Here is a 144,179-nt window from a genome sequence, read left to right on the forward strand (position 1 = left end):
TTTTCTGCCTTGCGCCCACTTTTAATTTTAGCATAGGCTTTATTAAGAATGAGATCATCATGGACTATCAAATTTATCTGACCATGTGCACATTTTAAATTTATTCTCTGATATTTTTTCTCCAGCAACTGAAAAATACTTCTTAAAATAATACTAAAAATAAAAATTCAAAGATTATTACCGTATATATGTAGTGTTGAATTTGTGAATTCCATAATTATTTGGGATACTTACATTTAAACAAACCCTTAAAAGCTGTTTTTGTAACAAAATGTCTGAGTGTCAGAAAATCCCTATGTTAAGTTTGCAACATTTGCTATTGTAAGATTTATAGGTGCATCTCAATAAATTAGAATATCATCAAAAAGTTAATTTATTTCAATAATTCAATTCAAAAAGTGAAACTCCTAATCCGCTACCGTGGCTCTCCGTTTGTCTGTCCAGGATTTTAAATCACCTGTAGCTCGCAAACCGTTTGACCTATTGACCAGAAATTTGGAACACATATTCTACATTACGTCTACTATCTGCTTTCGGGGTGATGATTGACCTCCAAGGTTATTCCTCTTTTTATTTTTATTTTATTTTATTGTAGAATCAACTCTCGGCAGCAGCCAATAGGGTAGCCGTGTGATGCATGTGTATGGGCGCCGTTCTCATCCCTACCAACTTTGCCCTCACTTCCCCTACCTCTTCATATCTTAAATCATTCTTGAGACAGATTGAAGACTTGAGTGCCAGCTTAAGTGAAACATTAAATAAAATGTACTAAGTACTTGCAACACAAACACTAACTTAATCAGTTTTAATGCAAAAAGATGCCGACGGAAGAAGAGAAGAAGCGGGCCGCTAGGATGGAGAAAAGAAGAGCTGCTCAGGAAGCAGCAAGAACATAAACCTCTGAGCAAACAAATGCTAAATGTACAGAGAAAGAAAGAGTATGAAAACTATGAATGCTCAAGTCAAGTGTATTTACTGCATGTTATCGTTATAGCAGTGCGCCGTTACTGGTATTATATAGATTCATTACACACAAAGTGATATATTTCAAGCATTTATTTCTTTTCATTTTGCTGATTATGACCCACAGGTAATGAAAACTCAAAATTCAGTATCTCAGAAAATTAAAATATTACATAAGACCAATAAAAAAAAAGATTTTTAATACAGAAATATTGGCCTACTGAAAAGTATGTCCATGTATGCACTCAGTACTTGGTCGGAGCTCCTTTTACATGAATTACTCCTTCAGTGTGGCATGGCATGGAGCCAATCAGCCTGTGGCACTGCTGAAGTGTTATGGAAGCCCAGAATGCTTTGATCGCGGCATTCAGCTCATCTACATTGTTGGGTCTGGTGTCTCTCACCTTTCTCTTGATAGATTCTCTATGGGGTTTAGGTCATGTGAGTTTGCTGACCAATCAAGCGCAGTGATACCATGGTCATTAAACCAGGTATTGATACTTTTGGCAGTGGACAGGCGCCAAGTGGTGCCAAATGAAATTAGCATCTCCATAAAGCTTGTCAGCAGAGGGAAACATGAAGTGCTCTAAAATTTCCTGGTAGATGGCTGTGCTGACTTTGGACTTGATAAAACACAGTGGACCAACACCAGCAGATGGCATGGCTCCCCAAATCATCACTGACTGTGGAAACTTCACATTGAGCCTCAAGCAACTTGAATTCTGTTCCTCTCCACTCTTCCTCCAGACTCTGGGACCTTGATTTCCAAATGAAATGCAAAATTGACTTTCATCTGAAAAGAGGACTTTGGACCACTGAGCAATAGTCCAGTCTGTTTTCACCTTAGCCCAGGTAAGATGCTTCTGATGTTGTCTCTGGTTCAGGAGTGGCTTGACACAAGGAATGCTGTGATAGTTGTAGCCCACATCCTGGATACATCTGTATGTGGTGGCTTTTGAAGCACCGACTCCAGCCGCAGTACACTCCTTGGGAATCTCCCCCAAATTCTTGAATGGGCTGTGCTTCACAGTCTTCTCAAGGCTGTGCACCTTTTTCCTTCCACTCAACTTTCCGTTAATATGCTTGGATACAGAACTCTGTGACAGCCAGCTTCTTTAGCAATGACCTTTTGTGGCTTCCCCTCCTTGTGGAGGGTCTCAATGACTGTCTTCTGGACAACTGTCAAGTCAGCAGTCTTCCCCATGATTGTGTGGCCTACTGAACCAGACTGAGAGACCATTTAAAGGCCCAGGTCACCTTTGCAGTTGTTTTGGGTTAATTAGCCGAGTGGAGTGGGACACCAGGGGCCTCATGTATAAACGGTGCATATACACAGAAATGTTGCGTAAGAACATTTCACGTTCAAATTGTGATGTATAAAACCTAAACTTGGCGTAAAGCCACACACATTTCCACGGTACCTCATACCCTGTCGTACGCAAGTTAAGGACACGGTGTTGCAGTGCTAGCAAGGATCTGGCTCTCCGCTCATGGATTTTTCCTGCCGCTCGCTGTATGCTTCACTGGGACTGGCGTGAAGGATAGAATAATTAAACAGTTAATGGCTGCACATGCTTTGCTTACTCATTCCCAGTCACACATGTACTGCCACCATCCTGTTAAATTCATTTTGAACCCAAACTACAAGCATGAAGAGCACTTGCACTTGTGGGGACATCAGGTGACCAGTGGAGGGTAATGGTCAGAATTCACATGCAATCAGAGGGCAGATTGTTACACTGGAGTCACAACCAAGCCAAAACCCCAGATAGAGCGGCTCAGTGAAGGAGGTGTTGAACCTTTGCAAGAGGGTCATTGTGTGTGAGATGCTATAAAATTCCAGACAGCCAGCAGGCCAGTCCAGATACACACCTATTCTGGGGCTGTAGGGGGCGCTGATTACAGTCTCTTTGTTATTGTGGTACACAGAGTACTGGGAATTCACCCAGGATAAACACCAGGACTTGTCATTGTTCCCAAGGCCACACTCATTCCCTACTCCTTTCCTGCTCAGTCCTTGATATGAGACCCCGACTGACACATAATCTCCAGTGCACTCCACCTCCCAGTAGCAGCGATTCCCAGTCAGAGCCTCTCTGCACAGAACTTGGCTGAGGTAGTCAAATCTGTCAGGGTGATCAGGATATTCAGTTTCTGTCGTCTCCCATGTCACCTTCTTGTTCTTTTCACATAGGCGCAGGTAACAATTGACTGTGTTGGGGTCCATTGTGAGGGGAATGAAGTCTGAAAGGCAACAAAAGAAAACAAGTGAGGAAATCTGTGAATGTGGAATCTGTGGGCATTGAAACTGTAGCTGTATCTAATGAAGATTCAAACAAGTTCCTGGTTGCAGCATTCATTTAACTTTACCATTAACATCACCCTGCGTCCTGGGAGGAGTTATACATGTATGGCTGCTGATAACATGGCACTCATCATGTCACGCATTACAATGGCATCATTATAAAACCGGGCAGGGTGTGAACATCAGCATCCAAGCTTTTAGAAAATACAAAAATCTTTAGTAAGAATCGCATTTAGTTAGGGAAAGGACATATGCTTATATTAGGACCTCCGCTCTATTTAGACATCTGACTCACAGCTTTGGTTTTGCTTTAATGCTGTGGTGTTACTGGCTCCCTGAATATGACAGGTCAACTCTCAGAGTGATTTTCATTGTGTTCCACCTCTAAACGACTGTTTATTTCCCAGTCCTTGCTATTCAAAAGTCTTCAAACCTGCCATTTCCACTGGCACAAATACACAACAGTTCTAAGAGCACAGCCAACAAGCCAGAATTGTCAGATCTTAATAAACCCCTGGTGGTACATTATAGGAAATGTCTTCACCAGTCAAAGGTTGGGTTCTCTTCCATTTCATGCAGGATAGAGAGACAGAGGTGCTGGCTGACATTCATATAATGGTCTTTAATCAGCCACATCTATGTTTTCTTTACCTCTGGTTCAGTGGAGCCTCCTGCTGGCCTTGGCATTAAACTTAGCCACTGGGGTCCTGCAAGATAAAATATCCAAGGCCTTCAGCACTCATCAGATGAAGACCAGAGGCTTCTAGCTTGATTTTTTTTTCTTTTTTGTCACAAGTTGTATATCTACAGTTTTTTTGAGATTCAATTACTGCTGGTTTTTCATTGTTATTGTTATCTCTTGATCTCTATAGTGTGGATTCAAAAACAAAAACAGGAAAAAGTAAAAGAAAAAACAAGGAAAGTGAGAACTGGTAGGATTCTTTTGACTTTTTGTGTTTGTCCTCTTAGTGATGTTTGTTCACTTGATACTTGTGACCCACTTGTGACTCCCCTGGGGGTATCCCTGTCCTGATCTCTCTCTCCCAGGAAGCACCAGCATCGCAATCAGTTCACACAACACAGTCAGTAACACAACACTCACATGGCACTTTCTGCTAGTTTTACTTTCAGCATAGTTTGCACCTTAAAAACTGGATAGGTTTGTGTTCTGAGGACACATTCAGCCAAAGCACAAACTCACATTGTAAAAATGCGGCTCTGCTCTGAGGTTCGGGAGGCTGTAGTGGGAAAACTGGAGCTCCATGATCTGAAAATTAGAAGAAAAGAGAAGAATGGAAACTGTGAAGATGGCATTGTGTAATGTTAAATTCTTAAACATGTATTACAAATATTGTATAATTACACTAAAATAACACACATATAAAGCACAAAACATGATGTTGTAACGCAATACCAACAGAAAACTCCATGGCATATTCTTTTTTTTTCTTTTTAACCCTAAATTCCAATGGCCCTGTCTGCCTCATTCTGAAATGGATCACAACACTGGAAAACGAATGAAGGTCCAACATCATTGGCGAGAACTCATCCACTCAAAGTTATACAAAGTGCCAATAACAATGAGAGGAAAAGGAAAGTGGGCAGGACTTAAAAAGTGAATAACATCTACAATGACCTCAAAAACCAAATAAAAGAACACACCATCAAGATGATCATTTAGGAGGTTGAGTGTCCCAAAGGCTCAGTCTCCCACACTCAGTTACTTTAACATAGACCTTCAAGGATGTCTGAAGATCACACTGTCCACTCTAGACCAGTGGACGGCACTAACAAAATCTTGTGAGTTAAGGGGGGCTACACCAGCTACTACTTTAGATGTGATGAGGAGGATTTTAAGAGCAGCTCTAAACTTTACTGGAAACCAGTGAAGTGATTCATCAACTGCAGTTACACTCCCTTATTGATTTTATCCATCCATCCATCCATTTTCCAACCCGCTGAATCCGAACACAGGGTCACGGTGGTCTGCTGGAGCCAATCCCAGCCAACACAGGGCTCAAGGCAGGAACCAATCCCGGGCAGGGCACCAACCCACTGCAGTTATTGATTTTACATATGATATAAAATGTTACAAAGAGATGCTTATTATATAAAATGTTGCACAGAGATTTTTATTAAATAAAATGTACATTTCTATACTGACTATATGTCTTAATTTTCGTTCTGGTCCTTTCTGCCATATCTTGCATTAGCCAGTCCATAAAGCTTTGTTAAAGTGAATTCTGTTTAAAATATGGCAGCTTTTTGAGATCCACCAAACTGAGACACTATCTTCATTTTGCAGAATTTCTAAGGAAGAGAATAAACATCTTAGAAAATAGAAAGACAACTGTGTGTCAAAGACATACCTGAGTTCCCAGTAAATTCAGCCAAATTAAATTTCAAGCCTGCTAATTTAAGAGGATTCAGCTTTGGTTTACTGGGTTACCACCAAATAACAGAGCTTTGTCTTCTTCTTTTTGTAATTTAGAAGCATATTTTGCGTTAACTCATTGTTTTATCTCAATAAAGCAATGCACATAACTGAAGAAGACTTTTTTTTTGCAAAGAAGCATGTAAATACAGGTGGGTGCCATCAATCTACAAACAGAAGCTGATGTTTTATTTCAAAATCACATCTCTAATGGTAAGACATAAAGAGAAAAAAGAACTGATGAGTGCAACACACTCTGAGGGACACCACTTCAAACTGAGGACAGGATAAGCAAGTGCAGCCTTCAGACGCTGACCGATCATTAAAACAATAGGATAAATAAGAAGTCAATCACACAAGGACAGCATCTGACAAGCCAAGCGTTGCATATACGACTAAAACCTTAATAAGGGTGCCATTGGAGGAAATCAGAACATTATTCGTTAAGTGACCTGAAGCCACCTCAGTTCTGTCACCGAGTAGAAAGCCTGAGTGACGTGTTTGGTAAACATTTTGTTTTCTCTAAAAACTTTATACATAAATAGTAAATCTGAACTTGTTCAATATTCCAAAGTACATTTTAATCTTAATCTGAATTCTTTTAAAAAGGTCCAACAATGGCTAGTTAGTAGGAATCAGGGACAATGAAATTAATAAAAATGTATTATTTCCAATATTGGCTGTGCAAAAACTGCAAGTGACTTTTTCAACAAACTACTTAAAATTGTGCCTGAATTTAATATAGTAGTCTTAGAATCTTAGAAATTAAATATAAAATCTCCTGTTTTAATTTATTTAGCTGACAAATGCAAGAGGTTAGCTAATTTGATGCAATGCAGTTAAAGCTCGAGGCTGACTGCTTTTGTTATCAAAATTATCATTATCTGTCATTGATGGTATTCCTTTACTAATTCTACGTAGAGTTATGCTGGTTATAATGTTTGTATTTTTAGGTTAGCTGTTGTTCTACGTAAAGCTCAGGGGTTTTCATATTCTCATCTATAGTAGTAATCAGACTCCTTCTTATCCAGAGCTTTCTTTTGCCGGTCGATACTTTCAGTCCATGCAATCCAGTGAACTTGCAACTTTATTAAAATTTATCTAATTTGCATCATTTCAATTAAGACAGCTTTTTCAATTTTTTTTATTTAAGAGAAAAATATCCCATACAATATCGAACAGTTCAACATAAATACACTAAGAGTAACCTATACAACCATACAGTGATTGTGTTCAAGAAGAAAAAAAATCCATTAAGATTAAAAAAAAAGTCAAGCAAACACATACATGGCCCCCTTACTTTACTCACTTTGGATAATTAAAATGTAAACTTTATTTTTTTCTTTTTTAACCTAGTCTGCAAGAGCTATGACAAACAGCACCCACTATTTTAAAAGGCCTGGGAAACAGGATTTATGGATTCAGGTATCCTGAGTTTATTTATTTTCTTTCATACCTAAGTAGTATTTACTTATAAAACTGTTCTGAACGAATGAATTGGTGTTCATTCTATTACAAATGTCCTAAACCTAAAAGGTTAATAAAGACCCCCATTGGTTAATTAACATCGTGGCTCACGTCTTCTTCCATTTTCAGATTGATGTTAATGACATTGATTCCTTTGTGATTAGTAAACTTGTGAAATGCGCAGATGACACTAAACTTGGAGGAATGAATGACAGACACTATGTAGGAGGTGAAAACAATTCAGACAAACCTAGAAAAACTTCAGAACTGGATGAACACTTGGAAAATAGAGTTTAATGTAGAAATGTGAATAATGCTCACGTGAACAAAAGGAATGTGAATTATAAATACACGATGGAAGACATTGAGCTACAGGAAGAGACCTCTGGAAAGAATTCAAAGGTTTATGCTGGCAGAATATTTTCATCATCTGAGACATGTGTAGAAGCAATTAAAAAGGCAAATAAAAGATGTCACACATGTGCAATTGGGAAACACTTTACGAGCCCAAATAATTGTGTGTTCCTGCCAGACCAGGGGTTGACGCTGCACTCTAACTCTTTTTCCTCTATTACCTGCAGAACAACTGAAAACCAGTCCAATAATCACTTCCGGCTAAAGAATACCCCATGATGTCACTTCCGGTTTCACCCCTCAAGGTCCCACCTCCCGATGATGTCACTCCGATCCCGGAAGGCCACTTTCTTGTTACATCACTTCCTGTTGTTTCATTATATACAGTATATGCCAGCCATTTCTGTAATAGTCATTTTTATTCTGGACTCAGGTCTGTAAAGACCTATTCAGTATGTCAGTCTACACAACTGAACGGGGACAGTCCCAAACCTTTGACTTTGTTTTTGTGTGTTTTGTTACAAAGGTTATGTTCTATCATAAAAACTGTTGAATATAAATCAAGGGATGTTATACTCAGACTATGTAATGCACTAGTGAGATCAACCAAGTGCATCCCAGGACTTGAGGGTGTGTCATAGAGTGACAGAATCTGAGAACTGAATCTGTTTGGTCTTGAGCAGAGGAGACTGTGTGGGGACCTAATCCAGGTCTTCAAAATTCCCAAAGGTAAAAAGGCAGATCCAGCAGAATTCTTTCAACCTAAGGGTGAATCTTGTACTTGAGGACATCAGTGGAAATTAAGGGTAAGTGCATTTAGAACTGAAGTCAGGATGCACAACTTTACGTAAAGAGTTGTGGTAATCTGGAAAAAAATACTACCGAGCTATGTAATTGGAAAAGAAACCCTGAGAACCTTTACAAAGGATTTGGATAAGATATTGGGACAACTTTGCTATTAGATACACAAACAAGCAACAAATGGATTGGATGGTCTCCTATTATTTGTCATCTCTCTTATGTTCCTATTAACCAGAACTGTGGTTCCTCACATATATTAAAACAATTGAAAATGTCAGTGAGAGTCCTGGCCAGCTCTTTTGCGATATCATTAATAAATCCATTTCAAATTATAAAACATTCTCAAAAAATTCTGCAGTAGGACATAATATCAATTCCTGTTATGGATGAATTTGAATTACTCCAAACAAGCAAGAGGAGTCTTTACACAAACAGTGTAGTATAGAATACCACCAATGACTTTTCCTCACATAACATCATCCCAAATACTGCTATCAAATTGTCGGGAGTGATTTTAGATTTAAAATGTAAATGTAAAATATATGCAGAAATTCCAAGCTAAAATAATCCAGCTTTCCCAGTAAATGTGACCTAATGAGGTAGATCCCTGTTGAGGACACACATCAGATACATTCTAGATTGACATGTGTATGTGTGCCCAATATACATTTTCTTACAATGTTTAACTAAATGATAACATCCCTGCACACATTCAAAACTTCACATACCCTTTGTGAAGTTTTCAACAAAAGATCCTTTTCTTTTCTTACCCCCTGACATCACAAAATTGTAAATTCCTTGAATTTTGTTAATAAAATCTAGAAATCCTATTTGAATATTAGCCTGCATCTCTTCAGTAACAGAAATTGATAGAAGATGAGGAAAATGTTTTCAAACTTATATATAGAAAGCATAAAATGGGACATTGTATGTATTAGAGAAGATCTATATTGAAGTTTCTGAAGGACTAATGGTCACCGTAAGCTGAATACTGAGCAGGTTACAGAAAGTTGGACTGGTTATTATATACAGCTGGAGCTGGTAAGACCATCCAAGTGAATTACTTTTCATTTTATTTGCCCTTGTTTTCAGAGATGGACCTAGCCTGCTTTGACTTGTGCTATGAAGCACAGTTGTGTTACTCTTAGACCACATTCTCTAAGATATGTTGTGATGGTGTTGTCTTTTTAGTGCTTTGTGTGTATGGGAGATACTTTAACCTTTAAACCAGACAGTCACAGAAGAGGACCTGGCATCCGACATCCAAGTGGATTTTCAGGCGATCACAAGAAGTGCAGGGTTACGTTACACCAATGCATGCTGAACTTGAGAGAAAGCACTGAATGTAGTTATTGTCATGGCTCTGGTTACATGGCTACATCTTGCCCTAAAGTGCCATCAAACTAAAAAGCCCACCCTATGTTAGGATTGGTGGGGTAGGCAATTGTGGTTAGACCCCTTGAGGAGATTGCTTAGTGACGTCTGTGAAGACTGTAAATTCATTAATTCTGTCTGCAGTGATTTTGTTATTTGTTGCTTTTTTGTTATAATATAGAACACCTTCTCTACATTTACAAATAGGGCATTTTAAAGAGTTCATCTTTTTTTTTATTTAGTGTTTTACTCCATTTGTAATTATTGGATTTTTCTGGGTTCAAAAAAACTAAACCACAGACTAATTGGTTTACTAAAGCAAGAGAATGAGGGGAAATGTTTACTTTAAGGACTATTTACGGCAGGTCAAAGTGCCTCACATTCAGCATTTGACTGTTGAGACATTGCCTCCTCCATATGAAGATTTTAGTGATGTGTTTAACAAGAAATGGTCTTTACATCTCCTACATCACAGGACTATGATTGTGCAGTTGACCTTCTTAATTGTTGCCCCTTTATCTAAAGGAAACATTTACACTTTACCAAGGCCAGAATCTCAAGCAATGGAAAATAGTATTGTAGAAAATCTTTAAAATTTGAGACATTCTGCCAATTGGTGTTAAAGAAAGATGGCTGTCTCTGCCCTTTTATGGTTTACTAGGAACTCAGTGAGATTACAATAAAGAATAATCTGTCCTCACACACACGCATGGGAGGCAGTTTTAGGGCTTAACTTAGGGTAAGATACAGAGTCAGAGCTTGCTGAAATGCACTAATGCCTTTTCTCCCTCTTCCATAGAGTCCCAGAAGGAAAGAACAACTAAAGCCCCACCTACTTTCAACATCAGACCACACCCTTCTGCCAACCTCACTTCCGCCCATGTCCCACCTCTTTTTGTTGAACTGCTATTAAGCTCAAGAACTCCACTCACCCAGGCACATTTGGGCTCAGTCTTGAATGGTTACTGTTTTTCAGTTATTTATGTTGCTGACAATATGCAGGGGGATTCCTCAAAACTTTATAATTATTTTTGGTCTCTTCACACTGTCCAAATAATTTCTTCTCTACTTAACTAAATAGCAGTTTCAGTTCTTTTTACAAAACTTGATTTAAGGAGTTCATATAATTTAATGTGCATTAGAAAGAGCAGCGAGTAAAAAAGTCCACCAAGGCACATTATGAGTTCTGAGGAATGCTTTTTAGGTTAATAGATGCCCCTTGTGTTGTTCTGTCATTCATTAACTTGTTAGTGCTGCTATAATATTTGTGGGTGATTTTGAATTAGAAATCTGCTTTACCATTGACTGTGTTCTCTTTTTTAAATTATGCAATTAAATTGTCACCTTTTAAGCCACCACTTGTTGAATTAGCAACTCTTCCAGTTCTAGTTCATTGAAATGTTTAACTAGGCTGTGGGATACCTGAAGACTAATTTGGGAGAACCTTTTGATGATGGGAACCTTTGCTAAATGGTTTGCTGATTATAACATCGTAAATGAGCTGTGCAATTGTAGGCCTGCTAGAAGGTGTGACTCTCCGCACCAGACATGAGGCTAAGACCTGCATCCCATTAAATGACTTTAAAATACATTAAATAGCTCATTGCATTATTTTCAAATGCATCCTGTTATTTACAAGATAACTCTCTCTTCTCATTTCAAGATTTTTCTACATTTAAACCAGTAGACGACAGTCCCTATATGAAGAGCTCCCCACCTCAACCAGCTTCATTAATGGTTTTGTGTCAAAGTTTTGGTAACTGTATGGCTTTGGTTATTAACTTCTGCCAATTATCATTTTGATGTCATTTAAAGTTTGGTGCTTTGGATTTAACCACAGAGTCTCTGGCTTTTAATATCAAACATTGTTTTACTTTCCTGATTAAATGTGCATTTAATCTAGTCTAGTTACTCTTGTAGTGTGACACATTTGACGCCCTGCAGATGATTATGGATGTAAGTTGCAGCAAAACTAAGTCTGGGACAATAAACAGTTTGAAAATTTTAGACTGAAGAGCTAGCGCCTAAACATTAGTCTAAATATTTGACTAGCCAGTTTGGATGACATGTTTTGGTGTAAAATAAAAGATCCTTTTGTTTAGATTGGAAACCATCTTAAATAAAATGAACCCTGGCTCCTCCAAGTAAATGTGCCAATGTACTCATGTGATTAGTGGGATGGGAGGGGACACTGAGGCCAAACCAAAAAGAGTCAAATGACATAAACAAGTGGAGTCAGACCAATATTTAGTGTGTCCTGAAGTTGTCAGAGTTCTAACATGAACCTCATATTTGTAAATCAATAATAACATGTTTTAGCATGGAAAACTCTTTGTAGCATATGAGGGGGGACCCAAAAATAACAAGAATTTTTTTCTGGAGTTGTGACGTTTGCCTTCCAGGTGCGTATATTGACTGCCCTGTGCATCATTTGGCCAAGCAGCATCCTTGGGGAAAGGTCTGTAAGGTAGGTGAAATTTCTTTTCTTGAGCCACTGTTGATGTCTACATCGATTTTGTGATGGCAGACTTGAAAAAAATAATGTGTTTGCATCAAGTTTTGTTTCCTTTTGGGGAAAACAGTAGCAGAAGCTGTCAGAATGCTTCAAGAGGCCTTCAAAGAAGAAGCTTTGAGCCAGGCAAGGGTTTTTACCTTAAAGTGCTCAAACGATGGTGTGATGCAGTGCGGAGAAAATGACCTGAATTGCTGTGATCAGGCGAGTGGCTTCTGTATCACAACAACAGCATTTTTCTGTTGGCAGCAGTTTCTCACGAAAAATGGGATTGCAACGGTTTCCATGCTAACCCAAAAAAATGGACCTTTACACCCTGTGATTTTTCTCTTATTTCCAAGAATGAAGAGGGACCTTAAAGGAAAGCGTTTTCAGGATGTAGAGGAGGAAAAGAAGCAAACAATGGAGGCACTGAAGGCTATCACTTTGCAGGAGTTTCAGAAATATTTTGAACAATGGAAAAAGCGGTGGGACAAGTGTATTGTGTCTCAGGGAGAGAATTTAGAGGGTGGTTACATTTTGGAAATGTGCAATCCATCCTAAACAATTTGATAGATACATGTAACAGACCGTGTCCATAGTAAAAGTCTTTGAGACAAATAAGCCTTGAAGGACACCATTCCTGTCGGAAATGCTAACATGCCACACAATGAGCTCAATCGAGCTGAGGTGTTGACCTTTCAACACTTAAACCTTATATTCAATGATTTTCCTGCTGGTTCAATCTGAAATGCCACCTACCAGCTAGTAACAGAGGCAGTAAAGACAGTTTATTCTGCAGGAACCAAATGAGATTTCAGCATCCCATAAAGAACTGGTTGGTTTCATGTACTTCTTCACTGGATTTAATCATGTTTTTATTGATCCTCATTCAAAGTAAATTAAATAAATAACAATTTTAAATGATAAAATAGTTTTTTATAAAATTATATAGAAATTCTATCAGAAGTATAACACTTTTGTTAAACTTTCAAAAGCACTGATTTACACTGCAAGTGAGGCTTTATTAGTCCCAGTGAAACACTCCACATACAGGAGAATACAGAAAAACTGACAAATAAATGTGAAAGAGCAGGCCATCTTCATGTGTATGTCCTCTTAATGCCCTCTTACTGTCCCTCTGGTCCCTCTAAAGGACTTTACCAATGAACACAACGTGAGCAGATGCCATACCTGTTGGAACTGATGTCATGATGTTGTGCTGGCTGATCTTCTCCACACTCTTTTGCAGAGATGACAGCTCCTTCCTTAGGTCCTCACAATAGAAATCGGCAGTGACAATGAAGCTGGGTGAGTCTCCATCATCAGGAAGGACACAAAGAGACATGAAATTCTGCATCAGGAGGGAAGAGGGGATGAGATTTCAAAGAGGAAAATTTAAAAAAAATACATTTGTTACAAAAAGAAATGTCTTTTTTATTTATGGGATCTGTGTTGTCCATGTTGAACAGGGTTTAGTTGGGAAGACCCCTCTTCTGAAAAGGTGTTTTTATATATATTAGAATGCATGATATTATCAATCACAGCTTTTTTTTTGACACAGATCTCTATGAGTGATGGGTTATAAGACTATAAACTACAAATAAAGAGAATGAGGGCTCAGTGTGCAGGTGGATGCAGAACTGAAATAAGAACAAAACACAAGTCACTGTGGTCAAAATTTGAGATTCTAGCAGGAAAAGCTGCTATTTTTTCATATTTCTTATGTTAATTTAATTAACAATGACGAACACAAAGGAAGAAAAACATTTAATTTAATTAAGCAATGGATGGTCTATAAAGTATATATATATACATATATATACACATATATATATATATATATATATATATATATATATATATATATATATATATATATATATATATAAAGTATATGAAGCTATAAAGTATAACTGAGGAGAAAGACTTGCTAGTTCTCGTGGACTCATCATCATTCTCAACCAGACAGACTTGGCTACTGGAAAGGTGAGCTATATAGGATGTAGGGTGTGTGGTCAGAATTGAAGAAATTATGTGATTATACATTAGGGATATTTTAGAGGTTTGATAGTATAAAAATGACAAAACAGCAGAGTTGATAAAAGAGACACTAATGTGGGCTTTGAGGTTTGAGTTGTGAGGAAATACTGAAGGCATCGAATGTTTTACTTTAAGCCAACAGAGATTAAGAGATGACAAAGAAGATGGGCTTGAAAGATAAGAAGGGAGTTACAAAGGCATGTGTCACCTTCTAAACTGAAGAGAGAACTGTAGATGTATGAGAAAAGTCACCTGTAGTGCAGGTGAAAGTGGCACTTTGTATTGGGTGAATACAGGAAGATGCTCTCTGTTGGGCTGAATGGCCTATTCCTGTAAGGTTGTAAAAACTTCTCATATTATTTGGATTTCCCTCTAAATGTTCTCACGTCCCATACACCCCAGTCTGATCAGACACCCTGTGAAGTGTCGCTGTCACCTGCAGGAGGTGGACATGGTTCTTGGTCTCTGAAATCTCCTTCAACTCAGTGTCTCTCCTCTTCAGCTCTTTGATCTCCTTCTCCAGCTGTTCCATGACTCCTTTGACCTTCTCCACTTCTCTCTTCTCTTGTTCTCTCATCCTTTCTGTCAATTTCCTGCGAGTTTCCTTAATACAGCGAATCAGGTCAGTGAAGCTCTTCTCATTTTCCTGTACTTCCTTTTTGACAGAGATCTGATCAGATGGAGAAAGACACTGAATTGAGGTGTTTAGTAAGAATTAACAGTCAGTTATTGGTATTTACTGTAGGGGCCAAAACCTGAAAGATAGAGATACTAAACACATATTTCTAGTGTTTGCTCTCCCGATTTTGATTTGAATTAATTTCATTGACTTCTTGTTTGTTTCACTTCTGCTCACCCAAATTTCTGTCCCTGCATTTTTAATCTCAGTATTACAAATCTTTATTTCTCTTATTTGTTTGTTAATATTATATCATAATATAATTTAGGGGCGGAGTGGTTGCTCTGAGGCTAAGGATCTGTGCTGGTATCCAGAAGGTTGCGGGTTCGAATCCCCAAGGGGTATGCAAAAACTAACAAATTCCTAATACAAAAAATTGTATAAGGCAAAATAAAGAACAAAAAAAATAAATAAATAACTAATACCTTTTCCATTTAAAGTGTCAAAGATATGAGGTTGGCAAGGTGAAAGTCCATTTTTGGTTCATAGTACTCATGTCTGGGTAACTACGAAGTCCACAGTGGACTTAAATGAAAAACAGGCTCTCAGAGTAAAGGGTGCGTGGCATTGACAGTCAGAGGGAATGTCACAATGGGCCTTACACAACCTGCAACAGAGCCCATGAACAAAGAGGCAGGACAGGGAATTCCCATCAGATATTGAACCATCTATCCATCTTCTAAACCCACTTATCCAGAGAAGAGTAATGGAGAAGCTGGAGCAAATATTAGCAAGCATTGAGTGCAAGGCAGGAACAACCCCTAAAATTAATCATCACCTAAATTTCTTTTGTAGTTTAACCCCTTGTTGCCTACATTTGTTTACAATTACATAAAAAAAGAAATTATTTGTGTTTTTGCTGTCTTTCAGATGCTAAATTAAGTGGAGATTTTTAATTTGAATATAGCACACAATTAAACAATAATCTGGTACGTATTTTTATCTTAGCACAACTTTCCTCAAATTTGGACAATTTCCTGAAACTAGCAGCCAAAATCCACATGCACGGCCACGCCAACACTTCGCTTCCATTAGGCGGATGTAGTTTCCATTATAACTGCTAGATGGAGTGACCAGTGCTTCCAATACAATCCTTGGTACGTATCGAATACGCATCGATCGGCATTGGCGGGATACATACACCACTTTGGCTGCATTCAGGCCAGAAGCGGTTTGAAGCGATTTTGCGACAGTCATCTACAAGGGGTTAAATTGATGTGGCTGTTCACAAAATCCTGAACTGGGACAGAAAAGCAAAATTGTTGATATCCATCCATCCATTTTCCAACCCGCTGAATCCGAACACAGGGTCACGGGGGTCTGCTGGAGCCAATCCCAGCCAACACAGGGCACAAGGCAGGAAACAATCCTGGGCAGGGTGCCAACCCACCGCAGGACACATACAAACACACCCACACACCAAGCACACACTAGGGCCAATTTAGAATTGCCAATCCACCTAACCTGCATGTCTTTGGACTGTGGGAGGAAACCGGAGCGCCCGGAGGAAACCCACGCAGACACGGGGAGAACATGCAAACTCCACGCAGGGAGGACCCGGGAATCGAACCCAGGTCCCCAGGTCACCCAACTGCGAGGCAGCAGCGCTACCCACTGCGCCACCGTGCCGCCCACTTGTTGATATCTCTGTATTATAATAAAAAAAACCCTGGGATGAGACCTGACTTTTTCAGAGAGATACTTTCATGTCCTGCGAGATGAGACTTTGTGCCAAGAGATTTAACCACACCCGGGGCCGGAAATAAAAAATAAAGAGTAGATGACAAAGCAGAATGTCATAAAGAATTCAAAAATGGTGTGATACACATGCAGAGCAGGTTAGAGATAATGAAAGTACTAAAATTCGAAAATTTCAAAAAATGATAGTAAAGATTGCATTAGCGCAAACAATGAAGAGGCGTAAGAATTAAAAGATTTGTTGTTTTGTAAAAGTGAAATCCACATACGTGAGCGGTACAGACTTGAAGTGGCTGGCATGTAGTGGTTCATCGATGGTGCTGCTCTGAAGAACCGCTTTGGCCCCTTAACTTTTAAGAGTGTACAGGAGCTATGCCGCTCATTGTTATTCTGTTAGCATGGTCACCCAAGATTGAAATTGTTCACAGTAAACGGCATTCTGGACATTTGTAGGACATCAATTTCTACTGATGACATCAAGTTAACTCTGGCACTTTCAGTACTCGACAATGAAACTCTGTTATCTTTTATAGAATATCGTAATTTTACAAATTTCCTAAATCTATTTTAGAGTCACAGAGGCTATAAGGGAAATGTGTCAGGAGCGAGGAAGGGACATTGCTGGGCCAACACACACACAAATAATCATAAAAGTGTACTGCTGCTACATAAATGTGTTTTTCTGCTCTGATTCATATCTGTACATTTGTAGAGATGTGCTTTAATACACTTACACTTTATAGGTGTCTTTTAATGTGTTGATGTGCAGTTTGAACATGTTTTGCACTAATTCTTCAGGCATCTGACTGTCATTTTGTGTTCTCCAGTGGAAAAAAATCATTGGTGTTGTTTGTTGTTATGAGAGAACATTTTGTTGTGTCGTGTGACATGTGTTATGTCTTGCCAGTTATAATTGCAATTCTAAACAGTCTGTGTCTGAGCGGACATTGTGTACATTTCTCCATGGCACTTGGAGCTTCCATGTGTTGAGCCTCCTCTGAAGAAAATCAAAAAGAGGGCTTGCTAGGACCCAGCAACTGACAGGCATTCTGTGTAGTATTTATTTCCTTGATGTACACAGTGGTGTATTTTTGTATAGAAAATATGCAACATGTCACATTTTTTTAACAAAGCACTGCATTAGTAATGTCAAACTGAGCCATTCAAGAGACGTGATCTTACTGGAGAGCTGTGAATTACCTGCATTATGAGCTTGATTCTGTTTCTATGCAATATGATAAACTGCAGAACTTATAGTGCTGAATATTTAACAGGCTTAAGCATCCTTACCCTATCTCAAGCTCCTCAAGGTACCTTGCTAACTCATTATATATGAGGACTTTTCTTTGTGTTAATAATGTAAGCATGGTAGTTTTAGTGGACTGGGCCAGTGAGGGGCTTTGTTTAGGATTTATTTACAGTTTAGGGCTGTAGGTCATTCATTAACATTGGGGAAAAGGCTCCTATGTTGGGCCCAAGTCCCTACTTTCATTTGTATTTTTTATAGGTGTTGATTTAGGGGCCTGCCTTCTTTTACTTATTTGTGATACATCTGTGACTTTTTTTTACCAAATTGTAACTTTTTCTTGCATTTACCAGTTTATTATGTCAGGTCAAGGTAGCAGCTAAAGGCTACTGTCAATTCTTTATCAAGTGTACTGCATTGTGGAGGGCCTCTCCCACCCTCTCACGGTCCCTTTGTTCCTCTTCCCTCTGGCAGAAGATACTGTAGAGTCTGAACCAGTTCTGGAAGGTTCTGCAACAGCTTCTACCCCTTGGTGGTCCAGACTCAGAACTCTGTTCTGCCCCCTTGCACTCAGATCTTCCCCTAGTTGTTTTATCTATATATGGTACAATCCATTTTAATGTATTACTATTTGTTTACCTATTATTTTTTATTTTATAGTTTAGTAGGGTATAGTTCTTTACTTGACTTATTCTTGTCCTGTGTTTATGCTGTACTGCGGTCCTGCAGATCATTATTTTGTGTCACTGTATGCTGCAATACGCTATATGGATAAAGCGACTTGACTCGACTGGACTTGAATTACTGTCATTGAATTCGAATGTCACTTCCTCTTTGCTACTAACTAGATGTTTATATATAGTGGGACAACTTTAGAGTCACAGCATATTAACCAAATCTATTTGTTCCTGTCTTGCGCCCCTGTGCTGGCTGGGATTGGCTCCAGCAGACCCCCGTGACCCTGTGTTAGGATATAGCGGGTTGGGTAATGGCTGACTGACTGAATAAATGTGGAATTGTGAGTACCTGAGGAGAACGGGTCCAGGGCCCCACTCAGTAAACCAGTGTAACAAATAACTTAAAGATGAACAAAATAAAACCATTAAGGAATGGTGTGCCAACCAAGGCAAGGCACAACATCAGTGCTGCCTTACAGTGGGATGGAAAGTCCAAAAGGACATTAGGCTTCTGCTGCCTCAAAGTCTAATGAATAAAACATGAAACAGTTCAGACAGTGAAATGCCTTAACAGACACTTGAAAGTACCTTTTCTCCATTCCTTTTCTCATGTCCCTACAAGTCATTGCCAGTGAAGCTCTGCTGGCTCTTCTACCTTAATTTTCTTTCTCTTTTTTTTTTAAATGAAGTGCTGTCTTAGGTCAACTCACCTTCATCTGCTCTACCACTCGCCTCAGCTCCTCCAACTCCTTCACTTTCTTCTCAAGTCTCTTGTAGATGTCACTCACTATTGTTCCTAGCTGTTTCTGTTTGGAAACACAAGAGGACACACATGGCATTATAAGAATTAATTTCTGTCTTTCTGATTTCTTGTTTTCTTTCTGAATGTCCTGATTGGGTGTACAATTTCTACAATGCATGTAAGTTTGGGTATGCAAAAAATGACAAATTCCTAATGAAAAAAATTGTATATGGCAAATAAAGTGAATTATCATCTATATATATAATTCACTAAGCCGACAGAACAAGCAAGACAACCATGGGATACGCACGGCATAGCCACGCCCACCAACTCACAGAGACCCGCAGACCAACTTTAATGAGACAGAAAAGCCGACAGAAAAAGGAAGACAACCATGGGATACACACGGCATAGCCACGCCCGCCAACTCACAGAGACCCGCCCACCAACTCTAATGAGACGAGATCGCCTGCACGCCCGCCCACCTGACTGTTACCAGCATTCACCGCAATGCATTCACAGGAATGTACTGGAGTGTAAAACCATTGCAGCTTTTAACTCACAAACTGCAACAACTTGCCAAACACCACCACCCTGTCTCTCTAGGCATTCACACTGCCGGAAGACAACCATGGGATACGCAAGAAATAGCCATGTCCGCCAACTCGCAAAGCCCCGTCCACCAACTCTAACACCATAGGATATGACGACAACTCACAGAGACACACGAACCAACTCTAAGAGCATGGGACGAGAATGCCTGCCCGCCTGACTGTTACCAGCGTTCACTGCAATGTACTGGAGTGTTAAACCATCAAACTGCTAACTCACAAACTGCAACAATTCACCAAACACCACACCACCTCAGTCGCTTTCTATATCTAAGAAGATATATAGATACTCATTATTCCCCGGCACGCGTCCACCCACTCTCTCAAGGCATTCACAGTGCCTGTTCATGTGCCCGGACGCAACAACTCACCAACTCGCTTTCATCTCTGCTACAGTACACATGCACCACTGAGCCACGTTGACTTTTCATTATTCTTTTTGGTTTCGGCTGCATTTCTATATATAATCCACCAAGTCGTCCAACCATGGGATACGAATGACAGAACCGATACAGAGACACGGCCACCAACTCTAAGAGCATGGGATGAGAACGCCTGCCTGCCTGACTGTTACCAGCGTTCACCGCAATGTACTGGAGTGTAAAACCATCACAACTGCTAACTCACAAACTGAAACAATTCACCAAACACCGCATCAGACGCTTTCTATATCTAAGAAGATATATAGATACTCATTATTCTTTGGCACGTGTCCACCCACGCTCTCAAGGCATTCACAATGCCTGCTCATGTGCCCGGACGCAACAACTCACCACACACAAATTTTGTTTAATTTGACTCAACACGGGAAACCTCACCCGGCCCGGACATGGAGAGGATTGACAGATTGATAGCTCTTTCTCGATTCTGTGGGTGGTGGTGCATGGCCGTTCTTAGTTGGTGGAGCAATTTGTCTGGTTAATTCCGAAAACGAATGAGAATCCCTACTGCTAAATAGTTACGCGACCCCCCGAGCGGTCGGCGTCCAACTTCTTAGAGGGACAAGTGGCTTTCAGCCACGTGAGATTGAGCATTAACAGGTCTGTGATGCCCTTGGATTTCCGGTACTGCACGCGCGCTACACTGAATGGATCAACGTGTGTCTACCCGGCGCCGACAGGCTTGGGTAAGCCATTGAACCCCATTCGTGATGGAGACCGGGGCTTGAAATTGTACCCCACGAACGAGGAATTCCCAGTAAGTGTGGGTCATACGCTCGCACTGATTATGTCCCTGCCCTTTGTACACACCCCCCATCGCTACTACCGTGGTCGGGTGACTTGGTGAATTATATATAGAAAAGCAGCTGGAACCGCAAAGAACAATGAATGGCGGGGGGGCCGGGACAGAGGGGGTGGAATGGGCGTCTTTCCCCTCTCCCACCGTTCCGCCCTCCGCGCCCAAGCGCCGTCCAACCCCGTCCCTCGCTCTGGGAGGTGGAGGCGCGACGGCGGTCCTCCATTTTTCAGTCACGGACAATTGTATGTTGGTTCGTAGCGTGCATTGTTGCAATGTTACTTTTCTTGGTGGTTTATTAAATTATGGATTTTTCAAAAGTTCATTTTTTTCCCTGTGCTTAAAAGTCATTAAAAGAGCGGCGTGATTATGCGGCGTATGCTACACCGCGGGTTGGCTAGTTATCACTATTACTATTATCCATGACCAAGTGGTATAAGTTATGATGGGAGATTGAAGAAGTTGAGCCTTTTCAGTTTAAGCAAAAGAAGATTAAGAGGAGATACAATTGAAGTGTTTAAAATTATGAAGGGAATTTGTCCAGTGAATTGAGACTGTTATTTCAAAATGAGTTCATCATGAACACGGGGAGACAGTTGGAAACTTGTGAAGGGGAAATTTCACACAAACATCAGGACATTTTTCTTTACACCGAGATCCATAGATATGTGGAATAGGCTACCAAGTAATGTGGTAGACAGTAGGACTTTAGGGACATTCAAACCTCAACTTGATGTTATTTTGGAGGAATTAAGTGAATAGTATTGGTGAACATGTTCAGTTAAATGGCTTGCTCTTGTCAAATATTATTCTAACATTTTCATTAAACATCCTCAACGTCTGCTTTCTTTTGAAATTTCTTGAAACTTTTAAGCACTGACTTCATATAATAACTTCTTATCTGTCATGGGTCAGAAATAACATGTTGGATTTCAATTGACAAAGATGTTGCATTGTATTCTAGGTCTACAAAGTTGAAAGCCATTCATTGTAAAGCAATTTATAAAACCTTTAGAAAAGGACAGGCCAAGAAGCTTAACGTGCATCATAGATAACTGAACAGAAGAGATTATTAAAGAGATCATGTACACATATTAGGTACAGGTGAATGAGTGATAAATCAACCTGAGGAAGGGATTTCCAGACGTTCTAGAGCAGGATAGCCTCCTGATGCAGCAAGCGGCCAATAGCAAGTGTTTAGTCAACAGCAGGAGCGGAAAATGTAGCCAATCTGAGTGAGCAGCCTGTGGAAACAAAAGCCAAGTTAAGCCAACCATTGTAATACAGCGACAAGAAATGTTTAGCTTTCAGTTTGGTTTCCCTGCAAACAACATGGAAAGTCTGACATGTGAAAAATGCGCAAATTATCTAGAGGAGCATTAAAGGACTGCATGAGGAACCTCACAGGCAAACCAAAAATCGGATGAACTCAATTTATGTAGCTAATTTAGATATTTCTACTTTAGCTCCAGTCACAGTGCATGACCAAAATCAGCAACACCAATCTGCCCAAAGGGTAGTTGGATTAAAGTGGGACAGGGCACTAAGCAGTCACAGTTTAGGCCCCTTATCGGTGTTGATTCCATAGAAGGTTACAATCCCAAACTACTTTATGTTTACCCAGGGTTGGGAGTTAATGTGGTATAACATATCATAGTTATCTATTCACATTTCTCAATAATGAAGTAGTGGAATGCGTCACTGTTTACATTCGTATAATCAGACTACGATTACCAACTTAACTAGAATTCCATTAATTGTTTGCCGCATGTTTCTAAACAGATACCACCAGTCACAAATGAAACATTATCATCATCTGAATAAGCAGAGCGCCAGTAAAAATCTTGGACGCCATTGCATTTCACACCAGGGTTGAGGATGCATGTCTACATAACCAATCATTTCTGGTGGCACCATATCCCGACACGCATTTTGATTTTTTTATCACATTCCTTTGTTGTTCCTGTGACAATGAAAATGCTTGTGTACATGTATGTTAACTCAAACTTAACCTTAATTGATACTGAAGGTAAGAGAGTAAATGACAAAATGTAATTGCTTTATTAGATCACCATTTATCTTTTTGATAACAAGAATTAATAATTTACTGACTCCATTTGTGAAAGTGTTTGAGTGGTTAAGTCTGTTTTGTTTTTAATTGCTATGATTTCTTTTATCTCTCTATTATAAAAAGAAATCCTGTCCCCTGTCCTGATAGTCTACAATACGTGATCTTCTCGAAAGATAATTTAAAGACCCGTGAGACGAAAGACACCTGCCACGGTGCGTCTCACGGGAACATAGAACGAGAGTCTTGCAAGACACACCCTACTTACAAGCAATATCAAAAAAAACAAATCAGTAGTGTAAAGGCAGTCATGCAGCACACACAGCTCCAGGGCTCTCAGTGCATATAAAGTGTATAAGGTCAATACGGTAGAAATGAAAAGGGTAGAAATGAAATGAATAGGGTAGAAATGAAATGTCGACGATTAAACGAAGAAAAAAGAAAAGTGCGGAGAAAAGAGACCCAAAAGCGATGGAGAGAAAAAATAGGGTGCACTAAACGTACCTCTGTTATATCTGCAGGCCATGAAAATATGCCTGATTTAACATCACTTCCTGTTCCAGTGCCAAGACTGATGTCACTTATGGTTCTGGCGCCCAGACTGATGTCACTTCTGGTTCATGGCTTATAAAACCACCATCTTTTCAAACCTCATCAGTTCAGTTCAGGACTCAAAACCGTGCACATGACTGCTCCTAAAAAACCCTTTTGCAGCCAGGAACAATATATGGGTGGCTGTCCCAAACCTTTTTATGAGCGTCAAGGCTGTTCATTTTACGTTGGCATAGTCATGCTCGGATTGGTGATGCGCCTGTTCTGTGTTATTGTATTAAACACTAAAGACAAGTGACTGAGGGCTGAAACCTGCACATCCTACGTGGTGTGTGTGTCTGGGTGCTCATTACAGTAAGTGTTACAAACAATACAAATGTATAAAGCTAAACAAAGCTCGCTCTTTTTAACTAAAAATGTGTGCTGCAAACATAAGAGGCAATTAACAGACATTGCACAAGTGATTGACACCTTAATGACATTCCAGAAATGAACACAATTCTAGGAAACAACATCATCAATATAAGCAGAATTCGATATGTGAAGATCTACAAAGTGAATGACAATGTCAATTACAGCCCCAAAGTGCACACTCGATTTGATTATTGTAAGTCTGCGGTGAGGTGAAAGCTGTGTGTAAATGAGTAAAGTAATCCTATTGCAGACTGAAAGAATTAATAAGCTTATTGCAGTGGAGTACTACCTTTGAGTAGCTACCCCAAGTAAAAAGGCTCCTGGGTGTCAATATCATTCTGCACTTCCTGCCGCTGACTTACTGCTGAATGTCAGTTTGCAGTGAGCTCAAATTCATTGTCATACCTACATAGTACATTGAAATGTTTAAATATGAGTTATGAAAGAGAAACTTGTGATCCACCTAAATGAAAGCTGATAGAAAATGTCACGACTTGCTATGTCTGACCCCTTACCAAATGACATTAAAGGGCTAATGTCAGTAGTGGGTTGTGCTCTCTTTAGTTTAATGAGAGCTTCCACATTCTTAAATTAGAAAGCAAAAAATTGGAGTGGAAAAGAAAGCAACTAGATCACAGGTCTTCAAAAACAGATGGACTGACCGCGTGGCGAGGCTCACACTGAAGACTCTTGCACAGTAGAAGCTAATCCATAACTGAGCCCTAGTCCATCACCAGGCCTTCTTATGCACACACATATGTACATGGCCAGTTTAGAATCACCAAATTCACTTAACATGCAAATCTTTGTGATGTAATGGGAAAGCCAGAGCTCCCAAACTAGGACTGTATCAGTGAGACAGCAATCATATAATCTGCTGATTATATTCTAAGTTTACTACACTAAATAGGACAACAAGAATAAGACACATGAAATAGAATGATCACCGTGCAATCAAATAACATGTGGGAGGCTGGCTGGCGAGACAAAGATGCAGAGCATCCCAAACTAATGTGTGTAGTTCCGTAGTTTTTAGTGAACTGTAACTTTTTACAAAATTGAACTTATTAAAATAAATGTTATGTGAGTGTACAATGCATCCAGAAAGTATTCAAAGCGCATCACTTTTTCCACATTTTGTTATGTTACAGCCTTATTCCAAAATGGATTAAATTCATTTTTTTCCTCAGAATTCTACACACAACACCCCATAATGACAATGTGAAAAAAGTTTACTTGAGGTTTTTGCAAATTTATTAAAAATAAAAAAACTGAGAAATCACATGTACATAAGTATTCACAGCCTTTGCTCAATACTTTGTTGATGCACCTTTGGCAGCAATTACAGCCTCAAGTCTTTTTGAATATGATGGCACAAGCTTGGCACACCTATCCTTGGCCACTTTCGCCCATTCCTCTTTACAGCACCTTTCAAGCTCCATCAGGTTGGATGGGAAGCGTCGGTGCACAGCCATTTTAAGATCTCTCCAGAGATGTTCAATCGGATTCAAGTCTGGGCTCTGGCTGGGCCACTCAAGGACATTCACAGAGTTGTCCTGAAGCCACTCCTTTGATATCTTGGCTGTGTGCTTAGAGTCATTGTCCTGCTGAAAGATGAACCATCGCCCCAGTCTGAGGTCAAGAGCTCTCTGGAGCAGATTTTCATCCAGGATGTCTCTGTACATTGCTGTAGTCATCTTTCCCTTTATCCTGATTAGTCTCCCAGTCCCTGCCGCTGAAAAACATCCCCACAGCATGATGCTGCCACCACCATGCTTCACTGTAGGGATGGTATTGGCTTGGTGATGAACGGTGCCTGGTTTCATTCAAACATGATGCCTGGCATTCACACCAAAGAGTTCAATCTTTGTCTCATCAGACCAGAGAATTTTCTTTCTCATGGTCTGAGAGTCCTTCAGGTGCCTTTTGGCAAACTCCAGGTGGGCTGCCATGTGCCTTTTACTAAGTAGAGGCTTTGGTCTGGCCACTCTACCATATAGGCCTGATTGGTGGATTGTTGCAAAGATGGTTGTCCTTCTGGAAGGTTCTCCTCTCTCCACAGAGGACCTCTGGAGCTCTGACAGAGTGACCATCGGGTTCTTGGTCACCTCCCTGACTAAGGCCCTTCTCCCCCGATCGCTCAGTTTAGATGGCCGGCCAGCTCTAGGAAGAGTCCTGGTGGTTTCGAACTTCTTCCACTTATGGATGATGGAGGCCACTGTGCTCATTGGAACCTTCAAAGCAGCAGAAATTTTTTTGTAACCTTCCCCAGATTTGTGCTTCGAGACCATCCTGTCTCGGAGGTCTACAGACAATTCCTTTGACTTCATGCTTGGTTTGTGCTCTGACATGAACTGTTAACTGTGGGAACTTATATAAGGTGTGTGCCTTTCCAAATCATGTCCAATCAACTGAATTTACCACAGGTGGACTCCAATTAAGCTGCAGAAACATCTGAAGGATGATCAAGGGAAACAGGATGCACCTGAGCTCAAGTTTGAGCTTCATGGCAAAGGCTGTGAATACTTATGTGCTTTCTCAAGTTTTTTTATTTTTAATAAATTTGCAAAAATCTCAAGTAAACTTTTTTCACGTTGTCATTATGGGTTGTTGTGTGTAGAATTCTGAGGAAAACAATGAATTTTAATCCATTTTGGAATAAGGCTGTAACATAACAAAATGTGGAAAAAGTGATGCGCTGTGAATACCTTCCGGATGCACTGTATATATGATAGTAAGCAATAAACATGTTTAGGTTTCTTTACATTTTCTAGCCTACGCAGTTTTGCAGATTTCACAAAATAATTTCCGTTTCGATAACAAACCTGCAAATAGGTGGATCCACAAATCATAAATCGTGAATTGACAGGGACAACTATAATTGTTAATTTTGAACATTAAGAAATACATACTGTATACACACAGTTCTTTTTTTATGCACTACCTTTGAAAACAGAAATGTTTTCATTTTAAAAGTTTAAAAATGCGCATATTGCAGATGGACTCAAATCCCTTAACTCTTCTCCATTGTTCTGCTCCCATTAAACGGTACATCCCACTCACCTGTTTTTCCTCCCTCTCTGTCTCCAGTTCAACTATTTTATGACCATTATGTTCAGTCACCACACACTTTGCACAGATGCACATGTCATCTGTTCTGCAATATATTTCCAGACTTTTCTGATGTTGTGCACAGAGTTTCTCCTTTATATTCCTATCTGGATCAGTCAGCCGGTGGTCCTTCCAGGCAGCTCCTTCACAGTGAGGCTGCAGATGAGTCTGACAGAAGGAGGCCATGCAGGTCAAACAAGACTTCACTGCTCTGAACTTCTTCCCAGTACAGACGTCACACTCAACGTCTTCGGGACCGGCATAATTCTGAGACAGAGGATCACTGTATCCACTCTTCTTCAATTTCTCGATAACTTCATAGAGCATAGTGTTTCTGCGCAGCTCAGGCCTTGTGGTGAAGTTCTCTCTGCACTGAGGACAGCTGCACAATTGGCTCTGATCCCAGTAGTTGGTTAAGCACTTTAGACAGAAACTGTGACCACAGGGGATCGAGACGGGGTCACTCAGGGTGTCCATACACACCGAGCAGGTAAACTCATCCTGTAATCCAAGCAGTTGGGCTTTTTCCATCATCCGTTTGAGGAGAGGCAGGCAGAGAGAATCAGTCTGACAAACAAGAAGGTGACTTGGGCAGAAATGAAAGTGAAACTTTGTGCTCAGTGAGAAGGAGGAGGAGATTTAAAGAGAAACCTCACGGCAAACAGAGATGATATCTGAGGAGACACTCCAGTTAATAGATAGATAGATAAGATAGATAAAAACTTTATTTATCCCGAGGGAAATTCTTTTGTCATATACATGCTCGGTGCAACAAGAGGAATAAAGATAATGTAGTAAAGAGTTAAAAAGATCAGTAGTAATAGTGCAAACTGAATAACAAAATAACTCTAAACAAAGTAACAAATAACTATAACTATAACTAATAGTTTGTATTATAACTATATAACTAATATGTGCAAAGCAACAAACAACTATAACTAAAACTATAACAGATATAATAAAACAACAGATTATTAGTGCAAGTGGTTATGAAAAGTGACTTAGTGTTTGTGCCATGAATAAATGAGATAGCAGCATGTGATGATGGGATGAAACAGACATTCAGTAACATACAGATGAGTAAATAAAAAACCAAATGAGACCTAATGACAAAAATTCTGAAAAAGATCACCTACAGAATGAGGAAGAGTTATACAGTATTTTTGCCACAGGTAGAAAGGATTTCCTATGGCGTTCGGTTCTGCATTTGGAGGCAATGAGTCTTTTGCTGTGTGTGCTCTGATGACCCATCAAGGAGGCGTGCATGGGGTGAGAGGGGTTGTCCATGATACCGAGAAGCTTTTTCAGCATTCTCCTCTCAGACACCTCCACCAGGTTCTCCAGTCTGACAACCCAGGAAAGAACCAGCCTTTTTAATCAGCTTGTTCAGCCTGTTGGCATCAGCTGTCTTCACCCCACTGCCCCAGCACACAGCTGCAAAAAACATCACGCTCTCTACCACAGAGTGATAGAACATAGTCAGCATTTTCCTACAGACATTGAAAGACCTGAGCCTCCTCAGTAGGTAAAGCCGGCTCTGCCCTTTCTTGAAAACCGTGTTGGTGTTCTTGGACCAGTCCAGTTTACTGTCAATGTGTAACCCCAGGTACTTGTAGTCCTCAACCACTCAACATTCGTTCCTCTGATGGTGACAGGGGTGGGAAAAGGAGCCTGCTTCCTAAAGTCCACAACCAGTTCCTTTGTCTTTGTGATGTTTATCTGTAAATGGTTTAGCTCACACCACTCCACAAAGCTGTCCACCACCCTCCTGTATTCATCCTCCTGTCCATCCCTGATACAGGCCACAATGGCAGAGTCATCAGAGAATTTCTGCAGGTGACATGACTGAGACCTGTACCTGAAGTCAGACGTGTGGAGGGTGAAGAGGAAGGGTGATAGGACAGTTCCCTGCGGCGCCCCAGTGCTGCTCAGGATGCTATCAGAGCAGCAGTTCTTCAGCCGGACATGCTGTGGTCGATTGGTTAGTCCGTAATCCAGGCTACCAATGAGGCGTCCACCTGCATTTCCGTGAGCTTATTCCCCAGCAGTGATGGTCTGATTGTGTTAAAAGCACTGGAGAAGTCAAAAAACATGACCCTCACAGTGTTCCCAACAATGTCCAAATGAGAATAAGCCTGGTTCAGCAGATAGATGATGGCATCCTCCATGCCGATACGGGGCCGATAAGAAAACTGTAGGGGGTCCAGCCAGGGCTCCACCAGCAGACGCATATGTTTCAGGAGAAGTCTCTCCAGCACTTTCATGATGTGTGAAGTCAGAGCCACTGGCCTGTAGTCGCTGGGGGTCAACGGGTGGGTCTTTTTGGGGACAGGAACCAGACAGGATGTCTTCCAGAGTGACGGGACCCTCTGCAGTTTCAGACTCATGTTGAAGATCAGATGTAGAACTCCACACAGCTGGGCAGCACAACACCTGAGCTGCCCTGGGACTGATGCCATCAGGACCTGCAGCTTTACTGGGATGAAGTCTACACAGTTCCCTTCTGATGTCATCAGCTGACAGGGACAGAGAGAGACAGGCTGTGGGGGCAGGAGAGGGGGGAGGAGAATGGAGAAGGTGAGAAGAGCTGAGTGTGGGGGGGGGGGGGGGAGACGTAGGGGACTCAAACCTATTAAAGTGCAGATTTAGGTTGTTTGCACATTCCACGTCTCCATCCATCCCAAAACCTCTCTTTTGTTTCAAGTCAGTAATGGCCCTCATTCCATTCCACACCTCCCTGGGGTTGTTTTCTTGGAGTTTGCTTTCCAGCTTCCTCCTGTAGCAGTCTTTCCCCTCTGCAATCTTAGATTTCAGCTCCCTCTGTACCAGTCTCAACTCCTCTTTGTCACCGTTTCTGAAAGCTCTCTTCTTTTTGTTGAGTGTGGCTTTGATGTCTTTAGTTACCCAGGGTTTATTGATGGGGAAGCAACGAACAGTTTTTTTGGGAACAACAGTGTCCACACAGAAGTTAATGTATTCTGTGATGCAGTCTGTCAGATTGTCTGTATTGTCCCCATGGGAACTGCAGAGAACATCCCAGTCCGTTGCCTCAAAGCATCCCTGCAGAGTCTCTTCTGTCTCCCTTGTCCACCTCATGACAGTTTTCTTGACTGCAGGTGGTCTCTGGACGGCAGGTTTGTAAAGGGGCCGGAGATGGACAAGGTTGTGGTCAGCCCTGCCCAAGGGAGGGAGAGAGATGTAGGTGTATGCCTCAGTAGCATTGGCATAGAACAGGTCCAGTGTTTTATTGTCTCTGGTTTTGCAATCGACATATTGCTTGAATGTGGGTAGAACAGTGGAGAGGTTTGTGTGATTAAAGTTTCCCGTTACGGCCATAAACGCGGCCGGACTACGAGTCAGGAGGTCAGCGGTTACCGAGCTGATGACGTCATACGCCTGTGCCGCGTTAGCGTCGGGGGCGATGTAAACAATGATAATAATAATGATGGAAAACTCTGGGCAGATAATATGGCCGGAGACCGACTGCTAACAGTTCAATGTGTTTAGTACACACAGCCATCCTCACCTTAACGTGACTGGGGGAACACCAGCGGTTGTTTACATAAAGAGCGAGTCCTCCTCCCCTCTTCTTCTCGCTCCTGCCGGTGTCCCTGTTCGCTCTCACACACTGAAACCCGTTTAAATCCACAACAGAGTCGGGATGTTTTCGTGCAGCCATGTCTCCGTGAAACACATAACACTGCACTCCCGGAAAACTTTCTCTGTCCTTGTTAGCGTTGCCAGCTCGTCCATCTTATTCGCCAGAGATCTAACATTACCAGTCACTACTGACGGGAGAGCAGGACGAAATCTTTTCTTCTCCAGCCGTCGTGCTTTCCCGGCTCTGCAGCCGTGGTAGTTCCTCTTGATCTCCGCGGGGATGTCGTGCCGAATACCGGCAGCTGCTCTCGGCTGTAAACAAAGGAGCCATGTGGCCTCGCGGTCATCTCAGAGGTGTGCAGGAGTAGTTGAAGCTGAAATTTTTAGCGAGTCTTAATAAATAAATAATTACTCTATTTATACAAGTACTATAAACTAAAAAAAAAAAATAAAATAACTATATTAACTAAAATAAATAAGAGAAAAACAGAAAGAAGAAAAGCAACGTAAATGCAGAGAGCACGCCAGACAGGCTGCCGTCCATGACGGCGCCGGAAATCACATAGACAAGAGCCCAGAAAGTGAAGATCACAGTTTGATGGTAAGATGCTGTTGTGGAAAATAATTAGTAAATTAAAAAAGTCTCAAGTCATCGCAGTACTTCACCTGTAATTGCTGAAAGTTGCTTCTGGGTACCATAAAGGAGGAGAAGGTGCTGGCTTTTATACTGATTCTCCCATTTAACTCTCATGAGGTATTAGGCCTGTTTTTTGGGGGTCCTCCTTATTAACAATAACGCCAGCAGTAAAACAGATGGTCATTTTAATCCAGTTTCTGCTTGTATCTTACAGTAGCTAATTTGCTTTTAATGGTCAAAGTGAATTCTGCAGGTGGTAAACACAATGCACAAGTCTTTCATTTACCACTATAGCTGTATCTGCTTTTGCTGTTGTTGTGGCCTCCATGCAATTTAAAGTCATAGCCATCACAACAAGTAAATAATCACAATATAAATTAAAGTCAGTTTGACTTTAGTCGGTCTCACAATATGCAAAGTATGGACACAATACCTGTGCTGCTATGAAAAAAACCTGGTAGCCCAAAATTCATTTTCTATAACACAAAGTCAACCATTCCCTCTTTTTTAACACCTCTGTCAATTTTGTTATATCTTATTAGAGGAACCAAAGGGTATCAGGCAGATGAAAACCCTGAAACCAGTCCCATTAACTCTTTGAGTGCTGAATATTTTTTCCAGTTTTCTGAAAAGCACACAAAACAATGGTTTCACACATAAATCAGCATAGAACGCCTTTTGCCGCACGCAATAGCTGCTCTCAGTGCCCGTTTGAGCTGTGTGAGGGCAGCTCTATGACCAGCAGGAACACACAAAGCAGTCAAAGTGTGACGCAATCTGGTTTGTACCTCTTTTCATCGTAAATGGTGGTCTTCCAAGGTGAAAGCTGGTGTAGGTGCATTAGCTACACGGACATGTTCAGTACCACAATCAGCGGACACTGGCCCCTCACTTTCGTTTTCGATCTCCAGATCATTTCCATCAAAATCCAACAACTCAAAGTCTCACTCAGCGATATGATACATAAAACATCGTCCACATAATATTTTGTGTTGAGCAGTTGCTTTGGTCAGATGTTGATGCCATTTGAGGGGTCATTTGCTCTTTGCTACTCAGGCACGCACAGGAAATCTCAGTCAAATCAATAAAGCTACCTTAAAGTGAGTCGAACTAAAACATAATGGCGAGTTTTGTCACAGTTTACAGCCATTTGCCGTCTTCTACCCGTGAATTTCAACAAAAGTCGACATCTGAAAACTGAAAACATTCACTGAAAGACTTAATGTAACAAGTGATAAGCCTGCAGATAAACATGAATATGTCAAAGGATGGGAAGCAAAAACGAAAGAAAAGAGAACGCAGACGTGTCTGGAGGTTAGTACTTAAAGAGTCGTGTTCTATGAAGGTCCCTGCAGAAATTAAGAATATTCCAATCCATTAATTCTAAAGCCCAAATGTGTTTGTTTTTATGTTCATTTGTACCCTTTGAAGATGATGAGTAGTCAGTGCATGCAGATCAGAGAGCTGGGAGTTAATGACTTTTTTATTTAATCCTTTAATCACAATATACAATTTCTTGTATTAGGAATTTGTCAGTTTTTGCATACCCCAACTTACTCTCCAGAGAGTTTTTTGGGATCACAGCAGAGGGTCAGTGTCCTTGGAGCGATTGCAGGTTAAGGGACTTGCTCAAGGACCCAACAGAGTAGCATTCCTTCTGTCACTGCCAAGATTCAAACTGGCAAACTTCGAGTTACCAGCCCAGATCCTTTAGCCACAGAGCCGCCACTCTGCCATGCAGCACTAGTGTCCTCCGGAGAACATCTCTCAGTCAGCACAGTAAGCAGATGATAAGGAAGTAATCCACAGTCTGGAATGATAGATTATATTTAGAAATGACATCAAAATGAGCTAAAACAGTGAGGCTCCACATTCCCTTGGTGTGTTTCTCTAATTACAGAATATTGTACAGGTATGTGCACCTTTTTCTTGTTATTTTAGTTCCAGATTTGAAATCATTTATAAAGTGATAGATATTCCACTATGTCACTATGTCCAAGGCTAACAGGTAATTCATATAAAATATATTTTATCTTTTGCTACAGAAACTCAATTAAATTATTTCAAAAGCTATTTAAAATCAGCAGAAGTGATCTATTGATCTATTGATATATCTTAACATGTTATCTGAAAGTTAAAGCGGTTTCTAAATATTCCAGTTAGGTTGCTTTAAGCTGTTATTTGTACTACTAATTAAATGAACACATTCATTCTACTTTAGGCTTTAGAATTTTAATAAAGTGTTTCATTGTGACATCAAACTATAGGGAATAAAACTGAACCTCCCATCAGCTATGTAGTCATACAAAAATTAACATTCTATTCAATTTCAAACTATTAATATACAAATTACTTCTAATACAAGGAGTAGATGGAAAAAGAAATCAAATTATCACCAGCATCAAATGCCTTATAATTTCAAATAAGTTTGTATATACGGTAAAATGCATTCAGGGTAGTCAGTGTGTCACACCACAGCATACTGAGAAAGGAGCTTCTGCCCCTTTGTTAGTTAAACATTACAGTACTTTAAACTAATTATATATGAAATGATTCTAATACATAAAATGTGTCTAGGCTTAAAATATTGATATTTTACCCATAACTTCCTGTTAAGATGAGATGTTCCTACACACTTTTCTTGTTGATATCTTTGAGGTTTTCCTTGTGTTTTTTAGAGTGTTTTAGAGTGGCTTTTGTTTTTTAGATGTTTTTCTCTTGCACTATTTCTACCCTGTCCTGGGTTTCACTTTAAACTGCCTCCGGCCCTGCAAGCGGTCCTCTAACTTGCAGGGAAAATTTTGGGGTTGGTGGCAGGATTGGCACTCCAGCCATCATAAAAACTTCACGCAGCTCTGAGACGGTAAACAGGACACCTTACTATTCCCCGCGGGAGTAGCTCTGCTGCAATCACCCATAGGAAGGCTGCTTGCATTATGAAGGGGATGCGAGAAAGCCCCCAGGAGCCTCAAACCCCAGGAAGAGTCAAAACAGAGCCAATGGGGTTGGGGTTGTTTAGGATTGGAAATGGTGCAGTACTGAGGCATCTAGTGCTGGAGGATAGCACTTGGATCCTAGATTTTCTATTTTTAACACAGATTATGCAATACAGTACAATACAAATTATTTTTGTACAGCCCTAAATCACACAGGGGTTCCACAGAGGGCATAACAGGCCATGTTTTTGACAGCCCCCCAGCCTTGAGTCTCTAAGAAGACAAGAAAAAACTCACAAAAAACCCTTGTAGGGAAAAATGGAAGAAATCTCGGGAAAGGCAATTCAGAGAGAGACCCCTTTCTAGGTAGGCATGCAGTGGATGTCATAAAAGGGGGTAAATACAATACAATACACAAAAAAGAACACAAGTAATCCTCAATACAATAGTGCAATAGAAATATTCCAAGTGCAGAGCCAAATGCAAGAGCAGATGATATCACATACTGGTCCTGGAGACCTCAGCCATCAAGCTGCCTCCCCCTATTGGCCATCCCACAGCTGAGTCAGTGCTGGGCTGGCCAATTTGATGAAAGGACCCCTCTACCCGATGATTCCAGTGTTCCTCTTTCAGAGATGACTTTTCCATAGGCAGGCACAACAACGTGGCAGTAGGGCAATGGCACCAAGCCAAATTTGAGTACTGAGAAGAGAAACAGAACAGATGAGGGTTAGTAACAAATTGTAACTGTCGTATTACTTATGTTTTAGTGCTAATGACCAACAGCCGAGATGCAGTCTGTACAGTTAATCAGCAGCTCTGGTCAGGATATGCTAAACTGAAGTCGTGAGTCTTCAGCCGGGATTTGAAAGCTGAGACTGACAGGGAATCTCTTATAGTAACAGGCAGACCATTCCACAGTTTAGGGGCCCTGTAATTAAAAGCATGAACTCCTACTAGTATTTTAAGAATTATTACTGTTGTTATCTTTTATTTTAGAATAGTAGTCTGAGCAAGCTTTAAAGAGAGCTTTTTTTATATTTTTAACACTCTGTGCAATTTGAAAGACCTACAGGTCTTTAAGGGCTCGAGGGTTTTCATTAAACCAGGGTGAGTTTCTATATGCTTTGATAACTTTTGCTTTAGGGGGAGCCACTGCATCCAGAGCATCTCCCAATGTCATATTATAAATTGATGGTAGCTGATCTAAATTGTTTTCCACATTTACATTTGATGTTAACTGATCTAAATGTTTTTCCACAATTACACTCGACTATTTTGAAGTAGAATTACAATCTAGATGTTGCACTGTCTTTGTTTTAATCTGTGAGTGTATTGGTAAGGGCAGAACCAAATCAAACGTAATTATGTTGTGATTAGAAATAACTTAATTTAATGGAGTAATATTTAAATTTTGAATTTCAATTTTGTAAGTTATAACTAAATCTAGGGGTGGCGTGGTGGCGCAGTGGGTAGTGCTACTGCCTCGAAGTTAGGAGACCTGGGTTCGCTTCCCGGGTCCTCCCTGCGTGGTGTTTGCATGTTCTCCCCGTGTCTGCATGGGTTTCTTCCAGGTATTCCGGTTTCCTCCCACAGTCCAAAGACATGCAGGTGCATTGGCAATTCTAAATTGTCCCTAGTGTGTGCATGCGTGCCCTGCAGTGAGCTGGCGCCCTGCCCGGGGTTTGTTTCTTGCCTTGTGTTTGCTGGGATTGGCTCCAGCAGACCCCCCGTGACCCTGTAGTTAGGATATAGTGGGTTGGATAATGAATGGATGGATAATTAAATCTAATGTGTGGTTATGATTATGAGTTGGACTTTTAACAATCTTATAAAATCGTACTGCATTTAATAAATAAGTAAAACATTTGCTAAAAGTGTCAGTTTCCATCTTGATGTGTACATTAAAGTCCCCCATTAACACTACATGATTATAATTTATAGCCAAATCAGATAAATGATTAACAAATTCAGTCATGAACAATGAATAAGGCCCTGGTGGTCTGTAGACTAGCACTATATTTGTATTGGAATCTGTTTTAATATTTAAAATGAGTGCCTCAAAGGATGTGAAGTTGCCTAAATATTTAGAAGTGATTTGCATTTTGTCACAATGAATTATTCCAAGGCCTCCTCCTCTACCTCTCAGAATCCCTAGTCTTATGAAGGAATGAGTATCCGTCTGGTGATGCCAGAACTAGGGGAACAGTCTCAGATTTACTAATCCAGGTTTCAGTGAGAATACACAGATCAGATTTTGTACTTAATACAATTTTGGTCTGGCGCTCTCTACTCCTCCTCCACATTTCTCCCACCACACATTTACATAAGGTTGGCTCCTCCCTGTACAGTTTGTTTTGTCCACTGAGCCATGTGCTCCTCTCCCTGTGTACGATTGGCTGGCCTTACACATTCAGCCATTCCACCTTTAACAAGAATGGGGAAAGGTGCAAACTGCCAGCGGCACCCACATATATCCAAGACAGTCACACAGTCAGTCATTTTCCAACCCGCTATACCCTAACTACAGGGTCACGGGGGTCTGCTGGAGCCAATCCCAGCCAGCATAGGATGCAAGGCAGGAACAAATCCCTGGGCAGGGCGCCAGTCAACCGCAGATATCCAAGACAATCGTTACAAATTTACTAAAGCATCTTTACTACCAACAGAGCAAATGTTTAATAAGCAGATTTAAAAACTATATACTTCTTTCTGAACTGGTGATGTATTTTTTGTTTTAATTTGAACGAAGTTTCTATTACAGGTGCCCCTGGTGGAGGGTCTGGTTTTATCCCTTGGTCTAATTATACACCTTACTTTTTGGTTAGCAAGTAATTTAAGGTTTGCATCGTGACTAAATTTATTGGATGCCTGACAACAGGGATTTTGGGTAACAGCTTCTGGATAGTAACAGGTGTGATAAACAACAGCCTGTGATTTAAGACATACACAAAACATAAAAAAACATGAGATATGACAAAGTATATTTACAAATCAAAAGTTATCAAATTAATAGATTTAACAAATATCAATTGTACAATTTTTTTAAAACTTTTTAAGTTAATTAAGGAATTATAATAAAATTGGGACAAAAATTAAAGCCCTTTTAGACCATTTGACTCTGAAAATAGTTAACCATTAATAACAAGACATTAATGAAAATAAATGTTCTTTTACCATATAGAATCTTATCTTATATAACCTAACGGAACTCACTGTATTTACAGGTTATGTCAATATTAAGAATATTTTTTTAGTTTTCACCAAATCTTTACTCATGGGGTTTTCCATGAGAATATTATGGAAAGTGGCCACTAGGGGGAGCAGCTTGGCTACAAAAGAATGTAACTGCTCGGAAAGTCATGTGACTGTGATTGTTTCACCCTTATAGGCTCTCGTTAAAGTAAAACATTAATTGATGATTGCTAGCAATAACATTTAAGTTCATCTGTACAAGTGCTTTATTTTTATGTTTTTAACTCTTTTAGGGAGGATGTCAACTTATGTCGACACAAGGGGCTGAGTGAGATAACCAGCAGTAAAAGTCAACAAAACTCGGCAGAATAGTAAACATTGGTTTGAAGTCCAATCCCTGCGTGTGCGTGAGTAGCATAGAGTAAACAACGTTTAGAATGATATGTTGACCTGGGGGGTATTTTTCGTATGTGGATTACTCTCTCGGCACGGTGGCGCAGTGGGTAGCGCTGCTGCCTCGCAGTTGAGAGATCTGGGGACCTGGGTTCACTTCCCGGGTCCTCCCTGTGTGGAGTTTGCATGTTCTCCCTGTGTCTGCGTGGGTTTCCTCCGGGCGCTCCGGTTTCCTCCCACGGTCCAAAGACATGCAGGTTAGGTGGATTGGCGATTCTAAATTGGCCCTAGTGTATGCTTGGTGTGTGGGTGTGTTTGTGTGTGTCCTGTGGTGGGTTGGCACCCTGCCCAGGATTGGTTCCTGCCTTGTGCCCAGTGTTGGCTGGGATTGGCTCCAGCAGACCCCCGTGACCCTGTGTTCGGATTCAGCGGGTTGGAAAATGGATGGATGGATGGATGGATTACTCTCTTAGCCGGATGTAATTGTTGACGATTTGGCCTGATCCTGGATCTGTCGGTTTTTCGAAACTCTTGCTGGAAGTGTTGTCATAGCAACACATCCTAATCTGCAAACCTGCTCGGAGCAGGTTTGTTCTACGCAAACAAGGATTAGTTTACACACGTAATCAGTGACGGTGTGTGGAAGTCATCCAGTCATGGCTTCGCCGTTCATGAATGAGCGACCAATTGATATTGGTGCGCAAATTATACGAAGAGAATTTCATATAGAGTGGGTTTTGCATGATCGGCAAGATCCTTTATTGCTCCCGGAGGAAATTCTGTACGAAAGATACTGCTTTAGCCGAGGGGGAATATTGTACCTCAAAGATTTATTAGCTCCGTATATTCGAAGTCGGGCTCTCACAACCACACAGACAGTATGCATTGCTTTGAGGTTTCTTGCAAGCGGCTCTTTTTTATATACTGTAGGCGATGCGGAACATCTATCGAAAAGTGCAGTTTGCCAGGCAATTCGTAAAGTCTGTTTGGCTCTGAAACATTTCCTTCGGGTTTTCATTGTGTTTCCTGGACACCTGCGTGTTCAGACAAAAGAGGCGTTTCATGCCATTGCAGGTATTCCATAAAGAATCTCACAATCAGCCTAACATTCTCATTACCCAGGGTTTCCAAATGTGATTGGGGCACAAAGGGACTGATCACAGTGGAGTTTGATCAAACATTATTTGGAAAATGTACCTCTCCTCCTGATGAATAATCAGACACAGTGTCTTCATCAAATATTTGTCCTTCGTCAATATCTCGTTGGTCAGACACAGGTTCTAGGTATAGGACATTCCCTGCAATTGACCCAACAAAAAAGAGGGCTATATGGAACATACCTATGGCACACATTGAGGACAAATATATGCAATGACCATCCTTTACCTGAAATGAAGTGACCACTGCATCCTGCCACTGGTTCTGAGGAGGAGCTTCCCTGTGGAATGCCCTCAGAAGCAGGGCGATGGGCATTTTGCTGGAGAGCCAACTCTTCTGTAGGGGTTAGGTCTGGACCGTGTGGACCTCCACCTGTTTTTTGCTTGTCTGCCTTCTTATTAGCTTTAAAATTAATGTTCTTTACATTATATATGATTCTTTATGTTATCAATTCTTTAAATAGTTATATACCAATATTTACCAGTTTGAAGTATATTCTTGTACTTCACTTTAACCTGTTCCCGTGTTCTCCTTGTGCTCACGTTTGATCTGGAATTATGACATATTAAATAATAATCTGACACATAGGAAATGAAACGCTGCTTTCAGTAAGTACAATGCACACGCATTTCATTTGTCTGCCACTTTTTGCCAGCCGTCTTTTCTGGTTTGGGCTGCTTTTGCAGTGTTATCCCTTGTGCATATTAAATCTTGAAATTCTTCATGTCCTTCGAATGAAAGGTCTTGCTCCGCTTGTGTGGAAAAAAAAATCGCCCGTTCTTTCGTCATTTTGTTGCAGCCTATCAAAGACTTGCTGATCATGTTTTCTAGACTCAATATATATGGGCTTTTCAATCAGCGCGAGTGCGCGCATTCATCTCGGATGATTAGATCCAGCTCGACTAATCTAATACACAGCTGCGTTTGAAAAACCGACTTATCTGGATGAGTTTCACTGGCATTAACTCATCCAACATGAGGCATCTGATCTCGGATGGTTTAAGCGACGTACGGAAAATACCCCCCTGGAAATTGAAAACAAAAGACAGGCACCTGCAACAGCTGATCAGTCTCCAGCTGATCGTAATGCTGGACACGCTGGTGTAGCTGATGCAGCTACGACAATGTTCGCCCTGGGAGGCCTACACAGACATAGATCTGCGGGAGGAAGGATGGCATCAAACAACCTGGCATGCTAGTGGACACAAAGGATTACCAATCACTCGACTACTTCAAGCAGTGTTTTTCCAGAAAGTGTTTTTCATCTTATGAATGATGCAACAAACAGGTATGTAATAAGTATGTCAATTTACATATTGTAGAGGTTCATGGAACATAAACAGTGACATTTCTCATAAATATGTATTTTATGTTGATCTATGTGTGAAATCATTGTTTTGTGTGTTTTATAAGAAACGTTTTTTTTTTTTTTTTGTGGGACAAAAGGAAAAAATAGCCCTAAAAGAGTTAATTTATTCTTTTTCTTTTATAATGCACATTTTTTCTCTACCTCTACTGCTGAGATTTACCACATGTGTAATATGGAAGATGTCCACTAGAGGGTACCACTGTACTTCAGCAGAACCCTCAAGCGCTTCCACACGTCTGACTGTCTGAATGTTTCTCCATTTCTGGTTTTATGTTTGTGTGTTCTCAAGATTTCACTGAATGCTTTCTGTTTTAAAGTTTTAGAGTTCTGCTTTGACACACCAACACTGAGGACTTTCAGCCAATAAGTTATTCAGCAGAAGTCTGATAAAAAATGTAACTGTGGTCCTTTATACCTACAGCAATACACCTGTATAGCGCCTCAGTGTGACTGGAATGGCCAAATCAGAAATTTTGTTTTCTTTTTAGTCTTTCTGCTGTATATTTGAAATGGGTTGTTGTTTGTTATAATATACATTTACTTTTAATTAATGAACTTCTGTAAAAGCATAATCTATCTATCTATCTATCTATCTATCTATCTATCTATCTATCTATCTATCTATCTATCTATCTATCTATCTATCTATCTATCTATCTATCTATCTATCTGTCTGTCTATCTGCTATATAGCACCATTCACATCCATCCATCAGTTATATAGTGTCTTTCACCCCTCTGTGATGTGTCTCTTTTATAGCGTCTGTTGTATTTGTCATTTTCTGTCTGTTATAGTGCCTTTCCTGTCATATATTGTTATAGTACATTTCTTATCTTTCTGTTATATAATGCCTTTCATATTTATGTATTATATACTGTCCTCCCAACTTTTCTCTCTCTTCACACTACTCTGTCCATCTATCACATCATTTCTTTTACATCTCTTCCAGTATACAGTGACTTTAATATCTATATATTATATAGTGCCTTTCACATTTATCTCTGTCCTGTTTGTGTCACTGACATGCCCCCAGTAGTCTTGGTTCCATTCCAATTTTTAAACAAGAATCCCAATTTTATGTCACATAAGTGTAAACAGTGATTGTCATGTGCCATTCTTTATTACACAGAGAAGACTCTTTGCTTATAATTTCAGACACACACAATAAAATAAATGACAATGGCGTAAACACAATTATTGGGACCCTCACCTAATGTTGTGCAACATACTGTTTCAGGTGGTATCTGCCATCAAGCTCTTTCTGTAGCTCTGATGAGACTTCTTCTTCTCTCACTGGCCACTTGGCCCACTCTTCTTGAGGTCTGATGACTTCCAGCTTTTTTCATGGATGTTGACTTGGATTTAGTTCAGGGCTCATAGCAGACAACTTCAGAACAGTACATTGCAATTTCCACAATATCCAGGTGGTCTTACTTGTATGTTCTGGAGGACCCATAACCTGCACCTGAGACAGAGATCTATGACGTTCACTCCATGATGTCTCGATGATCTTCTGATTTTATTGCGCCCTGCACAGATTCAGCACAGCAGCCCTGTAACATTAATGTTTCATGTTTTTTTCTTTGAAGACATCGATTTGTCTTCTGTGAATTACCATGAAGATCTCATTTAGTTTCATCAGTCCAGAGGACCTTCACCCAGGCTTGTCAATGTCAAACTCCACTTGTTTGTTTTTTTTTTTTTTTGTATCTTTCTTTCAGAAGTGGGGTTTTCTACCATCGAGCCCACTGTCCTTCACACAGCCACAGATGGGGTGACTTGACGCTGTTGTCCTTTTATTTGGAGGTTAGCCTGACTCTGTCTTGATGTTTTACTCGGTTCTTTCTCCACCATTTAAACTCACCTTCCGTTTAATCTGGGGTCAGCTTTACTCTTGTGGTCACATCCATGAAAGTTGCTTACAGTCCCATGGACCATAAACATTTTGAGACATGATGTTCTTTGGATATGTTCTTGTAGGCTTTACCTTGACCATGCATGGCTGTGACCTTCTTCCTTTCCTCCTCTTCTCTTGTCCCTGTTCAGTGTAAGGTACACAATGACACAACACAGCCGATTGACTGAAGACCTCAGTGACACCCATTAGAGGAATCGGTCAGCTTGAGATGTCACAACAGTCCAGTGAGGTCTTTTAACTACTAAGGACTCCCAGTAATTTTCTCCCTGCCATTTTCATTTGTTTTAATGTTTAAAATATGTGAAGTCGAGAACCCAAAGCAAAGCGTCTGCTACGTGGAATAAAGAATGGTGGATGCTGAATACTTTTTCTAAGTTTCACATAACTTATTTCACATAATATTGTGGTTCATTTTTAAACCAATACTTTTGTCTGTGTCTGTATATAAAGTTATGTGAAAAGGTAAGTGCACCCCTTGAAATGTCTTTTTCCCTTTTTTACATACAGGGCCTTCACAAAGTCTTCAGACTCCTTCATTTTTTCACATTTTTTATGCTGCAGCCTTATGGTAAAATCATTTAAATTTGTTTTTACCTTCATCAAACAACACTCAATGCTCAAGAATGACAAAAACGATTTTAGAAACTTTTGGAAATGTATTAAAAATATAAAAACTGAAATATCCCTTTGACACAAGGATTCAGACCCTGTGCTGTGGCACCTGAAATTTGGCTCGGATGCATCCCATTCTATCAGTCATCACTGAGATGTTTCTACACCATGTTTGGAGTCCACCTGTGGTCAATTCAATTGATTGGACTTGACTAGGAAAGGCATAAACCTGTCTAGAGAAGGCCCACAGTGGAGATAAAAACAGGCCATGAGGTGGATGGAATTCCCTGCAGAGCTTAAAAACAGGATTGTGTCAACACAGATCTGGGGAAAGATATGCAAAAATTCTGCACCACTGAAGGTTTCCAAGATGACAATGACATCCATAATTCATGAAGAGAATACTTTTAAAACACCCACAACTCTTCAAGGAGCTATCAATTGAGAAGGACCTTCATAAAAGAGGTGACTAAAAACTTGATTGTCACTGTGGCCGAGCTCCATAGAACTTGTGTGGAGATGGGAGACGCTTCTGGCAAGACAGCCAATACTACAACACTACGCTAATCTAGACTTTATGTCACTGTGGGCAGACAACACATGAAAGTCCACTCAAAGTTTTCTAAAAGTCACCTAAATGACTCTCAGAGTGTGAAAACAAGATTCTCTGGTCTGGTGAAGCCAACATTGAACTGTTTGGCCTCATTTCTATCCATCACATCTGGAGGAAACCAGGCACCACTCATCACCTGCACAATACCATTTCAACAGCAAAGCATGGTGGTGGCAGCATCATCCTTAGAGTTCTTTTACAGAGGCAGCAACTGCAAGCCTAGTCAACTTTGAGGGAAAGCTAAACATGGCAAAGAACAGAGACATTCTTAATGAAGATATGGGCCAAAGTTTTACATTCCAACCGGAGAATGAACTAAAACACAAAGCAAAGACAACCCAGAACTGGCTTATGGACAACTCTGTAAATGTTCTTGAATGGCCTAGAAGTCAGTAATATCAACTGGGATGTTTTTTCCACTCCACTATGCAGAATTCGTTCAGCTATATAATGGCTCAGGTATAGCTTGGGTGCACAGCACGTTTCAAGTCTCAATGAGATTCAATTCCAGGCTTTGACATGGCCGTTCTAGAACCCTCCATTTCTTTCTTATCAGTCATTTCTTGGTGGATGTCCTGGTATGTTTAGGGTCATTGTCATGTTGAATTTCATCTTCAAACACTCCTGCAATACAGGGGTGGGCAGAGTCGGTCCTGCAGGGCTGCAGTGGCTGCAGGTTTTTGTTCCAACCCAGTTTCTCAATGTGAAGTAAATAATTAATGATAATTAATAATGAAAGTAACATTTCAATGCTTTATTTTAGTGGTCTTGCTTGATAAGGTTCCCCACCCTTAATTGCTTATTTCAGTCTTAAACAGCTGCATTCACTGTGTTTAATGACTCCTTATTAACAATGAGAGGCAAGTAAAAAAGGAGCCTGCAGTTCTCCATCTAACTTGTTTCCATTTACACCTGTGTGGTGTAAAGGACAGCCGGGTCCCATGCCCGGCAGGGACGCCTCTGCTACATCTGTTCCGGGGGAGCAGCCATGGACTGTTCAATACCTCCCCCGGGACGCTTGATTCCCCAGCCCAGCGCATGGCTCCATGGGAGATGGAGTCCTTCACAGCCTGGTTGGGGGCTCGGATGGCCGCCAGGGGGAGCTGCGTGGAGTCAGCAGCCTGGCTGGTCATACCTTCAGCCCCACCCGGAAGGGCAATTAGGACCAGGTGTCCAAGCACCTGGACCGCTTCCGGGTGGGATATAAAAAGGGCCAGCCACCACCACTCAGAGAGCCAGAGTCAGGAGGAAGAGGACTAAGCCTGAGGAGGAGGAGTGGTGGTGCTGAGGTGGAGAGAAGTGTGGTTAATCGTGAGTTGTATTGGAAGTGCTTTTGGGACTGTGTTGGGCCTGTGGGACATGGGGAAGGCGTGCCCCACGGCTGAAGAAGAAATAAAAAAGCCTTTTATTAAAGTACGTGCCTCTGCGTGAGTCTGTGCCGGGTCGGGCGCTATATAGCGCCTTTTACAGTGGATTCATCAGGTTATCGGGTTTAATAAACACTTAAGAGAATAATGTGACATACTGAAAATTATCCGTTTTAGGCTTTAAATCATTTGGATGATATCAATGGAAAGGGCAAAATCTATAATATAAGAACCTAACATTGCAGACTAACTAGCCATATAATTAAATAAGGTCTGAGGCAAGGACTGGTTTCTAATTAAACAGCTGGGTTTGAACGAAAAACTGCAGCTACTAGGGCTCTCCAGGAACGACATTGCCGACCCCTGCTCCAGTATAATGAAGAATTCATAATGGATTGAACCTGGATGGATTCTAATGGATTCTGTGATGGTGAGCTGCCCAAGCCCTGATTCAGCAAAGCAGACCCCAATCAGAGCATATCCACCACCATCCTATACAGTTGGCATCAGGTTCTTTTGGTCAAATTTTGTATTTGGTTTTCAATAAACATGTCTTCTGGCAATGTGACCAAATATCTCCATATTTGCCTCATCTGTCCAGAGAACATTGTCCCAAAAGTTCAGGGGCCCCATGTATAATGCCTTGCATAGAATTCACACTGGACCATAGTGTATGGACAAAACTAGAATTGTGTGTATGCACAAAAAAACTCAGATACATAAAACTGGGTGTAAGCAAATTTCTATACACTTTCCCTTTTTAAATAGCAATCAACCTGAATTTCAACACAAATGCACGCGTCTAAGGCCCCACCCCAACTCCTCCCAGAATTTTACTTATTTGAATATGCAAATCAATATAAATTGCTCCTTCCATTCAGGGTTTTGTTAAAGGACAATGGCAAAAGCATGTGTAAAAAAGAAGAATTTCAGCAAATGAAAAATGGAGGTCCTGCTCAGTGAAGTGGAGGCAAGGAAAGACATACTATTTGGTGGCTTAAGCAGTGGTATAAGCAACAAAAGAAAATTGATAGAGTAACACAGTGTGGTGGAGGCACTCAAAAATTCAAGTTCAGAAAGTCACACAGTGCCGAAATAAAAAAGAAGTGGTCAGACATTAAAATCGATGTGAAAATGCAAGTTGCAGCCTAACGTCTGAGTGTTCTGGAGCTCACACTGTTTGAGCAGCAATCTGTTGCAGTTATTGGTGGGTGAGGAGGAATCCGACATCACCGCGGGTGAAGGTGAGTTTTCACTTTTTTTTTTTTTGCTTACCTTTACCCATACTCCTGTAAATAATTTGCATTAATAATAAAAATTTGCATTCTTCCGGTTGAATGACCTGAAAAGTGGAGTGACATCTTTTTTAATCATCTGTAGTGGTTAGGTAGCACATGATGATACCCCTGAAAGTAAACATTTACAGTACTCCAAAAGTGACAGGACCAGTGGTTGGACCATACATGGAGTGAATCTACATGAATCAGAGACCGTTGCATTGTGGTCAGTGAAGGACAGCTTCTGATCAATCACCACCTCAAGATGACATACTGACTTGATGGGTGTTAGTCATAATGGAAATGGGCTGTTGACTAGACGGAATGGATGATATAGCAAGTAGCTCTGTATTTTCCGGTTTGAGGTGGAGATAATGTTCCTTCAACCAGGTTGAGATATCAGTGAGACATGCTAAGATTCTAACTGATATTGTGTGGTCATCTGGAGGGAACAACAGGTACAGCTGTTTGTCATTGGTGTAACACTGATACAAGAATCCATGGGACTGAATAATAGGGCCGCCTGAGGTGGTGTATAGTGAGAACACAGAAGGACAACACACTACTCTTTGGGGTTTCCCTGTGCTTTCCTAGTGTACCAATGGTATGGTAGGATCTCTAGTTTAATGAGAATCTCAACCCTGGAGAAGGTGCAGAGGAACTTATTTTTTTTAGCCTATTTAATGTTGCTGAATTCTTCTCTAAAAAAATGTTACATGTTTATTATAAAATGATAACACATTATAAACTAATAAATAAAGATTAATAATAAACAAAATTTAAATGATGTCATGCATTATCACCATTTTTGTCAGTGACAGGATTTTTAGAGAATATCTGATGTTGCTGCAATCTTTGGAACACTGTTATTTAAATTAATCTTATATGTTCATTACACAATGTTGAAACATTAAAAGCTATACTCTCTTTTTAAAAAATGTCAAGAATTAATAACATGTCATATTTCAATTTTTATGCCATCCATCCCCATAGAGCTAAAAAAAGTCATGTTCCGTAATGTTAAAATCGTCAGTTATGAAAATCACCAATTCTAAGTCCGTATACCTCAAACACTAAAGTAACATAGAGACGTTCATAGTCTTGTAATGTCACACTTTAATAAGTCCATTAAAATCATGAACTGAATCAGTGACACGGCACCCACACCCACTGAGAATGAGTCGGACTTACTGCTGGCAATGTGAACCAAGCTCTCACCTTACTGGTACAGGCGCTGAATAGAGCACAACAGCAGGCACTGTACATCCGATTCCTGAAGTAGCCCCTAGATGACTGTCTTACAGGATGAGGTTGTCTGCCTTTTCCAAGTCCACAAATCACACATAGACTTGTTAGGCCTACTCCCATGAACCTCCAGAATCCTAGTGAGAGTAAAAAGCTGTCCCAGTGTTCTGTGACCAGGAGGAAATCTGCATTGCTCCTCTCAAGTCTGAAGCTCTACCAACAGCTGGACTCTTCTCTCCAGAACCTTTGCATGGACTGAGTCCTGTTTTTCACTTGTGTGAAAGGACATTTTCACTAACTCAAGGTGTTAATTTGTGCATATCATAATAATAAAAATGATAACTGTCAGTACAAAACAAACACATCCATAAGATGAGTGTCAAAAATAAATCAAAAAATGGTAGTGTAAGAGGATCTGAATACCAACAGAAATGAAACATTCAGGGTTTAAAGAGAAATGTGTAAAAGAGGTAAAGGGCACCAGGAAAGTATAGTAGGGTCAGCAAGGGGCTTTATAATAGCAGTCTTTAAGGAATATTGATTATGGTGTGGAAAGGAAAATTAAGATATAAATATACTAGGGGGCTTTGCCCCCCGCTCGCTTCGCTCGCCAAACCCTCCAGCCTGCCCTACGCACTAGCCTCTTTGCAGTTCTGCCACTTGCGTATGGGGATGTGGGTGTACAATTTAAACAGATTTTTATTTTCATGGGAATTGTTACATATGCATCAACACAATGTATAATTGCCCATGATTGAATTTTGTTTCTTTCTCTCTATTAAATAAAATTACTTTTTTGAATGTTTGGCTCTGAGATTTGTTAATTGTCTTTGGAAAAGCTATTCTAATCGGAAACTGTTAACATTTTAATATGAATGGCATTTCAAGATCTCCTTTGTTGTCTAATGTTATCCGCAGAAGATGTACACCATTACCTTTCTTGGATACATCTTTCTTTCTACATAAATCTGTGTATTGTAAGACCAGATGTTATTAACGGTTGTAGATATTCATTGGGATATTGTAAGTTGTTGTTGTCATCTTCCGCACGATCACCACCAACTTTTTCAGCATAGTCTATTGATACGCATTTAGCAAATTTGCCATGTAACCATTCAACAGTTTTGGACGTATTTAACCAATTTGATGTGTAACATCAAAGATTTTTGGCATAAATACGTTTGACTTCCTTGTATCTTGGTGCTAGGATTACGCGTGTACTCATTTTTATGTTGATAACCCTTCATGATGAAATTCTTCACTAAGATTTTGACATACTATGTCTTCTTTAATTGGGAACTTAAAGTGAAGAAAACATTAAAATGTGTAAGAGCTGAGAGCGTGGGAAGTGTGTCTAACAAATGCATTCACATGATTGAGAGTTGAAAGGACCGTGGTCTTGTTTGAAAATGTTTGGGAGGAGTGCGTGACTTGAAAAAAATCTATCTTCCAAAAAAGTCTTGTCTCCAAAATGTCTAATTGCATGGAAGGATTTTTTTTATATAATAGTATATAATATAACATATAAGTAATGGGACACCATAAAACCAATCTAAATGATGTCACATGTCTAGGACTAAATCTAAAATATCTGATTTTACTTTTGACATGTCAGAGAGAAAAAGGCAAACAGACACAAATATACAAAAAGATATCTGTGGATCCAGCTTTAAATAGTAAAAATTAACATAAAATATGATTACTGTTACATTGACACGTAAATATATTTTGGACCAGTGTATGAAAGGCGCTATGTAATTCAGAATGTATTCCTTCATTTTTCACTTTTCAGTTCTTCTTCACATTGACACTACAAGCTGGAGTCCAAATAAAGTCAAACGACAGTGCCGACGATTAGAAAGCTTCTGTTTGAGATAATGTGAGTCACACAAAGCTTCATCTTTTGCCACCATTTAATGAATAAGAAACCCCTAAATAACAAAATCAGCTCCTTCTCTGATTTTCTTCCCCCTCACCATAGAAGGTCAAATCCATCCCTTCTGATCATTCAGCAATAGGTCACTTGGGTTGGCCGTTGAGTTTTGTTTATTGCCTGCACGCTTTTTATGTTTCTGTCAATCACACAAAGCTTCATATTCTGTCACCATTTAATGAATAAGAAACCCCCAAATAACACAGTCATCCTCATCTGAACTCCTCACCTTAGAAGGACAAATTTGTCCATTCTGAACATGTAGGTTTTGTCTTTTGCCAGCATAGTTTTTATGTTTCATATCATTGACCTTCTCAAAGGTGTGAGTTTACAGTGCAGTGAAAAAGTATTTGTCCCCTTACTGATTTGCTCTATTTTTGCGACTTCATAAACTTCCTTGTTTTTGATTTCCAAACAAATACAGTAGACTACAAAGACAACACACCATTTTTAAATATTCGACTTATTGAATGGAAGAAGTTCAACAACACCTATATCGCCCATTTGAAAAACTAATTTCCTCCTAAATTTAATGCCTAGCAGTGCCACCCTCAGGAGCAACAAGCATAATCAAACAGGTCCAGCAGCAGGAGATCAGATATTGGCATCTTTGTGGCGAAATTGTGGTCCCCTCTTTTCTACAGAATTGTTTTAATTCTGATACACTGGAGGTTTCCAAGTATGAACTGTCCATTCAAGGTCAAACTACAACATCTTAACCATGTCCACAACCTTAATTTGTGTTTTTTAGCCATTCAGAAGTGGACATTTCACAGTTTATAATTCAAATCGTTGTTCTGCTGCATCACCCAGCTTCAGATCATAAGCTGATTAACAGCCATTCTCCTTCAGTATCTTCTGGCAGAGAGCTGAATTCAAATTGCCCTCAATTATGGCAATTCAACCAGGCCTTGAAATAGCAAAATGACCCCACACCATCACTCTACCACCACCATGATTGACTGTGAGTGTGATGTTCTTATTGTGGAAAGCTGTGATAGCTTTACTTCAAATGGAACAGGACCCATGTCTTTCATAAAGTTCCCTTTTGACTCATCAGTCAACAGAACATTATCCCAAGGTTTTAGGTGTAATCAAGGTGATTTTGGCAAATGTTAGATGAGCCTTCATGTTCCTCTTGTTCAGCAGTGTTTTTTGTCATGTAGCTGCTGTACTTCCATGACGCCAAATGATATCACTGCCAATGTCTGCTCTTTACCCGCACTGGCACTTTGAGCAGCTTTTCCATCACCATCATATATCAGGGGTTTCCAGTTCCTTTCTTGGAGGTCCATAGTGACTGCAGGTTTTTATTCTGTCTTTTAAATTTTTGCATCTTTTAGATTGACTCCTCAATTATTTCTTTTTTTCCAACCACACAATAATGAGATATAACAGATGGCCAGCAATCCTGTGCCCACCATACAATATCTGAACATAAAGACACGTGAAGGGTCAGTAATATTGTGCTGCTCAGATCCACAAAACATTTTGACAGTGGTACATAAAGACACGTGAAGGGTCAGTAATATTGTGCTGCTCAGGTCCACAAAACATTTTGACAGTGGTCTTAGAAAAAGGAAAATCAACAGTTTGGGAAACAAGACCACCAACAAGCCATGCAATCGGCTGCCAATTAGGAAACTGGTTAGAACTAGCTGTTCATCTGTTGGCTCACTAACTTCACATCTCATTTCTGTTCGGGTGCCATTTGTGGAAATATAAGCAATTCAGAGGACTGAGTCTTAAAAAACAAGGTGACTAAAATAAAGTGAAAAGAAGTCAATGAACAGCAGACTTTGGTGACTGATGAAGACAATGATTAGAATGAATGACTGCAGCCAGGGTAGTCCTGAAGGACCAGAGTTGGACACCCCTGATGTACACACATGTAAAGTGACTGACAGGCCACCTCACCAAACAGCTGATGGCATCTTATAAGGCAACCCCTGTGAAAAGACCCCCAGCATTGACCACTGTAACTCTGCTGCTCCTCTCTTCATGTAGAACTGAAAGATCTGGAGAGTAAACTCTGTGAAAGGATCTGCTTGGACACAAAGTGTTGTAGAACCCCATACTGACTAAAGCTTTTAAAGGTACTCAGCACAGTGTGTTCTGCTCATTCTTGTTGGGCTCTCCAGCTGAACAACTCATTCCTGGCTTCTCTGACTAAGAGGACCTGAAGACTGACTGTATTGAAGAGGAACAGCCAATAAATTAAGTGAGGGCTGCTAAGTCTTCAAAAAGTCTTTAAACACCAGTGAGCCCAGTGTACCAAAAAGATGTACCAGTGGGTATAGTGGGCATTGAGTGGCACTTTATTAGGGTTCAGTAGGTCACTTTGGATTTTAGCTGCTCATCTGTTATGTGTTGAATTTGAACCGTCCTGTTCTAGTAATTACTGCACAGTGAATGGAACTGATGTCACCAAATGCCATCTTCATAGTCCCCCTTCTGCTCTTTTCATGTGCAGGTCCTGAAGCTCCAATTGTCCTCCTGCAGTCATCTGAACCTCTGATTGGTGAGGAGTTTTTACAGGTGAGTTTGTGTTCTTATTGATTTGATGATCCTGACAAGTATCTGTGACACTGCATGTCCTCTCTTGGTGTGACCGCATGTGTGTCACTGTCTCACACAAGTGCTGGCCCACTTTCATTCATCCCACTTGTTATTTTCTCCTTTCTCTGTCCTCTTGATTTTTCCACTCTTTTCTTTCGCTATGTCTCTCAATCTCTTACATCTATTTCACATTCCTTTGTTCCCAAAGCACCACATTTTGCTGTTATTCAGAGAATGAAAGATGAGAATGTGAGTTCTAGAGTGACCAGTGGTGCTATGAGATATCGTGAAAAAAAATAAAGGAAGAAAATGACATAAAGAAAGAGAAATACTTAGGCAGGGAAGAAGTATAACATTAGCAACATTTTTGAACAAATTGTGAATATCCTGCACATTCAAACCAGTCCTGAGTAACGTGGCTGTGAAGGGAAACTGCTGGGCATTGACCCCAAAGGTTATTGATATAGATCAAAACCAGACTAGAAACAACCTCAAAATAACATTACAGAGACTTAAAATGAATAAAAGAAAAATGTAACTATAGCACTGTCATCGTGATAAGAAAAGAGGCTGAGAGAGTCAGACAGACATAGTGGTGGCATGTGAATTTGGAGATGTCACCAAATTCACTTGTCAGGTGGATCTCCAGGAAGATTAATAGAAAGAAGCAAATGAGGTGACCTGGAGGGGAGCCAATCAGAAAGAGGTATTCAAGTATTTGGCTCTGTTGTGCTCATTAAGTGGAACAGAAAAAGATCAGGCATGTCTTGGGTAATGGAGCTTTTGTTGAATTGCCTTCCATTGGTTGAGATTTTCAGTGAGGCAGTCAGAAAGAACTGAAACTGAAAAACACATCACAAGATGTCATTGAGGATAAGATGAATGCAGTTAATGAAAAGATCAGCAGAGGGAACCAGGAGACGAATCTGACTTGAAGTCTGTCATGTGACTGGCTGATAACTGCTGAGGTAATGGCAGCTCTAAGTCTTAAGTTGCTGCCTCTCACCTGATTTGAGCTGTGCAGTCTTTACAGACAGATTCAGACTGAGAGATACAACAACATATTGAAGAACTGATTAGCATGTGGCATGAAGATGATCAGCACTGATGTGGCCCGAGTGTATTTGACGATCATGGTAGCTTCTTGAGACATACAAGTGCCCAGCTGACATGGGCATAAACATAAAAAGATTCAGCTCCTTCTATTCCTATCTGTTACTTATCATGTCATTAAACGTAATGGGCTAAGAATGCTTCCTGGCTGAGGGCCATTTTATACTTCCTATGCTTTTCAATAATTCAACCCTATTCTGAATAGCGCTGAACTTCAGTTTAGAAGCTCAGAATAAAATGATCCAATATTGTGCAACTTTAATGATTAAAGTCTTTTTCTTTTTTTTTTTTCTTTTTTTTTTTTCTTTTTTTAATATTTTTATTTTATTAATTTTCATTGTAATCATTCCATACAAACAGATCAATTTATAACCCAACAAATTTGAAAACAAATCAAACCCCACCCCTGAGAAGGAGAGCTTAGCTAAAGGAAAATTTCTTTAAGCTTTTTAATAAGGCAACATTAGACAAAAGAAGGGGAGAAGTAAATATCTATATAAATAAGAGATGGAGAAGGGAGTTAAATGCAATAATAGTTAATTCTCTTATTCTAAAATAATATTGATTAAATCCTGCCAAGTTTTGAAAAAATTTTGTACAGATCCTCTAACTGAAAATTTGATTTTTTCCAATTTCAAATAATATAAAACATCAGTTTCCCACTGACTTATAAGAGGAGAATTAGGATTCTTCCAATTTAACAAAATAAGTCTGCGTGCCAAGAGTGTAGTGAATGCAATCACCGTTTGTTTGTCCTTCTCCAATTCAAGTCCATCTGGAAGGACACCAAACACAGCTGTTAGTGGGTTAGGAGGGATTGTGATACTAAGGCTGTCTGAGAGGCACTTAAAAATTTTTGTCCAAAATGATGTTAGTTTGGTGCAGGCCCAGAACATGTGACCCAGTGAGGCAGAAGCTTGGTTGCAGCGCTCGCAGGTTGGATCCTGGCCTGGAAACATTTTGGACAGTTTTAAGCGAGACAGATGAGCTCGATATATAATTTTTAGTTGAATAATTCTATGCTTTGCGCATATAGAACTCGAGTGAATTCTTTGCTTTGCTACCTTCCACTCCTTTTCTGATATATTGATTAAGAGATCTTCTTCCCAATGTCCTCTTGGATCTTTGAAAGGTAGGGACTCTAATAAGATTTTATATATTGCGGAAATAGTGTTTGTTTCCTCGGAATTGAGCAGTATTTTTTCCAGCATTGTGGAGGGTGCAAGGTGGGGGAAATCGGGCAATTTCTGTTTAACAAAATTTCTAATTTGAAGATAGTAAAAGAAATGTGTAGCTGGGAGGTTAAATTTTGAACGTAATTGTTCAAAAGATGTAAATATGTTGTCTATATAAAGATCTCTGAGCATTTTAATTCCAAAACTTTTCCAGGTATTAAAAACTGGATATACTTGCGAAGGTTGAAAGAGGTGGTTCCCTTGCAGAGGTGCCACTGATAAAAGATTTTCCATCTTAAAATGCTTCCTAATTTGGTTCCATATTCTGAGTGAGTAAAGCACAATTGGGTTATTAGTATATTTGCGATAACTTTCATTTATTGGAGAGCAGAGCAGGGAATATAAAGAAGTACTACAGGATTTTACTTCTATTGCAGACCAAGCCTGTGTATGTGCATTTATTTGTGTCCAGGTTTTTATGGCTTGTATGTTTGCTGCCCAGTAATAAAACTGAAAATTAGGTAAAGCCATGCCACCTTCTGCCTGAGGTCTTTGTAGGGTCGCTCTTCGGATACGTGGGTGTTTTGAGTTCCAAATGAATGAGGTTATTATTGAATCTAACTGTTTAAAAAACGATTTATTGATATACTAGGGGGCTTCGCCCCCTGCTCGCTTCGCTCGCCAACCCCTGGTGTTGGGAATGACAAAGAGCGTGATGTATGAATGAGATATAGAATAGTGTGACGGTGTAGATGATGCAAATAGAAAGCAAACAATAAAGTGTGTGGCACAGTGTAAAGGTTTATTTGAAAATTTCTTTGTACACGCCGTTTAAGTGTAAAAGGTAATTCCAGCTCAGAACTTGTAAGGTCATTTAAGATGGTTATTGTTGTGATCAGAGTCAAGTTTGTCAGAGCTTAGAAAGAGTTGTGTCTCTCCAGGAAGTAATGGAATGACTTGGGTATTAATGTTTTCCATATTAATATTTTTTGGACATAATATAGTGCGTTGTGTTAAAAGGGGCATTTGGTCTAATGAGATTGCTGTTACAAATGTCTCTGTAACTAAGTTGTCGCAGATAAAGGCTTGAGGAATTGTAATAATATGTGCCTGAAGTCCATCTGTATTGGTGAGTGTACCATCTCTCAGTTGTAATAAGCAATTGTTATGATCTGGTTCTGGACATCGTATCTTTTTTACTAACTGTATCTTTTGAAAGCAATGCCAATTGTCTGCGTATTTTAAGGTGCACTGAACAATAGCTGAGTGCATGGCATCTGGAAGAATAGCTAATCACTGTCTAAAATCTCCTCCTCATAAAAGTACCTTTCCTTCAAATCGAATATTATTATTCATAAACGTTTGTAGAAGTTTATGAATGGTGTTGAGTAAGTGACTTCATGCCATTGAACATTCATCAATAAACAACATTTTTTCAAGACGGATGTCACGTGCAGTGCCACCGTTAATGTTCATAGTGGATACCGATTTGTAGAATCTAATGTAGTTGATAAAGATTTCACTTTCAGGTACATCGTCAGTTATAAGCCTCTGTAGATATTCAGTATATGAATGTAAAGAAGGCAGTCTAATTTGACCCTTTTGACAACAACGTGTAAATGTATAACTTGTATTTCCAGTTGTTTCTTCAGGGAAGTGAACTGAATGACAATGATTGCAAATGACATTCATTAATCCGAATGAATTTTACTGGTGTATGTTTTTCTTGTGCCGTTTGAGAGGCGCGTTGTTGCATGTGTAGTATTTGGGACGTGTTGTTTTGGAGCTGTAATCGATTTGCCTGTGCTGTGTGAGAAGCCCGTTGTAGCCTTCGCTGCCATTAACGTATGTCTGAGACGGGAGGTGTTTCGTTTTGAATCCGTGCCTGTTGCGATGCAGCACTTTGATTGATAGTTTGCGTCATGTGGATCTAGGATGTAGATTTGTGCATATTTGCGTTGTTGATTTGTTTCAGGGTGCACTGTTCCAATGCGATGCAGTATTTGTGCACATATGCGAAAGTAGTATGGGCCATTGCCTTTTGGTGGCCTGATATTTACTCCGGTATATGCAAAAGCAAATGAACCATTGTAGGATCTAATGCAGTTCATAAAGTTTTTACTTTTAGGTACATCGTTAGTTAGAAGCTTTAGTTGAGCTTTGCGTTTTTGGAGTCGAGACATTTTTTCTTTTAGAAATATGGATAAGTAATAAGGAGTATTGCACTCACTGTTAATATGGAGCCTTTTCTGCGGTTGAACGGTTAATAGTGCCTTATTGTAATGAGATCCACCTATGCTGCATAGCCGTCTATTTTGTTGTTTCTTTCGTTTTCGTGTGTTTGTTCCTGTTATCCTTTCCTTTTCGTTTTGTACCCGTGACCGTGTATTCATGACTTGTTTCTTTCTCAGCATGCGAAATATGGATAAGTAATAAGAAGGATCGCAGTCACTGTTAATATGTTTCTTTTTCTGCAGTTGAACGGTTAATAGTGCTTTATTGTAAGGAGATCCACCAATGCTGACACCTATGCTGTCTAGTGTGAAGGTGTTGATGTTCACTTTAGAATATGTGGCTTTGGGTGTCACTTCTTATGGATGTGTGTGTGTGTGTGGGGGGGGTTGGGTGTTGAGGATTGTTGTCGCGCAAGCGTCTTCTTTCTTTTTGTGTTCCTGTGTCTTGTTGAATCCCCCTCTTTGTGTGTGTCCCGTCCCTTGCTTGAAGGGTCTGTGGGGTGGTTTTGTGTTCTTTTTTTTGTGTTCCATGGGCTTGTTGAATCCCCCTCTTGGTGTGTGTCCCGTCCGGTGCCTGTAGGGGGGGGGGGTGCCTTGCTGTTGTGCGCGAGCCTCTTTTTTTTTTTTTTTTTTTTTTTTTTTGGGTCTAGTTTCGTGTGCAATGTGTTTCGTGCTTTGCTTGCGTTTGAATACTTTTTTATGTGCCGTTTCCTTTTTTCGGTGCTCTTTGCGCCTCATTTCTCAATTTTTCCTGTGCTCACTCCTTTTTTCTGTGGTCTTGTCCGCCTCTCGCGGCCCCTCATCCGCCTCTCTCGCCCTCTTCTATCCGCCTTTCTCGGCTCCTCAGCCAACCCTCGCGGACTCTTTTTGCGCCTGCGCAGTACGTCTTTTTGCAGCTACGGCCCATTGCCGGATGTGCCTGCGTCCATCATCCGGTTTAGCATTCTCGGTTAGTAATATGGATATTGAAATGTTTTGAAATAAAAAGAGAAGTTTAGGAAGGATATTCATCTTAACAATGTTAATTCTTCCGGCTAGAGTGAGATGAAGGGTTGACCATCTATGCAAGTCTTGCTTAATTTTTTCCATACAGACGCCAAAATTTTGTTGATAAAGAGCTTTATGTTTACTTGTGATATTTACCCCTAGGTATTTAAACTGATCTGCTATGGTAAAAGGTAGGGTGTCTAATTTAATATTATATGCTTGTGAGTTCACTGGAAAGAGTATACTTTTATTCAGATTAATTCTAAGACCAGATATCTTTTGAAATTCTGTTAGTGCTGTTAAAACAGCAGGGACAGTGTTTTCTGGGTCCGATATATATAAGACCATATCATCTGCATATAGAGAAATTTTCTGTTCCAGTCCTTCTCTGACAATCCCCTTTATCTGATGAGAATTTCGGCAGTGAACCGCCAGTGGTTCAATAGCGATTGCAAACAACAGTGGCGACAAGGGACATCCTTGTCTGGTACCACGTTCTAGTTTAAAGTAGTCTGAGCAAATTTTATTAATACAAACTGAAGCTTCTGGACTGGTATACAGTAGTTTAATCCAAGCACAAATATTCGGGCCAAACCCAAATTTCTCCAATGCAGTGAAAAGGTAATTCCATTCGATCATGTCAAATGCCTTTTCTGCGTCTAATGATAGTAATATCTCTGGGGTGTTTGATTTTGTTGGTGAATATATAACATTAAACAAGCGTCGGAGATTTGAAGATAGATGTCGGCCTTTAATAAATCCAGTTTGATCTTGTGATATTACCGAGGGCAGCACTTTCTCCATCCTTCTAGCTAGGATTTTTGAGAGTATCTTAACATCATTATTCAGGAGTGAAATTGGTCTATATGATGCACATTGTAACAAGTCCTTATTTTGTTTAGGAAAGACGGTGATTAATGCTTGTCGAAATGTTTGAGGTAGTATTTGGTGGTCTTTAGCTTCTGTAAATGTTACCAATAAGAGTGGAGCTAGCTGAGTGGAGAATTTCTTATAAAACTCTACGGGGTAACCATCAGGGCCTGATGATTTCCCGCTTTGTAGTGACTTTATAGCGTCTAGTAATTCTGTTAGCGTTAGAGGTTTATCTAGTTCCTCAGCACTTAAAGCATCTATTTGTGGTATTTGTGAATTATCCAGAAATGCATTAGATTGCGTGTTGTCTTCTTTGGGCTCAGTGGAATATAAAGACTTATAGTAATCTCTAAATGTGTGCATTATTTTATTATGGTCGATGATTTCTTCTCCATTCTTGTTGGTGATTACTGGTATTGCATTGTGAACCTCTTGTTTATGAATTTGTTGAGCTAAAAGCTTATTAGCTTTTTCTCCGTGTTCATAGTAATGCTGTCTAGACTTATAAATAAGTTGTTCAGTTTCTTTAGTTGTTAAGATGTTAAGTTCTGTATGCAGGGCCTGCCTTTTCCTGTGAAGAGCTTCACTTGGACGCCTGGCTTGTTCTTCATCTATTCTAGTAATTTCATTTCTTAGCTCTGACACTTTCTTGGTTTCTAATTTATTTCTATGGGAAAGATATGAAATAATCTGGCCTCTTAAGAAGGCCTTTAGAGTTTCCCAGAGTGTTCCTGCAGAAACCTCTGTAGACGTGTTTGTCTCTAGGAAGAAGCTGATTTGTTTGGATATAAATTCTGTGCAGTTCTCGTCTGCCAATAAAAGAGGGTTAAGACGCCATCTGCGAGGTGAGTACGAGGGGCTTATTGATTTTAGCTCCAAGACTAGAGGGGCATGGTCAGAGATAACAATTGTGTCATATTTGCATGATTTAATTGTAGGCAGGAAATTATTATCTATAAAAAAATAATCAATTCTTGAGTAGCTATAATGCACTGGTGAGTAGAACGAATATGTTCTTGAGTTTGGGTTAAGAAACCTCCAGGGGTCTGATAAGTTGTGATCATTTAAAAACTGTGTAATTATCTTTGCAGTATTAGATGTCGTCCCCCCTGTCACAGGAGTCCTATCTAAGAGTGGATTTAAAACACAATTAAAGTCCCCAGCCATTATAATTTTATGAGTGTTCACATTGGGAATGGATGCAAATAGATTTTGCATGAATTCCTTATCATCAACATTGGGTGCATAAACATTTATCAAAATCATTTTACTGTTATATAAGTTGCCCATGACCATCACATATCTCCCTTCAGGGTCCGACACTACCTCTGATGCTACAAATGGAACTGTTCTATGTATGAGAATTCCCACCCCTCTAGTTTTCTTTATAAAGCTAGAATGGAACATTTGGCCAGTCCAGTCTTTTTGTAATCTGAACTGATCCTTGGTTAGTAAGTGGGTCTCCTGTAAAAATACTATTTTAGCGTTTAAGCCTGTTAGGTGAGAGCATACTTTCTTTCTCTTTAATTCGTGATTCAGGCCTTTAACATTCCAGCTCACAAAGTTAACTGTCCCATCATGGAGACATTGATTCTGAGTTTTTAATGTCATTTTATAGTTTTAATTGGTAATATGGCAGTTTTAATCTTAGTTTCAAGATTCCCCAGGAGTTGTTGCATGTTAGCCTGTTGCTGCATTGATATTTATAATTATAAGGATTATAAGAATAGATTAGATATAACCTGCTCTCCTTCTCTCCCCCCTTTATCCCCCCACCCCCCCCATTTTGCCTCCCCACATGAGGCTAGACCCCACTTCGCGATGTTCCAGTCCTCTGACATACGAAGAGACAGAGCACGTCCAAAACAAAACAAACCCCACCCTGCAGCGGCGTTACAGAATTAAAACAGAGATATCTTTTACAGTTAAATCCTTAATACTATCTGCCGAAAATGTTCTCATTAACAATATTTAAGCTTGAAATAATCTTCAGCGCTTTTAAGTTAAGATATTAAGATTAAAAAAAAAAAACAAAAAACAACCCTGGGAGTGATTTTAAAAACTAGTCTAGGATAAACCTGGTAATTCATACTGTAATAGTATAATGGTAATTGTATAAATAGTAGAACAAGCATTAAACCAAGGGTATGAAGTTAAACAGTCTACTTTAAGGTATAGTAAAATAAAAAAAAAAAAAAAAAAAAAAAAAAAAAAAAAAAAAAAAGAAAGAAATAAAAAAATAAATAAATAAAACGAATCCTACTTTAATCACTTCCACATTTTCACACTCACGTCTATAACTCTATAACTCTGATTAAAACATAAACATATAACATATAAAGTCCAGATTAAAAAAAAAAAAAAAAAAAAGAAAATAAGAGATGTATAATTATAATACCAGTCTCTTTAAACATGGATCCAGCGATCAGATCATAGGTCTTTCCCGTGCCTTGATAGAATACGGCTCTTTAATTTTAATTAACTTTCAAAAAAGTGTCGGAAACAGCTTCTTTAATTCTTTTTCAGCTTCTTCTTTGCTGAAGAAAATATAATGTCCATCTTGAACTTCCACTTTCAGTTTGGCAGGATACAAGAGGCTGTATTTGATATCGGCTTCCCGTAGCATCCTTTTAATGTCGTTGTAGGATCTGCGTTTTGCAGCTGTTGATGGTGAGAAGTCGGGAAAAATACGAATAAGATTATTTTCGAATATAATCTCTTGCTTGTGTCTGAGAAGTGCCATCACATCAAGCTTACATCTTAGTCGTTCGAAGCGGACAATAAAAGACCTAGATTTAAAGGCGCTTGGTATCTTTGTGCGATAAGCCGTGGCTATCTCATTGTCGAGTTTAAAGTCATCTCCAATTATTTTAGACAGTAATTCTACTGCAAATTTCACTGGGCTTGAGCTTTCTCGTTTCTCAGGTATACCCTCAATTCTTATATTATTTCTTCTGCACCCATCCTCCAGGGCTGCAAGTCTGTCTCCAAGTTTTTTGTATTCCGAGTTCGCAGTCTTTTTCTTTTTAATCATAGGCTTTTCAATTAAAAACATCACAACACTTAAAGGTTCTTTGTTCCCCTGTGCTGTCATAATGTCCTGTTATGTGAATTTCCCATTGGGATTAATAAAGTATCTATCTATCTATCTATCTATCTATCTATCTATCTATCTATCTATCTATCTATCTATCTATCTATCTATCTATCTATCTATCTATCTATCTGTTAGTACAGAGTCCCCAGTCTTTCTACCTTTTCCAAAACTACTTTGATAATTAGATCCAACAGGTGGTCTGCAGCTTGAAGGACCTGAAGGGTGTCATGAATTGCTGTTAACTCTTTAAACTCAGCCTCATTTATAGCTAGTTTCTGCTACTTTGATTTAATTGGCTGTAACTTCATCATACTTCACTCATTATTCATGTTCTACCCCACAAACTAAAGGGCAGACCTTTTTCTTTCAGTATTTTTACACCAGGAGACTGAATTATGTTGTACACATCTGTTAGAGCAGAATAAGTTGCAAACTTCAGTAACATTTTTATCAAAAAATGCATCTGGAATGTTATTCTTGTTTCCATAGCTTTTGGAATAAGCTAACAAACATTATAAAAGTGCCGGTAAATGTGCCAAGAACACCCAGAAAAAAAAACAAAAAAAATTGAATATTAGAAAATTACAATAATCTGGACAAGAACAGGCCATTCTGCCCAACAAAGGTCACCAGTCCTATCTACCAAACTAGGGGGCTCCGCCCCCTGCTCGCTTCGCTCGCCAACCCCTGGTGTTGGGAATCACAAAGAGCGTGATGTATGAATGAGATATAGAATAGTGTGACGGTGTAGATGATGCAAATAGAAAGCAAACAATAAAGTGTGTGGCACAGTGTAAAGGTTTATTTGAAAATTTCTTTGTACACGCCGTTTAAGTGTAAAAGGTAATTTCAGGTCAGAACTTGTAAGGTCAATGAAGATGGTTATTGTTGTGATCAGAGTCAAGTTTGTCAGAGCTTAGAAAGAGTTGTGTCTCTCCAGGAAGTAATGGAATGACTTGGGTATTAATGTTTTCCATATTAATATTTTTTGGACATAATATAGTGCGTTGTGTTAAAAGGGGCATTTGGTCTAATGAGATTGCTGTTCCAAATGTCTCTGTAACTAAGTCGTCGCAAATAAGGGCTTGAGGAATTGTAATAATATGTGGCTGAAGTCCAGCTGTATTGGTGAGTGTACCATCTCTCAGTTGTAATAAGCAATTGTTATGATCTGGTTCTGGACATCGTATCTTTTTTACTAACTGTATCTTTTGAAAGCAATGCCAATTGTCTGCATATTTTAAGGTGCACTGAACAATAGCTGAGTGCATGGCATCTGGAAGAATAGCTAATCACTGTCTAAAATCTCCTCCTCATAAAAGTACCTTTCCTTCAAATCGAATATTATTATTCATAAACGTTTGTAGAAGTTTATGAATGGTCTTGAGTAAGTGACTTCATGCCATTGAACATTCATCAATAAACAACATTTTTTCAAGACGGATGTCACGTGCAGTGCCACCGTTAATGTTCATAGTGGATACCGATTTGTAGAATCTAATGTAGTTGATAAAGATTTCACTTTCAGGTACATCGTCAGTTATAAGCCTCTGTAGATATTCAGTATATGAATGTAAAGAAGGCAGTGTAATTTGACCCTTTTGACAACAACGTGTAAATGTATTACTTGTATTGCCAGCTGTTTCTTCAGGGAAGTGAACTGAATGACAATGATTGCAAATGACATTCATTAATCCGAATGAATTTTCCTGGTGTATGTTTTGCTTGTGCTGTTTGAGATGCGCGTTGTTGCATGTGTAGTATTTGGGACGTGTTGTTTTGTAGCTGTATTCGATTTGCTTGTGCTGTGTGAGAAGCCCGTTGTAGCCTTCCTTGCCGTTAACGTATGTCTGAGACGGGAGGTGTTTCGTTTTGAATCCGTGCCTGTTGCGATGCAGCACTTTGATTGATAGTTTGCGTCATGTGGATCCAGGATGTAGATTTGTGCATATTTGCGTTGTTGATTTGTTTCAGGGTGCACTGTTCCAATGCGATGCAGTATTTGTGCACATATGCGAAAGCAGTATGGGCCATTGCCTTTTGGTGGCCTGATATTTACTCCGGTATATGCAAAAGCAAATGAACTATTGTAGGATCTAATGCAGTTCATAAAGTTTTTACTTTTAGGTACATCATTAGTTAGAAGCTTTAGTTGAGCTTTGCGTTTTTGGAGTCGAGACATTTTTTCTTTTAGAAATATGGATAAGTAATAAGGAGTATTGCACTCACTGTTAATATGGAGCCTTTTCTGCGGTTGAACGGTTAATAGTGCCTTATTGTAATGAGATCCACCTATGCTGCATAGCCGTCTATTTTGTTGTTTCTTTCATGTTCGTGTGTTTGTTCCTGTTATCATTTCCTTTTCGTTTTGTACCCGTGACCGTGTATTCATGACTTGTTTCTTTCTCAGCATGCGAAATATGGATAACTAATAAGGAGGATCGCAGTCACTGTTAATATGTTTCTTTTTCTGCAGTTGAACGGTTAATAGTGCTTTATTGTAAGGAGATCCACCAATGCTGACACCTATGCTGTCTAGTGTGAAGGTGTTGATGTTCACTTTAGAATATGTGGCTTTGGGTGTCACTTCTTATGGATGTGTGTGTGTGTGGGGGGGGGGGGGGGGTTGAGGATTGTTGTCGCGCGAGCGTCTTCTTTCTGTTTGTGTTCCTGTGTCTTGTTGAATCCCCCTCTTTGTGTGTGTCCCGTCCCTTGCTTGAAGGGTCTGTGGGGTGGTTTTGTGTTCTTTTTTTTGTGTTCCATGGGCTTGTTGAATCCCCCTCTTGGTGTGTGTCCCGTCCGGTGCCTGTAGGGGGGGGGGGGGGGTGCATTGCTGTTGTGCGCGAGCCTCTTTTTTTTTTTTTTTGGGTCTAGTTTCGTGTGCAATGTGTTTCGTGCTTTGCTTGCGTTTGAATACTTTTTTATGTGCCGTTTCCTTTTTTCGGTGCTCCTTGCGCCTCATTTCTCAATTTTTCCTGTGCTCACTCCTTTTTTCTGTGGTCTTGTCTGCCTCTCGCGGCCCCTCATCCGCCTCTCTCGCCCTCTTTTATCCGCCTTTCTCGGCTCCTCAGCCGACCCTCGCGGACTCTTTTTGCGCCTGCGCAGTACGTCTTTTTGCAGCTACGGCCCATTGCCGGATGTGCCTGCGTCCATCATCCGGTTTAGCATTCTCGGTTAGTAATATGGATTCTTACTCTTCTTTTTCTTCTGTTAGCTACTCCCATTAGGAGTTGCTTCAATGGATCATCTGTTGCCATATATTCTGCCCCCGACAGCACCCTCTAATGATACCCAGAGACCCCAACAGGGCTGCACTTCCAGGCTCCAACCCACAATCTACCTTGCAGGTGTCCTGACTGGGCTACCATATGAGGACCACTGCCCCCTACTGTATGGGGATGGAACTACTCCCAATCCTCGGTTTTTATTAGCTATAACATTACAGCCAGGTACAAATTTATTTCTCCATCCCACCAGCCAATTCTCTTGACGTTCCACACTGGCCCCCCCTTATAAATCATCCGCCATCCCAGCTACGATTCCCGTTCTCCTCCTACGTACTGTAGCCTCCTCAGTTAAGGCCTGTAGGGCATGGCATCTGGCCCCACGAGGGTTGATGTCATTCATAGTTCAATGCCTAAGCCGGTCTCCACAAGAAGAATAACAACAGTCAGTGGGAGCTTTCGGAAGCCTCTGTTAAAAAAAAAAGTGCCTTTCTGACTCAGTATTACGTCATGTGGGACAGTGTTTCCATTGGTGTCCCCACTGCAGCATGTGAAGCATCGTCCCCTCTGACTATTAATGCAGAGGGGAAACTGTATGTTCTCCACTCCTTCTTGCATGGGTTTTCTTTCATGCTACATCCTGCCTAGGCGTGTCTTCCACTGATGTAAATGTTGTAGGCAGGACCAAACAATCACACGAGTCAGGCTATCATACCTGAGTGGCTGCTTCCCCTTTGTTGGGTGAGTCTTCCATTTTTGACTGATTGCCCATTTTCTTTTGTGGCCTTCAGATGGATTGGGACCCTCTAGCGAATAAAGAGGGGCCCTTCACTGTCTATGTGGCCTTTACAGGATTGACTTGCCTATATTGTAAAATCGATACCGAATGGCAGTCCTGTTCCTGTTCTCTGTAAGTACTTCTCCACCACTTGAAGCGGAGCCCTTGCTGCCTCCATTGTCTCCTTCAAGGTATTTCCTAAATGATTTAATACAGATTTTAGTGTCCTTACCAGCTGAAGGAGTTCTTCTAAGTGCTGGAGATCAAAGTGACCTTTGTCTTGGCTTGGTAAACTTTAGGTGGGACTTCGGTCCTTCTTGGTTGATGGTAAACTTTAGGTGGGACTTTGGTCCTTCTTGGTTGACCTTCTTGTGCCTCTCAGCATGCATTGGTCTCGATAATAATCAGTTGAGTTTTCAGGATCATCTAGGGTTGTAGAGTTTGGAAGTCCCTTTACGGGGACAGTTTGTTCCGTCAGTCTGTTTGAACAATTTGTTGACGTTGCCCAGACATTGCTTCCAGAACCCTTTATTTAAAAGAGAAGGGAAGTCACTTACCCCGGCTTAGATTGTTGGGGTAAGATGTCCAGCCTTCAGGTTCACGCTCATACAGGCAATGTTGGCGTTGCTCCAGTCTCTTGCTGTCTCGCATATAATAATAGACAGCCTGCCACAGGTTCTCTGTCTTCACAGTGTAATTCTGTGAGGGTTTTGACTTTTTGTAGGGCCTTGTGCCCTTCAAGAGTACTTACCTCATTGTCTTTCCCATCAAAGAAGCCCTCTAGTGTCCCTCCAGCAAGGTCATCTTCCTGTCTGTATGTATCCCATACTTGGAGCCAGTATGTTGCCCATCTGTCTTCAGTAATATAAGCGCTCCCAGACAGTGAATAGTAGTCTATGCCAATTTATCCGTTTCCCATCAGTTGGGTTTCTTGCTCAATTTTCTTCCCATCACTTGTGCGAGATGTCGTGCCTGTTGTGTGGGATTACAGGTCTGGGTTTTGGCCTCAATAAATTTAAATTGCAGGTCTTCTGCCAAATAGACACCCAGAAATTCCTGCCAACTACACCTATTGTAACCACAAGGGGGTGCCATTGAGCCCCAAACCCAAAACCCAGTAGTACAACACACATTTTTGGAGTCAAATAAGGGATTATAATTATCCCAAAACACACCCTCAGAACCACTTCTTCAAAATCATCCACAATAAATCCAACAATTATACAGAAAACCAAAGTATTATTCCTCCTCCTCAACCTCCGCTGAATGTTGCCCACTGTCTCCTGACTCTTACTCTCCAATGTGAGGCAACAGGCTCCTTTTAAGATGGACCCATGAAAGCTTCTAGTGTCATGCTGTGTTTTCAAGGAATCACCTCCAGGGCATTAAGAAATTAAGGAGATCACTTCCGGACTCCAACTCCCAAGCACCCTTGCGGGTGTCCCGAATGGGCTACCATGCAAGGGTCACTGCCGTCTAAGTGTATGGTGGATGGAACAACTCCTGATCCTCAGTTTCTGTAAGTCCGTCCTCTATATCATACTGGCCGGTACATCTTTATTTCTGCATCCCACCAGCCAATTCACTTGACATTCCGCACTGCCCTCACATCATCTTCTTCTTTTGGCTGCTCCCGTTATTGGTTGCCACAGCGGATCATCTTATTCTATATGTTTCTGTCCTCTCCATTTTGCTCTGTCACACCCATCACCTGCATGTTTTCTCTCTCCACATCCATAAACCTCCTCTTAGGCCTCCCTCTTTTCCTCTTGCTTGGCAGCTCTATCCTTAACATCCTTCTCCCAATATACTCAGCATCTCTCCTCTGCACATGTCCAAACCATCGCAATCTTGCCTCTCTGACTTTGTCTCCCAACCATCCAACTTGAGCTGACCCTCTAATGTACTCATGTCTAATCCTATCCATCTTCGTCACACCCAGTGCAAATCTTAGCATCTTTAAATCTGCTACCTCCAGCTCTGTCTCCTGCTTTCTGGTCAGTGCCACCATCTCCAACCCATATAACATAGCTGGTCTCTCTACCGTCCTGCAGACCTTCCCTTTCACTTTTGCTGATACCCATCTGTCACAAATTACTTCTGACACTCTTCTCCACCCATTCCACCCTGCCTGCACACTCTTTCTCACCTCTCTTCCACAATCCCAATTACTCCGTACTGTTGATCCCAAGTATTTAAACTCCTTCACCTACGCCAACTCTACTCCCCTCATCCTCACGATTCCACTGACCTCCCTCTCATTCACACACATGTATTCTGTCTTGTTCCTACTGACCTTCGTTCCTCTCCTCTCCAAAGCATATCTCCACCTCTCCAGGGGTCTCCTCAACCTGCTCCCTACTCTCGCTACAGATCACAGTGTCATCAGCAAACATCATAGTCCACGGGACTCCTGTCTAATCTCGTCTGTCAACCTGTCCATCAACATTGCAAATAAGAAGGGGCTCAGAGCCAATCCCTAATGTAATCCCACCTTCACCTTGAATGCATCCGTCACTCCTACCGCAGACCTTACCACTGTCACACTTCCCTCGTACCTATCCTGTACAACTCTTGCGTACTTATGTGCCACTCCTGAATTCCTCATACAATACCACATCTCCTCTTCAGGCACCCTATCATATGCTTTTTCCAGGTCCACAAAGATGCAATGCAACTGCTTCTGGCCTTCTCTATACTTCTCCATCAACATCCTCAGAGCAAACAGCACATCTGTGGTGCTCTTTCTTGGCATGAAACCATACTGCTGCTCACTAATCATCACCTCCCTTCTTAACTGAGCTTCCACTGCTCTTTCCCATAACTTCATGCTGTGGCTCATCAGTTTTATCCCCCTGTGGTTACTACAGTCCTGCACATCCCCCTTATTATATCGGCACCAGTACACATCTTCTCCACTCCTCAGGCATCCTCTCACTTTCCAAGATTCCATTAAACAATCTGGTTATAAACTTCCCTGCCATCTCTTCTAAACCCCTCCAGGCTTCCACAGGTATGTCATCTGGACCAACGGCCCTTCCATTTTTCATTCTCTTCATAGCTGTTCTTACTTCCTCCTTGCTAATCCGTTGTACTTCACTATCTCCACATCATCCAACCTTCTCTCTCTCTCGTTCTCTTCATTCATCAGCCTATCAAAGTAAACCTTCCATTTGCTCAACACACCCTCCTCACTTGTGAGTATGTTTCCATCTTTATCCTTTATCATCCTAACCTGCTGCACGTCTTTTCCAGCTCGGTCCCTCTGTCTAGCCCACCGGTCCTTTTCCCCCTCCTTAGTGTCCAACCTCTCACACAACTCCTCATACGCTTTTTCTTTAGCCTTTGCCACCTCTTTCTTCACCTTGCCTTATCTCTTTGTACTCTTGTCTACCTTCTGCATCTCTCTAACAATCCCTCTTCCTCTATGTACTCTCCTGTACTTCCCCATTCCACCACCAGGTTTCCTTTTCCTCCTTCCTCTGTCCAGATGTCACACCAGGCACCCTTCTCACTGTCACTCTTACTACGTCTGCTGCAGTTGTCCAGCTGTCTGGTAAATCTTCACTGCCACCCAGTGCCTGTCTCACCTCCTCCCTAAACTCATCCTTGCAATCTTCCTTTTTCAACTTCCACCATTTGATACTTGGCTCTTCCCTCACTCTCTTCCTCTTCTTGATCTCCAATGTCATCCTACAGACCACCATTCTATGCTGCTTAACTACACTTTCCCCCTGCCACTACTTTACAGTCTTTAATCTCCTTTAGACTGACTCTTCTGCATAGGACATAATCTACCTGTGTGCATCTTTCTCCACTCTTGTATGTCACCCTATGTTCCTCCCTCTTCTTAAAATACGTATTCGCCACAGCCATATCCATCCTTTTGGCAAAATCCACTATCATCTGACCTTCTTCATTCCTCTCCTTGATACCATACCTACCCATCACCTCCTCGTCTCCGCTGTTCCCTTCACCAACATGTCCATTGAAATCCGCTACAATCACCACTTTCTGTCCCTTGGGTACACTGTTCATCACTTCATCCAACTCACTCCAAAAATCTTCTTTCTCATCCATCGCACACCCAACTTGAGGTGCATATGCACTAACGACATTCATCATCACACCTCATTTTTCCAGCTTCATAATAATTACTCTGGCACTCTTTTCACCTCCAAAACACTCTTGGCATACTGTTTCTTCAGAATAACCTCTACCCCATTTCTCCTCCTATCCACATCATGATAGAACAATTTGAATCCACCTCAGATCCACCTGGTCTTACTCCCCTTCCATTTAGTCTCTTGCACACACAATATATCAAACTTCCTTTTCTTCATTATATCGGCTAACTCCCCTTACCAGTCATACTGCCATCATTCAAAGTTCCTACCCTCAGTTCCAGTCTCTTTATGTTCCTCCTCTTCTCTTGCCTGCAGACACACACCCCCCACCCCTCCTCTTCTCCTTCTTCGAGCAACAGTAGCCCAATTTCCGCCAGCACCCTGTTGGCTAACAGTACTGGTGGCGGTCATTATTAACCCAGGGCTCGACCGATCTGGTATGGAAATTTGTATTGTTGTCCGCATATTGATTTGGCAAAATTTTACACCGGATGCCCTTCCTGACATAACCCTCCCCATTTATCGGGGCTTGGGACCGACACAAAGAAACAAACTGGTTTGTGCATCCCCTGTGGCTGGGTTACTGACCTCATGTCCATGTATTAAATTATCTTCTGTCCCGGCCAGGATGCTGATTCTCTTCCTACAGTGTCTGTAGTATACATATTCATTATTATGGACCCCCAGCCTATGTGAAATTTTGAAGTGCATGTATATTTAGTTAGTAAAGAAATTATACTCCGTATGAGCACCTGTAAAGTTTAAAAACATCTTTACAAAAAAAGCTTCCAACATATATAGAAAGTGGAATGTGTCATTTGAAAGATTTTTCATTTATTAGAAAATAGTCTGTCAAATTGTACACAAATGAATTACAACTTTCAAGAATATGTGGGGGGGGGGGGATTAAATCATGGGCTAATGTTATTGTGATAAATTAAATTTTGAATTATCCTTCAGTCCCACCGATGGGTCCAAAATGAGTTTAAAGGGTTAAAGAGCAACCAACAATTAAAACCCCAAGACCTTGTAGACTTTAATACCACTTTTTCTTCTTCTTCTTCTTCTTCATTTTTTTCTATGTGGGGTTGACATGCCTGATCAGCCTTCTCTACATACCTCGGTCTTGCACTTTCTCCCCAGTCAAACATTTTCCTTCAAATCTTCTTTTACTTTATCCATCCACCTCCACCTTGGCCTCCCTTGCTTCCTCATTCCCTGTTGTTTTGTCTTGGTAGAGAAATATATTACTCTACTTTCCCCTTTTGTATTATTAATATGTAGCCTTTGTCAGAATGCCTCAAATCTCACACACATTCCACTGTTTATAAGGTATTGTAGTTTATAACTTCTACCCACCTTCCCTTTTTCATTTATAACTTCAGGCAGTTAGGTGTAGTAAAAGACAAGCAGGAATTAAGTTACAATTTGAACAATGTATTATTGATAATATTCATAAATAATAACAATATGCAAAGTACATTTGAATATTGGCAACCATACAACCTGATAAATGGAGATGTGTAGTTTCAGGTGGCACACAGACTTGTTAATTACTTAAAATGTCTCTACTTAAGGCATCATTTGTGGTCAGCTTTCTTCAGAACAGGCCGCATGCCTGTCTCAATATGGCTGCTGAGCTGTGCTCTTCATTGTGTTGTCCCTTTCAGTTCATGGTGTGAGATAGTCTTTCATCAGTTTGGTATGAGAGAGAGAGCTCTGTATTCCTGTCCAACCCCTAGAGCCAATCGGGTGTCACGGTACTTAAAGGCTGTCTGATACAAGCCAGTTCCAAGCAGCCATACTTCAGACCAATTTTTTTGGGGGGGGGGGGGGGGTTGTGTGTGTGTGCAGAATACCTTAACACCTGCCCTCCAAACCATGTGTTAAGGTAAAGCTTGGCAGTTAGGCAGCCTGTCTTTCCTGTGGGGGATGACTGAGAAATTTCAGCAGAGAAATATTGGCCAGACTTGTTTTAGGCACTTCCCCCAACCCTGTTGTAAAATTACAAAGATTTTTCCTAAAAGTGGGGAAGGGGTTCTTAAGCATCAAACCATTGCTGTTATTATCAATAATGCAACACTAATATTATATTGCTTTGTCTAAGTTACAAATAAAGACATACAAAATATTTATCAACTTGTATGCAAAATTTCACATCTTTTGTACAATTTCTTTATAATTAAACAGTCATAATTGTTTAAAGAGTCTGTTGAATAACTTGTGCTTTGATTTGCAGTGATTGCTTTTCCAGTGTTAAAAGTTGTGCATGACCATTTGTCCATTACATATCTTCTTTATTTCAAAGACAATCTGAAGAGCGTGGATGTGTTCCTGATGACTTGTATCTTCTCTGGCCTGCTTCAACTGTTCCTTTAGCTTTCTGCAGTCTTCATATGTCATCAGATCTGGTGGGTCATAATGAGACAAGTCCACACCTTCCACTAAACTAACCTACTGCAATTTCAGTCTATTGTGTAAATTATTTTCTTAATCTGTGCTGATTTTGTGTCTGACTGCTAATTAGACCCCTGTCCCAAACTATCTGTTTAAGCATATGCAACTGTACAATTAACATCAAAATTTGAAAGGTAACATTTCTGGCATCACCACCATGAGACATCATAGCTATGCAACCTTCATCATTCCCCCTATAGGCCACCCCTATAGTTGTTTGCTCACCATATGCATACTTGATGTGCTAAACACCTCGGTTCAGAATTGGCCCACTGGTCCTGTGCCTGTACCACAGCTGACCATCTCAGCAGGGCTTCTGTATTTTCCCAATTAAACTATACCTAAACAACGGAGCCCATATGATAAATCTACAGGCTGCACCAGCTCTTTAGAAAAATTTCACCAATTTGCTCAGTATAACTTTCTTTAATAATAGTCTCTCTATTATAAAAGAAAATCCTGTGATGAGATGTGCTCTTGAAGAGAGACAGAGAGACACATCAGAGAGACAGAGACACTTTCACTTCCCGTGACATGGTCAAGTCACGGTCAAGCCACGTTATACTGACATCCATTGGAAGTATGTAAACAAGATCACGGTCATGTAACAGCTCAGTTGTTGCCCCGCCTTATTTACAACCACTTGCCCTACTTACAACCATTTTCAAACAAGATCACGGTCATGTACAAAGCAAAGAAGAAAGAGCAGCTCTAAAACAGTTAATAAGTTGAAGATGACACGACCACGACTAAGCGAAGAAGAAAGAGCAGTGCGTCAAAAAAAGACCCAAAAGTGCTGGAGAGAAAAGAATGCTGAACAAAATGGAAAAAAGAACAATAATAATCAGACAAAGTGAAGATGAAAGACAAGCTCAAACAAAATTAATAAGTTAAACATCACACGTCCACAACTAAGCAAAGAAGAAATAGTAGCGCGTCAAAAAGGAACCCAAAAGTGGTGGAGAGAAAAGAATGCACAAAAAAGGGATAATCAGCCCAGAGCAAGTGGAATTGAACACCTTGTGGATCCAAAGGGGGTCAGAAATAAAAGACTAAGAGTACAAGACGAAGTAGAACTTCATAAACGACAAAGCAAAGAAGAAAGAGCAAGAGCAGTGCATCGAAAACAGACCCAAAAGCGAAGAAAAGAATGCAAACAAGAACACTAATAATCTATGTTCAACATCACAAACTAAGGACAGTAACAATCAGCCTGGATCAAGTGGAATTCAAAACCTTGCAGGTCTAATCGGGGTCAGAAATAAAAGACAAAGAGTACAAGACACAGTACAACTTCATAAAGTTGTTCAAAAATGGTGGTGCCATACACACGCAGAGCAAGTTAAAAAATATGACAGTACTAAAATTAGAATGGGTCAAAAACAAGACAGTGCAAAGCGCATTTACGCTAACATACAGAAATCATTACTCAGTGAAATAACGGAACAGCAAACACTGATCAAATATATGGACATAGGTGACATGTCGGAAGTATGTAGATATTGTATGGCTTTAAGTCGGAGACTTGTAGATCGACAAACTTGTGTTGCCATCAGGGAAAAGTACTGCAGTTTCCCAATGAGGAGACTTTTCCGCGAGAATTAAAAGATTTGTTATTTGGTGAAAGGGAAATCCACAAACACTACGGGCAAAATATACGCGTCTACAATAATCTTTTCACGTTAGCATCATTTTATGCACAAAACGTTGATTTACACATTAATGGACCATACGCTATGAGAATCTGTGGTCCCGTACCAATTAAAGCTATGACAAGTTTAATTTAGAAAAAAAAACAATTTGGTCAGGTGTATGTTTATAATCACGGAGAAGCGCTGCAACATAGAATCGAAAGAGTTAAACGATCTGACGTACTAGAAATTATACAGCCAATAATGGATACAAATCCATACGTCCAAAAGTATTGAACTTAACACGACATTTATCTACTGTGAAAGGTGCTATATAGCGCCCGACCTGGCACAGACTGACGCAGAGGCATGTACTTAAATAAACAGACTTTTATTTTCTCTTCAGCCGTGGGGCACGCCTTCCCCGTGTCCCACAGGCCCAACACAGTCCCACAAAGCACTTAACACACCAAAACACTCTTCTCCTTGACCACCACTCCTCCTCTAGCTTAGTCCTCCTCCTCCCAACTCTCGCTCTCGAGTGGTGGTGGCTGGCCCTTTTTATAACCCACCCAGAAGCTTTCCAGGTGCTTGACCACCTGGTTCTAATTGCACTTCCGGGTGGGGCTGTAGAATCATCCAGCCGGGCTGTTGGAAGGAGACAGCTCCCCCTAGCGGCCACCCCGGACCCCAACCAAGCTGTGGAGGACTCCATCTCCCATGGAGCCCTGCGGGAGGTTGGGGAATCAGCGTCGTCCAGGGAGGCTGCCACCAAGCGCCCCGGGGGAGGTATTGAGCTGTCCATGGCTGCTCCTCTGGAACATACACAACAGGGGCATCCCGGCTAGGCATGGGACCCTGCCGTTCATCACACTACAGAAAACACGAACAAAGAAATTGTCTTGGATTTCTATCTGAATCCGAAAGATCACAGTCACATTTATAATAAACCAACATGTGATGAATTGTCAGCAATAGTAATTTTGAAACATGGAGATATCAAAGACAGAGTACAGTAGATATTCGTGTATATCCAAAGGCAAAGCATGATTCATCATTTCTGTCAAATACATCGCCACATTCAGATCCTTTACTCTTTCCTTTGCTTTTCCCAGATGGCGAAACAGGATGGTTGTACAATATGAAACAAATGCATTCAGAAAAACATATAACACCCACTCAATATTTCGGGTCCAAATTAGCGATACGTTACAATGTATTTAACCCACTTCTCTCATCTCAACGTCTATCGCAACATTAGATTATTAATGCGTATCTAAAAGTCGAAGCTAATCGTCTCTTCTTTATTAAATCGAATCAGGCTAAACTTAGAACGGAACATATGCAAGGGCTCATTGATCACGTTCAAAATTCAAATATCAATAACGCAATGGTAATATCCCGAACTATCGGTCAGCCTGATTTATTTATTACAATGACGTGCAATCCTCAATGGCCAGAAATCCGCAGATTCTTGAGAACAATGCCACCGGCTACATTGGCTCTGGATATTCCCAATTTCGTAAGTACAGTAGATTGTTTTATCAGAAAGTCTTATTTTTATTGAATGAACTCAAAACAGTGTTCAGGCAAATCAGAGCATACATTTACATGATCGAATTTCATAAACGGGCTTTGCCTAACATGCATTTATTGGTTACTTTACAAAATAAATTACAGTAATCCCTCCTCCATCGCGGGGGTTGCGTTCCAGAGCCACCCGCGAAATAAGAAAATCCGCGAAGTAGAAACCATATGTTTATATGGTTATTTTTATATTGTCATGCTTGGGTCACAGATTTGCGCAGAAACACAGGAGGTTGTAGAGAGACAGGAACGTTATTCAAACACTGCAAACAAACATTTGTCTCTTTTTCAAAAGTTTAAACTGTGCTCCATGACAAGACAGAGATGACAGTTCTGTCTCACAATTAAAAGAATGCAAACATATCTTCCTTTTCAAAGGAGTGCGCGTCAGGAGAGAGAGAGAGAGAACAAAGCAAGCAGTCAAAAATCAATAGGGCTGTTTGGCTTTTAAGTATGCGAAGCACCGCCGGTACAAAGCTGTTGAAGGCGGCAGCTCACACCCCCTCCGTCAGGAGCAAGGAGAGAGAGAGAGACAGAGAAAAACAAAGTCAAAAATCAATACGTGCCCTTTGAGCTTTTAAGTATGCGAAGCACCGTGCAGCATGTCGCTTCAGGAAGCAGCTGCACACAGAAGGTAGCAACGTGAAGATAATCTTTCAGCATTTTTAGACGAGCGTCCCTATCGTCTAGGTGTGCGAACAGCCCCCCTGCTCACACCCCCCTACGTCAGCTAAAGAGAGAGAGAGAGAAAGTAAGTTGTATAGCTTCTCAGCCATCTGCCAATAGCGTCCCTTGTATGAAATCAACTGGGCAAACCAACTGAGGAAGCATGTACCAGAAATTAAAAGACCCATTGTCCTCAGAAATCCGCGAACCAGCAAAAAATCTGCGATATATATTTAAATATGCTTACATATAAAATCCGCGATAGAGTGAAGCCGCGAAAGGTGAAGCGCGATATAGCGAGGGATCACTGTATTAACTGGTGGTAGGGCAAAAAAAAGATCTTGATATGCAATTCTTATTAAAACTCCCATCAGAATAGCTTTTGCAATGACAGTTAACAAATCACAAGGACAAACATTTGACAAAGTCGGTTTTTTATGAGGTTTTAAAATAAATAGTGAACATAATGGATTTGTAGCAATTCCCATGAAAAAAAAACCTCTTTTAATTGTATTTCCACAGGAACAAACCTGGGGGTTGGCAAGCGAAGCCAGTAAGGGGCAAAGCCCCCTAGTATTAATTATATTACTTATCCCCATTAATTAATACCCAGAATCTACACTTTGAGACCCAAATTAATATCCTTATTTTTGGCATTCTTAACTGGTTTGCACAGTTTCCACCCCTTGGAATACAAATTTGCTGCAGTAATGAAAAAACCTTTCTTTTTAAACTATAGCTATTGTGACTAGCCTTATTGTTATGTGACTTGTGGACTTGTTACTCACTTAAACCCCATTAAGTGTCTTTTTCTTGCTGTAACTTCAGTTCTCTTCATGACTTTGTCTTTGTCTTTAGTCTTTGCTTGTCGTCTTTTCCTAACTTCTTTATTTGTTCCGCTATGTAGACAGGTCTGCAAAATGGAAGGTGACAAAGCAGTTTCTGTCCATCTCATATTCTTGGTTGTCGACCTGGTGCCAACACTAAAACTTCGCTTCCAGGCATTCATTGGAACAGCTTGGCCACTAGTGCCACTCCACAACAGTACTCTAGTTGTAACCCAGTCTCCTGCATGGATTTTTACTCTGCTAATTGCCTTCACTATTTATTACCTGCACCAACCCAAAGTTCATAAAACCTTACAACAGAAGTTGCACTATTGCAAAAGATCAGGAAATTGAAACAGAAATAACTATTTTCCCTTTCCTGTTTTCCTGCGCTACCCTTCCATTGTTTTGTCATTGCCTGTGTGTCCTTTTTTTTTTTAATTGTATGGTAACTGCTACCTGAAAGTGTGAGCTAAATCCTCTCCAAAATCCAAGTGCCAAATCCAGCATCTCTCCTAAAACTGACCTTTGTTCTTTACTCAAGACCAGCTCACTTCTCTCCATTTTAATCCAAGGAGATTGATATGCCGTCTTTTTACACAACTGGTCAGTCAGGTTTCGAATTATGGAACTTAAATACGTGTGCTTTTTAATTACTGACTGGCCTAGCAGAGCTGTTAGGACATTTACAACCCTGTACATTCCTGACTTGCTGCCTGAGCTTGTAAACCTTCCTGCTGCATCATCCCCCATCCTTTGTTCTTTGGCTTGTCCTGTTTCATTCAAACCAACTCCTAAACTGGTGCACTTTCTTTCCAACTCAGTCATTCTTGAACTAGCACTTTTAGACCTTTCTTTACTCAGTTCCCATATTCCATTATCTAGTTCATGCCCTTCAGTCAACAATTGCCATTCAAACTGACCAGCTTCTCTGCCTTCTATCTGATTTCTTTTTCCTAAATCAAATTTCAATGCTGCACTGGTTACCTTTCCTAACAGTGGTGAAATATCTATCGGTGTAGCATGTTCTTTAAATACTGGAAAGACCTCAGAATTACCTGGAGATTGTGGTGCAGTGGAGAATAATGGAAGGAAACACCCTTGCTGTTTTCCCTTCCTTTCATCCCTCTCCTTTTGCTCACACTCACATTCTCACTCTTTTTCTGAACACTCATCTATCTCAGGTAAGTCACCCACCCATGTTTTAGGGTTCCAGTCAGACCCTGTTACTACTGTCCTAATTCACCATGGGCAGTTTACACTCTCTTCCCCTGCTTTCCCTGCTTTCTATGTTAGCAATGGGTGTTCTACATGCTAACATCACATTTTTCACACCAACTGTTACATCTTTCAAAACTTTCACACAACATTCCACAACTTTCATTTTCATCTACTTTATTTTCTTTTTCATACTGATCTTCCTTATTACCAACGATAGATAGATAGATAGATAGATAGATAGATAGATAGATAGATAGATAGATAGATAGATAGATAGATAGATAGATAGATAGATAGATAGATAGATAGATAGATAGATAGATAGATAGATAGATAGATAGATAGATAGATACTTTATTAATCCCCAAGGGAAAATACTCCAGCAGCAGCATACTGATAAAAAATAATATTAAATTAAAGAGTGATAAAATTACTGTGCAAGTTAAAAAATGCAAGGTGGAGAGTACGAGGCAGGTATAACAGTCAATAACATTGTATAATGTTAACATTTACCCCCCGTGGAATTGAAGAGTCACATAGTATGGGGGAGGAACGATCTCCTCAGTCTGTCAGTGGAGCAGGACAGTGACAGCAGTCTGTCGCTAAAGCTGCTCCTCTGTCTGGAGATGATACTTTGGTGGATGCAGTGGATTCTCCATGATTGACAGGAGTCTGTTCAGCGCCCGTTGCTCTGCCACAGATGTTAAACTGTCCAGCTCTGTGCCTACAATAGAGCCTGCCTTCCTCACCAGTTTGTCCAGGCGTGAGGAGTCCCTCATCTTTATGCTGCTTCCCCAGCACACCACCGCGTAGAAGAGGGCGCTCGCCACAACTGTCTGATAGAACATCTGCAGCATCTTATTGCAGATGTTGAAGGACGCCAGCCTTCTAAGGTAGTAAAGTCGGCTCTGTCCTCTCTTGCACAGAGCATCAGTATTGGCAGTCCAGTCCAGTTTATCATCCAGCTGCACTCCCAGGTACTTCTAGGTCTGTATCCTCTGTACACAGTCACCTCTGGTAATCACGGGGTCCGTGAGGGGCCTAGGCCTCCTAAAATCCACCACCAGCTCTTTGGTTTGCTGGTGTTCAGTTGTAGGTGGTTTGAGTCACACCATTTAACAAAGTCCTTGATTAGGTTCCTATACTCCTCCTCCTGCTCACTCCTGATGCAGCCCACAATAGCAGTGTTGTCAGCGAACTTTTGCACGTGGCTGAACAGGACTGGAGAAAGCACAGTCCCCTGCGGCGCTCCTGTGCTGCAGACCACAATGTCAGATCTGCAGTTCCCAAGATGCACATACTGAGGTCTGTCTGTAAGATAGTTCACGATCCTTGTCACCATGTATGCATCTACTCCCATCTCTGTCAGCTTGTCCCTAAGGAGCAGAGGTTGGATGGTGTTGAAGGTGCTAGAGAAATCCAGAAACATAATTCTTACTGTACCACTGCCTCTGTCTAAGTGGGAGAGGGATCAGTGTAGCGTATAGATGATGGTATTCTCCGCTCCCACCTTCTCCTGGTATGCGAACTGCAGATGGTCAAAGGCGTCGCGTGTCTTCATCACATGTGATGTCAGGGCGACAGGCCAGAAGTTATTCAGCTCACTAGGATGTGATACCTTTGGGACTGGGGTGATGCAAGATGTTTTCCAAAGCCTGGGGACTCTCCCTTGTTCCAAGCTTAGGTTGAAGATGCGCTGTAGAGGACTCCCCAGTTCCAATGCACAGGCCTTCAACAGTCGTGGTGATACTCCATCTGGACCCACTGCTTTGCTGGCACGAAGTCCCCTCAGCTCTCTGCCTACCAAGGCTGCTGTAATTGTGGGTGGGGGAAAACTCTCTCCTATGCTGGTATCAGCAGAAGGATGGGTGGAGGATGCAGTACTCTGAGGTGAGAGTGAGAGATACATATATCTATCTATTATAAAAAGAAATCCTGTCCTGGAAAGCAAAAAGCAAGTCTACGGTACGTGATGTTCTCGTAAGACATTTTAAAGACCCGCGAGACCAAAGACACGCCCTACTTACAATCTACCCGCGAGACCAAAGACACGCCCTACTTACAATCTATCAAATAGGACAATAGGCAGCAAACATTCAGTCTTGTGAAGGATTTCAGCACACACAGATCCAGCGCTCTCGGTGCATATAAAGCGTATAAGGTACGTTATAAATTAAATGTCGACATCTAAGCGAAGAAGAAAGCAACGTGGAGAAAAGAGACTCAAATGCGTTGGACAGAAAAAAAAGCAGAAAAGAATAATCAAGGTGCAAATTCAGAAAATAAGTAAAGTAATTATCAGCCCAGAACAAGTGGAATTGAAAAAAAAGCATGTCCAATCCAGCTCAGAATTAAAAGACAATGAGTAAAAGAAAGTAGAACTTCATAAAGACGTTTACAAACGTTGACGCTAAACCCATGCAGAGCAGGTTAGAGACTGTGAAACCAGGGAAATTAGAAAGGCTCAAAAAAAAAAAAATGGCGCTATACACATGTGCACAATAATTACTACACTATTGCACCTTAACACTTAATTCTACTTTATTCACATAATTGTTCTTATTTATTATGTTCTTCTATACTGTTACCATTCAATCTATGACTTTTTGTTAATCTAAATGATATTCTTCTAACTTTGCACAGTTTTTGATAAGCGGATCAGGATGCATTTCGCTGTGTGTTGTCCTGTATAACTATGCATGTGACAAATAAAGAATCTTGAGAATTTCAAAAACGGAGTTTACCGCACATGCATTTATTGGTTACTTTGTTCATGTATATATATTTATCTGTCTGCTTATTTAAAAAGCTACATTTACCCCAGGAGTCAAAAACGTTCTGTCTAGCCCTTGTACAAAAACCTAGACAAAGGCTGGGGTATCACCTTGGTAACCCCATGTACTTTTGGAACTGTGAGAGGAAAATAGCACGACTTTACAGACAGGAGTCCAATGCAGAACTCTACTTACTTTTTTACTTTGTAAAAAAAAATTAACTGCTGATGATGTAGATCGTTTTGTCTATGCTGAAATTCCAACAAACAGAGAAACCTATCCTGACCTCATTAAAAAGATTTAGCATATTGGGACTCGCAAGATTACAAATATTGTTTTTACAGAAGTTCTGAAATAAAAGTGAAACTAATGAAATAGCAACAATTCAGAGAAAAAAAAATCTTAAAAGTGTGTATCCGGAAAACCAAACACGGGGGTTGGCGAGCGAAGCGAGCAGGGGGCGAAGCTCCCTAGTACAGATATATTTACAAGATAGTAAACCTCTTATAACAGCAGCTGTCATCTTTATACCTGATCTCTGTTTTCCTGCTTTTAATCCTTCCAGCCCCCTTCCTTTTTGTGGCACACTCAGCTCAACTTCTTCTTTCTCTACCTGCACTACAGGTTTCCATTTCCTAGCTTTTGCCTGCTTGCCTCTGCCACTCCACTGGAAGATGGTTGGCTTTAATATGAGTTTAGGCATTTCTGAGTCTACAATGCTACTCTAATACAATCTGCCAAATTCGTTATGGGTTGGCCTACTTTTGCCTCTGTAAGCAAACATACATGTACATACACAAAGATCCTAAACGAATAAGTGCTGTATGAATGGTGCATGCATGTCCCACCACTCCTTAGCACTTTAATTAGGGACTCACTACCACCAGAACTAACAAACAAATGGGTGTCCTCATGACACACATGAAGTCTCTACACTTTGTTGGCTACCTTCCATTCAGCAACCAAACAATGTTTTACTTCCACCACATTTGTACACTGGATGCCCTAAAATTTACATACATACACACACATATACATCAAAACAGTATTTGCAAACAGGGTGCAAAGCATGGTTACCCCAAAATCCTGCCAAACTACACCAATTTTTTTGTCTTGGTAGAAAAATATATTACTCTACTTTCCCCTTTTGTATTATTAATATGTAGCATTTGTCAGAATGCCTCAAATCTCACACACATTCCACTATTTCCCATTGGGATTAATAAAGTATCTATCTATCTATCTATCTATCTATCTATCTATCTATCTATCTATCTATCTATCTATCTATCTATCTATCTATCTATCTATCTATCTATCTATCTATCTATCTATCTATCTATCTATCTATCTATCTATCTATAAGGTATTGTAGTTTATAACTTCTCTCCACATTCCCTTCTACATTTATAACCTCAGGCAATTAGGTGTAGTAAAAGACAAGCAGGAATTAAGTTACAATTTAAACAATGTATTATTGATAATATTCATAAATAATAACAGTATGCAAAGTACATTTGAATATTGGCAACCATACAACCTGGTGAATAGTGATGTGTAGTTTCAGGCGGCACACAGACTTGTTAATTACTTAAAATGTCTCTAGTTAAGGCATCATTTGTGGTCAGCTTTCTTCAGAACAGGCTGTATGCCTGTTAACAACTTATATGCAAAATTTCACATCACAACACCTGTATTCTTCCCCATTTCCATCACTCTTTTGCTCACATATTCCTTGTCTCTCCTCATCACATCTCCATACTACTTCAGCCTAGTTTCCTGAGACACTTCAGTCTCAAAGTACAGACACCCCTATATAAGATGTATGAACTGCCAAACTAAAAGTTAAATATAAGTACTGCATAATACAACCTCCATGCTAATAATAAAAAGTGAAATACTCTGACGTCTGTGGACATTGTTGGAAAAATTACGTTTCCCCTGCACTAAGCAGATGTCTTAAATGATGTGCCAAATTTATAGTTTGTTAGTATAAAATTTATGGATTGGTTTTAAAGTGAGTTTTAAAGAATTCACCCCAAGTGTAGGTAAACCTCTGACTTCAACTGTATTTATTTTTCTTATTGTTGTTGGAATAAACTCTTTTTCCAAGGCTGAATTACTTGGGTGAGCACAATGTTTTTTTTCTGGCAGGCCTGTGCACAGAGTTAGTCATACAGACAGATATACCTAAACCCATGTTTTTCTGCCATGTTCGAGTCACTGTAGGCCATCGCCAGTTAGTGAACACCCAAAACTTGTTCACGGTGTAATCCGCCCCCACTTTTTCCCCGAGACACCACCGAAGGCATTAACAAAGCCTTGCAAGACTTCCCAGAGCTTTCATATTGTGGACTTCCCTATTGTGTACATTAGCCACCCCTGAAAGGCTTTGTTGACACTATGGGGAGGGTGAATATTGTGACATTTCTGCAAGATCAGTTTAGACAAGGAGTGGAGTGAACAGGGAGAACCACTTAGGGGAACACAGAGAACTTTTGATGCACCTCATCTGGTGACAAAGCTGTAAACCAAGGATAAGCTGACATGTCTGAAAAAACTTCAGACAAAAAGGTGCCCAAAAGAGACATTCTTTATAGGCTTGTTCCTGGAGTCTGCCCTGTTCTGATAGGCAAAATAAATCACCAATATGAGGGCACTGATCTGTAACCAGACACTACATCATCCCAATCAGCAGTGGTGACACCTTCATTTAAATCTTTGTTCATGCATCACTTCCATCACTTTAGAAAAGGAAGCTGTACCAGTCTATATGGAGCGAAAAGCTCACAAACTTTCTCTCCATAGAGCCTTGAAGCTCAATGTACTGAATGAGTTCTGAGATCCGCCTCTCTAAAGCACATTCTGTGCTCATGAATGAGTCTAGCCATTACTTCGAGAACGAAACTTCAACAACTAAACTCTTGTGCCAGAAAGAGTCCTGGATTTCTCTGTGAATTTGCAGAGGATGTGACTAGAAGCCTAACGGTGAGCTAAAGAAGAAAACACACATACCCTCCACCACTAGCAGAACTCTCTGCTCTAACCCTGAAATGATAACACGCAACTCCACGCAACATCATCCTTAAATTAAAGCCTTGGTGTCATAAAATTGTTAATCTGTGACAACCTAAATCAGAACTCCACATAGCAAGGAAACAGCCAGCTAAAGACCACCTTTATCATGTTTATTTGTAAGAAGCTTAAGATGGGGTCAGGTGAACTCCAAACTTTCCCAAGTCTTCTGTCACCCAAGGCTGTGCATTTGAGCAGGCTGAGCTGACTGTGATGTCTGGCTAAAATTCAAAGTGAACTGCTGAAACGAAAAGCTTGTTGTAAAGCGAAGAAAATCTGAAAATCTGTGAAGGAGCTGAGAACATCCAGTACCTCTTCTGTGTTTGGTGTCTGTCTATCTGTCTGGTTTGTCTTGTGCCCATCGTTTATGTCAGTTTGCAAGCAGTTTCATATTGTGTTTGAATCAATGAATCATATTCTGTTTTTTAGAATGAGTAGGCTGCACTTACTTTGATGGAGTCTAACAGTTGCGGGCTTTACTGAATAACCTCATAAATTACTGGCATAAACAAAGAAAAAAAAACAAAATGTCATGATTTGTTGGATTAACATCAAATTAGTTGATTCTCTTCACACATAGCATTCACACAACTCTGATAAACAGGAGAGGAGGACTTATTATGGGATGGACAGTTTGACAAATAAAGAGGACCAGCCTGGCTACATACCAACCTGTTTACACTGAGTTGTCTGTTGTGTTTTATTTTCATTTTATTTCATTTGTAAATGTGCTCTGAGCCTTGAGTCTGTGAAATCTGGATTGCAGTATTTAATAAATAAATAAGAAATACTGACATGAATTAAACTTTAATAGACAACCCCCCGGACAGGTCATCTCTCCTGTTACTGTATGTCTTCACTCTCTGGGCTCCCATGTCTGTCTCACATTAACTGTTCATCCTCAGTGTTTCCTCAGATGTTCTCTCTGTGAACTCTCAGGTTTCTCTTTAAATATCCTCCTCCTTCTCACTGAGCACAGACAAACTTTCACTTTAATTTCTTCACAAGTCACTTCTTTGTTTGCCTGACTGATTGTCTTTGCCTGTTTCTCCTCAGACCGAACAATGGCTGAAGCCAAGGTGTGTGGATTATTACAGGATGAGCTCACCTGCTTGCTGTGTCTGGACACCCTGACTGACCCCGTCTCAATCCCCTGTGGTCACAGTTTCTGTCTGAAGTGCCTCATGGACTGCTGGGATGAGAGCCAAGAGAGCAGTTGTCTTCAGTGCAAAGAGAACTTCACAACGAGGCCTGCACTGCGAAAAAACACTGTGCTGAATGAAATCATCATGAAATTAAAGAAGATGGGACTAACTTCTCCATCTCAAAATTATGATGGCCCTGGAGATGTGGAGTGCGATTTCTGTAATGGGAAGAAGGTCAGAGTGGTGAAATCGTGTCTGACCTGCATGGCCTCCTTCTGTGAAACTCAAATGCAGCTTCATTATGAAGGAGCTGCCTGGAAAGGCCACAAGCTGATTGATCCTGATGGAAATCTACAGGAGAAACTCTGTGCAAAACATCAGAAAAGTCTGGAAATATTTTGCAAAACTGATGATTTGTGTATCTGCATGATATGTGTGGTGACTGGACATAATGGTCATGAAATGGTCGAGCTGGAGACGGAAAGAGAAGAAAAACAGGTGAGTGGAGTTTAGTATTTAATGGAAAAAAACTTAATAACAGGAGTTAAGGGCTTTGTAAATGTAGTGTAACCTGTGTGGCATGCGGCTGGGGGCTGTGCCAGGCCGGGACTCCTAGAAGGACCGGAAGAGGGACTATGCCTCCTCTGGACCACGAGAGGGCAGCCACCCTGGCTGGTATGGGGGCCACGGCAATTGAGCATGGAAGCTCAACCCTATAGGGGCCTCTGGCCACCGCCAGGGGGCGCCTGAACGATTGTGAAGCCCTGGATGTCAGCACTTTCACCACACCTGGAGGTGCTGGCGGAAGGAATACCGGGGACACCCAGAGAGGTTCTGGGTGCTCATGCGGCACTTCCACCACACCAGGAAGTGCCGCAGGAAGTTCATCAGAGGGCACCTGGAGCACGTCTCGGTGGACATAAAAGGGACCACCTCCCTCCAGTCATGAGCCGGAGTTGGGAGGAAGAAGGCTATGCTCGGGAGTAGAAGTGGAAAGGCTGCAGAAGCAGTCTGGAGATTTGAGGAGAAAGGGACTGACACAAGGGGGTTTGGTGCAAGGCACTGTGTTCTGTGCGGACTTTTATTATTAATAAATGTGTGTATTTCGGGACTTCCTGTGTCTGCCTGTTTGTGTCCGAGGCTACCTTACACACCTGATTTTTCAAGGAGAGTACTGAGTTGGAGCCTGTCCAGGTGAAACCTTGTGCAAGGCATGAAACAGACCAGGGTGGGATAACGGGTATTATGTGTGGACAGTCGATTGAACTAATTAAACCAAGCTGCCTTTCTTTGTGCTCTAATCAGCTTTTGTTTTGAGTATCTAAGACATTAGTCAGCAAACCAATTTCTGAGAAGGCAAATATCATGTTTACTTGTGTAAACATGATTAAAGAAACCTTAAACTATAACCTACAGACCAGGGCCTCATGTATAAACAATGCATACACATGTTTAATAACATGCTTTAACTCCTATCATCATGAAAATGATATCAAGTATACATCTCAGTATTTAAATTATTCAGAGAACTGTAATATCACGAATGTAATGGATTTTGTGTCCTGTCAGAGGAAGAGAAAACCCATTTAAGAAGCACATAGTGATTCACACACATAGAGCACATAGAAGAACATATACAAAACAAAGCATTTAATGTGCTACTTTAGTTACAATGGGATTTGAGAAACTAGTAAATTAAACAAACAATTTTAAGATGTTCTACTTTAATGACAAAATTTTGAGATTAAAGTTGACATTTCGAGCTTTTTTCCTACTGTGTCCCTATTTTTTTTTCTTTTCTCTGTACCCTAATTTGATATCTGACTTTTTTTTTTATTTCGGGCACTATGCAACTATCTGAACTTGAACTTTCAAGTTTCTCTAACACTCTGTATCACTCGATCAACTTCCTTTTGTTGTTTATACCGCTGTTTAAACCAACAAATAGTACATTTTTCCTTGCTTCCACTTGGTATTGCTAAAATTTTTCTATTTTTCCCCATGCTTTTGCCATTGCCTTTTCACAGAATGCTGAGCTTAAGGGCTATTTATATTGATTTGCATATTCAAAGAGGCGTAATTCTGGGAGGAGTTGGGGAGTGGCAGCAGGCACGTGCGTTGCTTTTCACACTGACCGGGATTTATGTAGTGGAAGAACGTGGAAGTTCACACAGATTTATGCATCTGGATTTTTTTGTACGTACGGACATTTCTGTTTTTGTCCGTATGCCATGTTTTAGTGTGAATTCTACACACGCCGTTATGCACGAGGCCCCTGGACTTTTTCTTCCCTGCTTACCACGGCCACAGCCCTTTTAGCCTGTTGGTACCTGTTTTATCTTGGTAGAGTAATATTTTACTCTACTTTCCCCTTTATGTAGCCTTTGTCAGAATGCCTCAGATCTCACAGACTTACCACTGTTTATAAGGTACTGTACCAAATAACTTCTCCCCACGTTCCCTTCTACATGTATAACCTCAGGCAATTAGGTGTAGTAAAAGACAAGCAGGAGTTAAGTTATAATTTAAACAATGTATTATTGATAATGTTCATAAATAATAACAATATGCAAAGTACATTTGAATATTGGCAACCATACAACTTGATAAATGGTGATGTGTAGTTTCAGGTGGCACACAGACTTGTTAATTACTTAAAATGTCTCGATGTAGTTTAAGGTGGCACACAGGCTTGTTAATTACTTAAAATGGTGGGCGTTGTGGTACATAAAGACTTTTGATACAAGCCAGTTCCAAACAGCCATAATTCAGACCAGTGGGGGAATAGAACATCTTCACACCTGCCATCCCCCAAAAACCATATGTTAAGCTAAAGCTTGGCAGTTAAGCAGCCTGGCTTTGTGTGGGGGATGACAGAGAGACTTTAGCAGAGAAACACTTACCAACCTTGTTTGAGTCACTCCCCCCCAACCCTGTCATAAAATTCAAAGACACTCATTCCTAAAAGAGGGGGTAAACATGAATGCTTCTCACTAATGTAACACTAATATTACATTGCTTTGTCTAAGTTACAAATTAAGACATACAAAATATTTATCAACTGGTATGCAAAATTTCACATCACAACAGTACCTCTCTGCTCTTTGGGAAGTCTCCCTTGCTAACCACACACGGAAAGCCTTCTTTTTTAGACTGATGGCATCCCTCACTTTTGGTGTCCACCATTGGGTCCTTGGGTTGCCATCTTGAGGGGCATCTGTGACCTTTGGGCCGTAGCTCTTTGCTGCCACTTCCTTGATGGAGGCTTTGAACAAGGCCCATTTGGACTCTATATCCCTAGCCTCTTTCAGAGGTTGGAATTGAAAGTCTTTTGGACAGGGGCCACCCCCAGACTTTCCTAGGCCTCCCTCACTACTTGCTTAGGCTTTCCAAGTCTGTCTGGGTACCTCCCCCACCATCTGACCCAACTCAACTCCAGGTGGTTATCAGTTGACAGCTCTGCCCCTCTCTTCACCCGAGTGTCCAGAACATACAGCTGCAAATAGGATGATTATGAAATCGATCATAGATCTTTGGCCTAAGGTGTTCTGGTACCAAGTGCACTTATGAGCCACCTTATGTTCGAACATGGTGTTTGTTATGGACAAACCATGCCTAGCACAGAAGTCCTTAGATCAGAGAGGCCATTCCTCCCAATCATGTGTCTCAAGGTGCCTCCATCATTACTCATGTGGGTGCTGAAGTCCCCCAGTAGGACTCTGGCGTTCAAAGTTGGCACCTTTTCCAGGATCCCCTCCAGTGGCTCTAGGCCTGGTACTCCAAACTGACATTTGGTGCGTAGGCACATATGGCAGTCAGAGTCCTCCACTCCATGACCTTCAGCCACACCATTGCAGCTGTCTCATTCTTCGGTGCAGACTCCCAACACGGCATTGAACAGGCAGGGATTCAATAAGAACCCCACTCCCACCTGATTCCTCTTCCCCCCTAGGCAACTCCAGAGTAAAGGAGAGTCCAGCCTCCATAAAGGGGTTTGGTTTTAGAACCAAGTGAGTGAGCGGATGTGAGCCCAACTATATTTAGTTGGTATCTCTCTGCCTCACCCACCAAATCCGTCTCTTTCACCCCAAGAGAGGTGACATTCTACATCCCAGGAGTAATTTTATGTCTGGGATCCAGTCTGTCAAGGCCTCTGTCTTTGACTGCCACAAATGTCACATTGCACCCAGCACCTATTCTTCCTGCAGATGGTGGGTCCACAGGAGGGCAGTCCAATGTCACGTTTTCGGGTTGTGCCTTACCAGACCCCATAGTAATCCCAGCCACCAGGCGCTTTCATTGGCAGGCACTTCTCACAGGCCTGGCTATAAAACCCATAAATGTAAAAAGAGTACTACCACCCAGTATGGGGTTACTAAGGCCTTCTCGTGGAGTTAATGTGGAAAGCTTCTCTTAAAGTCTACTTGATTTGACTAATTTTATTTCAGCAGCATGTCCTTATCTTGCTCTGTCATGATAGGCAGATCTGTGCATCATTCATTGGTCAAGAGTCCTGTCTTGAATTTAAAATCTTAATATTATGTGAATGCATTTCCTACTTATGGTACTGACTTTAATGCAAGCGTCTATTTAACAATATTTTAACAAAACTGCCTGTGCTTTGTATGTTGTATGTGAATAACTTACATGTGGATCATGTGCCATGAGTAATATCAGAATTTTTTTTTACCCCAAGGCTGTTTTTTATATCATTTGATGTTAGTCACCTTTGGCTTGTATTATAAACTTTATACTCTATAAAGGCTTTATACTCTTTCTTCATGTGCAGGCCCCCACTTAGGTGAATCATGCAATTCCAAACAAGGCAAAAGAGGACACAGTTTTATGCTGACTTTGTCAGACAAATTAAGTATACAACAGTCCTCAGTCTGACTACCCATTTCCCATTTGTGTCTATCTGTCTTGTCTTATATTATAATGCTTGCCTAGAAGTTGTATATGGTGAACCCCTGTGCTAAATCTGGCTCTGTGTCAGCTGTGCATGTGAGTAGAAAAGGGCAGATTTATAAGATATATTTGCACAGAGTACAGTGACATATTAAACTTGTGCTTATTACGGTCACCTATTGTGTCAATATGTAGACAAAAAAGACAATACATGACAAATGGAGTAAGTTGTGTCATGAAATGTAAAACAAAACTGCTGTAAAAATATCATGACTCACAAAGAGACTCGCAAAGAAAACAAGAACTCAGTAAGTGAAATTGAATTCTGATGAGACCACACATGTCCTCTTGTGTGTCCAAACAGAAACAGCTGGGGGTGACACTGAGTGAAATCACATGGAGAATTGAGGAGAGAGAGAAAAAACTGAAAGAGACAGAGATGGTGATGGAGAAGATGAAGGTGAGTGAAATTAAGATGATACATCAAACGAAAGAAATAAGAAATTAAAACTGGAAGAGATGACAGAGCTTCACTGATGGCGTGTAGAGGCATAAAAAGGGAGAAGGAGAAAAAAAACATTTTATTTTATCCTCTATGAAATGTCACAGGCAACAGTGTTTCTTGTTGTTTCATTACAGATTCAGACAGTGTGATGCTAAATTTACGAAACATGAACTCACCCGTCTAAACCCCCTTTTCTTGACATGGGTCACTAAATCTTTTCTTTACTAATTGCTTTTATTAATGAACCTGTGATACATGTTAAGGTTACTTTAGTACCCCTCTAGTTCAAATGTTACCCATCCCAGCCTACTTTATCCAACCCCAAGACTTCAGGTATGCGTTAAGCCTACTGATCTGTGCAGTCTTACCTGGACTGGTGCACCTCTGACTTTAAATGTATATTAGACTGGGATCCACCTGTCACTACTCTAACTAGTGTCTTGGTCTAAGCCACTTTGAAGTGCACACCAACCCCCTACAACACCTGGGTCAGCCATACAAATGAAAGCCATAGCAGCAATGGTAGAACTATCAGTAATAATGAGAAGTTCATAAATTAAATAGAAATATATCAGCCTGGGAAATTAAGACTCACAACACAGAGTTTGGCATTGGAAAAAGTCGGGAGTGGTCTCCCCTAGTATTTCTCGTATTCTCAGATATGAGGAAGGATATATGAGGAGTAAACTGCAAGACTATGATTATATTTTTGTATTATGTACATTAAAGAACCATCAACAATTAATCAAGTAGAATTAATAATATATTGAACAATTATTATAAAAGTAAAGTTGAATAAATCGGACTCTGCAGCTGCAGGAATTAAAGGTAAAGTACCACTTCCGGTTAACGGAAATAGCCCAAAAGTTGATAGACAACTATGTTTTGTACCTAATACTTGTATGCAAAATTGGGTTGACCTAAGTGACAGTGTACTCAAGTTATTGTGTTTAAATACACATACAGCCAATCCAACTTACAACATCAAATACCAAAAACACTGTCTCATGACTGGTAATTCTTATCAATCAATGTCTTTCTTTGTTCAATCAGGTATCAGTGCAAAGAGAAATAGAGGAAAATGAGAAGAGTTTCAGTGATCTGATGCACTGCATTGAAGAAGCTCAGAAGAAATTGGTTGAGAGGATCAAAGAACAAGAGAAGAGAGAAAAGGAGAAGGGTGAAGGAGTCATGGAACAACTAGGGAATGAGATTGAAGAACTGAATAAGAGAGATACTAAGCTGAAGAAGCTTTCAGACACCAAGGACCACATCCACTTTCTGCAGGTGAGAGAAATGCTTCACAATAAATTTCAGAAGACTGGGGTGTGTGGGACCTGAGAAGATTTAGAAAGAAATTTAAAAAGATCAGAGGAGTTTTTACAAATGCCAAGAACAGGCCAATCAGCCCAACATGGAATGTCTTTTCATATTCCATTAATAATTGTAAAAATGCAGAAAAGTCTCTGAGTTTCTACTTCCATCTGCACTTTTTACATGGATCAATGTCAGGAAATAGATCTGTATGAAATTTATGCTCAACTAACTTTATTTGAATAGATGCCACCTGACAGTAAATGCCATAAACTCCATTAATATTTGCAAACACCTCTGACATGTCACCTAATAATGTCTCTATGCCAAAACTCAAAAGATTCAAATCCTTCAAAACCAACAATCCAATCTCATCTCTTGACTTTCTTTTGTGCTGTTAGGTAATTTCTTTAATATTGAGACTAACTCTGCACACAATATTCTTGATGTAGACTCACAAGTGTACGTATTCTTCAGGTTATAGGGATAGGGATTCATTTTTTGATTTATACCTCACACATCACAGGCACTATATAACTCAGATTCTTAGTGGCCTTCTCTACTCTGAGTACACGAAGACTCAAGTTACACTTTAAAGTACAGACCTTCCATTGTGTGATTATACTGAAGAGCTTTCTTGCTACATGTATAATTGTTTACATTTTATTTTAATTAATTTCATCTCTGAACTCTGAACAGCTCTCGGTCCCCTTATCTACAGTCTGCTGATTTGGCTATCACGGAGTCCTGCATGAAAAACTTATTGAAAGTCATGTCGCTGACATCTTATGTCTCACTGTACTGAAATACTCTTGTCATTAATAATCAATAAATGAATGAGAGGTGATCTCCCCATTTAAATCAAGTTGACTGTCCGTCACACGTGTGGTGCTGACACATAATGTACTTTTCTGGTTTATCTTCTGTGTCTCTGTTGTGCCGTCCTAAATGTGAACCCTGTCTCTGCCTGGGGCACTGGGGCAAAAATCGATAGGATTAAAGCAGACGTTTTGGACAGACAGCAATAGTGAGAACCTTTTGTGCAGTACGGTTAGTTGTGACAATTTCTGGGAGGTTGTCATGGTGATAGATGCCAACCTACAGTTAAATAAGGAGTACAGAAAGGAAAGTAAGAAGAAACAGGACAAAACAAAACATTTACGGGTGATGAAACAGACACTGAACATCTAAGACCAGAGAGAAGATTACTGTCTCGCTAAGGTATTGAATCCTCTTTTGTTTTGGAAGTAGCCACTTCAAAGAATTTTCTAACATGGCTATTCCTCAGCTGGCGTGGTACATCAAGAAATGAACGGGACAGTTTGGAGGATCGAGAGTGGGTGAGCTGCCCCGTGAAACCCACCAGACAGATGTTCCGGACACACGTTTAAAAGCACCAAGTATTATTTTTAATTATTTTCTTCAATACAGTTCTCAAAGCACCACAACCGCCACAATTCTCAATGCAAATAATCAATATTCAATAATAGTACACTAATCCTCCACTCCCAGCAGCTTTGTCACCCAACCTCCCAACTTTGGCTCTCTTTGCTGGGTCTCAAACAGTCCTTTATATATTGCTTGACCTGGAAGTGCTCCTTCTCTTCTTCCAGGTCAAATGCCACATCATCAGTCCTCACGCATCCCAGAAGTACTGTGGGCTTCCTTCCTCGTGACTCTGAAATACTTCCAGGTTGTAGGAAAAGTAGGAGTTCCCAGGTCCTTTATGAGCACCCCCTGGCAGCACCCACGGCACCCAACAAGGCTGAGAAAATGGACTCCATGTCCCATGATGCCCTTAGGGAATCCGTGGTACAGTTACCGTCCAGGGGAGCTGCCACCTAGCGTCTTGGGGGAGGCAGTGTCCTGGAAAGGCTGCCCTTCTCCATTCTTCCTGTTCTGGGACGTCCTGGCCGGATTGAGCTGCCTGCCATCTCTCACACTGTATACAATCTGAAACTCTGGGATAGCATGTCTGGAGACTGAGAAAAAGACCACCACTTCATGTCAGAAGTGACCAGACTCTGTAGACGTTTTGTTTTCCTCACATGTTATTTGTATAGTGTATGTGTTGGGGTGTGGGGTTACAGATCTCACTGTTGTCATATATTTTTAATTACATTGTGTCCTCAGTTCAGTCTGTTTAACTTGGTCTTTATCTTTATATTAACTTCTTCATCATATTTAATCTATCAGTATAGCAGAAAGGGGTCCAAGGTCAGTTTGGGGCCGAGTTGCTTTCCAAATCGAATACATCACTTAAATCCGGGATAGGATAAAGCGTTAAACACTGATCAATTAAGGATCTTCAAACCAATGCTTTCTTTTTGTTGGTCCTCTCTGAAATCTCATACTTTCTTCTCTCCTGATGCAGACTGTTTTATCTAACTATGTCATTCCTCCTGATGGAGACTCACTCAGCTTCATTGCCACTGCGGATTTCTATTCTGAGGACCTGAGAAAGGAGCTGTCATGTATGAAGAAGAGTCTGGAGAAGATCAGCCAGTGGGACATTATGACATTGACATCAGGTATAGCATCTGTTCATGTTGTCATGAAAGGCCACCCAGTGTCCTCTTATTGTCCTCTTTTGAATAGCAAGAGCGATGATAAGAGGACATTGAGTGCACAAAGAAGGCCTGCTGTTTAACATTTATTAATCAGCCTTTGATCAAGGATGTTTTATTATATACAGTATCTTCCATAATATTTTGGACAAACACACATATTTCCTTGATTTCCTCCTCTGTTTTGTGATTAAAGTGCACATTGCAGACTTTCATTTAAAAATTGCATATATTGCATACATTCCAGTCACACCATGTAGAGATGACAACACTTTTTCTTCATGGTCTCCAAATTTCAGGGCACCCAAATGCTTTGACATAGTAATGGCAGATCTATTAAATCAGTCATATTTAGGACTTTGTTACATATCCCTTGTATGCAATGACTGGTCAAAGTCTGCAATTAACAGACCTCACCAAAGGCCTCATGTATAATGCTGTGCGTGGAATTCACACTAAAACATGGTGTACAGACAAAAGTAGAAATGTGCGTATGTACAAAAATATTCAGATGCACAAAACCATGAGTAAGCCAACTTCCACGCAGTGGTCAGCGTGAAATGTAATGCACGAGCACACACCTGCCACCACACCCTGACTCATCCCAGAATTATACCCCTTTGAATATGTAAATAGCCCCTTAAGTTCAGCGTTTTGTAAAAAGACAATGGCAGAAGCACAGGGAAAAAAGAATTTCAGTGAACGCAAAGTGGAGGCAAGGAAAAACATACTATTTGTTGGCTTTTGCAGTGGTATTAACAACAAAAGGAAGTTGACTGAGTGACAGAGTGGCGGAGAAGCTCGAAAGTTCAAGTTCAGAGAGATGCACAGTGCCCAAAATAATAAAAAAAGTGGTTAGGTATCAAAGTTGCAGTGAAAAGCCAAGTCGTAGCCTACCATCTGAGTGCCATATGAAAGCTTAGGGTACAGAGAAAAGAAAAAAAAAAAATAGGGACACAGTGAGAAAAAAACTTGAAATGTCAACTTTAATCTCATAATTTCCACTTTAATCACGTAGTTTATTTTGTCATTAAAGTAGAACATCATAAACTTCGTCTTAAAATTGTTTAATTTACTAGTTTTTCAAATTCCATCATAACTAAAGTAGCACGTTAAATGCTTCATATTCTATGTGTGTGAATCATTATGTGCTGCTTAAATGGACTTTTTCATAGACAAAAGAGAGCACAGGCAGTGATCACCACACAGAATACTTTACATTCATGATTGTAGCTGCCAAAATATATAAGGTGTTGTCAGGCACGGGTAAAACGCGTGTCGAAAGAATTCTCACAGTCCAAAAGTTCATTTTAAAATATTTAGTGAAAGTTAAAAGAAAATAATCCACACAAGAATAAAAGGAAAAATAGTTACACATAGAATAAAAGGCAAAAAAAAAGAAAAATGTATCTTCTATAAACTTAGGTTTTCTTGAAAAACTTTAGTTATTTCTCTACTTAAAGATTCTTAATTTCTTCTTCTGTACGCCTTAAGCATACGGTATGGTACTTAAATAAACAAGTTTTCTTTATGTGTTACTTCACACATTCAAAGAGCCCGTAGGCCATCAAGCACGGTCACGTGCACAAGCACGATCACGAGCGCGGTCACGGTTAAAAACCGTATGCCTCTACACCTTATACAAGGCAAGGCTGTCACTAACTGAAGAATAATGTTTACTTGAAGGAGTTAGAAATGGCAAGAATGTACCAATACAATTCTATTTACGGGGGTTATAGGAACCTCCCATAGATTATGCATTGTCATCTAATAAATATTCATAAATTTTATAGAACTAGGAAAATGGCTCTTACAATGATATTACAGCTCTCTGAACAGTTTAGAATACTAAGATGTATGCTTGATATCATTTTCATGATGAAATACATTAAAGCATGTATTAAACAGGGGGGGCATGGTGGCACAGCGGTAGTGATGAGCCGGCACCCTGTCCAGGTATTGTTCCTGCCTCCCACAAGATGCTTGCTTGTTTACAATGAGGTAATTGTAATTCTAAGTACAAGCAGTACTACCAGAGCAGTTGATGGACTGATTGAGTGCATTTATAGTTCTTGGGATGAAACTGTTTCTGAACTGCGATGTTTGCCGGATGAGAGAAGTTCAAGCAGGCCATGCTGAGTGGAATGCTAAATGCAATGCACAATGCTAAATCAGTTGTGATATTTGGAATGTGTGCACACATTCAGTGCACCATTATTTTGTTACAGATTGATTACAATAAAGTGCCTTAAATTTTTAAAAAATATGTGGTTAATTTCAATGTATTTGATAAAGCCCATGTCATGGATGTGATTCTAAAAAAGAAAGGGAAACCACACAGAAAAACTAGCGCTGCTTTGATGCTGGGTGCCGGCAGTTTGCAAAACCTAGCAGAAAGGTGCGTACTTAAGGGGGGGTTAGCATAAATAAGAATGTGTGTGGCTTTACACCAAGTTGAGCCAATGTGAGTGTGGAAACACTTATACATGAGGCCCCAGGTGCTGAGGAACTTCACTGGTGATGCTCGGCCAAACCTCTGATGCTCGGCCAAACCTCTAATACAGCCATCTTCAGCACCTACTTGTTTTGGGGGCTTGTCCCTTTAAATTTTCTCTACAGCATATGGAAGGCCTGCTCAATTGGATTGTAATTGGGAGACTGGCTTGGTCATTCCAGAATTTTCCACATTTTAGCTTTGAAAGACTCCTATGTTGTCTCAGCAGTATGTTTGGATCATTATCTTCTTGAGGGACGAAGCGCCATCCAGAAAGTTTGGATACATTTACTGGAAATTGAGCAGATCAGATGTTTCTGTACACCTCATTATTCCACTGCCCTCAGAAGTGCCATCATCAATAAAGAGAAGTGTGCCAGGACCTGAGGCAACCATACATGCCCAAGCCATAAAATCCCCTGTACTACCATGTTTAATGCTTTGGATCTTGGACAGTTCCTTTCGGTCTCCATACTTTGCTCTTGCCATCATTCTGATGCAAGTTCATCTTTGTCTCTTCTGTCCACAAGACCTTTTCCCAGAATTCTGTAGGCTCTTTTGCAGTATTTTTCACAAACTAATCTGGTCATCCTCTAATTGTGGCTAATTAGTGGTTTGCACCTTGCAGTCTGGCCTCTGTGTTTCTGTTCATGAAGATTTTGTGACGATGCGGGTCCTGCTTCATGCTCCCATTTTCCTTTTGGGAGCCTCTTGAACCCCACACTGTCGATAATGTAACCGCATGAGCTGGACAATGAAGACATCACAACGAAGCAAGGGGAAGGTGCAAAACAGCTTTTATTAAAAATGGTCAAAACAAAAAGTGTTCAAATAAATAGTGCAGTGCAATCAAAATGTTCATAAACAAACAATCCATTAAAAATAGTGAATAGTAGTGTTCAAATAAATAGTGCAGTGCAATCAAAATGTTCATAAATAAACAATCCATTAAAAATAGTGAATAGGTGGAGGTTAAAATTCAATAAATAAATCCTTTAAAAACAGGGTTAAAACAATGGCTGGAAGCAGTCCTTTAAAAACAAAATCCTATGCCTTCTTCTATTGGCAGTTCCCCTGCTTCTCCCATCCAGGCTATGCACCAGTGGAGTCCCGATCCCTGGCTTCATTTAGCTCTCCACTAGACCGAGACTTTGGTTCCGTAGTGACCAGGACGGTCACACTGGGGCTTCCTCCTTCTCCCAAGCCTCCAACTCCTGCTGCCTTTCTCGGCCATATGCAGTGAGCCAACAACCTTCTGGTCACTCCTGCTCCTCCCAAGTCCTCAGCAGGAGCGACTCAATCAATCTGCCCCGGGTGTTGGCCAAACACCCTGCAAGGGGTCACTTCTCCCAGCTGCCTGTCCTAACAGCAAACCTGCTCTCACTCACTCGTTCATTCACACTGGCTCCTTAGCTTCCTGACTTTCCTCCTTCCTCTTAACCCCCATCCTACTTTTCTTCTCTCTGCACGTGCGCTCCAACTATGTAACATGGGGATGTGGCACAGGTGTGGCGATTAGCAGCTCTCGGCATCAATTATGCAGATGATTTCTCACCTGTGCACATAAGCAAGGAAATGCCCACAGCACATCGCGCTGAGAACTGCTCCGACCACACAACCATGCCCCCTCTATAAGCTGCAAGTGCGGCGATCATTTATTTAAAACTGGCCTTTTATTTCTAAGCCACGGACCTGCTATACCATTTGTCTCTTGACACATCCACGTCTGCCCCCTGAAGACTGTTTCTGATCAGTCAGACAGGTGTTTGGGGCTTTTCCTGTACCATAGTGAGGATTCTTCTGTGATCAGCAGTGGAGGTCTTCCTTGGCCTACCAGTCTCTTTGCAATTACTGAGCTCACCAGTGCGTTTTTTTCTTTTTCATGATATTCCAGACACTTGATTTAGGTCTCGATTGGTTTTATTCTGTTTTACAGCCTCATAATGGCTTCTTTGACTTTCATTGGCACAGCTCTTGTCCTCATGTTGAACAATGACAACTTGAGACTCCAAAGGATAGAAGCAAGAGAAGGTATCTTGTAAGGCAATTAAACCTACCTGAGAAATCACAAAACATCTGTGATGTCAATTGTCCCAAACATTATGGTGCCGTCAGTGAAATGGGGGAACCGTGTAGAAAAAGTGTTGTCATTTCAACATGCTGTGACCACAATGTGTGCAAATCCTTTAAATGAACGTCTGCAATGTACACTTTAATCACATCTGAATTATTTGATTTGTAAAATTAAACTGTGGAGCAGAGGAGGGAAATCAAGATAAAATGTGTATTTGTCCCAAACATTACGGAGGGCACTGTATATTTATAGATTTGTATGTTTGTACATTGCATGCTATTTCTGCACTGTCGTCACACTGTCACATTTTGTACTTTAGTTGCTTGCCATTTTGTGGTTTAATTTAACTGCAGTGTATTTGCAGTACATGTTAAATTTAAATAACTTCACACAGTGTCATCTTCATAGTCTCCATTCTTCTTTTTTGTCTTTTTTTTCAGGTCGTGAAGCTCCAATTTTTGCCCTACAGCCTCTTGAACCTCAGAGCAGGGAGGAGTTTTTACAATGTAAGTTTGTGTATTACAATATAAATCATTTCTGTTTTAATATCTGAGGCCAGAGTTATGATGGTAACCATCAGAAAGTGTGGTGTGAGTGCTGTGTGACTAATAAGCTGAAAGTGATGGGGGTCCTGAGACCTGTGCATTTTGGGATACAGAAGACCAGGAAGTGAATCACCAAAACAGTCTTTTGTACTTGACTCTCTGAAGTGACAAGTGAATGAACTAAAAACACACATCAAATAAAATTGTGCTGACTACACTACACTTCCTGTCACTCAAGTCCTACCATCATTATCCTTTTTCTTTTGTCTTACTTCTTTTCACTTCCTACTGTCTTTTTATTTCTGTTGTGCAGCCTCTCCTTTCTGTTGCTTTTCTATTTCAGTCATTCCCTTATAATAATGATAATAATAATTTATTCATACAGCACACTGTATGCAATGAAAGAAACAAAAACAAAAAATATACATAAACTGCCATTAACACATACATATAAATTCATGTGAAAAAATTAGTACACCCCATTATATATTTTCTTTTTAAAATATATATGGACAAACCAATATTTGATCTTGATTTAAGCAGTACTTATAGATAAGAGTGAAGCTGTTGAAATAAAAAGGAATTAATATTTGATTTTGCAATAATTTATTAAATGTAAAGTAAGTATGCCATTTCAGTCTGTGGAAAAACTAAGTCCCCCCACTTGTCTCTTTCGAGCTAGTATTACCTCTCAAGTTGGCATTTCCCACTCCTCCATGCCATCAGCTGTATGATTTATGTGAGGTGTCTTGGGTGCACAGCTCATTTCAAAACCCCCCACAACTTCTCAACGAGATTTAGGTCTGGTCTTTAACTTGGACATTCTAGAAACATCCATTTCTTTCTTTTCAACCATTCCTTGGTGGATATGCTGGTATGTTTAGAGTCATTGTCATGTTGAGCTTCAATCCTCTCATATTACCCTCAAGCACCCTCTAGTACAATGAAGAATTCATAATGGATTCTATGCTGGTGAGTTCCCAGGCCCTGATTCACCAAAGTAGCCCCAAACCAGAACATTTCCACCATCATGCTCTGTAGTTGGTATCAGGTTCTTCTGGTCAAATGCTGTCTTTGGTGTTTGCCAATCATTTCTTTTGGTACTGTGACCAAATATCTGTATCTTAACCTCATGTGTTTGTAACACATTGTACCCAACAGTCCTGGGGCCTCATGCATAACGCCGTCCATAGAATTCACACTAAAACATGGCATATGGACAAAAGAGGAAATGTTCATACACACAAAAAAATCCAGATGCAAAAGTATGTGCAAACACCAACTTCCATGTTCTTCCGCTCCATAAATCCTGGTCAGCGTGAAAAGTAACACACGTGCACATGCCTGCTGCCACTCCCCAACTCCTCCCAGAATTATGCCTCTTTGAATATAAATAGCCCTTAAGCTCGGCGTTCTGTGAAAAGGCAATGGCAAAAGCACAGGGGAAAATAGAAGAATTTCAGCGAATACCAAGTGGAGGCAAGGAAAAACGTACTATTTGTTGGTTTAAACAGTGGTATAAACAACAAAAGGAAGTTGATCGAGTGACATAGAGTGTCGGAGAATCTCAAAGCTCAAGTTCACAAAGTCGTAAAGTGCCTGAAATAAAAAAGAAGTTGTCAGATATCAAAGTCGCTGTGAAAAGGCGAGTCGTAGTCCACCGTCTGAGTGTCATATGAAAGCTTATTAGGGTACAGAGAAAAGAAAAAAAATAGGGACACAGTGGGGAAAAAAACTCAAAATGTCAACTTTAATCTCGAAATTTCCACTTTAATCATGTAGTTTATTTTGTCATTAAAGTAGAACATCATAAACTTCATCTTTAAATCGTTTAATTTACTAGCTTCTCAAATACCATTGTAACTAAAGTAGCATGTTAAATGCTTTGTTTTGTATGCGTTCTTCTATGTGCTCTATGTGTGCGAATCACTATGTGCTTCTTAAACGGGCTGTCTCTTCCTCCGACAGGATACAGAATCCATTACATTCGTAATATTACAGCTGTCTGAATAATTAAAATACTGAGATGTATACTTGATACCATTTTCATGATGATAGGAGTTAAAGCATGTTATTAAACATGGGAACACGGTGGCGCAGTGATAGTGACGAGCTGGAGCCCTGTCCAGAGATCGTTTCTGCCTCCTGCAAGATGCTTGCTGCGCCATGCACGACCTTTGATGAAATAATTTATTGCAGCAGAACTGTCTCTTTCAAATGTACTAACCCCTGATTCCTGTCCTTCCTTTTCTTTCTCCAAGTAACCAATTGCCACACAATCAGCTCTGTAATGATGTTAAGCCATCAGTAAGCTTAGAATGCCGATTCTTCAAAACGTTTAAGTAATAATTCTTTACTAATAATAATAATAATAATTATTCTTTACATTTATATAGCACTTTTCTCACTACTCAAAGTGTTCTCCACACAGGGAGGAACCAGGAAGCGAACCCAGAATGTCCTTACTTGCAAAGCAGCAGCACTACCACTGTGCCACCTGTGAGGAACACTGAAATATCTTTCGTAGTAGATTATTTATTTTAATTATTAGTAGTTTAATTATTTTATCCATCTATCCTTCCAGTGTCGCGCCAGCCCCAGCAAGAATACAGCACAAGGCAGGAACAATCCCTGAACGAGACGCCAGCTCCTTGCTAGCACTGCATCACTGTGTCCTCACATGTGTAATTATTAGATATAGATTATTTAAATGATGTTAACATTTTATCTGTATAATGTAATAAACATAGTTTGCTGCATTTCATCTTAAAAATGATATTGTCATCATATGTAAATACGCACTTTATAAAGTGACACAGGTTGTGCAATATTATAACTGTATCGCAAGTTTACAGTGAGGTAAATATACTTATAAGTACAAACAGTTCTACAAGGAGCACTTGATGGACTGATTGAGTGTGTTTAGAGCACTTGGGATGAAACTGTTTCTGAACCGCAAGGTCAGTACAGGAAAGGCTCTGAAGCATTTGCCGTATCGGAGCAGTTCAATAGACAGCATGGCTGAGGCAATGTATGATTGATGCTGTATACCGATAATTCTCTTTCCGATCAGCCACTGTAGAGCTGTGATTCCACACTCAGATGCAGTGATATAAATACTCTGAGTGGTGCAGTGAGAGTAATATGGAAAAAGATGATCCGCTGTGGCAATGCCTAAAGAGAGCAGCTGAAAGAAGAAGAAGAAGGTGCAGTGAGAGTAACAACGCTAAAGCAGCTATGGTATTTTGGAATAGTTTGGCCGTTTCGTGGACCATTATATTGTTACAGGTTAATTACAATCAGATGCCTTAAACTAATAAACAATATGCGGTTAATTTCACTGTATGATAAAGCTGCGTCAGGGATGTGGATCTAAAAAAGAGAGGGAAACCGCACTGGAACAAAAGCACTGGGTACCGGCAGTTTGCAAAAGCGAGCGGAGAACTTGCATACATCAAGAATTGAGCTGGTGTGAAAATGAGCATGGCTTTATGCAAAGTTTTGGTTTTATACATCGCGATGTGAGCGTGGAAACGGGAGTATGCAACATTTTTGTGTATACGCACCATTTACAAATGAGGCCCCTGGAGTCCTGTGTGCAGTTTTGGTCTCCAGGCCACAAAAAGGACATAGCATTGCTAGAGAAAGTCCAGAGAAGAGTGACTACGCTGATTCCAGGGCTACAGGGGATGAAATATGAGGAACAATTAAAAGAGCTGAGCCTTTTCAGTTTAAGTAAAGGACGATTAAGAGGTGACATGACTGAAGTGTTTAAAATTATGAAGGTAATTAGTCCAGTGGATCGAGATGATGACTTCAAAATGAGTTCATCAAGAACATGGGGACACAGTTTGAAACTCGTGAAGGGTAAATTTCACACAAACATTAGGATGTTTTTCTTTACACAAAGAATGACAGAAACTTGGAATAAGCGACCAAGTAGTGTGGTGGACAGTAAGACTTCAGGGACTTTCAAAACTCGACTTAATGTTTTTTTAGAAGAATTACATGGATAGGACTGGCAAGCTTTTTTGGGCTGAATAGCTTCTTCTTGTCTAGATTGTTCTAACGTTCTAAAGTAAAACATATAGTGTTCTACTGACAACCTAATATAGTCTGCTTGCATCTTTTCTCAGCTTCCCTGGGTTACACGAGAATACCTTTAAATCACATAGTAAATGTACTAAATGTGCTTAATTACTATAATAGTAATAATAATAATAATTCGTAAAATGCATATGTAGCTTTTCTAACTGCTCAAAGTGATTTTCATAGTGAGTGAGGAGCCACTTCAACCATCAGTAATGTGTACCATCCACCTGGATGATGCCAGTTAGAGACATGGGATGGGAAGCATTCTGCTGTTTACGAAGGAGGCCCATGGAACTTTTATGACTAGAGAGTCATAGGACCTAAAACTGATGGATAAATGTGAACGGTTCTAGATAGATAGATACTGTAGATAGATAATCTGTGTTAAAAATAGAAAATGGTGATTTGTAACTTTTCCAGAAATAACAGAAATCCCAGTAAGCCGAGTGCTAATTTTCAGAACACAGTTCAGTCCATGTCACATTTTCAGAATGTCAGAAATTTTCCTCAGTGATCGGTGAGCAGCGGTTGATCGTCTTTATGGACTGATTCATTAGCCGACCATCATGACCAGGGTGGGTTTACATTGAAGTGATGTTGAACACAACATTGTCAAACTGGTTTAATCCAATTCAGGCTGCATTGTGTTAAGTCCGCTGCTCACACAGCCACAGCCACTCAAGGCCAATTCTGAGTCTCCAGTTAACCCAACATGCACGTCTGTGGGATGTGTGAGGATAACCAGGAGTAACATGTGGATAACATGAAGAACTGTCAAAGACAACGATCTTGTTTGCTGGCCAGTAAATCATCAAGCTGTCATGCAAGAGTTTTATGAAAATATATTACAAACATTTAATTCTCAGGCAGTTCTTATTTAATTTTTCTTTTTATTTTCATATTCTGGAAAACCCTGACTTGCAGGGTGACCCCTAAATATTTAGTAGGCCACTAGAAATGGAAGAACAGTACACAACCTTAGGGTGGTGATTGGTAAGCAGCTATCTTTGTCTGTCCAAACTCAGGTTTACTCTGTACAGCATCCGCAAGATCAAACCTTTTCTGACACGGTATGCAGCACAACTTCTGGTCTAAGGTGACACCCCGTGTAGTGACATCTGCATACCGTATATACTTGCGGATAAATCAGGATTTGATTTTACAGTATAATTTCTGGTATTTTATAATGTCGGTCGTACAAGTCGAATGCGGAAAACTCACGCTATTGGTACAAGGGATTATGATATTGTTATGGTGTTATTCTCTATATTTTTATTAAATTTTGCTCAATCCCAACAAGATGAATTCAGATATAGGACACTTGTATAGGCATTATAATAAAAAAGGCATATCCTCTTCCCTTACACCTCACTTTTATAACAGTTGTTCACAGCATAGTGCTAAAATGGTTTTACAGCCTGGGAAAGGAAGACTGAGCCGATACCTTAGGATATTGATTACTTTATGGATGGACATCTGGGACAACAATTTGGTTTACAGTCTGGGAAAAGATAGATTAAAGAGTTTGGGCAAAATTCATCCGTCATATTGACAGCCAGCCAATCAGCTGCATGCGACAATCATGTGTTACGAAACCATGGCCTGAAACTTTATAATAAATATGCCTCATTTTGAAAGCAACAGCAGAAGAAGAGAAACAGTGACGACAGAAGAGTGACATCAGAAAAGAAAACAAAGACACGTATGAGCAGTTTTCATCCGATCGTCAGTTAACAGCATTTTCATGAACGTCGATTGCTAAATCAAACGCCACCCTGGGACATTCATCCTTGTCATCTCTACTTTTTTTTTGTAAGCTTTTTCTAAATACTATATATATATATATATATAGTCTGTATCCAGACTTTTCTATCAGTCTTATTTTCTATTATTCTTTGTTCCAGTGGTATTATTATTATTCCCGTAATAAATACCATGCTGCTTTTAACTTTCTGTACTTTTGTCTAAACTATAGAGTGATTGAAGTAATAAGTTAGATTTCTTTGAGCACCTGGTGCAGCCGGACCTTTTCCATTATCTCTGTGCTGCGAGGTTTATTAAGGCTGAGCTCCACTCAATAGTAGAGAACAGTTTGTAAAGTAAGGCATTCTTGGCTGATAAATGGCCTATAGTCAAGTTTGCTGAGCCTTTGTATGTTTAAATGAATTCTTGTAGACCAAAAGTAATATTTAGGTCTGAGATATTATTAAAACATTGTATGTTGTTTGTGCCGATAATAAGTAAGTCTCTTGAAGTGCTGAGAGAATGACAGGCTGTGTTATTACTAAAGCACTTGTGTGGTTTAAAGTGCTAGAGGTTAATCAGTTGTGTGTGTGACATTCATGGGGCACTGTTGTGGTTAGGGTCTGTGTGTATGCGTATAGCTATGTATGTGTGTGTTCATCTTAAAGAGCGACCGTAGACCAACCCGATAAAGTACACTTTCCCTTGAGAAAACAGGTAAAGGGTGAGTAGAGGGAAATACTAATGTAATACAGATATTCTAACACCCACCTGAGAGAGTAACCACGAAACCAAACAGCCTTTTTTTTCTATGTGGGCGTGGCAATGTGCTGTATCAGCATCTGTATCAGCATGTGCTCCTAACCACTCTCGCTGTCTCTCTCTATTGTGTCTACATGACCACATGGTAATACCCAAACTATTACGAAGCAACATTTGCACTGATTTGTTTTTTGTATCTCACACCCTCATACACCTTTATCATAAGAGCACCCCATATCTATGATGGACTGTTCAATCAGAAGAAGGCTGCTGCAACCAAATTCGATGTGCCTGTGAAACTGATGCGAGATTGGAGGAGGCAAAAAAAATAAATAAGTGTCGCATTTTTGAATGGGTGTATAAGTCAGGGTCTAAATTTATGATCGATTTTTATGGTTTCAAGACCCAACTTATACGTGAGCATATAAGGTAATTGAGTGCGAACGTGAACATATCCCCCCGATATTCTCCACCAGACAAACCAATGCCCCTTCTGGAAAGTTAGTTTTCTTCCTTTTCCTTGGGATGTTATTCTGAGATTCCCCTTCTCAAATCTTATGCATGCATGCCTAGCAAACTAAACCAAATGAAACGCTCCCCACTTCTTACTTTGATAATGGCAGGTGGCTATAGAGATTTTTTGGCTAGATTGACAGGTGTGCTCAGCGTCTTCCAGTAGGCCTGAACTGTAGGTGCACTTAACTGGTCACCAGCATCCCACTACAGGAACCTGCTAAAGCCAAAGTTAGAAATCCTTGCAGAAGCGCACCCCCACACTTCAACAGTGCTTGAAAGTCGTTTTCACACTACCCTTGGAATTTTCCCTTTAAAGTGGTAACACCTGGCAGGCAGATTACCACATCTAGCCGATTGTCTTGTCGTGTCTGGACTACTGCAACTTATTTCTGGCAGGAGTAGCACATACACTATCAAGCCGCTGCAGATGGTCCAGAATGTAGCGGCTGGTCTTGTATTAACCAGCCGAGATGCTACATTGGCTCCCTGTAGCAGCACGTTAAATTCAAATAATTAAGTTCAAATGATGCTTGCCTTCAAAGTGATCGGTGGGTTAGCACCTGAGCAGATGAAGACACTGCTGAAGTCCTAAACTCCTTCTCACCCACTCAGGTCTGCCAGGGAACAGCGTCTGGTGATGCCACCTCTGTGTGGTATCAAGTCTCAATCCTGACTCTTCTCCTGTGTAATTCACAGTTGGTGGACTGAGCTGCCCACCTCCATCCGAACTGCACCTCCACCTCCATCCGAATGCATTTAAGAAGCAAATGTTCTGTAAATATCTATCAAATTGATTGGAATAATGGTGATCTTTTATATTGCTAGTTAATTTTTTGTTAGATTAAGTTTAACTGCTTTTTCCATTGTAACCTATGATTGTAATTTTTGTAGTTATTACATCTTTTCACTTGTGACAGTCAACTTTTGTGGCCTGTTCTACTACACTTGCTGAACAAACAGGCCCTGGCCTAATGTTACTTGATGATGTTACCTCTTTTGTAAGTCACTCTAGATAAAAGCATCTGCCAAGGAAGTAAATGTACATGTAAGTGGAAGAATATAAGACTAGGAATGGAAGAAACAGAACGAGGATCAGGAGTTTACTGTAAGGAAAGGAAAAATCAGTTTGGTGATGAAGTGCGACAGTGGATTGATTTTAAAAGTAAAGAGGTGGACTGTGACAATAAAAAATGTAATTTAATTAAGCCAGCAGTCAGTGTGGACAGTTCGTAATTCTAGAAATTTATTTTAAATTCCCACAGATTCTCTTCAATCAGATGAGCACTTTACATTTGAGTCTTGTCAGCTCCTGATTGGTTCTTGTTAATTGTATGTGTTGTGCTCCGCCTCCAGTCCCGTTAGACACTCACAGATTTCCTCACTTGTTTATTTTCCTAAAAGGAAAGAATCATAACAGTTTATTGCATTCTGAAACAAAAGCATCTATATATATTATTCACTAAGCCGCCAACAAGTAGCCACCCATGGAAAGCACGCCGGAAGGGGCGTGGATTCACTAAGCCACCGACAAGTAAGCCGCCCATGGTGCACGCAGGAAGGAGCCACGCCCACCAACTCTAAGACCATTGGATATGACGACAACTCGCAGAGCCACGCCCACCAACTCGGACGCGACGACTGGGAAAAAACGGCGTCATTTATGTTCGTCTGGGCTACAGTACACATGCACCTCTGAACCACGTTGACTTTTCGCTTACGACGCACGACCGCGTGCACCATAGCAAACTGTTTTACACGCTACATACAGCAATTCGTATCCGCGACAAACATGTGTCTTCTTAGATGGTCCTGCAGGAACACGGAAGACGTTTCCCTGCCCACCAACACTCCTTTTTCCCTGTCCTGCGTCTACCCTCGCTCTCTAGGCATTCACACTGCCTGCTCATGTGCCCGGATGCAAAAACTCACCGACCACCCAGTTAGTCCCTTTCGTCTGTGCTATGAGTCCACATGCACCTCTGAGCCACGTTGACTTTTCAAAAACCTGCCCATCAGTATGGTTTTTTTGGAAAAATGTCATTGACGAAACTGTTGCTCTCAAACTTTGCAACATGGCTGTTGGCTTTGTTTGCCAGCATTGGGATAACTTTGGCGACGTGGTCACAAATTGCAACAACTCACCACACAAGAACGCCCTGTCTCTCGAGGCATTCACACTGCCGGAATACAACCATGGGATACGTAGAAAATAGCCATGTCAGTCAACGCAGATCAGACACCCAGGCAAACAACACTGAATAATCAATAGCTGCAACTACTTTGCCCGCCGCAACTCCTCACCTGAATCGGTTTCGTCTGTGTTCAGCAGTGTTTCCCAAACTCAGTCCTGGTGAACCCCTGTGGCTGCAGGGTTTTGTTCCAACCAGATTCCTAATCATTAATGCCGGTGAAACTCATCAGGGATAAGTCGGTTTTTCAAACGCAGCCATGTAGCAGATTAGTCACGATGTAATAATCCGAGATGAATGCGTGCCTCCGCGCTGACTGAAAAGACAATGTATATTGAGTCTAGAAAACATGATCAGGAAGTCTTTGATAGGCTGCAACAAAATGATGAAAGAACGGGCACATTTTTTTCACACAAGCTGAGTGGGTGGTTTTAGTTAGTTAATTAGTTACTCGAAGGATTTCAAGATTTAATATGCACAAGCGGTAACACTGCAAAAACAGCCCAAACCAGAAAAGACGGCTGGCAAACAGTGGCCAACAAATTAAACGCGTGTGCATTGTACTTACTGAAAGCAGCGTTATGGATTTTGCAAACGTTCATTTTTTTCCCTCTACTTAAAAAACATTTAAAAAGTGGCGTGATTATGCAGCGTATACTACGCCGCGGGTTGGTATGCAGCGTGTAAACAGTTTGTTTGTCGCGGATAATTTGCTATCCACACAGGGAGGAACCGGGAAACGAACACACAATCTTCCACTGTCTCCTTACTGCAAAGCAGCTGCACGGGCCACATGTTCATTTTTTTCCCCTATGATTAAAAGACATTAAAAAAGTGCTTCTCAACTGTGACTCCGGAACAACTGAGTACGCGAAAAGCAGCCAGAACCGCAAACAACAATGAAAAGTCTACGTGACTCACAGGTGCATGTCGACTGTGCAAAGAGGAAAACGACTCAGGTGACGAGTTGGGGGTGGGCACATGAGCAGGCAGTGCATACTGAATGAGAAATCAGCAGACTAGCATGACGGACGGGGTGTAATAGGCGTCCTTCCCCTCTCCTCCCGTTATCTTGATGGTTTAATAAATTACGGATTTTTCAAATGTTAATTTTTTCCCTGTGCTTAAAAATCATTAAAAAAGCGGCCTGATTATGCGGCATATGGTACGCCGCGGGTTGACTAGTACATCTTAATGTGCTAGACAGTAGGATGTGTATTAATTTTATTGGAATCATTCACACAAATCGATACATTTTTACAAAAAACAGGATTGAAAAACAAGTTGACCCCCACCCCTGAGAGAGAGTAAAACTTACGGCTTGTAAACATACCTAAATTGATGAGTTTAATAGGCCAGTAGAGATGAATGGAGAAGAAAATGAAATGCAGAGATAATTGCTTCCTCGGTGCTTTAAAAGCTTATTCTAAAATTTTATTGATTATATCCTGCTAGGTTTTAAAAAAATTCTGTACAGATCCTCTAACTGAATATTTGATTTTTTCCAATTTCAAACAGTATAAAACATCGGTTGCCCACTGACTTAAAAGAGGAGAGTTAGGATTCTTCCAGTTTAGCAATATAAGTCTGCGTGCCAAAAGTGTAGTGAGTGCAATCACAGTTTGTTTGTCCTTCTCCACTTTAAACCCATCTGAAAGAACACCAAACACAACTGTTAATGGGTTAGGAGGGATTGTGACACCAAAGGCTGTCTGAAAGGCACTTAAAAATTTTGGTCCAAAATGATGTTAATTTGGTGCAGGCCCAAAACATGTGACCCAGTGAAGCTGGTACTTGATTGCAGCGTTCAAAGGTTGGATCTTGCCCTGGAAACATTTTGGACAGTTTTAGGCGAGACAGATGTGCTCGATATATAATTTTGAGTTGAATAATTGTATGCTTTGCGCATATGGAGCTCGAGTGAAGTCTCTGCATTGCTACTTTCCACTCCCTTTCTGATATATTGATTAAGAGATCTTTTTCCCATTGTCCTCTTGGATCTTTGAAAGGGAGGTACTGTAAAATAATTTTATATATTGCAGAGATGGTGTCTAAGTCCTTGAAATTGAGCAATATTTTTTCCAGCATGGACGAGGGTGCAAGATGAGGAAAATCGGGCAGGTTCTGTTTAACAAAGTTCCTACTTTGAAGATAGTGAAAGAAATGTGTAGCTGGAAAGTTAAATTTGGAATGTAATTGTTCATAGGATGCAAAGATGTTGTCTATATAAAGATCTCAGCAATTTAATCCCAAATTTTTTCCAGATATTAAAAACTGCATATGTTTTCGAGGGTTGAAAGAGGTGGTTCTCTTGCAGAGGTGCCACAGATAAAAGCTTCTCCATCTTAAAATGCTTTCTACATTGGTTCCATATTCTGAGTGAGTGAAGCACAATTGGGTTATTAGTATATTGCCAATACTTTGCATTAATTGGGGCACAAAGCAGGGAATATAAAGAAGTACTGCAGGATTTTACTTCTATTGCGGACCAGGCCTGTGTATGTTCATCTATTTGTGTCCAGGTTTTATAGCTTGTATGTTTGCTGCCCAGTAATAAAACTGAAAGTTAGGTAGAGCCATGCCACCTTCTGCCGTAGGTCTTTGTAGGGTCACTCTTTGGATATGTGAATGTTTTGAGTTCCAAATAAATGAGGTTATTGTTGAATCTAATTGCTTAAAAAATGATTTATTGATGTATATTGAAATGTTTTGAAATTAAAAAAGAAGCTTAGTAAGAATATTCATCTTAACAACGTTAATTCTTCCAGCTAGAGTGAGATGAAGGGTTGACCATCTATGCAAGTCTTGCTTAATGTTTTCCATACAGATGGCGAAATTTTGTTCATAACGAGCGTTGTGATTACTTGTGATGTTTACCCCTAGGTATTTAAACTGATCTGCAATGATAAAAGGTAGGGTGTGTAATCTAATAGTATATGCTTGAGAATTCACTAGAAAGAGTACACTTTTATTCAGATTAATTCTAAGACCAGAGATCTTTTGAAATTCTGTAAGTGCTGTTAAGACTGCAGGCACAGAATTTTGTTGGTCTGATATATACAGTACCATATCATCTGCATATAGAGAAATTTTCTGTTCCAGTCCTTAATTTAATAATATAAGATAATCCCATTTATCTGATCAGCATTTCGACAGTGAACTGCCAGTGGTTCAATGGCGATTGCAAATAGTAGTGGTGATAACGGGCATCCTTGTCTGGTACCACGTTCTAGTTTAAAGTATTCTGAACAAATGTTGTTAATACAAACTGAAGCTTCTGGATTGGTATACAGTAGTTTGATCCATGCACAAATGTTAAGGCCAAACCCAAATTTCTCTAATGTAGTGAAAAGGTATTTCCATTCAATCATGTCAAATGCTTTTTCTCTATCCAATGATAATAATATTTCTGGGGTGTTTGACTTTGTTGGTGAGTATATTACATTAAACAGGCGTCGAAGATTGGAGGATAAGTGTTGACCCTTGATAAATCCAGTTTGATCCTGTGATATTACCAAAGGCAGCACTTTCTCCATCCTTCTAGCTATGATTTTTGAGAGTATCTTAACATCTTTATTCAGAAGTGCAATTTGTCTGTATGATGCACTTTGTAATAAGTCCTTATTTTGTTTAGGAAAGACAGTGATTAATGCTTGGCGGAAAGTTTGAGGTAGAATTTGATTGTCTCTAGCTTCTGTAAATGTTGCTAATAGGAGGGGAGCTAGCTGAGTGGAAAATTTCTTATAAAATTCTGCAGAGTAGCCATCAGGGCCTGCTGCTTTCCCGCCTTGAAGTGACTTTATAGCATCTAGTAATTCTGATAGCACCAGAGGTTTATCCAATTCCTCCGCACTAAAAGTATCTATTTGTGGTAACTGTAATGTATCCAGAAATGCATTAGATTGTGTGTTGTCTTCTTTAAACTCAGTAGAATATAAGGATTTATAGTAGTCTCTAAATGTATGCATTATATTTTTATGGTCAATGATTTCGTCTCCGTTCCTGTTGGTGATTACTGGGATTGCATTGCGAACTTCCTGCTTGTGGATTTGTTGAGCTAAAAGCTTATTAGCTTTCTCGCCGTGTTCATAGTAATGATGTCTGGATTTATAAATTAGTTGTTCAGTTTATTTAGTTGTCATGAGGTTGACTTCTGAATGCAGAGCCTGCCTTTTCCTAGGTAGAGCCTCGCTTGGAAGCCTGGCATGTTCTTCATCTATTCTAGTAATTTAGCTTTTTTGTTCTGATACTTTCTTGGTTTCTAATTTATTCCTGTGGGAAAGATATGAAATAATCTGTCCTCTTAAGAAGGCCTTTAGAGTTTCCCAGAGTATTCCTGCAGAAACCTCTGAGGATGTATTTGTCTCTAGGAAGAAACTGATTTGTTTGGATATAAATTCTGTACAGTACTCGTCTACTAATAGAAGCGGGTTAAGACGCCATCTACGAGATGAGTGTGTGGGGCATAGTGACTTTAGTTCCAAGATCAGAGGTGCATGATCAGAAATAACAATAGCATTGTACTTGCAAGATTTAATCGTAGGCAAGAAATTATTATCTATAAAGAAATAACCTATTCTTGAGTAGCAATGATGTACTGTTGAGTAGAAAGAATATGTTCTTGAGTTTTGGTTTAGAAACCTCCAGGGGTCTGATAAGTTGTGGTCAGTTACAAACTGTGTAATTATCTTTGCAGTGTTAGATGTCACCCCCCCTGTGACAGGAGTCCTATCTACGAGTGGATTTAAAACACAATTAAAGTCCCCAGCCATTATAATTTTATGAGTGTTCACATTGGGAATGGATGCAAATACGTTTTCTATGAATTCCCTATCATCGACATTAAGTGCATAAACAATTATCAAAATCATTTTACAGTTAAATAAGTTGCCCATGACCATCACATATCTCCCTTCTGGATCAAATATTACATCTGATGCTACAAATGAGACTGTTCTATGTATGAGAATTCCCACACCTCTAGTTTTCTTTGTAAAGCTAGAAGGGAACATTTGGCCAGCCCAGTCCTTTTTCAGACGGAACTGATCCTTGCTTAGTAAGTGTGTCTCCTGTAAAAATACTATTTTAGCGTTTAAACCTGTTAGGTGAGAGAGTACTTTCTTTCTCTTTAATTCGTGATTCAGGCCTTTAACATTCCAGCTCCCAAAGTTAACTGTCCCATCATGGAGATATTGATTCTGAGTTTTTGATGTCATTTTATATCTTAACTGGAAGTCAGACAAGAGTATAACTCCCCAAGAGTTATTGCCATGCAGCCTATTGCTACGTTGGTAGTTATAATTATAAGGATTAAAAGGATAGATTAGATATAGTCTGCTCTCTTTCTCTCCCCCCCCTTATCCCCCCACCCCAAATCCCCATTTTGCCTCCCCATGTGAGGCTGGACCCCACTTCACAAAGTCTTGGTCCTCTGACATACCTAGAGACAGAGCACGTCCAAAGCAAAACAAGCCCCCATGCAGCGGTGTTTTAGGATTAAAAAGAAGAGATATCTATTGCCAATATAGTCTAAATACTATATGCCTAAAATATAATCATTAACAAACTATGATTATATAGAATCATTAACAAACTATAAGCATAAGATATATAATATAATCTTCAGCAATCTTAAAGTAATAAGATAATAAATCCAGGGGATGGTGTTAGAAAGTGGGTGGTTAATGCAATAAAAAACAATAAACCAAGGGTATGATGTTAAACAGTCTCCTTTAGGGTAGTAAGAAAAAAAAAGTTAATTTCTTCCATACACACGTCTATAACTGTAATTAAAACATAAACAGAAAGCGTCCAAGTAAAGAAAAGGATGTATAATTATAATACTCGTATCATTACAAGTGGATCAGACAGCAGGTGATATCTCCTTGCCATGCCATGACAGGATGCGACTCACTATTGTATTTCAGAATAGTGTCTGGGTCAGCTTTCTTAATTCCTTTTCTGCTTCCTCCTTGCTTACGTAGTATTGGCCTTGTACATCCACTTTCAGTTTGGCAGGGTACAAGAGGCTGTATTTGATATCGGCTTGCCGTAACCGCTGTTTAATGTTGTAGAAGGCTGCGCGTTTAGCTGCTGTTGCAAGAGAGAAATCAGGGAAAATACGAACGTCGTTATTTTCAAATATAATCTCTTGCTTGCATCTGAGGAGTGCCATCACATCTAGCTTACATAATAATCTCTCAAAGCGGATAACAAAAGACCTAGGTCTAAAGGTATTTGATTCGTGTATGCGATAAGCTGCTGCTATCTCGGTATCTGATTTAAAGTCCTCTCCAATTATTTTAGAGAATAGTTCAGCTGCGAATTTCACTGGATTTGGACTTTCACGATTCTCAGGTACACCTTCGATTCTAATGTTATTCCTTCTGCTTCCATCTTCCAGAGCAGCAAGTCTGTCTCTGAGTTTTTTGCATTCGGAACTGGCAGCTGTTACTTTTCCATCAGTGGTGGATGCTAGATTTTCGGCTATTTCAATTCGAGTCGTGAATGCCTGCTTAACATCCTCCAGCTGATTGGCAAGTGTGCTCAATTTAGACGCATTTTCCTGAATGTGCTCCTCACTCACTTGTTTATTTTGCTCTCCTTTCAGACTTCTGTCCCCTCACACTGGACATCAACACAGCATACAGAGACCTCCATCTGTCTGAAGGGAACAAGTTGGTGAGACATGAGAGGACAGAGGCCGAATATCCTGATCATCCTGACAGATTTGACTACTGGGAACAAGTTCTGTGCAGAGAGGCTCTGTCTGGAACTCGCTGTTACTGGGAGGTGGAGTGTGATGGAGACTTCATGAAGATTGGAGTCGCATATAAAGGACTGGGCAGGAAAGGACAGGGTGTGGAGTGCAGCCTTGGAGAAAATGACAAGTCTTGGTGTCTGCAGTGGTTTGATTTCAATTATTCTGTGTGTCACAATAACAAGCATACTGATATCAGCACCCCCTACAGCGACAGAGTAGGAGTGTATCTGGACTGGCCTGCTGGCTCTCTGTCATTTTATAGCGTCTCACACACAATGACCCTCCTGCACAGGTTCAACACCACCTTCACTGAGCCGCTTTATGCAGGATTTGGGGTTGATTATACCTGCAGTGTAGCAATCTGCCATCTGACCCCATCTGACCACTGAACAGTACCCTCCACAGGTCACTTTATGTCCCCACAACAAAAGGTCCTCTTTGTGTTTATAGTTTGGGGTCAAAATCAATTTTACTGGATAGATGCAGGGGTAACACCTCAGTGACTGAATTTGGGGATGAGAATGCAATGCGAGTGTGGCTGTCAGGGTCTCCATTATTATTGGCTTTGAGTAGCCAATCAGGTGTGTGTATGTCATAGTGAGGGGCGGTGACCTACAAATACCAGTCTGACCAGCAGGGGTCACTATTGATTTTCAGCCACATGTCCTTTAGGTTGACACAGTAGCCTAAGTGTCATTTTAAGTTGGACAGGCATATAGTCCTGCTGGAGCAGCATTACTGCTGCACTATATAGACTAAGTATCAAGAAATCTTGAATAGTGACTATATTTAGGAGCACAGAGTGACGGATGTGACTAGAGTGTTGTCCTCTCACTAGATATTTTGCTTTCCTCCATCGATCACTCGGGGTTGATGACCTCTGAATGAATTCACAGTGATTGTCTGAAGATGAGGACTCACTGGTCAGTCAGATGTTGGCCATACTCACAGAGTCTGGTGTTTTCTGAGTCACCTGATGCCACCTTAGACATTAAACTTCACCTCCTCCTTCTTGTTCCCAGATTTGTCACTACTGGTACCGTGAAAACTCTTGACACCCTCAAAAAATGAATTCTTGATCAGCTGAGACATACTTCTGGGCTTTGCAGTCGACTGGCACCGATCCAGTGCTGGGCCCTGCCTTGTCCGCAAACCTGAAATAGAAAAGCAGATAAAGAGAAGGGATGGACAGAAGAGGTCACTGATTGCTCAATCACCAAAATACTGCCTCTTGTGGCCACTTTAAAGTTTATACAGAAAATTAGCTAGCTAGCTAGCTAGCTAGCTAGCTAGCTAGATAGATAGATAGATAGATAGATAGATAGATAGATAGATAGATAGATAGATAGATAGATAGATAGATAGATAGATAGATAGATAGATAGATAGATAGATAGAAAAGGCACTATATAATAGATAGATTGAACTTTATTTAGATTGAAATTAGGCTTTTTACAGAAATTAATTAATTAAAGTAAACTTATAACATACAAGAAATCCTTTCAAATATACCCAAGAACGACGAAGAAGAAATACAATTTCTGATTTATTCATTCCAATCACACTAAGGCATTCTAAGATATAAAGGAGCCTTTGTCATGTTTCTTGACACACTTCTGCTGAATAATTTTTTGGCTGAATTAACTCAGTGTCAGTGTGAAAAGCAGGAACCTAAAACCTCAAAGCATTTAATGAATATTCTTGAACACAAACATGAAATTAGAACTGGAGAAACAATCAGATGTTTGGCGACTTTCATGGAAGAGATTGACGGGTTCTACTATAGTACAGCACTACCATCTAGTGGACACTTGCCATATTAAACATTTGGTGGAAAAAAGTATAATGTACACTATAAATATGAAGACATTAAAAACACGAAAATAAAATACTTGAACAGATGTAGTTAAATGTTATTGCTTGCTAACATCAATTCTTTTTTTTTACATTAATGAGAGCCCAAAAGGGTGAAACAATCACACCATCACATTACTTTCAGAACTGTAACATTCTTCCATAGCTAAGCTGTTCCCACTAGTGGCCACTTTCCATATTATACACCTGAAAAAGCTTACAAAATAAAGATTTGACAATATAAACAAAATTAATAATAACAAAAACCTTTGAAGACATTGAGGTTTGTTAGGTTATATAAGATTCCATTTGGTAAAACAAAATTTATTTTAATTAATGCTTTGTTAATAAGCTTGGGTATTTTTGAAAGTCAGATGATCTAAAATGAGCTTAAGTGTTTGTCCCAATTTTGTTTGAATTCCTTAATAAATTTAAAAATATGCTTAAAAAGTAATTGGTACATTTGATATTTGTTAAAATTTGTTCATTTGATAACTTCTAATTAATTAGCTCTGATCATATCCAGAGGTGGGTAGAGTAACCAAAAATTGTACTCAAGTAAGAGTAGCGTTGCCTCAAAATAATATTACTCAAGTAGAAGTAATAAGTATTCATCCAAAAAATTACTCAAGAGTAAAAAAGTATTTGGTGAAAAGACTACTCAAGTACTGAGTAACTGTTTGAACATAATAAATGATTTATTTTTTAGAAATATTGTAATAAGACAGACACAAATATAAAATAATGTGCAAATTCTGCTATTTCCAAATAATAAAATAAAAAATGAGTAAAAATAAATAACACCTTTAAAAAAATAAAGATGTACAAATAACACAAAGTTACAAATCTCAGTTTTTCACAACAAAGTTTTTGAAGCCAATACCGTAGGTAACATGTATGTTTGAACAGTACAAACTACTTACAGTGACAAGATATACTGTACACTGACAGTATAATACTATACTGTATATTGACTTTGTGGTGTAGCGAGTCTACAGCTTCAAAAAAAAAAAAAGGACAGTTTCAAATCCATAAAGCCATGTCACTCTCCATAGACACAATTGCATGACCGCAGGGAGTTAATGAAGTAGTTGGTGCGAGTCACAACTGCACATGCGAGTGAGATTGTTCTCAACTACTTCATTGGCTTTCTGCAGCGTGTGATTAAGGCCCACGGAGACGGGAGTGTATATATACGGGTCGGCACAAAAAAAAGAAGGGGGAATCAAAGAAAAGGAGAAATGAAAAGAGTCTGTAGGGGATTGGCATTGTCAAACACTTGCCCTACAAATAGCACAGCTGATATAAAATAACATTAGAACAAGGCAGCCTGTGCACATACAAGAAGTCTCACTTTACCATGACTGTCTGTGTCTGTGCATGTTTGGTTCAAACGTGCTTGTTCTTCACTCAATGAAGTGATGGTTAAGCTTCAGCAGGAGTTGACTCTCAAGGTTCTTGCAGTGAAGCTGTGACCGTTTAGCAGTGAACAGTAGCCCCACATGACTAAAAGTTTCTCACATGCAGGAAGTTTGTGTGTGGTTATATGACTGCATGGCTACGTCTGATTGGTGAAACGGAGTCATGTGATTATTGTTGCTACGTCTGATTGGTGAAATGTAGTCATGTGATTATTGTTGCTATGCCTGATTGGTGAACCAGTCATGCAGTAAATCCACTGGCGACTTCTCTGTGGCAAAAATATAGCATATATAATGGAAAAAAGGTAACGATTCGAGTGTTGCCCAATGTAATGTAGCGGAGTATGAGTAGCGTTTCTTCTTCACAAATGCACTCAAGTAAAAGTAAAAAGTATGGTGCAGTAAAACTACTCTTAGAAGTACAATTTTTTAAAATAGTTACTCAAGTAAATGTAATGGAGTAAATGTAACTCGTTACTACCCACCTCTGATCATATCTTTTGTATCTGCTGTATGTGTTGTGCCTTGGTGGTCCTGTTAAACTTTATTTTGTGCCACTGTATGCTGCAATGCAGTGTAAGAATGGTTTGACAATAAACCTGCTTAACTTGACTTCTGAAGATATTCTGACTCCTTATTGATGGTATTAATAACATTGTAAAAATGAAAATTAATATATCTTATATTGAAGACTATGAGGCATGTAACAAAATGTTGATATAACCTGGATAGTTTTTACCTAAGTATACAGCTTTGCAATTGAAGGTTTCGGCATTCGAATGGTGCTTTCCATTATGAGTCCAACTGTTCCCACTCTGGTGTGTGTGTGTCCATGTACATCCTCTCAAGTCTGACCCCTCCCCATGCCACACACTCACTTGGCCAAGTGAGTTTTACTGCGGCACCCATCCAAAGCAACAATGACAACGAGGAAATTGTGCTGTTTCAGGCTGACATAGTCACCCCTGAAAAAGACAGATAAGAAATCCTTCAGTACTGTTATACACTGGAAAACCCAAAGAGAGTCTGATTTAAGGAGAACATGTCGGAGAGCTGAGCATAAATGGAGAAAAACTAAATCGATAGTCCATTATGAATATTGAGGGCTAAAATAACTGAATATAACAACACTCTTCCCTGACTGTCTTAACACTACAGTTGTCAAATCCCTGCTCGAGAAAAATAATCTTGACTCATCTGTCTTTGACAATTTTACACCAATTTCTAACCTGCCTTTTTTAAGTAAAATTCTAGAAAAGGCAGTCATTAAGCAGCTAAATAATTACTTGATTAAGCATTCTATTTTTGACAAGTTTCAGTTAGATTTTAGAACAAATCACAGCACAGAAACTGCATTGGTTAAAGTTGTAAATAATTTGTGGATTAATGCAGACAGGCTGTATATCTGTTCTTGTTCTCTTAGACTTGAGTGCAGCATTTGATACCATTGATCACAATATTCTTATAAATCACCTTAGTCAATGGGTGGGCCTCTCTGGCAGCATCTTAAATTGGTTTGAATCTTACTTAGCAGATACAAAATTCTTTGTTAGTTGTGGTGATTATACTTCTGAGACCCATAATATTTTATATGGTGTGCCACAAGGATCTCTCTTGGGTCCACTGCTCATTTTGATCTCTATTATTCCATTAGGTCAGATTATCTCAAGGCACAATGTGAGCTACCACAGCTATGCTGACGATACACAACTTTATTTATCAATAGTGCCAGATGACACTCACGCTCTTGGCTCTCTGACCCAACGTCTTACTTGTATTTCCGAATAAATAAACAGTAACTATCTCAAACTAAATAAGGAGAAAACAGAAATTTTAGTTACTGGCAAAAATAGATATAGTGAGGGTTTTAGAAATAAACTTGACCAGTGAGGCTTAAAAGTCAAGACACAGGTAAATAATTTAGATATAATTATTGACTCTGACCTAAAATGTTATCACATATTAATTAGATTACTAGAACTGAATTTTTTCACTTAAGGAATACAGCTAAAGTTAGACCTCTGATAACTTTACAAGATGCTTTTGTTTTTAGTCAACTAAATTACTCTAATGCTCTCCACAGTTAGTGCAGAATGCAGCAGCTAGAATCTTAACTAGAAAAAGAAAATCTGAGCACATTTCATTAGTTTTACCCATTGATTACCAGTGTCATTTAAAATTGACTTAAATATATTACTAATGATTTATAAAGCCTTAAATATTCTTGCCTTGTCCTATATTTTGGAATGCCTGTCCCCTCAAATGAAGGTGTGCTTATAATTCCAAGAGATATACTTAAAAGATGTGGTGAGGTGACCTTTTGCTATTATGTAGCTAAAATTTGGAATACTTTACCAATAGAAATTCGCCACGCTAATACTGTAGAACAATTTAAAAAACTGCTAAAAACTCATTATTTTAAAATGACTTTTTCATAGCCTCATCTTAGTTGTATCTCTATTAGACTATATGTGCATTGGATTATCATTTTCCTCTGGGTTCTACAATTCCCTACTAATCCCCACTTTTCTCTGCTGTCTTTTCTGGTTCTCCTGTTGTAGCGTTTTCCACCTACAACATCTGTTCAAGGTACCACGCTGCCCCCTGTGTTTATGGATTGAATGGCAGGTGCCACAGATGTCCACATGACTGTCATTATCAAATTCTTCCTTGTGAAGCCTGAAAACCATGAGGACTGATTTAGATAATCTATTCTAGGTGCAATGCCCAGTGGGTGGTGGGCTGTCTTTTGGCCTTGGGAGCCTTGTAGATTTTGTTTTTTCTACTCCAGCCTAACTGGAGTTTTTTTTTTGTTGTTGTTTGTTTTTGCTTTTTCTGTCCTCATGACCATTTTGACTTTACCTTTTTCTTTGTTACATACTGTATAATATCGCTTAATCTTTGTTTGTTTATGTTTTATATTAACTTCCTTTTATTTAATTTTGTAAAGCACTTAAAACTACATTATTTGTATGCAAATGTGGTATATAAATAAATGTTGTTGTTGTTGTTGAGTGAAAACCCCTGAAAAAGCCTTTGCAACAGTCTGGATGTTAGCTTTCCATAAAACAGCCACCTCTGAATATCTTGTTGCATAATCAGTCAGCACAAGCATATACTGATAACCATTCTTAATCTTGGGAAGTGGACCGTAATGTCTAGCCCAACTCACTTGAAAGGGATGTCCAAAATAGGCATCGGTGAAACGGGAGCCTCAGTGGGTCTATGTGTGGAAACAACTTGACAGTCAGGGAAAGACGTTGAAAACTGCTCCATATCTAAGCCCATATTCAGTCAATAAAACCAGCTTAAAATGTGATCCCTCATCTATTCTGTGCCAAGATGACCCCCTAATTCATGCGTGTGTGCAACATTCAACACTGTCTTTCCATAACTACTCGAGACCACCAACTGTTCAAACAGCCAACCCCCAATGCAGTCGGAAATCACCTGAAACAAGAAACCATTGTTAACTAAAATGTGTTGAATTTTGAAATTAGGGCCCTCCTGAGTAGGAGGAGGTTTCTGTCAAAATGATTTATGACCTTAAGCCCCACCCCTTTTGGATGATGGCATAAGCCCCGCCCATTTCCTCTGATTGGTGGATTTGAATGATGTGCCCCACCCCTCCACCTGATTGGTTCTCCTTTCTGTCAAGGGCATTTTGATGGATGTCTGCCCCTTCCTTGAACCCTACCCCCCTCCCCGTTTGCCCCAGGAAACTGTCAAGATGCTTTTGATGGATGTCTGCCCCTTCCTTGAACCCACTCCCACCCCCACCCCCCTGTTTGCCCCAGGAAACTGTCAAGAGCAGACTTGATGGCTGTCTGCCCCCGCCTTCACCCCGACCCCTCCTCTCCCGAGGACAAGTCCAGGCATGTTGCTGCCGGACCCTCAATATGTCCGTGCAAGTTTCTATCCAGACCCTTCCACTTCCTTACCCACTTCTTCCGAGGACAGGCCCAGAACATGTTCCAACCGGAGCGATCTACCTTATAGCCGTTCATGCCTATACTGTTTTGAGTAAGAACCCTCTGTATCTATCTATCTTTTATTTAAAATATCCATCTAACCTTTGCTTTATCACTTGTAAACCACTTTTATTTTATTTAAGTCAAGCCGCCTTCCCCATCTCACAGAAAGACCAAATGACGGGTTTCCCAGAGAGAAAGACCAAATGGCATGTCTCTGTGCTGACAAGCTGCCCTGCTTTTAGCAGCCCCATTCTCTCACTCTCTCTACACAGTTGACGCATGAGAGCGGAGCAGGCAGCCTCTGCGTGCATGCGCCCCTCGAAATGACCGGGGCTGCAGCTCTAAGTGTACACGCAGGCAAGTGCGTGTAGTTCGAAATACAGTAATCCCTCCTCCATCGCGGGGGTTGAGTTCCAGAGCCACCCGCGAAATAAGAAAATCCGCGAAGTAGAAACCATATGTTTATATGGTTATTTTTATATTGTCATGCTTGGGTCACAGATTTGCGCAGAAACACAGGAGGTTGTAGAGAGACAGGAACGTTATTCAAACACTGCAAACAAACATTTGTCTCTTTTTCAAAAGTTTAAACTGTGCTCCATGACAAGACAGAGATGACAGTTCCGTCTCACAATTAAAAGAATGCAAACATATCTTCCTCTTCAAAGGAGTGCGTGTCAGGAGCAGATAATGTCAAATCAATAGGTAATAAGTATGCGAAGCACCGCGGCACAAAGCTGTTGAAGGTGGCAGCTCACACCCCCTCCGTCAGGAGCAGAGAGAGAGAGATAGAGAGAGACAGAGAAAAACAAACAATCGAAAATCAATACGTGCCCTTCGTGCTTTTAAGTATGCGAAGCACCGTGCAGCATGTCGCTTCACGAAGCAGCTGCACAGAAGGTAGCAACGTGAAGATAATCTTTCAGCATTTTTAGACAAGCGTCCATATCGTCTAGGTGTGCGAACAGCCCTCCTGCTCAATCCCCCTACGTCAGGATCAGAGAAAGTCAGCGCAAGAGAGAGAGAGAGATAAGTAAGTTGGGTAGCTTCTCAGCCATCTGCCAATAGCGTCCCTTGTATGAAATCAACTGGGTAAACCAACTGAGGAAGCATGTACCAGAAATTAAAAGACCCATTGTCCGCAGAAATCCGCGAACCAGCAAAAAATCTGCGATATATATTTAAATATGCTTACATATAAAATCCGCGATAGAGTGAAGCCGCGAAAGGCGAAGCGCGATACAGCGAGGGATTACTGTACAAGCTGACCGGCTCTCTCTGTCTACACAGAGACTCTCGGAGCAGACAGACCCCCTGCGTGCCCCCACGAGCAGGCACGTGTCTATAGCTGGAAGCTGCAAACTGTATGAGCCCTGGAGCGCCTTTAGATCCAGCCAGTGCCCACCACAGGCTGGGAAACTGACAGCCCCTCCTGCTGCGTTCTTCCCAGCGCGCATGCTTATCAGCAGATGGGTGTAAACCCCCACAAGAGGTAAAAGGCTTTAATGAGAATGTGTAAAACACGAGATAACTAGTTTGATATAAGCCCTGTAAAAATCACACACACACAGTTAAATAATATGCAACAGGGCCCTTTTAAAGAACGTTTGAGATGTACAAAAAATCAAGCCTCAGATGTATATTTTGTAAATCTTAAAAAAGCCCTATTCCATACAAGTTAGATTGCCTTAAACAGATCGGACCTCTGGGGATAGAGAAATGCATTTTAAAACACTCTTTGGCAAAACCAAAACCTTTGGGAGCGATTCACAGCTCAGAGGCAACTGTTGGGTCCCCTGGATCAGGCCGGATCATGATCTTTAAACCCATGTCAGATCATTCGGGGGTCAGTGTGAAAAATGGCCTTACTTTGTGACATACAGATGCTAAAAGAAATCAACGGCTTACAAAGGTGACTTTTAAAAAAATACTGGACTTTTCGGCGTCCAGCCAAAGGCACGGATGTGAATCCGGACAACAGACATTACATGGATGTCCAGTTAAAATGATTGTCACACATCTGCTATCACAAATCACCATAAACCCTTCCAAAATACCGCTCTTTTCTCTATAAATTGAGTTGCGTCGGGAACACAAGCTCATTTCCCTACTCGCCATTCAGAACAACAAGATAAATTTCAGCCGTGACGGTGCGTTTTCACGAAATTCTTAATGATTTCTAGTATTTATGACTAGGACAAAATGAAATAAAATTGAATTTATTTGCATATCAACTCCCTGTTTCCTGATTATCACATGGTGTGAGACAAGAAGGACATTCTAAGAAGCAGTTTCAAGGAGCCATCTCCACTCCAACTATTTTAGACTGATTTCTCAACTAACAACTTGCTGTCTGCAAGTTCCCTTCCTCCCCAGCCTGTTCGTGAGCACCCAGAATATCTGTCCATGGATTGTACTTCACTTTTCAAGGTGATGCATGAGATAACTAGTTTGATATAAGCCTTGTAAAAATCACTCAGACGTATGCCGCAGTTCCCTTTTAATTCACGTTTGAGATGTATAAAAAATCTACCCTGAGCTGATTGGTGGCTGATACCAAAAATGTTCACATATGTACAGAGCTTAACCTTAGGGCTTATTTTCCGGGGTCTGTCTAAAATCAGACAAAAGATAGTTTCTGAAAAAGAGCAAAACATTGCTCTTAGAGTCAGGAGGCTATAGTGAGGTGTGCTTGTTTAACTAGAGGCAGGGTTTAAAAGTGCAGGCAGGCTGTGTATTGGCTCTGACATAGTTAAGAGGTCAGGATTCTGAACTACGTGCAGAAGGGCCCCATTTGTGAAATGCGTACTCTTTCGAATCGGAATCCCACTGTAACCATTTGTTTTCTGTACGGATCCGCCTGTTTTTAACAGTCTGAGGTAACGAAACATTTTTTAACTTTATGAACTCTCATTTGGATAGCCGGTTGGTGACAGATTGACTGAACCTGAACAAGAACCTAGGAATTTATACCGCTGCGAATGCTTAATAGACATAAGGCAACTGTGTTTTCATTCATTCCTCTAAATGAAATGTAATTATTTTAATACAGAATAGTAGACCCAAAGTCCGGATGATTTTTAGACGTATCAAGTATATTGTTGAATCACTGGGTAAATGATTATTATAAGATGTATCAGTAATTATGAGATTATATCTTAATACACAGGGGCTCTGAGATCAGGTTGTCTGTTTTTATTTACGTCTTTAGATTTTAAAAAGTTTGCTTGCGAGTGTATTCATATTTATGCTCGCGATCCTATTAAACTAGTAATGAAAGGAATGGACGCGCTTAATAGGGATCCAAGAGAAAACCTCCTTTCTGATTAAAAAAGGGTTTTTTTCTTTTTTAATGGTAATTTTACCACTGAGTATTTTAATGGTGCAACGCTGCTTCTTCAGCAGAGGTTTTTGAGTGTGTGTGTGTTTACAGGGTCTGTTTTAAGCTACTTTACCAGGCACAGAGTATCCAATATATTAACACGGTACTAGGCAGGGTCTATGGAGGATCAGGAGTTCATTTTCTTTTTTCTCACCAATGCAATTGGGGTCTTCCTCTTTGTAGATTTAGTTTGTAGGGCAGCGTTTCTCAACCTTTACATATTTGCGACCCAAGTTTTCATAACAGTTGTAATCGTGACCCCCTAGCATTTTTTGAAAGGAGCCCACTAATATCAATTTGTTCTTTTTTAAATTAATGATATATCATAGATGCATATTTTATTATACCTACTTAACTTTTATCAACATTTATCTAACTCTATATTTTTCTAGTATCAGAATGTAGTTTGAGTTAATTTGTTTTGGTTTCAATAGATGTATTTTTTCATATTTTCGAGTCTTGTTTTCTTTTTTTCACATCTTTGCACTCCCCTTTTTGTTACTTCTCGCCCCCGTAGGGGGTCCGCCCCACAGTTTGAGAACCACTGTGTAGGGGTTGATTTGTAAAACACTCTGCATCACTTCAAGTTAAATTAGATTTGCTCTGTTATTCAGCGGTCCATCAGTGTTCCATTTTTGTTATAAACTGCATTTAGTCTCTCTTTATTTACTAAACATTTTATATGTTGAATAGAAAACAGTTATCTTGTTCAGGCTTTAACTTAAAACAGCATTTTCATCAACAGGCTATGACCACTTTGGTAGTCAAGGTGCTTTGTATAATACAAAGTTTTAGAAATTCTGTTAATGCTTGGTAATAGCATTCCATTTTAACGCAGTTATAAGCCCCTGAAAAATGAGAATGGTTATAATGCGTTATATAAGCCTATACACTACAGGGCTGATGATTAGGCTTATTTTGGACATGTTAGGCAAATCAGGAAGGAAAATGTTTTAGTGAATAGTTACATAACATTTATTACCAGTAACGGCGTACTGCACGATAACGTGCAGTGAATACACTTGACTTGGGCATTCATAGTATTCATCCTTTCTCTGTACTTTTAGCATTCGTTTGCTCAGAGGATGATGGGCTTGTTGCTTCCTGAGCAGTTCTTAGTTTTCTCCACCCTACCGGTCCACTGCTTCTCTTTTATCTTTTCACGTTAAAACTGATTAAGGTAGTGTTTGTGTTGCAATTACTTAGTACGTTTTCTTTAATCTTTCACTTAATCTGGCACTTAAATCTTCAATCTGCTTCAAGAATGATTAGCAAAGGTGGTAGGGAATGAGAACGGCTGCTGTACGCATGCGCCGCCCTGCTGCACGGTGCCGAGAGTTGATTCAACAATAAAATAAAAATAAAAAGAGTAATAAAATCATCACCCTGATAGCGGATAGTAGACGTCACGTAGTATATGTGTACCAAATTTCACGTCAATAGGTGAAGCGGTTTGCGAGCTACAGGTGATTTAAAATCCTGGACAGACAAATGAACAGCCACAGTAGCGTATTATAGAAGAAGATATGTGTTAGCACAAGGATTACAAGTTTACTAAAACTGTGAGATTAATTCTTTCTTTTAGGTAGTACAAGTTACACAGGACATCTATCATTGAAACCAGCTTTTCCCCTCTGTTTGTGAAAAAAGCAGCCTTTGTTTGAGTCGCATTCAGGGTGAAGGGGATGTAAGTTTGAACTGTGATTCCAAGAGTCAAGAAGTGGTTGCATTCTTCTTGATTATGAGTCAAAGGACCAGGATTTGTGCAGTGATCATGGTCAAGGGCAGAGTTAAGCTAGACATTATTAGTATTCCAAAATGAAACATTGACTCACCCATATCACAAATATAAGACAGTAAAAAACTAAATTTACAAATACTAAGTCACAGAGGAGATTAAAAAACACATTAAGACCGGATCAACAAGGGATCACCCCAAGCTCACTGCAACAGAACCCAAGTGTTCTGCGGTATATATTATCAGCTAAACTGTCATCTATTTAGGCAGTTCCATGGGGTTGGCGCTTCACCTATTGACATGAAATTTGGTACACATATACTACGTGACATCTACTATCCGCTGTCGGGGTGATGATTTTATTACTCTTTTTATTTTTATTTTATTTTTGAATCAACTCTCGGCACCACGCAGCAGGGCGGCGCATGCGTACGGCAGCCGTTCTCATTCCCTACCACCTTCGCTAATCATTCTTGAAGCACATTGAAGATTTAAGTGCCAGATTAAGTGAAAGATTAAAGAAAACGTACTAAATAATTGCAACACAAAAACTAACTTAATCAGTTTTAACGCGAAAAGATAAAAGAGAAGCAGTGGACCGGTAGGGTGAAGAAAAGAAGAACAGCTCAGGAAGCAGCAAGCACATCATCCACTGAGCAAACGAATGCTAAACGTACAGAGAAAGAGGATGAATACTATGAATGCTCAAGTCAAGTGTATTCACTGCACGTTATTGTGCACTACACCATTATTGGTAATAGATGTTATGTAACTATTCACTAAAACATTTTCCTTCCTGATTTGCCTAACATGTCCAAAATAAGACTAATCATCAGCCTTGTAGTGTATAGGCTTATATAACGCATTATAACCATTCTTATTTTTCAGGGGCTTATAACTGTGTTAAAATGGAATGCTATTACCAAGCATTAACAGAATTTCTAAAACTTTGTATTATACAAAGCACCTTGAGTACCAAAGTGGTCATAGCCTGTTGATGAAAATGCTGTTTTAAGTTAAAGCCTGAACAAGATAACTGTTTTCTATTCAACATATAAAATGTTCAGTAAATAAAGAGAGACTAAATACAATTTATAACAAAAATGGAACACCGATGGACCGCTGAATAACCGAGCAAATCTAATTTAACTTGAAGTGATGCAGAGTGTTTTACAAATCAACCCTTACACAGTGGTTCTCAAACTGTGGGGCGGACCCCCTAGGGGGGCGCGAAGTAACAAAAAGGGGAGCGCGAAGATGTGAAAAAAAGAAAGCAAGACTCAAAAATATGAAAAAATACATCTATTGAAACCAAAACAAATTAACTCAAACTACATTCTGATACTAGAAAAATATAGTGTGACAGTTTTAAGGGACCCCATGACCCCTTGAACCTTCAGACCAGACGTCGGACACCAGATAAAAGTCCAAAATGAATTTATTATAATAATAAATGTGCACAAAGCAACCTCCACTCCACAATACTCCAATAAATCAATAATTACTAAACAATACTCAATCCTCCACTCCCAGACGCTTAGCCAACCTGCCTCCCAACTCAGCTCAGTGCTCTGGTGTTTCACTGTCCTTTTTATAGTCCTTGACCCGGAAGCGTTTCACCCTCTCTGTCCATGTGACCTGGAACACTTCCGGGTCAGATAAAAAATCCTTCTTTTCTTCACCCAGGAAGCACATCGTTCCCTTTGTCCATGTGACTCTGACGTACTTTCTGGGCGTAAGGCAAATAGTCTCTGTGCCTCCCTTCAGCGTCCTCTAGCGGGCCCCAAGGTATCCAACAGGGCTGAGAATAAAAACTACATTGTCCAGTATTCCCTGCTGGCATTCAGGGCAACTCCATGCTGCAGGAAGAGCTCCACCTGGCGGCCTGGGGGTATTATCACAAGAGTTAGATACATGTTGATAAAAGTTAAGTAGGTATAATAAAATATGCATCTATGATATATCATTAATTAAAAAAAGAACAAATTGGTATTAGTGGGCTCCTTTCAAAAAATGCTAGGGGGTCACAATTACAACTGTTATGAAAACTTGGGTCGCAAATACGTAAAGGTATTTGCAAACTAAACAAACAAACTAAAACTACAAAGAGGAAGACCCCAATTGCATTGATGAGAAAAAAGAAAGTGAACTCCTGATTCTCAATAGACCCTGCCTAGTACCGTGTTAATATATTGGATACTCTGTGCCTGGTAAAGTAACTTAAAACAGACCCTGTAAACACACACGCACTCAAAAACTTCTGCTGAAGAAGCAGCGTTGCGCCATTAAAATACTCAGTGGTAAAATTACCATTAAAAAGAAAAAACCCTTTTAAATTAGAAAGGAGGTTTTCTCGGATCCCTATTAAGTGCGTCCATTCCTTTCATTACTAGTTTAATAGGATCGTGAGTATAAATATGAATACACTCGCAAGCAAACTTTTTAAAATCTAAAGACTTGAATAAAAACAGACAGCCTGATCTCAAAGCCCCCGTGTATTAAGATATAATCTCATAATTGCTGGTACATCTTATAATAATCATTTACCCAGTGATTCAACAACACACTTGATACGTCTAAAAATCATCCGGACTTTGGGTCTACTATTCTGTATTAAAATAATTACATTTCATTTAGAGGAATGAATGAAAACACAGTTGCCTTATGTCTATTAAGCATTGGCAGCGATATAAATTCCTAGGTCCTTGTTCAGGGTTCAGTCAATCTGTCTCCAACCGGCTATCCAAATGAGAGTTTATAAAGTAAAAAAATGTTTTGTTACCTCAGACTTTTAAAAACAGGCGGATCCATACAGAAAACAACCGGTTACAGCGGGATTCTGATTCGAAAGAGTACGCATTTCACAAAACCTCTTAACTATGTCAGAGCCAATACACAGCCTGCCTGCACTTTTAAACCCTGCCTCTAGTTAAACAAGCACACCTCACTATAGCCTCCTGACTCTAAGAGCAATGTTTTGCTCTTTTTTAGCAACTGTCTTTTGTCTGATTTTAGACAGACCCCGGAAAATAAGCCCTAAGGTTAAGCTCTGTATATATGTGAACATTTTTGATATCAGCCACCAATCAGGTCAGGGTAGATTTTTTATACGTCTCAAACGTGAATTAAAAGGGAACTGCGGCATATGTCTGTGTGATTTTTACAAGGCTTATATCGAACTAGTTATCTTATGCATCACCTTGAAAAGTGAAGTACAATCCATGGACAGATGTTCTGGGTGCTCACGAACAGGCTGGGGTCTGAGGAAGGGAACTTGCAGACAGCAAGTTGTTAGTTGAGAAATCAGTCTAAAATAGTTGGAGTGGAGATGACTCTCTGAAACTGCTTCTCAGAATGTCCTTCTTGTCTCACACTATGTGATAATCAGGAAACAGGGAGCTGATATGCAAATAAATTCAATTATATTTAATTTCGTCCTAGCCATAAATGCTAGAAATCATAAAGAATTTCGTGAAAACGCACCGTCACGGCTGAAATTCATCTTGTTGTTCTGAACGGTGAGCAGGGAAATGAGCTTGTGTTCCCGACACAACTCAATTTATAGAGAAAAGAGCAGTATTTTAGAAGGGTTTACGGTGATTTGTGATAGCAGATGTGTGACAATCATTTTAACTGGACATCCATGTAATGTCCGTTGTCCGGGTTCACATCTGTGCCTTTGGCTGGACGCCGAAAAGTCCAATTTTTTTAAAAGTCACCTTTGTAAGCCGTTGATTTCTTTTAGCATCTGTATGTCACAAGGTAAGGCCATTTTTCACACTGACCCCCGAATGATCTGACATGGGTTTAAAGATCATGATCCGGCCTGATCCAGGGGACCCAGCAGTAGCCTCTGAGCTGTGAATCGCTCCCAAAGGTTTTGGTTTTGCCAAAGAGTGTTTTAAAACACATTTCTCTATCCCCAGGGGTCTGATCTGTTTAAGGCAATCTAACTTGTATGGAATAGGGCTTTTTTAAGATTTACAAAATATACATCCAAGGCTTGATTTTTTTTGTACATCTCAGATGTTCTTTAAAAGGGTCCTGTTGCCACGTTCTAGAACGTGGTACCAGACAAGGATGTCCCTTGTGGCCACTGTTGTTTGCAATCGCTATTGAACCACTGGCGGTTCACTGCCGAAATTCTCATCAGATAAAGGGGATGGTCAGAGAAGGACTGGAACAGAAAATTTCTCTATATGCAAATGGTATGGTCTTATATATATCAGACCCAGAAAACACTGTGCCTGCTGTTTTAACAGCACTAACAGAATTTCAAAAGATATCTGGTCTTAGAATTAATCTGAATAAAAGTATACTCTTTCCAGTGAATTCACAAGCATATAATATTAGATTAGACACCCTACCTTTTACCATAGCAGATCAGTTTAAATACCTAGGGGTAAATAGCACAAGTAAACATAAAGCTCTTTATCAACAAAATTTTGGCATCTGTATGGAAAAAATTAAGCAAGACTTGCATAGATAGTCAACCCTTCATCTCACTCTTGCCGGAAGAATTAACATTGTTAAGAAGAATATCCTTCCTAAACTTCTCTTTTTATTTCAAAACATTCCAATATACATCAATAAATCGTTTTTTAAACAGTTAGATTCAACAATAACCTCATTCATTTGGAACTCAAAACACCCACGTATTCGAAGAGCGACCCTACAAAGACCTCAGGCAGAAGGTGGCATGGCTTTACCTAATTTTCAGTTTTATTACTGGGCAGCAAACATACAAGCCATAAAAACCTGGACACAAATAAATGAACATACACGGGCTTGGTCCGCAATAGAAGTAAAATCCTGTAGTACTTCTTTATATTCCCTGCTCTGCTCTCCAATAAATGCAAGGTATCGCAAATATACTAATAACCCAATTGTGCTTTACTCACTCAGAATATGGAACCAAAATTAGAAAGCATTTTAAGATGGAAAATCTTTTATCAGTGGCACCTCTGCAAGAGAACCACCTCTTTCAACCTTCGCAAGTATATCCAGTTTTTAATACCTGGAAAAGTTTTGGGATTAAAATGCTCAGAGATCTTTATATAGACAACATATTTACATCTTTTGAACAATTACGTTCAAAATTCAACCTCCCAGCTACACATTTCTTTTACTATCTTCAAATTAGAAATTTTGTTAAACAGAAATTGCCCGATTTCCCCCACCTTGCACCCTCCACAATGCTGGAAAAAATACTGCTCAATTTCGAGGAATTAAACACTATTTCCGTAATATATAAAATCTTATTAGAGTCCCTACCTTTCAAAGATCCAAGAGGACATTGGGAAGAAGATCTCTTAATCAATATATCAGAAAAGTAGTGGAAGGTAGCAAAGCAGAGAATTCACTCGAGTTCTATATGCGCAAAGCATAGAATTATTCAACTAAAAATTATATATCGAGCTCATCTGTCTTGCTTAAAACTGTCCAAAATGTTTCCAGGGCAGGATCCAACCTGCGAATGCTGCAACCAAGCTCCTGCCTCACTGGGTCACATGTTCTGGGCCTGCACCAAACTAACATCATTTTGGACAAAAATTTTTAAGTGCCTTTCAGACAGCCTTGGTATCACAATCCCTCCTAACCCATTAACAGCTGTGTTCAGTGTTCTTCCAGATGGACTTGAATTGGAGAAGGACAAGCAAACGGTGATTGCATTCACTACACTTTTGGCACGCAGACTTATGTTGTTAAATTGGAAGAATCCTAATTCTCCTCTTATAAGTCAGTGGGAAACCGATGTTTTATATTATTTGAAATTGGAAAAAATCAAATTCTCAGTTAGAGGATCTGTACAAGATTTTTTCAAAACCTGGCAGGATTTAATCAATATTATTTTAGAATAAGAGAAATAACTATTACCGCATTTAACTCCCTTCTCCATCTCTTATTTACATATATATTTACTTCTCCCTTTCCTTTGTTTAATGTTGCCTTATTAAAAAGCCTTAAGCAATTTTCCGTTAGCTAAGCTCTCCTTCTCAGGGGTGGGGTTTGATTTGTCTTCAATTTTGTTGGGTTATAAATTGATCTGTTTGTATGGAATGATTACAATGAAAATTAATAAAATAAAAATATAAAAAAAAAAAAAAAAAAAAAAAAGGGTCCTGTTGCATATTATTTAACTTTTTGTGTGTGATTTTTACAGGGCTTATATTAAACTAGTTATCTCGTGTTTTGCACGTTATCATTAAAGCCTTTTACCTCTCGTGGGGGTTTACGCCCATCTGCTGATAAGCATGCGCGCTGGGACGAATGCAGCAGGAGGGGCTGTCAGTTTCCCGACCTGTGGTGGGCACTGGCTGGAGCTAGAGGTGCTCTGGGGCTCATACAGTTTGCAGCTTCCAGCTATAGACATGTGCCTGCTCGCGGAGGGCGCACAGGGGGTCTGTCTGCTCCAAGAGTTTCTGTGTAGACAGAGAGAGCCGGTCAGCTTGTATTTCGAATTACACGCACTTGCCTGCTTGTACGCTTAGAGCTGCGGCCCTGGTCATTTTGGGGGGTGCACGCATGCAGAGACTGCCTGCTCCGCTCTCATGCGTCAACTGTGTAAAGAGAGTGAGAGCATGAGGCTGCTAAAAGCAGGGCAGCTTCTCAGTGCAGAGACATGCCATTTGGTCTTTCTCTCTGGAAAACCCGTCATTTGGTCTTTCTGTGAGATGGGGAAGGCGGCTTGACTTAGATAAAATAAAAGCGGTTTACAAGTGATAAAGCAAAGGTTAGATAGATATTTTAAATAATAGATAGATAGATACAGAGGGTTCTTACCCAAAACAGTATAGGCATGAATGGCTATAAGGTAGATCGTTCCGGCTGGAACATGTTCTGGGCCTGTCCTCGGAAGAAGTGGGTAAGGAAGTGGAAGGGTCTGGATAGAAACTTGCACGGACATGTCGAGGGTCCGGCAGCAACATGCCTGGATTTGTCCTCGAGAGAGGGGGGCCGGGGTGAAGGAGGTGGCAGACATCCATCAAGTCTGCTCTTGACAGTTTCCTGGGGCAAACAGGGAGGTGGGGGTGGGGATGGGTTCAAGGAAGGGGCAGACATCCATCAAAAGGATCTTGAAAGTTTCCTGGGGCAAACAGGGGGGTGGGGGTGGGTTCAAGGAAGGGGCAGACATCCATCAAAATGCCCTGGACAGAAAGGAGAACCAATCAGGTGGAGGGGCAGGACTCATCATTCAAACCCACCAATCAGAAAAAGGGTGAAGGGCTTAAGGCCATCGGTCCAAAAGGGGGTGGGGCTTAATGTCATAAATAATTTTGACAGAAACCCCCTGTCTTATACTACTCTCCTGCTCATCATAGTAATCATCTGCAACTTGTGCTTGTTCAAATGCAAAAGCTAAGCTGCTGTTGACTCATTGCATGTGCTCAAATTCTGCTTGTGTGTCTGTCAATTCTTCCCCAGAGCCCGATACTATAGCCCCCTCTTCCCTTGGCAATGTTTCTCCAGAATCTGAGGCTGCAGCCCCCTCTGAGAAGGCTGAAGGTACATCGCCCCCACTGTCCCTTGACAAATTGGGTTCAATTTCCAAGCCAGCTCCCTGACAGACCCTGTTAGCTGCGATCACCACTCTATATAAGATCCCAGATCTCAGCATCACAATATAAACCGCATACTAGCTTAGCAGACCCTGCCTCACATTGCATTCAGCACTTTAGTCATTTTAATCCTGTAACTGAGCAGGAAGTCTTAACTTTAATTTCTCAAATGAAGCCCACTACTTGTTCCCTAGATCCAGTACCAACAAAACTAGTAGAAAGTGTAATGGATGTTCTTGCAGCGAATATTCTAAACATTATCAATAGTTCATTATTGCATGGCACAGTACCTGATACACTAAAAGTGTCAGTCATTAAACCATTACTTAAAAAGTCAGACCTAAACCCACACATACTAAATAATTATAGGTCTATTTCAAATTGACCCTTTCTCTCTAAAATACTAGAAAAAGTAGTCACCAGTCAGCATCAGTCACACCTTACACATTACAATTTATTTAAGAAATTCCAGTCTGGTTTCCGCACTGGTCATAGTACAGAAACGGCACTAACGCGGGTTGTAAACAACATTCTGATATCCTCTGATGAAGGAAACTCCACTGTAATTACAGTATGTTGTTGGACTTAAGTGCAGCATTTGACACCATCGTCCATTCTATTTTACTGCACAGGCTAGAAAAGAATGTTGGGCTTACAGGTACCGTGCTCGCTTAGTTTAGTTCTTATTTATCAAATCGATTCTAATACATACAGAAATGTGCTGACAGTACTCCATCATGATACACAGAAGTTCAATATGGTGTCCCGCAGGGCTCAGTACTGGGACCTTTACTGTTTTCACTGTACATGCTTCCACTGGGATCTCTCATTAGGAAACATAATGTTAATTTTCACTCGTATGCAGATGACACCCAGTTATACCTTTCATTTAAATCAAATGAAGTTTCTCCAATGTTGTCTTTAATTAGTTGTGTTAGTGAATTAAAGGAGTGGATGAATGAGAACTACTTGTCTTTAAATACAGATAAAACAGAGATGTTAATTGTTGGAGGGAATGACGCTGATCACAACAATATTTTGTCATCATTTAACTCAGTTGGAATCCCCATTAATTTTACTGAATCAGCCCGCAATCTAGGAGTTATCTTTGACTCTAGCATGTCATTTAAAGAGCATATTACAAAGTTGTCCAAAACATGTTTCTTCCATCTTAAAAATGTTAGGAAATTAAGATGCTTTCTAAATAAACAGGATTCTAAGAAATTAATTTATGCATTTATTTCTAGTAGGATTGACTACTGCAATGCAGTGTTCACTGGATGTTCTAACTGTTCTTCATACAGCCCCCCGTTAATCCAAAATGAGGCTGCAAGAATTATTACAAGAACAAGAAAATACGAACACATAACTCCAGTTCTTAAATCCTTACACTGGCTCCCAGTTAAGTTCAGGGCAGATTTCAAAATCCTCCTTTTAACATATAAAGCATTAAATGGCCAAGGTCCAGCTTACTTGTCTGAACTTATCATGACTTACAAACCAGAGCGCACATTAAGATCTCAAGATGCTGGTCTACTTATGATTCCAAGGATTAATAAAATAACAGTGGGAGGTCGAGCTTTTAGTTACAGGGCCCCTAAACTGTGGAATGGTCTGCCTGCTATTATAAGAGATGCCCCTTCGGTCTCAGCTTCTAAATCCCGGCTGAAGACTCACTACTTCAGTTTAGCATATCCTGACTAGAGCTGCTGATTAACTGTACAGACTGCATCTCTGTTGTTAGTCATTAGCACTAAAACATAAGTAACATGATAGTTATAATTGGATACTAACCCTCACCTATTCTGTTTCTCTTTTCTGTACTCAAATGTGGCACTTGGTGCCACTGTCCACCTGCCAAGTTGTTTTGCCTGCCTAAGGTAAAGTCATCCCTGATGGAGGATCGCAGGAATCGTGGGAAAGAGGGGTTCTTTCATCGGATTGACTGGCCCAGCACTGTTTCAGCCGTGGAATGGCCAAATGGGAGAGGCAGCTTGATGGATGAGGTCTCCAGGACTCTAAACAAATCCAAATCTTATTATGTGATATCATCTACTGTTAAATTCTGCTCCGTACTTCTAAAATTTTTATTTCTATACTGTATTGAGGATTTGTTCTGTTCTGTGTATTGTATTGTATTGCATTATATTGACTCTCTTCTTTTGACAACCACTGCACGCCCAACCTACCTGGAAAGGGGTCTCTCTTTGAACTGCCTTTCCCAAGGTTTCTTCCATTTTTTCCCTACAAGGTTTTTTTTGGGAGTTTTTCCTTGTCTTCTTAGAGAGTCAAGGCTGGGGGGCTGTCAAGAGGCAGGGCCTGTTAAAGCCCATTGCGGCACTTCTTGTGTGATTTTGGGCTATACAAAAATAAATTGTATTGTATTTTATTGCAAGTGGTTAGGAGGCATAAGAGAGGCCAGAGTGAAGTGTCTGATACGGCAGTCCAAATTTTAAATTTCTTCCCTTTAAATTTCAGAGGGATTAATATTGTCTCATACTCCTTAAAGTTCTAATGAATGCAGCAAAAGTTCACCCATTCCATGCTTGTGCATGGAATCTGCCGGAGCACTGCAGACCACGCAGAGTTCACTATTGGAGTCCACTAGGGCTTGAACTTGACACCTAGCCAACTTGACAGAGACCCGAAATTTGTCTTCTTTTATGGTCTGGGGGGAAACCTGAGAACAGTATACCTCAGCAAAGTCACTCTCTAGGGACTGAGCAGGTGAGAGGCAACACTCCCTAGCCAGAGGTCTGTACTGGTCACAACAAAAGCACCTGCACTCAGTCTCGGCTGTGAATTTGTTACGATGGAGATTTCTGTGCAGGGCACTGGCTGGAGTGTCTTTCCCAGTGATATGGGGGCATGACGGTTGTCCAGGAGTAGGACTAGGGTAGTCACTCTGCCTCCAAGTGGTTTGTGCCCCTTCCAATCTCCAGGTTAGATCCTACAACGTTTTGACATCACTCTGGAGCATCTCATCATAGAGGTCATCACTGATCCTAGAACACTGCCCCAATAGCAAGCTCTTCTTCAATGCGCTCGAAGGTATCATCACGGAAATGGCTTTGGATAATGTTTACTAAGTCCTATACCTGTCCCCAGATAAGACAATCAGGATCAATTTTCTACAGCTAGAACTTGCGCCACTTGGCCAAGGTGCTCGTAGCAGTATGAAGAAGGATTTGCTGCTTCAAGAAATCATAATCATTAAGTCTTTTGGGAGGAAGGTTGTGCATGACCTACAGGGCCTCCCCAGTCAAAAATAGGGCCAAAATAGCTGTCCAGCCTCCCCTGTCCCAGCACATCAATGTGACCATGCATTCAAAGCAAAACAGGAAACACTCTGGGTTGTCTGACAGAGCCATCTTCACAAGCACATCTCTGGGAGGGGTTGAGGCTGGAGCCCCTGCAGGGACCTCATGCTGAGGCTGATGGGGATCCATCTGTGCAAGACCCTACTTCTGGTACAACTTGTGATGTGGGTCACAGACTTGCAGAAGAAGGCGAGACCAGGTTTCCATGAAAATCAGCTTTATTGTGAAGACAGGGCCAGTCTTAGCATATTATGGAAAGGGAAACTGTTAGTTCAGCACAGACACATACAGTAGTAAGCCAGTAGCACTGTTATCGAGTGTCCTGCAGATAGCTTCCTTTACCAATCAAGTTCATTCTGGAGGAAAGATGACAGAAAAGTGTGCACATAGCCAGGTGAGTGACCAATTTTTAATTTTCCCTGCAATCAATAATAATAAGATGCTGCAGATGTTCTATCAGATGGTTGTGGTGAGCGCCTTCTTCTACGCGGTGGTGTGCTGGGGAGGCAGCATAAAGAAGAGGGACGCCTCACGCCTGGACAAACTGGTGAGGAAGGCAGGCTCTATTATAGGCATGGAGCTGAGACAGTTTGACATCTGTGGCAGAGCAACGCGCGCTCAGCAGGTTCCTATCAATTATGGAGAATCCACTGCATCCACTGAACAGTGTCATCTCCAGACAGAGGTGCAGATTCAGTGACAGACTGCTGTCACTGTCCTGCTCCACTGACAGACGGAGGTGATCCTTCCTCCCCCACACTATGTGACTCTTCAATTCCACCCGGTTAAACATAAACATTATCTATCTATCTATCTATCTATCTATCTATCTATCTATCTATCTATCTATCTATCTATCTATCTATCTATCTATCTATCTATCTATCTATCTATCTATCTATCTATCTATCACTCATCAGCCGACAGACTCATGACTCATGTGGTGGGCCTGCGTTTCAGCAGCAGACAACTGATTCTTGCCTGTTTTAGTGCACAGCACAGTTGGGATGTTGTTGAGCACCCTGTTGGGAGGGGTAGTGCCAGGGTTAATATCTCACAATATATAGGAAGTTGAATGTGGTGTAATTTGAAACTTTTCTGAATTATTAGATAATAGTCTGTCAAATTGTACACAATTGAATTGAAACTTTCAAGAAAGATTGTTGTGGGCAAGTGCAATTGTGATAAATGTTGCATTATTGTTCAGTCTCAGGATGGCACAGTGGTAGCGATGCTGCCTCGCAGTAAGGAGACCTGGGTTCGCTTCCCCGGTCCTCCCTGTGTAGAGTCTGCATGTTCTCCCCGTGTCTGTGTGGGTTTCCTTGGGGTGCTCCGGTTTCCTCCCACTGTCCAAAGACATTCAGGTTAGGTGCATTGGCAATCCTGAATTGTCCCGTGTGTGTGGAATGGTGCGCTGCCCGGGATTTGTTCCTGCCTTGTGCCCTGTTTTGACTGGGATTGGCTCCAGCAGACCCCCCGTGACCCTGTGTTAGGATATAGCGGGTTGGAAAATGACTGACTGACTGTTCAGTCTCGTCGAAAGGTCCAAAACAATGGGACTGAGTTTAAAGGGTTAAGGAGCAACTAACAATTAAAAGCTCAAGGCTTCACAAGCTGTAACACCACTTCTTGTTCTTGTTCTTCTTCATCATCATCATTTTTTCTCACTTTTAAGTGGAGATGGTATGCTTGATCAGACTTCTTCTCACAGCTCAGTCCTGGACCTCCTCCCCAGTCAGACCTATATACTTTGCTAAACGAGTAACAAATGGACTAAATGGTCTCTTCTCGTCTGTCAGATTTCTTATGATCTTCTTAAAGAGCACAGGGTCAGCAGATGGATTTTAAAATAAAAGAGAAACAAATGCAAAAACACCATTTAGGTGGGCACTTCAGTCTCCTAGCAGAGACATCTCTCTAAGATGTATGAACTTTCAAACTAAAAGTTACATATAAATACTGCCAGTGGCGTAGTTAGCTTGTTGAAGGCCCCTGTGCAGTGCCCTGAGGTGGGCCCTTCCTGTCTAGCATAACTCTTAGCAATTTATTCTCAAATTGATCCTAGGGGCCAGCTGGGCAGTAGCGTCTGCGACTGCGTCACTATCAGATCACATACTGGTGACAAACAAACCAGCTCTCTAAATGAGATTTGTAATAACATTTTAAATTGCTTTATTACAGCCACTGTAAGATAGCAAAAATAAAATAAATTGTGGGAATGGAATGTGGGAGGTGAGGGTAGTAGATACATCTATGGAAGAAGATGATTAAAATATAATGTAAGCTAGAAAGTAGAAACTGTTTTTTGCTATAAAATGAAGAAATTTCAGTTTGTATAAAATGAAAATGACAACACCGGCTGATAGGATACTACTATGCAATCGGCCTGTTTTACACAAGTTCTGAAAAAATGGATTTCATCGACCTTATTCCTGCAGCACTTCCTGGTATCGCGGAAGTGCTGCCAAACAGGGCCCAGTAAATGTCCAGGCACCTCCTGGCAGTGGCCACAGGCCCCAGCAGGGTTGAACTTCCATGCTCCAAATCCGTGGCCCCGCTGTAATCCAAGGGGGCTGCCCTCTATCGGTCCAGGGGAGAAAATGCCCTGGAAAAGCTCTCTACCCCGGTTCTTCCATTGTCGGGGCATCCCGGCCAGGTAAGGGCCCTGGTCATCCGCCACACTGCCCCTCCCTCAGCTGAGGCTTATCGGGCGGAGCGGCCCGTCCTGTGAGGGCTGTCCTCTTCCATGATGGGGAGTCGATGTGACCTGGTCCACTGCTCTGCCCTGAAAAGACAAAACAGGAAATGGACGGGAAGGCACTGTGTTGGTGTTGTCTAGTAGCCTCTAGTGGCCTCTTAAATTAACACATGCATTTCATGTGTGTTCTGTATCTACAACGATCAGTGCAAATGTAGCATGACAGGAAATGCAAGAAATGCAAAGAAATGTTGAACACATAACTAAAACAAACATTCTTCATTTTGCAGTACTAACGACAAAATTTTGAAATGAAGTGTATAATGTGTGAAGCCTGAAGTCCAAATATCAAATAAACACTTTCACAAAAGGTACATGTAAAACAAAACAAGTGCGCTTTTCTTCAAAAATATAACCAAAGAAAAATAAATTGGTTTAGAGTAAGACATTGACACGACTGCTTAGGTAGTGCAGCAGTAACAGCTGCTGACTTATAACCAAGAGGTCATGGGTTCGAGCCCGGCCCCTAACCAGAATTACCGTTTTGAGTAGTGGCATCAAACATGGCATGACTGAGTAATTTCGGTGTATAGTGAGTTGTAATAGTCAAGCTGAGAAAAGACAAAGGCATGAGTTACTTTTTGAAAATCATCTGCAGAAAAGAAAGGCTTGACTTTAGTGAATCTCCTGAGGTGACCAGAAATGGCTTTAACTTGCTTGTCAAATTTGAGGGCATTATCAAAAATCACACTAAGCTTTTTATGAAGGTTTCACAATTGGTTGTCAGATGGCCAGCCTTACTTGCAGGAGTGCAGATGAAGTCAGATGGTCCAAAACATCTGCCAAGCAAATAAATGTAACTGTAAAATGCACATTCTTTGCTTTATGTCATTTAGACTAAGAAGTGACATTAATATTTTAAAGTCTTTCAGACATTCCAGTAAGGGTTTAAGAGAATTTGCTTTGTCTCAGTGGAAGATATATCTGTGTATCATCTGCGTAAAATGAATCCTAAGGGCAACATGTACAGTGGAAAAAGAAAAGGACCACTGAGAGATCATTGAGAGGAGCCGAGGAGAAGGAGAAGTGGCCTGGGCTGACTTAAAACCTTCTGCCTTTTAGCTACTACTGGAACCATTCCAAAGCAGCTCCTTGGATGCCCACAAACGGCTCAAGATTGGTGATGAGGATGTTATGGTGAGCTGCATTTAATGCCACAGTTAGATCTAAAAGTAAACAAGATAGTAGGATTCCCCAGAGTCACTTATTAATGAGAGATCATTTTGAGCCCTCAAAAAGTGTTGACTCCGTGCTGTGGTGTGCCTTAAAAACAGCTTGAAATACTTCAGACATGCTATTTTTATTCAAAAATGTTGGCAGTTGTAGAAAGACAACCTTCTCCAGAACTTTAGAAAGAAAAATCTTAAATTTGAAAAGTCTGTAAAATCCAGATTAGATTTTTACTAAAGGCCGCACCACAGAATGTTAAGACAACTATTTATAATGTGTGAAACATCATAAATAATGTGTGAAACATCTTTAAGAAGATGAGAGGGGACAAGTTGTGCATTAAAGGTTATGAACAACTTCTGAGAGACTCAATCTCAAAGTAAAAAAAAAAAACAGCTGAGCGTGTAGGAGGGTCGAAAGGGTCATCAACAGAGGGGGTAAAGTGGGATCAAATTTCAGCAAGATTTTGAACATAAAATCAGAGAAGATCCTTGCAGACTGTTAATATCATGTCAGAAGATGTAGGGACACATACTGTATGTTAAGGATAGTGTTTATAGCATTAAATAAAAATAAAGCAGTTATTCACAATCATATCTGAAAAATACTTTGTAGTAGCAGATGTGCAAAGCGTTCTGGTAATTAGACCGACTGTCCCATAAAATATCAAGAGACACCTGAAGCTTTTCTGTTTCTCTCTTGTGCTCTATTTGCCTACATGCCCGCCTCAGGGTACGAGTAGCATTATTTAACCACAGCTCATGTTTAGGTTTTGAACTTAAATGGACCAAGGCAGTCTGCTTTAGCTGCACACTTTCTCCTCCCTTGTTCCATACTCTGAGAAGTCAAGTAGCTGGTCTTTCTCCAAAGGTTGGTCTAAACTGTTGTTGTACATCCAAAAATTCTCCTTGAGAACATCTGAACAAGTTGCGTGTGCTGTTCCTGCTGATCTTGTCCTAAGGTGTATCTATTCTCACAGCGTAAAGTTTTTGTCAGGATTATATGATCGGAGTATGTAAGTCAAGGATGAGGAACCACCCTTTTCTTCATTACACTCCCAGTGCTTTCCCCTGTGTTCCTCCTCTTCTCATGTGTAGTCAGTGTCTAGCACGTATCCATACCACTTTTTCTAGACTCCAATCTGGACTAGTGATCACGGCTCTTACTTTATCCATAATCTTCTGTGGTTCTCGCCTTTTACCCTTTTTGTCCCTCTCTGACCAACTCTTGCTATTCTACATGCTAGTACTTGTGACAATGCGGTTCTGCTCCATGCTCCCTTTTTGCTTCTGGGAGCCCTGAACCTGTCACCTTCGGTAATGTCATCAATGAGCTTGGCAGTGAGGCATAACAATGAAGCAAGGGGATGGTGTAAAAAAAAAAAAAAAGTGCCAGGTGCTTTTATTAAAAACAACAACAAAATAAAGTGTTCAAACAAAGTGCAGTGCATCAAAATCATTAA

At 40.3% G+C, this 144,179-nt stretch overlaps 2 protein-coding genes across 3 annotated transcripts; one reads left to right on the plus strand and one right to left on the minus strand.

The window, feature by feature from the left end:
- Window positions 1–1,060: 1,060 nt before the first annotated feature.
- LOC114667137 (tripartite motif-containing protein 16-like) lies at window positions 1,061–27,859 on the minus strand. Of its 2 annotated transcripts, XM_028822294.2 has the most exons (6): window positions 27,219–27,859; window positions 19,243–19,338; window positions 14,669–14,902; window positions 13,384–13,543; window positions 4,470–4,535; window positions 1,066–3,207 (listed from the first exon to the last, which is right to left on the minus strand). In XM_028822294.2, the coding sequence occupies exons 1-6, from the start codon at window positions 27,798–27,800 to the stop codon at window positions 2,666–2,668; spliced, it is 1,680 nt and encodes a 559-aa protein (XP_028678127.1). In that variant the 5' UTR covers window positions 27,801–27,859; the 3' UTR covers window positions 1,066–2,665. The 2 variants fall into 2 exon arrangements, with proteins under 2 accessions (XP_051776034.1, XP_028678127.1); XM_051920074.1 differs by lacking the exon at window positions 14,669–14,902 and having other exon boundaries at window positions 1,061–3,207.
- Window positions 27,860–51,654: 23,795 nt separating this feature from the next.
- Window positions 51,655–116,841, plus strand: LOC127526060 (tripartite motif-containing protein 16-like). Its single transcript, XM_051920075.1, has 8 exons — window positions 51,655–51,740; window positions 51,993–52,057; window positions 84,981–85,567; window positions 90,342–90,437; window positions 91,536–91,769; window positions 94,171–94,327; window positions 99,372–99,437; window positions 115,389–116,841. The coding sequence occupies exons 3-8, from the start codon at window positions 84,989–84,991 to the stop codon at window positions 115,928–115,930; spliced, it is 1,674 nt and encodes a 557-aa protein (XP_051776035.1). The 5' UTR covers window positions 51,655–51,740; window positions 51,993–52,057; window positions 84,981–84,988; the 3' UTR covers window positions 115,931–116,841.
- Window positions 116,842–144,179: the final 27,338 nt, after the last annotated feature.

Source organism: Erpetoichthys calabaricus, chromosome 16 (genome assembly GCF_900747795.2).
Source record: "Erpetoichthys calabaricus chromosome 16, fErpCal1.3, whole genome shotgun sequence".
In the NCBI taxonomy this organism is placed as follows: domain Eukaryota; kingdom Metazoa; phylum Chordata; class Cladistia; order Polypteriformes; family Polypteridae; genus Erpetoichthys; species Erpetoichthys calabaricus.

Excerpts from the sequence above, each read along its gene's own strand:
- LOC114667137 (XM_028822294.2), bottom strand. The coding sequence starts at position 27,800 with ATGATGGAAAAAGCCCAACTGCTTGGATTACAGGATGAGTTTACCTGC. Across the intron at positions 13,544-14,668 it reads ACCATGTCCACCTCCTGCAG|AATTTCATGTCTCTTTGTGT; the intron begins GTGACAGCGACA and ends CTCCTGATGCAG. Across the intron at positions 3,208-4,469 it reads CAGAGCCGCATTTTTACAAT|ACTTCATTCCCCTCACAATG; the intron begins GTGAGTTTGTGC and ends GTTGCCTTTCAG.
- LOC127526060 (XM_051920075.1), top strand. The coding sequence starts at position 84,989 with ATGGCTGAAGCCAAGGTGTGTGGATTATTACAGGATGAGCTCACCTGC. Across the intron at positions 90,438-91,535 it reads TGGTGATGGAGAAGATGAAG|GTATCAGTGCAAAGAGAAAT; the intron begins GTGAGTGAAATT and ends TTGTTCAATCAG. Across the intron at positions 99,438-115,388 it reads CAGGGAGGAGTTTTTACAAT|ACTTCTGTCCCCTCACACTG; the intron begins GTAAGTTTGTGT and ends CTCTCCTTTCAG.